The sequence below is a fragment of the Ornithorhynchus anatinus genome, chromosome 4 (genome assembly GCF_004115215.2).
Source record: "Ornithorhynchus anatinus isolate Pmale09 chromosome 4, mOrnAna1.pri.v4, whole genome shotgun sequence".
Lineage (NCBI taxonomy): Eukaryota > Metazoa > Chordata > Mammalia > Monotremata > Ornithorhynchidae > Ornithorhynchus > Ornithorhynchus anatinus.
This window is the reverse complement of record NC_041731.1, coordinates 129,134,639-129,246,381: the sequence shown is the minus strand read 5'-3', so window position 1 is coordinate 129,246,381 and position 111,743 is coordinate 129,134,639. Positions and strand designations below refer to the sequence as shown.

Genomic DNA, 111,743 nt, shown 5'->3' with positions numbered 1-111,743 from the left:
ACCTTCCCCTTTTCCCTCTGCTCCCTCTCCGCCCCCCCTTCACCTCCCCTCAGCTAAGCCCCCTTCCCCCCCCTTTCCCTCCGCTCCTCCCCCTCTCCCTTCCCCTCCCCTCGGCACTCTGCTCATTTGGATAGATTTTTGATTGCCCTCTTAATTTTGTTAATGAGGTATAACGCCCCCTTGACTCTATTTATCGTGCTAATGTTGCCTTGTTTGCGTTTCGTTGTGTTGTTTTTGCTCTGCCGTCTGTCTCCCCCGATCAGACCGTGAGCCCCGTCACTGGGCAGGGATGGTCTCTCTCTGTTGCCGAATCGGACATTCTACGCGCTTAGTGCAGTGTTCCGTACACAGTAAGCGCTCGATAAACACTATTTAATGAATATCCCCGTTGCCAGACCGAGCTCTCAGAACCAAGGGCGGGAAGGGTAGGCTTTGAAAGAAAGAGTAGAGCACGGCCCAGTGGATGGAGCCCGGGCCTGGGAGGCAGAGGGCGTGGGTTCTAATCCCGACTCTTGCCACTGAGGAGCCGTGTGACCTTGGCCAAGTCACTTGACTTCTCTGGGCCTCGGCTCCCTCATCTGTAAAATGGGGATTGAGACCGTGAGCCCCACGTGGGACGGGCTGAGTATCTCGCACCTCCCCCGGCGCTTAGTACGGCGCCTGACACATAGTAAGCACTCAAATAGCATGAAAAGACAGGTTCCTTTGGGGATGAACGTTCCGTAATTCCCAAATGACGACGATAACGATGATGGCATCTGTTAAGCACTTACTACGTGCAAATCACGGTTCTAAGCGCTGGGGATCTCTCCCCGGTCGTCTCCCCGGTCCGCGGGAGCAACGAACACGCAGAGACAGGCAACTTTACATGACTTTTATTTAATAAAATCATATTTACAATTCAAAAAGTTCTAGTTTGACACACTTACCAAATCAAAGGGAACCGACGGATAAACTGTACAGAGTGAATCACGATCCGCAGTAAGTGTCTCCGTAATTCGCTACGCGATTCTAGTATTTAAAACATTCAAAAAATAGAAGCCGTTATAAAGTACCTTTCCAGACCAACGAGTTCACTCGATGAGAAGTTCAAGCCTATCGACTGGAGATGCAGTTTCTTTTTCAATATAAAGTGCCGTCTGCACAAAATCCCAAACTCGAAGTCTCGGATCCTGTAACGGAGCCGCGGGTCGGGGCGGAGTCCCGGGCGTCGGAGGCGGGCCGACTTCCATTTACCTCCAGTTACCGTCCGGGGAGCCGGGCTCTCTCTCCCTCCCGGGACGGGTGCCCGGCGCTCCCGTGCACTGGCGGGGGATGGTCCCGGAACCTCCCGAACGCCTGGAAGGGGACAGATCAAGTCGGCAGACGACGACGACGACGACGACAAAAAAAAAACAACCAGAAAACCACACACACACACACACACACACCACACAGTGGTCCCTGAATCGTCACGTGCGCCATTTTGAACGGAACGGACGTGAGGAGATTTTGGAGCGCGGTCTGCCCTTGCCAATCCACGCTCCGCAGGCCGGGGGGGCGGCCCGGGACGGCGCGACGCGCCGTCCGCCCCATCCCGCCAGGGGCACGTTTCCCATCGGTCGAATCAGGCTCTCCCCCGCGGCTGCGTCGGCAGGTGACGACTCCCCGCCGCTTTCCGATCGGGTTGTGCAAAGCTCATTATTGCATTGCTTTTCTTCACGACGTAAGAAACGGGCCTCTATTTACACAGAGGAAGGGTAGAAAATACGTACGCCTCGAAAGCACAGAAATCCCAAGTGACGGGAGGAGGAGAGCAATCGCCGTCGGCCGCTGGGAGGCGGGCGCGAGTGCTGCGGCCCCCGGGTACATTCAACGTCTCCGCTTCGGGAGGGGGGAGCCCCGGGGGAGGGGGAGACGCCTCGGCGGAAGGACGGGCGGGTCGGCGTTCGGAGGCCGGGGGCGGAGGAGAGAGGCCGGGTCGCAGTCGGTTCTCGTTGCGCCCGGCGGAACGTCCCCCGAGGCTGACGCGGTCTCCGGAAACGTCACAGGCCACATGTAGTGTGAGAGCCCAGGCGGCAGGCGGGTGGGATTACGGGGCGGGGGACGGGACCCCAGAGAAATCAACGTCTCCGTAGGAAAATGGTCCACCGTCAGATTTTCTATTGCACTTAAGGACGAAGCGTCAGTCGAGCGAGCGGCCCGCCCGGCGGGGGACGGGCCTCGGGGATCCGAGTCTCTCGGGCCCGGGGGCCCCTCCCCGCAACTCGGCGTCCGAGGAGAGGATCGCCACCGGAAACGGCCGACGGAACCTCCGGGCTTGCGGCGGCGGGGCCGGGGGGACCGGCAAAGCCGTTCCCCCGGGGCGGGCGGCGGGAGGGTCTGTCTTCCGACCGACGGGATCCCGAGACGTCTGTCCGGAGGTCGAGGTCGTGGGGTGGGATAGGGCCCTCCCAGGTAGCCGAAAGGGCCGGAATGTCAGGAGAACAAGGTAGTGGCTAATCGCCCGGGGTCGGGGCCGAGACCGGCACGTCACGTGCGCCCCTATTTTTACGTCGGCCGCCCGCGGGCCAGAATGGATCGTTTCCCACCCCGCTCCCGATAACCGGGATCCTTAACGACTCGACATCCCGGAGCTCGCCGGGACGTCGTCCGGTGCCACGGGACCGCTCCGGTTTAGGACGACGAGCTGCGCGTCGCTTCCCCGGCGGCAGCGGGCTTCCAGAGCACGGCACGCCACATTTTACGGCGGTCTCCCAAGCGCTCGGCACAGCGGGCCGCACGGGGCTCTCGGATGCCGACGATCCTCTCGCCGAGGGGTTGAAGAGGTCGCCGCCGGCACTCGGGGATCTACAAGTCGGCACCGGCACTCGCGGACCGTGGGTTTACGGGCCCGCCTGCCCGGCGGCTTCCGGTCCCCTCGTCTCCGTGTCCACGCCGGGCGGCCCGGGCCGATGACTGAACAGTGTCGCGCTCAAAGGATCCAGCCCGCCGGCCGGTTAAGGAGAGGCGAGAGGATCTTCGTGAGAGACAAAACCAACGAAACAAAAAACCAATGATATCGGTGGCGTGGCGGAGACTAGGATTTTCGGCGGGTCATTTCTTAACCGACACTCCGAGCTGAAAGAAACGTGGCAAGGCATCTCGGAAGCCAGCTCGACACCCTGTCCCGTCGACGTTGAAGTGGTTTCGAACTCGCGGCGCTCCGACTTTCCGCCTCATCAGACACACGACCACGTTTTTGCCACGTGGCGTCTCTGATGAGTGCTCTCGAATCCCGTCTCTAGCTTTTCTTTTTTTTTTTTTTTCTTTAATCCAAGGCAGATGAAGGAGGTCGCTAGGCGAACCGGATCCCAGCGTCCGGCCAGCGCCCGGACCCGAGGCCACCCCACACGGGTCCCGCGACTCGCGTTTCTTCCGCCCCGGGACGGCGACGGGACCCCGAAGGTATTTTTAAGCAACCGCCCCCGCCGGCCGCCGCCCCCTTCGCTCCCCGCCCCCCCGCCGCCGCGCTCTTTCGTTGGCTTGTGCTGGAACCGAGAGGGAAACCCCCCAGCTTCGCGGCCCTTTCGCAGAAAGCGTAACGGCAGGACGACACACAGCGTGCCGTCGGCCCCGCCGAGTTTAAGGCTATGCCTCGGCTGTTGTTTTTTTTTTTGGGGGGGGGGGGGGGGACGGACACCCGGTTCTTTAAGGCCGTCTCCAGTGGTCGTATCCAGACTCCCCGCCCGAGCCCCCCTCCGGAACCCCCGCCCTCCGTTTCCCGGCCCCGTGATGCGGCCGGCGGGGCCCAGGGCGGTTTCAGTGTTTGAGAGCGGGGCTTCCTCGTTCCATGTCCCGGTTGTCTTTCTGCAGCGCAGCTAGGACCTGGAAACGGGAAGGGAGAAGGTGAGCCGCTCCTTCCGGACGACGCGGGCTTCCCTGCCGTGCGCTCTCCGGAGGGGGCCCCCTCTACATCCGCCCCCGTCCCTCCCCTCCCCCGGCCCCGTCGGAAAAAAGGGGGAGGCGTTGGCCTCCTTCTCGCTCCCCGGTGCCGCTTTCGCGCTACGCCATCTCCCCCATCCCGCTCTTTCCCTTCCTTCGAAGCTCCTATCATCCGCCTCGACCCCCCGCTCCAATCGCCGTCACGGTCATCCACCCGGCCTCCGGCTTTCGGAACCATTTTCGATCCCCCTCTCGCGTCCTCCCTCTCTCCTACGCTGATCCTTGGGGGCTTCGACATCCACACACGGCTGTTCCTGACGACCCTTCCGCTGCCCGCTTTCCGTCGCTCTTCAACTCCACTGACCTCCTGCTCCCCCTCACCTCGCCCACTCACCCACTTGGACACGCACTCGCTCTCATCATCGCTAGTGAGCGCTTAACGATAATAATAGTGATAACGACGATGATGACGGTATGCGTTGAGCGCTTACTCTGTGCCGAGCGCTGTTCTAAGCGCTGGGTTGGATACAAGGTCATCAGGTTGCCACGTGGGGTCACGGTCTCGATCCCCATTTTACAGACGACATACCTGAGGCACAGAGAAGTCAAACGATTTGCCCGAAGTCACACAGCTCGGCGGTCGGGATGAGACCCCGCGACCTCAGACTCCCAAGCCCAACTACCATCATCATCATCATCATCATCATCAAAATCATTATTATTATCGCTAGTCACGGTACAATAATCGCTCCCCTCACCAACTCTGAAAACCCTCCACCCGACCGCAACCTCCTCATCCGCTTTCTCTCTCAGCAGCGTGGCTCGGTGGAAAGAGCCCGGGCCCGGGGGTCAGAGGACCTGGGTTCTAGTCACATCCTTGCTGTGTGACCTCGGGCAAGTCACTTCACTTCTCTCTCCGGCTTACACTTTACCCAACCTAAATCACTTCTATCTACCCCAGTGCGAAGAACAGGCTTTGACACGTCGTCAGCATTAAATATCGGCAGAAAAAAACTCTCCTTGCCGCCCATCTGTTCTGTCCCCGCGACGGAGACCTCCGATTTTTGACCCCAGCCAGGACGTCGTGCTGCATTTTGTCTCCAGACTGAGACCGCCCTGCCTCGACGCCCCAGCGGACGCCCTCTACACCATCCTTTCTCCTGAGGTCTAGGCACTCGCTCCCCTATCCTTCTGCTGACCTCATACCGCTCACCCGCAGCCCCGGACCACCCCACAGTCCGCGTCCTTCGCCCCCGAGCACGAGCCGCAGACCAAAGCCGGCGGAGATCCAGATAACGGACCGACCTCGTCTACCTCCAGTTCATCCTTGCCCGCTTGAACTCTTCCCGGCAAAATTATTTTTCCTTCCTTAACGAGTTCCATGCCGTTGCCCTCGCCAGCTGTTCCAGACGTTTAACTTCCTCCTCAAACCACCCTGTCTCCCTGCTTTCACCATCCCTTGCTCCTAACGACCCGGCCACCCACTTAACTGGGAAAACCGGAACCGTCGGGCGTCGTCTTCCTAAGATCTCCCCTGCTCCTCTCGGGCGGGCCCCTTCCTCCTCCTGCCCCATCTTCAACTCTCCCATCCTTGGCAGGAGTATCTCCAGAGGAGATCTCCTGCCTTCTCTCAAAATCCACCCCCTCCACCTGTGCATCCGACCCCATCCCCTCGTTCCTTATCGAGAAGTACTTGCCCCCGTCCCCATTCTTCCTTCCCCGACTGCCAGCTTCAACTGTGGTCACCAAAGCCTTCCCCCCAGCCCCCCGCCACTGCTTTCGAACAGACCCAGGTCTCCCCGATTCTAAAAAACCCCTCCCTTGACCCCAAGGCTCCCTCCAGTTATCGCCACATCTCCCTGCTACCTTTCCTCTCCAAATTCCCTGAGCGTGTCGTCTACACCCGCTGTCAAGTCGCTCTCCTCCAGTTCTCTCCACGATTCCCTCCAGTCTGGTCTCGGGCCCTTTGGCTCCACAGAAGCCGCCTCTCAAAGGTCGCCGGTGACCTCCTCCTTGCCAAATCCGACGACCTCTCCACCTTCCTAATCCCCCTCGACCCCTCGGCTGCCTCCGACACTGCTGTCCACCCCCCTTCTCCCGGAAACGTTATCCAACCTCGGCCTCAGGGGCGCCGTCCCCTCCGGGTTCTCCTCCCATCTCTCTGGCCGTTCGTTCTCCGTCTCCTTGGCGGGCTCCTCCTCCGTCTCCCACCCCCTAACTGCGGGGGTCCCTCAGGGCCCAGTCCTGGATCCCCTTCTCTTCTCCATCTACACCCACGCCCTCGGAGAACTCGTTCGCTCCCACGGCTTCAACCGCCACCTCTGTGCGGAGGACGCCCAGATCTCCATCTCCGGTCCCGATCTCTCTCCTTCTCCGCAGTCTCCCTTCCTCCTCCCGTCCATACTTCACTCTGCTGCTCCGATCATTTTTCCACCAAAACGTTCAGTCCGTGATTCTTCACCCCTCAAGATCTTGCAGTGGCTGCACATCCACCTCTGCTTCGAACTCCTTACCGGTGTCTTTAAGGTACTCGATCCCTTTGCCCCCTTCTACCTCACCTCGTCACTCTCCGACTGCAACCCGGGCCCACGCACTTCGCCTCTGTAACCTCAGCCCACACTCACTGGACCTCACTCTCATCTGTCTCGCCACTGACCTCTCGCCCGCCTCCCGCCTTTGGCCGGGAGCGCCCTTCTTCTTCACGTCCAACAGGCGTTCGCTCTCTCCACCTTTAAAGCTGTCCCTGGGGGCCCATCTCCGACCAAACCCTCATTTCTTCTCCTCCTCCCTTCCGCGTCACCCACGCCCTTGAATCTGCAGCCTCCCTCAACCCCACGGCACTTACGCGCCTATCGGAAATGTACACCGACATCCATTTCCCCTTCTAGACTCGAGGCTTCTTGTGGGCAGGGAAAGTATCTACCAACTCCGTTTTATCGTACTTTCCCAAGCACTTAGTGCACTTGGAACACCACAAGCGCTCAAGAAATACCGTCGATTGATCGGTTTGAACATTTACAGAGTGCCGAGTATTGCGCTAAGCACTCAGAGTACAGTACGACGGGGTCGGCAGGCACGGTCCCTGTCCTCTGGCATCCAGGGTTTAGCGCGGTGCTTGGCACGTAGTAAGCGCTCAAGGCAGGCCACAATTATCACTATTATCTGACGGTCTTAAAGCAGGAGCAGACGAGAGAGACCCCCCCCCAGCCCCCAGATCACTTAAGGACAGATCCACGGGTTATTTTTATTAACGTCTGTCTCCCCCGCTCTATAGGCCGTAAGCAACCTGGGGTCACGGCGCTTGCCTACCAACTCCGGTGTACGGGACACTTCCAGGCGTTTAGTGCAGCGCTCTGCACACTGTAAGCATTCGATAAATGTCACCGATGGATTGAGACGAAAAGGGAAAAAAGGAGGGGAGGAGGAAGAGGCAGGCCAGAACCAACTCTTCTACCGCCCTTAAGAGCTGCGCGTAATAGGCGAGCAACAGATTACAGTATAACGCCATCCTCGCCGCTCTTCTCCATCCCCGCGGACAACCCCCTTCCCCGGAGCGTCCCCGTTCCAAGAAGAAACTCCTCAACCCCTCTAGACTGTGCGCCCGTCTCTCTTCATTGCCGTATTGTACTTTTCCAAGCGCTTAGTACAGTGCTCCGCACACAGGAAGCGCTCAATAAATGCAACTGAGTGAATGACTGAACCCCTGCCTCAAATCAGTATTCGGCCGGGTCTGGTTCCTCTAGACTATAAGCTCACTGTAGGCAGGGAGTCTGCCTATCCAACCTCACGCATTCAGTCACCTTTACTGAGCGCTCACTGTGCGCACGGCACTGTACCAAGCGCTTGGAAAAGCACACGCAACGACAAACGATGCCACTCCTCGGCCGCGACGAGCTCACGGGCTAGAGTGGGGGAGACAGACATCAATACCAATAAATAAAATGGCAGATACGGACGTGAGCGCTTCGGGGCCGGGATGGGGGAAGAGCGAAGGGAGCAGGCCCGTGAGACGCAGAAGGGAGCGGGAGATGAGGGAAAGCGGGGCTTAGCCTGGGAAGGCCTCAGGGAGGAGATGGGTCTTCAATAAGGCTCTGAAACGGGGAAGAGCGGTTGTCTGTCAGATGAGAGGAGGGAGGGCGTTCCAGGCCAGAGGCAGGACGAGGGCCAGGGGTCGGCGGCGGGACAGGCGAGACGGAGGCCCGCTGAGAGGGTCAGTGGCACCAGAGGAGCGAAGTATGCGGCACAGTATACGGTACGGTGCTCCGCGCGTGGTCGGAGCTCCGTAAATACCGCCGATCGATTGATTCCGACCCCTCCTCTTCCCACCCCAGTGTGCACCATCACCACGCGCTAGGAAAATACTTTTATCTCCTCTTCAAAATCATTTTTAAAAAGCAGGGTAGGGAGGGAATCAAGCATCCGAGGCAATGACGTGAGTCGGTACGTTACCCCTCGTTGACGGACGGTGGCTAAGAAATAAGCGCCCCGCCCCCACCCCCACCCGACAAAGAAGACAAGAGGCCCGTGTTCACCTGAGCCCATTTTTTGTTTCTGCTCTGCATCTGGATCGCCGCAATAGACGTAAAGAATTCTTCGGCAGGCAAGTCCTCCGGGAGCTTCGTGAGGAACTGGGCTATGTGGATGAAGTCCATCTTCGTCAAGATGTCTTCGAAGAGTTTCAGGATGCCCAGGGCCGTCCGGAACAGAAACTCTTCCCCGTCCCGGCAGAACACGTCCCAGACCCGGCAGGCCAGGTCCAGCGGCAGAGACTTGCTGTACAAGGTGAAGATCCTGAAACGGCAGGGCACGCTTTGGGTTCCTCCACGGGATCCCGACAGTTATCAACCCACGGCGACGGCCCCGTCCATCGTGATCGTAACGACAGTAAGGATAACGGCGTCCGTTAAGCGCTTAGCGGTGCCAAGCACCGGGGTAGACAGAAGGTGGTCGGGCCGAAGTCAGTTCCCGACCCGCCCGGGGTTCCCAGCTTAGGTGGGAGGGAGTTCGATCCAACACCCACTCTACAGATGAGGGAATCGGAGAAGCAGCGTGGCTCAGTGGAAAGAGCCCGGGTTTGAGAGTCAGAGGTCATGGGTTCTAATCCCGGCTCCGCCGCTCGCCAGCTGGGTGACTTAGGGCGAGTCGCTTCACTTCGCTGGGCCTCAGTGACCTCATCTGGAAAATGGGGATTAAAACCGGGAGCCCCACGTGGGACGACCTGATCACTCTGTATTCCCCCCAGCGCTTCCAACGGTGCTCTGCACGTAGTTAAGGACTTAACAAATATCACCATCATTATTATTAAATGGAGACCCGGAAGTTCCGAGACTCGCTCAAAATCACACAGCGGACCTAGGGCAGAGCCGGGATTAGAATCCAGATCCTCTGACTCCCAGGCCCAGGCTGTCGCCTCTGGGCCACACTGTTTTACATTTGGTAGCAATTATCATAATACGATGAGAGAAGCCGCGTGGCTCACTGGAAAGAGCCTGGGCTTCGGTGTCAGAGGTCACGGGTTCGATTCCCGGCTCTGCCACTCGTCAGCTGTGTGACTGTGGGCGAGTCACTTCACTTCCTCTGTGCCTCGGTCACCTCATCTGGAAAATGGGGATTAACCGTGAGCCTCACGTGGGACGACCTGATGACCCTGTGTCTTCCCCAGCGCTTAGAACAGTGCTCTGCACATAGTAAGCGCTTAACAGATACCAACATTATTATCATTATTATTAATAACGACAACTATTACAACAGTAGTAATAATAATAATGACGATGATGATGATGGCGTTTAAGCGCTTACTATGTGCCAAGCACTGTTCTAAGCACCAAGGTCGATACAAGGTCATCAGGTTGACCCACGTGGGGCTCACAGTCCGCCTGTCCGTTTTCCAGACGAGCGAACTGAGGCACCGAGGAGCTAAGCTGCTTGCCCCGAGTCACCCAGCTGACAAGTGGCGGAGCCGGGATTAGAACCCGCGACCTCTGACTCCCAAGCCCGGGCTTTTCCCACTGAGCCACGCTGCTCCTCATCAGTAATCAGTATTAAGCGCTTATGCGCCGACGACAATCGGGTCCCACAGGAGGCTCACCGTCTAAAATAGGAGGGAGAAAAGGTGCCGCGTTCCCATGTTGCAGACGAGGGAGCTGAGGCACCGGAAAGTGAAGTGACTCGGCCAAGGTGACCCGGCGGACCGGTGGCCGAGCTGGGTTTAGAAGGCATTCGCTCTGACTCCCAGCCCAAGCTCCTTCCACTCTGCTTCTCTAAGGGCGGCGTGCGCCGGCCGGGATACGGAGGTGTTACGACAGACCTCACGGGAAGCAACGGGGCTCAGCGGAATGGGCCCGGGCTTGGCAGTCAGAGGTCGTGGATTCTAATCCCGGCTCCGCCACTTGTCTGCTGCGTGACCTTGGGCAAGCCACTTCACTTCTCTGGGCTTCAGCTACCTCATCTGTAAAATGGGGATGAAGAATGTGAGTCCCACGTGGGACAACCTGATCACCTTGTATCTACTCCGGCGCTTAGAACAGTCTTGGCACATAGGAAGGGCTTGAAAAATACCGTTACTATTATTATTGGACCGGATTAGTGCGTCAGCCTCCTCTCCGATCTCCCTTCCTCCCGTCTCTCCCCGCTCCGGTCCAGTCTTCACTCCGCCGCCCGGCTCATCTTCCCGCAGAAACGCTCTGGGCCCGTCACTCCCCTTCTTAAAAACCTCCGGTGGTTGTCCGTCGACCCCCGCACGAAACGAAAACTTCTCACTCTAGGCTTCGGGGCTCTCCGTACCCTGCCCCCTCCTACCTCACCTCCTCTTCTCCATCCTAACCCATACGCTCCGCTGCTCCGTCGCCCACCTCCCCGCCGTCCCCCGTCCTCGCCCGTCCCGCCGTCGACCCCCCGGGCCGCGTCCTCCCGCCGTCGCGGAACGCCCTCCCTCCTCACCTCCGCCCAACTCGCTCTCTTCCCCTCTTCAAAGCCCTACTGAGAGCTCACCTCCTCCAGGAGGCCTGCCCACGCTGAGCCCCCCTCTTTCCCTCTGCTCCCTCTTCCCTCTCCTCCCCCCACCCACCCTCTGCTCTCTCCCTTCCCCCCTCCTCAGCACTGTGCTCATTTGTATAGATTATTTATTACCCTATTGATTTTGTTAATGAAGTGTACATTCCCTTAATTCTATTTAGCTTGATGACGTTGTCTTGTTTTGTTCTGTTTTGCTCTCCCGTCTCTCTCCCCCGATTAGACCGTGAGCCCGTCAATGGGCAGGGATTGTCTCTATCTGTTGCCGAATTGGACATCCCAAGTAGAGTGCTCTGCACATAGTAAGCGCTCAATAAATACTACTGAATGAATGAATGGTTATTATTATTATTATTATTATTATTATGGGAGAGAGTGGCCAACGGTCATTAGCAAATACATGTGGGCTTCTGAGTCATCACCATTTGGAAAATGTCTGTCTCCCCCCTTCTAGGCTGTGAACCCTTTCGGGGCAGGGACTGTCTCTATTTGTTGCTGAATTCTACTTTCCAAGCGCTCGGTACAGTGCTCTGCACACGGTAAGCGCTCAATAAATACCACTGAATGAATGAATGAATGAATGAAGAGTCTCAGATTTGCCACACGTGTGTGTGCCTCTCCGGCTCTCCGGCTCTCTCCCCGCCACCCCTTGCTGTGAAGTTCTTTTTGAAATCGTAATTGCATCGTTTTTATCCAGTAAGGATCAGCAGAGAGGCCCGTTTACCTTTCCATAAGCAGACTCTGAAACCCAGGAAAGGCTTTACTTGCGAATGCAAAGCGGGACAGTATCAGGCTAACGGGGGAACAAGCGATTAATTAAGAACCAGACCCCGGATAATTAGCAAAGCTTTCTAGAGTGGAGACTTCTCATTCCACCTCTGGAGACACACAAACGCAGAAGAATTCATTTGCATCCTGTACTCCCAGAAATGACCCACCGGGCAGGAATGTGTCTGCTAATTCCGCTGAATTGTACTCTCCCAGGCGCTGAGTACGGTGTCCACCACACAGTAAGCGCTCGACAAGTACCGGCGACAGATCGGCTCCCAGACCTGCTTCAAAATTCGAAGGCAGGCATCTGTCCCAAAGAGGGAGCCGAGCTGGACAGGGATACGATCGCGAAATGCCGTTTTTCTTTTAATTCTCACGGCTGTATTCCCCGGATTCGCATTCCCTCTAGACCGGAAGCTCGTCGTGGGCAGGGAATGCGTCTGTCTGGGAAGCAGCGTGGCTCAGTGGAAAGAGCCCGGGCTTCGGAGTCGGGGGTCACGAGTTCGACTCCCGGCTCTGCCGCTTGTCAGCTGTGTGACCGTGGGCGAGTCACTTCGCTTCTCTGGGCCTCAGTGACCTCATCTGTAAAACGGGGATTAACCGTGAGCCTCCCGTGGGACGACCCGATGACCCTGTATCTCCCCCAGCGCTTAGAACGGTGCTCTGCACGTAGTAAGCGCTTAACAGATACCAACGTTATTATATTGTACTCTCCCAAGTACTTAAGTGCCGTGTTCTGCATAAAATAAGCGCTCAATCAACAGGACTGAACGGATCGTCTGAAAGACTGAATGACTGATTTGAACCCCGCTGTAGAGCTCATTCTGAGGAAACAACCGATGGCATTTATTGAGCACTGCTTGAGTGCAGAGCGCTGTGCTAAGCACATGGGAGAGCACGAAACAGCAGAGTTGGTGGGCAAAATCCCTGCCCACGAGGAGTTTGCAGTCTCCAGGGATCGAGGATTCGGACTCAGGCGTGATAAAACGCCAAGGAAAGATTTCACATCATCAGTGATAGCGATAATAATGACGACTGTGGTAGTTGTTAAGTGCTTACGGTGTGGGATATGGGATTTGGACCCAGCCATGATAACGTGCTAAGGACCGATTTCTAAAAATCAATAATAATAACAATGTTGGTATTTGTTAAGCGCTTACTACGTGCAGAGCACTGCTCTAAGCCCTGGGGTAGACACAAGGGAATCAGGTTGTCCCACGTGGGGCTCACGGTCTTAATTCCCATTTTACAGATGAGGTAATAAATAGATAGATAGATAGATAGATAAATTAGTGGTATCTGTTAAGCGCTTACCATGCGCAAAGCACTGCTCCAAGCGCTGGGGGATACAAGGTGATCAGGTTGTCCCACGTGGGGCTCACAGTCTTCATCCCCATTTTCCAGATGAGGTCACTGAGGCACAGAGAAGTCAAGTGACTCGCCCAAAGTCACACAGCTGGCAAGCGGCGGAGCCGGGATTCGAACCCATGACCTCTGGCTCCCAGGCCCGGGCTCTTTCCACTGAGCCACGCTGCTTCTCTGAGCCACGCCGCTTCTCAATAACAGTAATTGGGATATTACTATAGTGATAACAATAGTAATCGTGACATCTGTTAAGCGCCTACTGTGTGCCAGACGCGGGACTAAGCGCCGGGGTGGATACCAGCAAATCGGCTTGGACGCGGTCCCTGTCCCACCCGGGGCTCACGGTTTCAATGCCCATTCTACAGATGAGGTACCCGAGGCCCCGAGAACTGAAGTGACTCGCTCAAGGTCACCCAGCAGACAAGTGGCGGAGCCGGGATCCGAACCCACGACCTTCTGACTCCCAGGCCCGGGCTCTAGCCACTAGACCTGGCTTGGGGAGAGCAGCGTGGCTCAGTGGAAAGAGGCCGGGCTTGGGAGTCAGAAGGTCGTGGGTTCGAATCCCGGCTCCGCCGCTTGTCAGCTGGGTGACTGTGGGCGCGTCGCTTCACTTCTCTGGGCCTGAATTCCCTCATCTGGAAAATGGGGATGAAGACCGGGAGCCTCACGGGGGACGGCCTGATCACCTTGCATCTCCCCCAGCGCTCAGAACAGTGCTCTGCACGTAGTGAGCGCTTAGCAGATACCAACGTCGTTAAACAGCCCTCCGGCTTTCGGTTTCCTAGTCCCGGCTTGCCTGCTAGCGGTTGTCCGGACCCCTCCTCCTCACCCCTCTCGCCCGGTGGAGCCTCGCTGAGTCGAGCGGAGCCTCGCAGCCGGGAGACCGCCGGACTTCCAGAGCTTCGGCGGTGGGGATTTTCTGCTGGCTGTTTGCCGGCGGAGCGGCTCGAGAAGCGCGCGCTTGTGGGGAGGGAACCCGGCTACCGGTTGTTAGACTGCAGACCCTGAGCTCGCCATGGGCGGGGAGTGCGTCTGTTTGCTGTCGTACTGTATTCTTCCAAGATAATCCATTTGTTTTGTTCACGAGGTGTACATCTCCCTGATTCTATTTACCCTGATGATGTTGTCTTGTTTTCTTTTGGCCTGTTTCGCTCTGCCGTCCGTCTCCCCCGTTCAGACTGAGAGCCCGGCGTTGGCCAGGGATGGTCTCTATCTGTTGCCGAACCGTACCGTTCATCCATTCACTCATTCGACAGTATTCACTGAGCGCTTACTATGTGCAGAGCACTGTACCAAGCGCTTGGAATGGACAAATCGGTGACAGACAGAGACGGTCCCTGCCCTCTGACGGGCCTACGGTCTGATCGGGGGAGACGGACGGACGAGAACGACGGCGATAAATAAAATCAAGGGGATGAACGTCTCATTAAAACAGCAGCAGGTAAATGAGCGCTTAGTACAGTGCTCTGCACACAGTAAGCGCTCAATAAATACTACCGAATAAACGAAAGAGCTCAGTAGAGTGCTTTGCACCCGGTAGGTGCCCGATACATACGACTGAATGAATTCTGTATCCCCGAGCGCTTCAGTCCAGTGCTCCGCCCCCAGGAAATGATGCTTAATAAATACCGCTGCTTGACTGATCTGTTCATTTGGGCACCGTCCGAACTGGACAAAAGGGGGATCAATTAAAATCTGAAAGTTGCTTCTCAACGTCTGCAACGGCTCTGTATCGGAGCATCCATTTCTCAAGGGCGGGGGCCGTGATTTTTGCTTTCACGGTACTCTCGAAAAGTGCCCGGTAATGTGCTCCGCACGAAGCAGCAGCGTGGCTCAGTGGCTAGAGCCCGGGCTGGGGAGTCAGGGGTCATGGGTTCTAATCCCGGCTCCGCCGCTCGTCAGCTGTGTGACGTTGGGCAAGTCGCTTCATTTTTCTGGGCCTCAGTTACCTCATCTGGAAAATGGGGATTAAAACTGTGAGCCCCATGTGGGACAGTCTGATCACCTTGCACCGCCCCCTCCCCCCCCATTGCTTAGAACAGCGCCTGGCACGTAGTACGCCCTTAACAAATACCGTCGTTATCATCATTAGTGGACAGAGCACCGGCCTGGGAGTCGGAAGGCCGTGGGTCTTGGGCAAATCACTTCACTTCCCTAGGCCTCAGTGACCTCACCTGTGAAATGGGGATGGAGACCGTGAGCCCCACGTGGGACGGGGACTGCGTCTAACCCGATCTGCTTGGAGCCGCCCCAGCGCTCATCAGTAGAGTGCCCGGCACATAGTTAGCACTTAACGGATACCATAATTGTTATTATTATAATTAAAATTGAAGCAGAGACTCCCGTTGCTGCCCATCCACCTCTCCATCGAACAAAGGCTCCTCACCATTGGCTTTTAAACGGTCCATCCCCTCGCCCCCTCCTACCTCCCCTCCCTCCTCTCCTCCTCCAACCCAGCCCGCACACTCCGCTCCTCCAACGCCAACCTTCTCACCGGGCCTCCATCTCGTCCCTCTCGCCGCCGACCTCTCGCCCACGTCCCGCCTCTGGCCCCTAACGCCCTCCCTCCTCAGATCCCACAGACGACGACTTTCTCGCCCTACAGAGCCTTACTGAAGGCCCACCTCCTCCGAGAGGCCTTCCCCGACGAAGCCCCGCTTTTCCTCTTCTCCCGCTCCCTCCTGCGTCACCCTGACTTGCTCCCTTTCTCCATCCCCCCCCCTCGGCCCCACACCACTCACGTCCAGAGCTGTCGTTTATTTCTTTATATTAACGCCTGTCTCCCCCTCTCGACCGTAACCTCGCCGTGGGCAGGGAATGCGTACCGTACTGTACGCTCCCAAGCACTTCGTTTACACACCCACGTGACATTTACACATACATTCTGTGTTGGCTGTATTTTAGATTTGGTGTTTTACCCCGGTAGAGAAAGCAAGACACGAGTGGATTCCCCAAATGTCTCTCTGTGCTCGTATAATAAAGCGTGGGTTTGGCAAAGAGAGAAAAAGAAAAAAAAAAAAAACCAAAAACCAGATTTCCCGGGAGAGGAAAAGATATAATTAGGTTGGCCGTCTACCCACTTAACCACCTTTTAAGATCTCTAGTGAGATTTGGGGATTAGAGACTCGTTAGATTCAATTTCAGTTTGAGTTTGGAGTCTTTTGGGAAAACTAGGATGGGGGGAAACAATGAAATAAGCTTCTGGTGGATTTCCTCCAATCTCCAACAGGGTTATTACTGAAACCGGACTGGAGATTGCACGCCAGAAAAGGAGTGTTTTAGCGGATTCACAAAACGCCTATCGATTTCTAGGATGGCCGACTTCCTAGGGCGACTTCCCACTGCTGGGCCGGAGGGAAGAACGAGCGTTAGAGAAGCAGCGTGGCTTAGCGGGGAGACCACGGGCCTGGGAGTCAGAGGACCTGGGTTCTAATCCCGGCTCTGCCACCTGCCTGCCGTGTGACCTTGGGCAAGTTGCTTCACTTCTCTGTGCCTCAGTTTCCTCAGCTGTAAAATGGGTAGCAATCCGACTCCCTCCTGGACTGGGAGCACCGCGGGGAACACGGTCTGTGCCCGACGTGACGACCTACCCCGGTGCCTAGACCGGTGCTTGGCACGGAGCAAGGGCTTAAATACCGTTTTTTTAAAAAGGGGTGAGGGAGAGGGGAAAGGGAAGTTAAGAAAGCTCTTACCAATCAATCAGGTAGATATCCGGAGTCAGGTTATTTTTCTTGAAATGGGCAAATAACCTTGGCAGATTTTCCTCAAAGAACACCTCAAACGCTGCGAAGTAAGTCAACATCTGCGGAAAATATACAATTATAGAGGCCAGTTAAAATTTACAATTTAAAACAGTGTCAAATTTTAACCCCCAAGCGGAACAGGACACAGCGGTTTCCAGGCCCGGGCAACCGGGCATATAGATTTAACCGTTACACACGATTCTCTCTGCGCTCTCTCGGCTTTAATTTAGAAAGATTTCCTTTCTCCAGCATCTATCTCCCTTCGAGAGATGGCGTGTGCTGAGCGCACCGAAAGGTGAGGACGGCAAGAAGAACGAGCAGATCCGGTCCTTCCGAGGCGCCGCTGCTCTTCGGAATGACGGCCGCGCCTCTAAAGCGGGTTTAACTGGCAAGTCTGAGCAAGATGGGGATTCTAAGCAGCCAGGTTGGCCACTCCACACGCACCCCCTGATGAGGATAAGTCGAAGCTACCCCTCCTCGTGGCTAACGCGCCTCTCCCGGAAAGAGCCCGGCCTTGGGAGACAGAAGACCCGCCTTCTAATCCCGGTTCTGCCGCCCGCCGGCTCTGTGACCTTGGCTGGTCGCTTCACTTCTCTGGGCCTCAGTTCCCTCGTCTGAGCTCCAGGTGGGACAGACACTGTAGACTGTTAGCTCGCTGCGGGCACGTAACGTGTCCGTGTATTGTTCTACTGTCCTCTCCCAAGCGTTTAGTACCCTGCTCTGCACGTAGTGAGTGCTGAATACAGCGCTCTGCACCCAGCGAGTGCTCAGTAGATATGACCGAATGAAATACGACTATCTACGCCACTACTTTCTACACCGCTAGGCACAAAATAAACACTTTATCACTACGATTATCAATAACGGAATAACAACGTCGGTGTTTGTTAAGCGCTTACTATGTGCAGAGCACTGTTCTAAGCGCTGGGGCAGACACAGGGGAATCAGGTTGTCCCACGTGAGGCTCGCAGTCTTCATCCCCATTTGACAGATGAGGGAACTGAGGCACAGAGAAGTTAAGTGATGTGCCCAGAGTCACACAGCTGACACCAGCCTCGGGTTTCTTGCTCCTTTTGAGTTGGTGGGAGCGCGCCTGTGGGTCACACCCACTCACTCGGATTTCGGAGAGGTTTTTTTTCCTCCCCCATTGTAGAGGGTGGCTGGTAAGAGTCTCCCAGTTTTTTGCATATTCACTCATTCACTTCTATTTACTGAGCGCAAAGCACCGTACCGCGCTCTTGGGAGAGTACGACAGAACAACGGACACATTCCCCGCCCTTAATGGGCTGGCGGTCCGGAAGCACTCGAACCGCACCAAGGACGACGCCGGGATGCCGTCGTGGACATCTACGGGAGGCCCGCCCCGCCGCCCTCGCCCCCGAAAATCGGGTCCAGCTCCGGAGCAGCCGTTGAACGGTGGTGTCGGCCGCCGCCAGGCCCAGCGGAAGCCGGCGGCGGAGAGAGGGAGGGCGCCGGAGGGAGCGAGCTGGCTTCTGATAACAGTAACGACTGCGGTATCTGTTAGGCGCTTACCATACGCCAGGCACGCCACCGTGCGCTGGGGCGGATACAAGCAAACCGGGTTGGACGCCGCCCCCTCCCACGCGGGGCTCACCGTCTCAATCCCCATTTTACAGATGAGCGAACTGAGGCCCAGAGAAGTGAAGCGACTTGACCGAGGTCACACGGCAGACCGGGGCGGAGCGGGGATCAGAACCCATGACCTTCCGTCTCCCGAGCCCGAGCTCTACCCGCTAAGCCACTGTGCCGACAGACCGGGACTCTCCCCCTCCTTCCAAGCCTTACTGAAGGCCCATCTCCTCCAAGAGGCCTGCCCTGACTAAGCCCCCCTTTTCCTCTTCTCCCGCTCCACGAACGCTCTGCACGCAGGAAGCCCGTCATGCCGGTAACTGACTGTAGCAAGCGCCTAGAGGAAAAAGCGTTCTTAAGCGGTTAGGACAATGCTCTCCAGAAGGTCGGCGAATAACGCCGACCGTTATTTTATAGATTGCTTTTACTTTACACATCACTTTTTTTTTTTTTTTTAAAAAAAAGATCGTTATAACAATCAAATACGCTGAGAGTCCGGAGAGGCCAAGCGCCAAATTGAGCACTCGGGTGGACGCCGGAGAAATAGGGCCCGCAGAGTCCCTGACCCACGTGGGGCGGGCGGTCGGAGGGGGAGGGAGAACAGGTAGCTTATCCTCATTTTGCAGATGAACTGAGGCGCACAGAGAAGGAGAAGCAGCGTGGCTCAGTGGAAAGAGCACGGGCTTTGGAGTCAGGGCTCATGAGTTCGAATCCCAGCTCTGCCACTTGTCGGCTGTGTGACTGTGGGCAAGTCACTTAACTTCTCTGTGCCTCAGTTCCCTCATCTGTAGAATGGGGATGAAGACTGTGAGCCCCACGTGGGACAACCTGATTCCCCTGTGTCTACCCCAGCGCTTAGAACAGTGCTCGGCACATAGTAAGCGCTTAACAAATACCAACATTATTACATTATTAGAAGGGACTTGTCCGAGGTCATCCGGTCGTCCCTTTCCCTCTGCTCCTTCCCCCTCCCCCCCCCCCCGCCCCTCCCCCTTTCCCCTCCCCCTCAGCACTCTGCTCATTTGTCTATATTATTTATTATCCTATTCATTTCGTTAATGAGGTGTACATCCCCTTCGTTCTATTTATCATGATAACGTGGTCTCGTTTTCGTTCGGCTCTGCCGTCCGTCTCCCCCGTTAGAACCGCGAGCCCGTCGTCGGGCAGGGATCGTCCTCTATCCGTCGCCGAACTGTTCGTTCCAAGCGCTCAGTACAGCGTTCTGCACATAGTGAGCGCTCAATAAATACTACGGAATGAACGAACGAATGAATCCGGCAGGCGAGTGGCAGAGGTCCTCTGACTCCCAGACCGGTGCTCTTCTCGCTAGGCTCCGCCGCCCCTCCGCTGCTTTCGCTGTAGCCTCTCTGCGGGCAGGAATCCACCGGGTCTAATTCATCGCCCTCTCCCAGCCACTGAGTACAGCGCCCCGCACACGGCAGGTGCTCGATAAATAGCAGTGAGGGCCAGACGACGCTTTCTGAACAGAGCTCTTTCCGGGCCTTTGCCGCTTCCAGGTCTCTCACCCCTGCCGACTCTGACAGGGGGCCTTACCTCCCTTTCTGATGCGAGGTAAAAGGCCCTCCCGTGAGGAGGGAATCGATTCTTACACATTTCCTATCCACCTCTGCAGTCATTTTCAGGAAGGTGGGGAAAAAACAGCAGTAAGACATTAATGTCTCGGGCTTCGAAACCGCACACGGGGTAATTGCGGGGGAAATCATTCCACGCTTGAAGGAGCAAAAGCGTACGGAATCAACGGTAGGACGGTGCGCTTACTGTTGTGTCGTATCCTCCCAAGTGCTCCCCACAGTGCTCCGCTAATAAATTCAACTGAGTGAATGAATTATTCCCCCAGTCGGTTTAGCGCTCCGCACGCGGCAAGCGTTCAGAAATTGCTATTGCTAGTCCCGGGCAGGGGGTGAAGAACTTCCCCTTCACTCCTTCAGAAAATCGGGTGTTTTTAGGGGACTCCATTTCAATTTCGGCATGCGCTCCTGCCAGGCAAATCCCCACAAATATACCATCGGCTCGAACGCTCTGACGACACTCACGAGGCCGTGATCCACCCGGAAAAACGCCATCTGACAGGGTTTATTCAAAAGGTTAGAAAATGCGATGAAGGCGTCGGCAGAATCCAAATTCAAAATGAGCACGGCCGCTATGAATGACATGCCTTGAACCTATAATGGGAGGAAGGAGAAATGAGGCCGGGGGGGGGGGGGGGAGAGAGAGAAGGGGGTACAGAGACACAATAAAAATCACCCTGTATATCTGCGCTGTATTCCAATTTATATCGTACCCTCCCAAGCACTTAGTACAGTACTCTGCACACCACAAGTGCTCGGTCGGTTCGACTGACCGAATCGAAGGAATTGAGAAACTACCCTAGAAATGTCAGTCAGTCTCAAATCTATACCGGACACACCGTACCTTCGTGACAAATGAGTAAGCCCGCCCTTTCTTTCTTTTTTTTTTTTTTTTTTTAAAAAAAAGGTATTTTTATTATTTTTATGGTATCCGTTAAGCGCTTCCTATGTAACCATCGCCGATCTAAGCGCCGAGATAGACGCAAGGTACTTGGGGGTTGACCCACGTGGGGCTCACGGTCTCGATCCCCACTTTACAGATGAGGTAACTGAGGCCCGGAGAAGTGAAGCGGCCTGCCCAAGATCACCCGGCAGACGAGCGGCGGAGCCGGGATCAGAACCTACATCCTCTGACTCCCAAGCCCGGGCTCTTGCCACTAAGCCATGCTGCGTCTCTGTGTGGGAAGCTCTTACTACGTGCCAGGCGCCGCACTAAAAGCTGGGGTGGATAGATGGCTAATCGGGTTGGACGCAGTCCCTTGCCTCACGTGGGGCTTACACTCTTAATCCCCATTTCACCAAGGAGGTAACGGGCCCAGGGGACCTCACCTCGCCTCCTCACAACTCACTCTCTCCCCCTCTTCAAAGCCCTCCTGAGAGCTCGCCTCCTCCAAGAGGCCTTCCCACACTGAGCTTCCCCTTCTCCCTCTGCCCCCCCTTCCCCTCCCCTCAGCTGGGCCCCCTTTCCCCCCTTTCCCTCTGCTCCCGCCCCTCCCCTCGGCACCGGGCTCATCCGTACAGATTATTTATTACCCTATTGATTTTGCGGATGAGGTGTCCGTCCCCTTCGTTCTATTTATCGTAATTGGGCGGTCTTGTTTCCGTCCGTCTCCCCCCGATCGGACCGCGAGCCCGTCACTGGGCAGGGACGGTCTCTATCCGTGGCCGAATTGTCCATTCCGAGCGCTCAGTCCGGTGCTCTGCACACAGTAAGCGCTCAATAAATACCGCTGAGCGAATGAACCAATTGCCCAAGGCCACCCGGCCGACAAGCGGCAGAGTCGGGACGAGGACGCTCGTCTTGCTGCCTCCCGGGGCCGTCCCCCTCCTCCGGCTTCCCCTTCGCTCCGTTCCCCGTCTCTCCCCTCTCGCGACGGTTATCTGACGGAGGCCAGCCGGGGAAGCCGGGGGCCCGCGACTCCTTCCTTGGAGCCCCCTGGCATCGGGGGGAGCCAGCCCAAATGGCAACGCGGTCACTTCATCTCCTGCTCGTTCTCCAATCGGTCCGACCCGCCTCTCCTGTCCGGGTTCCTCTCGGAACCCTCTCTCCTCTCCGCGCTGGGTTCGCGCGCGGGGCGGACAAGGTGAGCGGGGGAGAAAAAGGCCGACCGAAACGTCGGCCTTCGATCGAATCCCGACGGTTCGAAGGACTCCTCCTCCCCCCGAGCGGGTAGTTTTATCTCCTCTTTCCATAAGAAACGGCGGAGGTAAGGGACCCCGTCCTTCCAAGCCTCATTTCCAAGCGATCCCCGACAACGGCACCAGGCTCGCCTGCGCAAAACGCAAGCGACGCGGCGGCCTAGGGGACGGAGGCCGGGCCCGCCAGTCAGAAGGTCGTGGGTTCTAATCCCAGCCCCGCCACCCGTCCGCTGGGTGACCTTAGGCAAGTCACTTCGCTTCAGCGTGTCTCGGTTCTCTCGTCTGTAAAATGGGGATCGAGACCGGGAGGCCCCCACGCGGGGCGGGGGCCGGGGCCGAGCTCACTGCGAGCAGGGGATGCGTCTGTTTATCGTTATACTCTACTCTCCCGAGGGCTCGGTGCAGCGTTCTGCCTACGGTTAACGCTCAAGAAATACCACCGGACGAGCGAAAGTGTCCGACCCGGTTAGCTTGTTTCTACCCCGGCGCTTAGTATACTGCCTGGCACGCAGAAGCTCTGAATACCATAAAGAAAAATAATAATATTAAAACGTCCACATCTCTAAACCTAGATTCGACGTGTCGCAATAATAGTCATAGTCACGATTATGGTATTTACTAAGCACTTTTACTATATGCCAGGTACTGTACTGAGCGCCAAGGTGGCTACAAGCAAATCTGGCCGGACACGGTCCCCACACGGGGCTCACAGTCTCGACCCCCGCTTTCCAGATGAGCTCACTGAGGGCCGGAGAAGTGAGACGACCTGCCCGAGGTCACACGGCAGTCGGGTGGCGGAGCCAGGATTAGAACCACGACCTTCCGAGGCCCAGGCCCGCTTCTGGAGAAGCAGCGTGGCGCAGTGGAAAGAGCACGGGCTTTGGAGTCGGGGCTCATGAGTTCGAATCCCAGCTCTGCCACTTGTCAGCTGTGTGACTGTGGGCGAGTCACTTCACTTCTCTGTGCCTCAGTTCCCTCATCTGTAAAATGGGGATTAAGACTGTGAGCCCCACGTGGGACGACCTGATTCCCCTGTGTTTACCCCAGCGCTTAGAACAGTGCTCTGCACATAGTAAGCGCTTAACAAATACCAACATTAACAAATACCAACATTACATCACCTAAATCCCCCCCCCCCCCCCCCCCCCGCAAATCGTCACTGGCCCGTGCGGGAGTGAAAACCTGAGGATATTTTGGGTGTCGGATTTGGAGACCGTGAGCCCCTTGTTGGGTAGTCACTTCGCTTCCCTCTGCCTCGGTTACCTCAACTGTAAAATGGCGGTTAAAAAGTGTGATTACCTTGTATCCATCCCAGCGCTCAGAACGGTGCTGGGCACACGGTAAGCGCTTCACAAACACCATCATTATCACCACCCCAGTGACTGGCACGTAGTAAGCGCTTAACAAATGCCGTAATTATCATCGTGATTAGGGATGGTCTCTATTTGTTGCCCAACTGTCCCTTCCAAGCGCCCGGTACAGTGCTCTGCACACGGTAAGCGCTCACTAAATACGATTAAATGAATGCCGTCCACCACCCCAGGGTAGAACGACCATTCACCGCACTGGCCCGAGGCCAAAGGTGGATGACTCCGGAGATCTTTCCGGCGACACACTCGGCCCCCGTGCGGGGCCGGGATCCTGTCTGGCCTCCTTGGCTTGGATCTAATTCCCTTCTTGCCCGTCTCCTCCGGTCGGTAAGCTCGCGGTGGGCAGGGAAGGCGTCTGTTACGGCGTTCTCTTGCGCTCTCATTCATTCCTTCATTCAGTCGTACTTACTGAGCGCTTACTGTGTGTGCAGCGGCGTACTAGCCGCTTGGAAGCGTACAACAGTAAAGAGACCCCCCCCCCCCCAGCGTTTAGCACAGTGCTCCGTCTACGGGTAAGCGCTCAATAAATACCACTGATCGACTACCGTGCCTGCCCCGAAGTCGGCCCTTAAAGAGAGAAGCAGCGCGGCTCAACGGCTAGAGCCCGGGCCCGGGAGTCACGGGGTCGTGGGTTCTAATCCCGGCTCCGCCACCGGTCGGCCGCGTGACCTCGGGCAGACCGCTCCCCCGGGCCTCGGCGACCTCGTCCGTCAAACGGGGCCGGGGACCGCGTCCAACCCCATTTGCTTGGATCCACCCCGGCGCTTAGAACGGTGCCCGGCGCAGAGTAAGCGCTTCACGAATACCATCGTGGTCATCATCGTCGTCGTCATCGTCATCATCATCATCACGACCATCGGCATCACACCCTGGACGGTGCACTTCTAACCTTCCGGCTAAGGAACGGCTCGTACCGTCGTACGAGGGGGAAGAACGGCACTTACGTAACCGACATCTGGTCTGTAACAAGTATACGCCCCCAAAATACTGTGCAACACGTCATGGTACGGACCGCCCTGAAAGAATTAAAAAAAGAATTGAAAAAAACCCCCCAAGAGACACCTCCGCGGAGACATCGCTTCTCTCGAAAGGTGAACCCGCCGCCCCAACTAATTCCGGGCGGGGAATGTGTCTCTTCACCGTTACCCGGGACTCTCCCGAGCGCTTCGGACAGTGCGAGTGCACACGGTGAGCGCTCAACGGGCAGGACCGATCGATCGCCCCCAAAGGACAGGTCGGCAGGGCCCGCCCGCGTCCACTTACTTGCTGGAAGATACAGAGATTGGGAAACGTGCGGGAAATGTCCAGTTTGATGAGCTCCAGGCTGGCTTCCCGGTCCGCTGCCGAAAACCCCGCGTCTACGAGAGGCCGATGAAGAAGGATGAGAGAAACGGAAAGACCGCGGCCTGCGGACCGGCCGGGGGCTGGGGGCGCGACAGCTTCAGGGGGGTCGCCGCTCCCGCCCCCGCTTTCCCTCGGGAACCGAAGACGACCTGCGTGACGTAGCGGATCGAGCCCGGGCGTCACGGAGTCCCGGGTTATCTGCCGCGTGACCCCGGGCCAGTAATTTCACTTCTCCGGGCCTCACTTCCCTCACCTGGAGAATGGGGACGGAGACCGCGAGCCCCGCGCGGGCCGGGGACCGCGTCCGACCTAACTAACTTGCATCTACCCCAGCGCTTAGAGAAGCGGCACGGTGTGGCGGTTAGAGCCCGGGGCTTGGGAGTCAGAAGGCCGTGGGTTCGAATCCCGCTTCGCCACTCGTCGGCAGCGCGAGAATCTGGGCAAGTCGCTTCGCTTCTCTGGCCTCGGTTCCCTCGTCTGCGAAACGGGGATTGAGACCGTGAGCCCTACGTGGGACGGGGACTGCGTCCGACCTGATCCGCTGCTGTCCGACCCGGCGCCCGGTACGGGGCCTGGCAGACGGCGAGTGCCTAACAAACAAACGCCACGGTGATTATTATTATAAAACGTAGCACTGTCTGGCTTCGGGAGAGGGAAAAATCCATATCGGTCACCTCCCTGGGCTGCAGGAGAGAGTCTGTCTCCTTCGGAGGCCAGATAACGTGAGAGACCATTAACTTTATCCCCGGGTCCCCGTCGTTCCGAAACCCAAATGACGAGCAGGGAACGAATGGGACGTGGACTTAATGTGGGCAGGGGATGCGTCCGTCCTATCGTCGCACTGCGCCCTCCTAAGCGCCCGGCACAGCGCTCCGCACGCCGCCGGGCGCTCAATAAACACCACCGAATGAACAGACGAACTCTAGGCACGGGGGAAGAAAATGAAATCGAGGAACGGACACAGCCAGCAGCCAGGAGGGAGAGTCTTTCATTCAGCCTTCCGCTCCGCTCCCTTGGGGAATCTCGATTTCGTCTCAGACCTTCCTCCGGACTGGAAGCTCCTTGTGAGCCGGGAGCGTGTCTACCGGCTCTGCTTCGTACTGTACTCTCCCAAGCGTTCAGTGCAGTGCTCCGCACACGGTAAGTCCCCGGGAAATACCGCCGATCGATCCATCTCTTCCTTTTACGATCTGTAGGTCTGGGAGACATTCCGAGTCCAAGTAAAGGAAAGATCGAGGGCCAACTCCAAGCCTCCGGGATCTCTCTTCCGTCCCCGACCCTGGGGATTTATTACACTCGCTCGTATTTCTCGAGCGCTTACTGTGTGCAGAGCACGGGGCTGAGCGCTTGCGGCTATTTGGGGAAAAACTATTTAGCCTCCAACCGTTTCTGACTTCAGCGTGGGCTGCGCGTTTTTCCCTCCAACAGACTCACGGGTGCCAAAAATCACCCGGTCCAGCCTTAGGATGCAGAAATAGCTGGAAATGCTAGTGGTGAATCCTAACGCGTGTGGAGTTTTCCTTTTAGAAAGAATCCTCGTTTTTCCAACCACCTATTCCCTACACCGCACGCTCGTCGGCCCGGCGGAGCCGGGAAGTTACGGGCGTAGCCAGCTTTCCGAGTCACTTCATTTCTCCGTGCCTCCGTTCCCTCATCTGTAAAATGGGGATGAAGACTGTGAGCCCCGTGAGGGACCCACCTGATCGCCTTGAATCCCCCCGGCGCTCAGAACAGTGCCCTGCGCTTAGTAAGCGCTTAACAGATACCAACGTTATCATTATTTAAATGGGGCTGACGACCGCGAGCCCCACGTGAGCCAACCTAATTCCCCCGCATCTACTCCGGTGCTTAGAACAGTGCTTGGCACACAGTAAGTGCTTTAATACCGACGGTATTAATATTTCCAGGGGAAGCAGCCAGGCTTGCACAGTGAATAACCAAGCTAAGACCTGAAAACTTCCCTCGGAACCAGCTCAGTTATTTCTTGCATCCTAGAGAGCGGCGCTTCTCTTTTCATTTTAATACTCCTTTTTTTTTTTTTCTTTTTACTAATGTTGATATCTGTTAAGCGCTTACTCTGTGCGGAGCACCGTTCTAAGCGCCGGGGGAGAAACGGGGCCATCGGGTCGTCCCACGCGAGGCTCACGGTTGATCCCCATTTTCCAGATGAGGTCACCGAGGCCCAGAGAAGTGAAGTGACTCGCCCCCGGTCACCCAGCTGACAAGTGGCGGAGCCGGAAGTCGAGCCCACGACCTCTGACTCCCAAGGCCGGGCTCCTTCCGCCGAGCCACGCTGTTTCGGCAAAGCATCACCCCTCGGGAAGCCATTTCCATCTTCTTAAATGGTGCCATCCCGGTCGGACGGTTTTAAAAGCTAAAGGCTCCTCCGCCGCCCGCCTCCTCGCCGGCCCCCGTCCTCGCCCGGCCCGCCGTCGACCCGCCGCCCCGGAAGGCCCTCCCCTCCTCCCCTCCGCCCAACCCACTCTCTTCCCCTCTTCGAAGCCCTCCAGAGAGCTCAGCTCCTCCGGGAGGCCTTCCCACGCTGACCTTCCCCCTTTCCCTCTGCTCCCTCTCCGCCCCCCCCCCCCCTTCACCTCCCCTCAGCTAAGCCCCCTTTCCCCCCCTTTCCCTCTGCTCCTCCCCCCTCCCTCCCCCTCCCCTGGGCACTCCGCTCATCCGTGTAGATTATTTATTACCCCATTTAGTTTGTTAACGCGGTGTCCACCCCCTTCGCTCTATTCATCGCGATTCTGTCTCGCTTTCGTCCGTCCGTCTCCCCCGATCAGACCGTGAGCCCGTCCACGGGCAGGGACCCTCTCTACCTGTTGCCGGATTATACATTCCAAGCGCTCAGTTCGGTGCTCTGCACACAGGGAGCGCTCTATAAATACCGTCCAATGAATACAGTGGAAAGAGCCCGGGCTTTGGAGTCGGAGATCACGGGTTCGAATCCCCGCTCTGCCACTCGTCAGCTGTGTGACTCTGGGCGAGTCACTTCGCTTCTCGGTGCCTCGGTTCCCTCATCCGTCAAATGGGGATTGAGACCGCGAGCCCCACGTGGGACGACCTGATTCCCCCGTGTCTACCCCAGCGCCTGGGACAGCGCTCCGCACACAGTAAGCGCTTAACCAACACCCAGGTTATTAACACGAGGGGAAGGGCTCTTTGGTCGGACGGGTCGCGGACGCCCAAGCGCCGCCCCGCGGGGCCGGGTACCAGCGGTTAGGAGCGGAAAACGACGGCGTCCTCTTTTTCGGCCGCGTACCTTCGTTTTCCAATTCGGTGGTTCCGGAGCTGAGGGATCGCCATCTCTCTTTGGCTCGAGCTAGGCAGATATCGTAGAGTTCTGAAAGACAATCCGGTCAGTCGCCCCGGCGCGCGCTTCGGACGGCGCTCGCCACACGGCGAGGGCTCGAGCGATACCGCCGGTCGACGGGATCGCGCGGTCGCGGAAACGGGGCGGAGACGACACGGTCGCCCCGGCGTTTTACCTGCGCGTTACCAACGCTCTTGCGCCGTACTCTCCCGGGCGCTCGGTAGGGCGCTCCGCCCGCCGCAGGCGCTCAACAGACGACAACGTTGGTGTCCGTTCAGCGCTTACTAGGCGCAGAGCACCGTTCTGAGCGCCGGGGGAGAGGCGGGGCAGTCGGGTCGGCCCACGCGGGGCTCGCGGTAAATCCCCATTTTACAGATGAGGTAAGCGAGGCCCAGAGAAGTGAAGCGACTTGCCCCCGGTCACTCGGCCGACGGGTGGCGGAGCTGGGATGCGAACCCACGACCTCTGACTCCCAAGCCCCGGCTCTTTCCACCGAGCCACGCTGAATACCACCGAAAGGAACGTTCCCCGAGGTGACGGCAGAAATCACACGGTCCCCCAGGGTTTCACTTTCAACGCCACCGACTCCGACGTAGCGTCTCTCGCCGGCGCTTCGCGCGGTGCCCTCCGACGGGGCGAGCGCTCGATCGCCACCACGGATCGATCGGACCTTGGGTCGAGAGACAGCGTGGCTCGGTATTAGTCTTTCTATTCTCTGGGCCTCGGTTCCCTCGTCTGGAAAACGGGGTTGAAGACGGTGAGCCTCACGCGGGCCAACCCGATCGGCTTGCGTATGTGCCCGGCGCTTAGAACAGTGCTTGGCACGTAGTAAGCACTTAACAAACGCCGCCATCATCATCATCATCATCATCATCATCGACCTGCCGAACGGTATGGGGCCAACTTTGAGGTTACTCTTACGACGACTACGGTATTTGTTAAGCGCTCACTGTGTGGCAAGCGCTGGGGCGGATGCTAATTGGAGAAGCGACTGGAGAGGCAGCGTGGCCCAGTGGAAAGAGCCCGGGCTTGGGAGTCAGAGGTCACGGGTTCGAATCCCGGTCCCGCCGCTTGTCAGCCGGGTGACCGTGGGCGCGTCGCTTCACTTCTCTGGGCCTCGGTTCCCCCATCTGTAAAATGGGGATGAAGACCGTGCGCCCCACGCGGGGCGACCCGATCACCCTGTGTGCCCCCGGTGCTTAGAACAGTGCTTTGCGCATAGTAAGCGCCTAACAAACGCCAACATTATTATTCTTATTATTAACGAGGACAGGCCCGGTCCCGGGCCCACGCTGGGCCCGCAGGCTAATCTGGAGGGAGGACAGGTATTGAACCCCCGTTTTCAGAAGAGGAAACTGAGGCCCAGAGAAGTGAGGCGACTCGCCCGAGGTCACGCGGCGGACAGGTGGCGGGGCCGGGATTAGAACCCAGGTCCTCCGACCCCCAGGCCCGGGCTCTTTCCACCAGAAGCCACGTCACTTGTCGACGCAGACGTTCCGCAGGGACGGAGCAACCGGAGGGGCTACGGACACCGGAGACGCCACGACGACACCTTGAGCGCGGGTGGGGCCCGGAGGGGGCGGCGGACGTCGGAAGGGAGAGGAGCGGAGGGAGCTGCGAGGCCCGGGCCCGGGAGTCAGAGGACCCGGGTTCGAATCCCGGTTCCGCCCCCGGCCCGCTGCGCGCCCTCGGGCCGGTCGCCTCGCTTCCCTGGGCCTCAGTTGCCTCATCTGTAAAATGGGGAAACCCGCCCTCCCTCCCTCGCTGCGCTTCTCTGGACCTCAAGTCCCCTTCCTCCGGGAAAAAAAAAACGGGGACTCGACCGCGGTGTCCCCTCCGCCTCCGCCTCCGGGCCCCGTGCGGGACGGGGCCGGCGACCGCCCCGGCGACCCCGTGCGCGCCCCGGCGCTCGGCCCCCCCAGGAGGCGTCCTTTCGCGACAAGGGGCTGGAGGTCGGAGGGGGAGGCGTCCAAAGGGCGGGACCGGGCCGCGGGGGCGGACCTTCGTCGTCGACGGTGCTATTTACAGAGCGCTCGCCGTGCGCGGGGACAGTACGGCAGAGCCGGGTCGCCAGACCCGCTCCCGGCCCACGACGCGCTCGCGTTGACGCCCGGCGGCCCCGTCCGGCGCGTCAGCCCCTTAGGCCCTGGTTCTGCGATAGCGTCCTCTTCTAAGCGCTTAGCACGGTGCTCCGCGAAAACGGCGAGCGCTCAGTGGATACGATGGAACGGGTGAGTGCCTACCGGATACCGTTAGGTATTACTAATCATTAATAACCACTGAGTCCGAGGGACATCCAAGAAAGACGGTACCTCCTCTCCTTCGTTCGATCCGTCTACCGAGCGCCCTCCGCGCGCGGAGCACCGCGCGGAGCGTTCGGGAGAGCACGATGACAGGTTTCTGAGAGCTCCTCCCGGTGAGACCGAGTAAACGGGCGCTCGACCGTCGGTCGCCCGCCCACGTGAGCGTCGAGCCGGTTCCCCGCCCCGACTCCGGCCCCGACTGGAACCCAAAGCGGCCGACGACCTCCAATCGGGGCGGGGGGGGGGGCCAGGGATCGGGCGGGAGGCTCGGGTCGGGGACGGCGGGAGGCTCGATCCCGACCTCCCTTGATCTAATCGCTTGATCAGAGCGTGAGCCCGTCGTTGGGCAGGGACCGTCTCTATCTGTTGCCGACTCGTTCATTCCAAGCGCTCGGTACAGCGCTCTGCACGGAGTGAGCGCTCAATACATACTGCTGAAGGAACGAACGAATGACCTCGACACCTCCGCCCGGCCCTCCCTCCGCGGCAGCGGAACGGGACGCCTCCCGTCTTCCGGCAAACCGGCCCCGCCTCCGCGCCCCGGCGACCCCCCCCCCCCGGCCCCCCCGGCCCCCCCGGCGGGAAGGAGAACGGCGGCGGCGGCGGCCCGGGGCCTCGGGGACCTCGGGGACCTCGGGGAGGCCGGGGGGGCCGCGGACTCCGGATCCCGAGGAGCCCGAGGGTCCGCTCCTCTCGTCCCGGCTCCCCGCTGACTCTGGGGAGCGGGGGGGGCGACGCGGGGGTGTCCGTCCCGGCCTCGCCCGCCGTCGCCGGCTCCGCCCGGTCCCTTCCCCTCCCGGACCCGGAGTCCCAGGCGGTGAGCCCCCCGGGGGAGGGCCCCGCCCGCCGGACCTCTGCCGCGCAAATCCCGCCGCGGACCTCCGGCTCACGTCCCGCCTCCGACCCGGAACGCCCTCCCTCCTCGCATCCGAGAGACGCTCACCCTCCCCCGCTCCCTCCGGAGCCTTATCGCGGGCCCACCTCCTCCGAGGAGCCTCCCCCGACTGACCCGTCCCCTCCTCCTCCCCCTTCCGCGTCGGCCCGACTCGCTCCCTTCATTCATCCGCCCTCCCGGCCCCGCGCCGCCCACGTCCGCAATTTACTTATTTCTTTCAACTGACGGCGGTCCGTCCCCTCCGTCCCCCCCCACCCCCCCGGACGGTAAGCTCGCGGCGGGCGGGAAACACGCCTCCTGTTCAGAACTCGGTACGGCGCTCCGCGGGGCGGGAGTGCTCAGACGGCGCACGGGCCGTAAGTTCTATTCTCGTTTCTGTTTCTTCGCTATTGCTTTAAGGAGACGTTCTTCCCCTCGCCTCCGTTCACCGCGATCGTCCCCGTCCGCCCGTCTCCCCCGATCAGACCGTGAGCCCGTCAGAGGGCGGGGACCGTCCCTCCCTGTTGGCGACCCGTCCGTTCCAAGCGCTCGGCCCGGTGCTCCGCACGGAGTAAGCGCGCCACGAATACTATCGGATGGACGAACCAAGTTCTAATCGCCGCTCCGCCGCTCGTCTGCTCCGTGACCTTCGAGTCGCTCTGATTCTCCGTGTCTCAGTTATCTATGAAACGGGGATCGAGACCGGGAGCCCCGCGGGGGACGGGGACCTCGTCCAACCCGACCTGACTGTATCCACCCCAACGCTTAGTACGGCGCCTGGCACGTAGTAAACGCTTAATCAACACCCTATTTTTTTTATCATTATCATGAAATACGACTGACTGACAGGGTCCGGCAGCGAATTCCCACCGTGATCGCGACGACGACGACGACGACGACGACTCCCCGCCGCCGCCGTAAGGAAAAGAGCAACGACCCGGCTCTTCCCGCCCGAGACGGAACTCTCCGCCGGAAAGGAGCGCGGTTTGAACCCCAGAGAGACGGGCTCTCACGGTTCTCCTTAACGGGGAGATGGGCCAGGGTTCCCGAACCTTCTTCCACCTCGACCGGGGTCGGGGTTAACGCGAACTACCCTCGATGCTGTGGAAACTGCCATCTGACCTCCGAGTCGCGGAGGGGCACCGTCTTCGCTGGGGACGACGACGAGAAGAGGGAATTTTATTTTTCAAAGAGAGAGGTATTCGGCGCGTGAATATATTCCCCGTCAGCAGTTTCAGACCCCCAGACGTCCGCCTTCGGGGAGACCGGAGCCGGGGAGGCGTCTCGGGGAGGCGGTCCCCTAAGTGGTACGGCGGATGGCGCCGGGGCCCGGGAGACAGGAGGTCGCGGGTTCTCATCCCGACTTGGCCACTTGCGCGTTCCTTCGATAGCGTCCGTTGAGCGCTCACTACGTGCGGAGCACCGTACTAAGCGCCTGGGGTGTGCAAATCGGTAACGGATCGAGACGGGTCCCTGCCCTCCGGCGGGCTTACGGTCTCATCTGCCGTGTGCCCTCGGGCGAGTCGCGTCACTTCACTCCCCCATCCGTTCGCCCGAACCTCTCGAGCGCGCGCGCCGTGCGCGGGGCGCTGCGCCAAGCGCTCGGAAAGCGCGGTGCGGCCACAGACGGAGACCGCCCCGCCCCGCGACGGCCCCCCGGTCTAGAAGGGGGAGACGGACGGGAGGGAACACGCAGGCGGGCGATCCGGTCCCGCCGCTCGGGGCCCCGGGCCAGGACTCACCGTGGGTGATATTGAGTTCGTTTCCTATGGCCAAGCTCCAGACTCTGCCTCGGACGCTGGGCGGGATGCCCTGCCACCAGAGCTCCCGCACCTTCCGGGAGCCGCGCCTGGAGGGGAGAGAGTCGGCGGTGGAGCCGGGCCGGGGTCCGTCGCCGCCGCCCGTCCGCGGCGGGACCCCGGCCGGGTCCCTCCGCTTCCCCGGGCCTCGGCGAACCTCGCGCGGAAAACGGCGCCCGAGGCCGTGCGCCCCCGCGGACCGGGGACCGGGTCCAGGCGGGTATCCAGCCCCGGGGTCGCAACGGCGCCTCGCGCGTAGCGAGCCCGGCGCCGGGCAGGGATCGTCCCTAACTGTCGCCCAACTGTCCGTTCCGAGCGCTCGGCGCAGCGCGGGAAGCGCTCACGAAATGCGACCGAACGACCCGGGGGGGGGGGGGGGGAAGCGTTCGGGAGGGTGACGTCGCGGGCGGCTTCGATTCCGCTCCCCCCACCCGCGACTCACCTTCCCCCCAGCAGAATGATAACGTCGGGTATCCGTTGAGCGCTTCCTACGTGCAGGGCGCCGTTCCAAGCGCCGGGGGAGACACGGTCGGGCGATCGGGTCGTCCCCCGCGAGGCTCACGGTTAATCCCCATTCTCCGGATGAGGTCACTGAGGCCCAGAGAAGTGAAGCGACTCGCCCACGGTCACACGGCTGACGGGCGGCGGAGCCGGGACGGAAGGCACGGTCCGGTGCAGAGGGCCCGCGCCCGGGGGGGCAGAGGGCCCGGGTCCTAATCCCGGCCCCCCCCCCCCGCTCACCTGCCGGGTGACCCTGGGCGAGTCGCTTCGCTGAGCCTCAGTTTCCTCCTCGAGAAAATGGGGATGAAATACCCCTTCTACCTCCTGCTCGGCCCCCGGGCCCTAAGCGGGGCGGGAACCGCGTCCGGCCCGGCTGTCTCGTATCCACCCCGGTGCCCGGGACGCAGCGAGTGCTTAACGCGGGGCTCGGTGGGAACGGCCCGGGCCCGGGAGTCGGAGGTCACGGGTCCGAATCCCGGCTCCGCCGCTGGGCGGCCGCGGGACCGCGGGCGAGTCGCTTCACTTCTCCGGGCCTCGGGGATCCTCGTCTGCCGAATGGGGACGAAGACCGCGAGCCTCACGCGGGACGACCCGATGACCCCGTATGTCGTCCCCGTCCCCCCCCCGCCCCCCCCCCCCCCGGCGCTTAGAACGGCGCTCTGCACGTAGTGAGCGCTCGACGGACACCAACGTCATCGATATCGCTGGACGCTGCCGTCGTTATTTCTGTTAATGACGACAACGCTGGTATTACTAGTAATAACGGTAATTACGGTATTGCTGAATCGCTTAACTGGGTACCCGGCACCGTTCTAAGCACCGGGGCAGAGAGAAGCAGGACGGGTCGGGCCCGGTTCCCGTCTTAACGACAACGTCGGTATCCGTTGAGCGCCTACTACGTGCAGAGCGCCGTTCTAAGCGCCGGGGGAGGTCCGGGGCCATCGGGTCGTCCCGCGCGAGGCCCCCGGTCTCCGTCGCCATCTTACGGGCGGGGTCACGGAGGCACGGAGAAACGAAGCGACTCGCCCGCGGTCCCGCGGCCGCCGAGCGGCGGAGCCGGCATCCGGACCCGTGACCTCCGACTCCCGAGCCCGGGCTCGTTCCCCCGAGCCGCGGCTCGCGGTCTTCACCCCCCCGCTTTCCAGAGGAGGGAACCGAGGCTCGGGGAAGCGAAGTGACTCGCCCGAGGCCCCACAGCAGACGGGCGGCGGAGCGGCGAGCGGGACCCCCGACCCTCCGACTCCCGGGCCCGGGCTCCGGCCGCCAGGCCGCGATACCGACCGCGAGGCAGCTCTGGGCGCAGCCAAGCGAAGGCGAGGGCGTTTCCCTCCTAGAGCTGCCGGCGCACCGCGGGAGGGAAAGGGGGCGAGGAAGAACGGGGAAAAGAAAGGCCGAGGGAGAAACTGGGGCCGCCCGAGTCCGACGGCTGGCGTCGACGGCCCGGCCGGGCGCCCCCCCCCCCCCCCGCCCCGTCACGGCGGCGAGGGGAGACCCCGTCCCGCCCCTCCCCACCCCCCCCCCCCCCCGCCCCGAACGCGCGGGTCGGGGCCGCGTCCGGGGGCGAACGGCGGGCCGGGGCGCGGGGGAGGAGGCCGGGACGCCCTCCCCGCCCCCCCCCCGCCCACGCGTTCCGTTTCACGCCCGGCTCCCCGGGGACCCGCCCCGCGGACGCTTCCGGACGGATCAGGGAAGCAGCGTGGCTTAGCGCGAAGAGCCCGGGCTTGGGAGTCACGGGTCACGGGCTCTGATGCCGGCTCCGCCACGTATCAGCTGTGTGACTCCGGGCCAGTCGCTTCACGGGGCCTCGGCGACCCGCCCCCGTCCAACGGGGATTAAGACGGCGAGCCCCACGTGGGACGACCCGATCACCTCGTATCCCTCCCCGGCGCGCGGATGGGCGCTCGGCACGTAGTAAGCGCTTAACCAATGCCGTCGTCATCACCGCGACGAGCACGGGGCCCGGTCCGCTGACGTCCTACTCCCCGATCCGGCCCGGAAGTCGGTCGGAGGTCGGGAACGACCCCCGACGCCTCCCGCCGTCCGACGCCACGCTCCCGGCAATCCGACCGGGCGGAGTCCCGGGCCCGCCTTACATGGCCTCCCAGTTGGGGAGGATTTCGTTGTTCCACGTCAGGACGGCGTTGCCGATGCTTTCTTCCAGTTTACATCTTTCTTCCAGTTGCTTTTTCCTCCTCTGGGCTTCTTTGAGTTCTGGCCGTCGATTGAAACAGAAAACGACATCCATCAGGGGATCTGGGGGGGGGCGGGGGGGGGGGGGGGGTAGGGACGTCGCGACGGCCCGGATTTCTTCAATCCACGGCATTTATCGAGCGATTACTCGATCACTCCGCGCCGTGCCGAGCGACCGGGAGAGTGACGTACCGGAGGGTCGGCGGACGGCTTCCCCGCCCGCGGCGGGCTTACGAGAGCGGGAGATGGATGTCGATAATGACAATGTCGGTACCGACTGAGCGCTCACTGCGTGCGGAGCACCGTTCTAAGCGCTGGGGCGGATACGGGGGTCACCGGGCGGTCCCACGTGAGGCTCGCGGTTAATCCCCATTTTCCAGATGAGGTCACTGAGGCACAGGGGAAGGGAAGTGACTGGCCCACGGTCACACGGCCGGCGGGCGGCAGAGCCGGAATGTGAACGCGAATGTGAAGAGAGAGATCACGGAGAGGCGCTCGAGGGCCGTGGGGCGAATAAAGGGGGCAGAGCCACGTGCGGGGCTTGGGGGGGGGGGGGGGGGGGGGGGGGGGAGGGGGAGAAAAGGAAAGGAGGGCTCGGCCGGGGAAGGCCTCCTGGAGGAGGCGGGCTTCCGCTAAGGCTTCGAAGGCGGGGAGGGTCGTCGTCCGTGGGATCCGAGGAGGGAGGGCGTTCCGGGCCAGGGGCGGGACGCGGGCGAGGGGTCGGCGGAGAGACGGACGAGACGGAGGCGCGGCGAGGAGGTCGACGCCAGAGGAGCGAAGTGCGCGGGTTGGGTCGTGACAGAGAAACGGCAAGACGAGGTAGGAAGGGGCGCGGTGAGCGCGCGCGAGAAGGCCGAGGGTAAGGGGCATCCCTTCCGCGCGGAGGCGGACGGGCAACCGCCGGAGGTCCCCGAGGAGCGGGGAAACGGGGGCCGAACGCGGCCGTGGGCAAACGAGCCGGGCGGCAGAGCCGAACGGGGACCGGACCGGGGAGAGACGGGAGGCGGGGAGGTCGGCGGGGAGGGCCGCCGCCGTCGCCCGGGCGGGCGTTGGCACTGACGGGGGAGGAGAGGGCGGATCGGCAGCGACGCTCACGGGCTCCGCGCCCGGCCGAGATCGCGGGACGACGACCGAGCGAAACCTCAATTCCCAGAGAGGTCCCCCTCTGGGCCCGGAAACCCGCCGTGGGCGGGAAACGCGTCCGTTCACCGCCGGGTCACCCTCTCCCCGGCGCACAGGATTCGTTCATTCGGATGGGTTTACTGAGCGCTCACTGCGTGCAGGGCACTGCGTTAAGCGCCCGGGAGAGTACGACTCGGCAGTAGAGAGAGACGATCCCGCCCGCGACGAGCTCACGGTCTGGAGGGGGGAGACGGGCGGCGTCGCTTACCCTCTCCGTGCCTCGGTTCCCTCATCTGTAAAACGGGGATGCAGACCCTCTCGGGTCGCCCTCTTGGGACGACCCCATCACCTCGTATCCTCCCCGGCGCTTCCGACGGCGCTCGGCACGTAGTGAGCGCTTAACGGATACCAACGCTATCGTCGTCGAGTGAGATCCCAAGTAAATCACGGGTCTACACACAAGCGCCACGGTGCGGCGCCCTGCACGCGCTAGGCGCTCGGCAGAATGCGCCCGACTGACCGAGAAGTGGGCGTTTCAACACCGATGCCGCTATCTGTTAAGCGCTCGCTACGTGCGGGGCACCGTTCTGAGCGCCGGGGCGGATACGGGGCGGTCGGTCTGTCCCACGCGAGGCTCCCGGTCGGTCCCCCTTTTACAGATGAGGGAACCGAGGCACGGAGGAGCCAAGTGACTCGCCCGCAGTCACGCGGCTGACGAGCGGCCGGGCCGGGGGGGGGTCGAACCCATGACCTCTGACCCCCAAGCCCGTGCTCCTTCCACCGAGCCACGGGGGGAGGTGCTCGCTCCGTGCTAAGTACCGGGAGGACCGAATCCCGGACGGAAATCATCTTCGCCGAGGGCCTCGGGCGGGGCGGCCAGAAAGCTCCACGCTTCGGCAGCCGTCGCTTTTTCCCGACGGGCGAGGGGCCCTGAGGGAACGGCGGCAGGTCTCGGGATTCCGGGAGATCACGGGGACGTCCCGGCGCTCCCAAGGGTGCTCGGCGCGGAGTGGGCGCTTAACGCATGCCGTCGCCATCGTTCCCGTCTTCTCGAAGGCCCGCCGCCCCAAGTTCCCGGAGCGGAAAGACGGCGGGACCGGTCGTCGGGGAACCCGGGTCCTCGGCCGAGCTCCGCCGCTCGCCCGCCGGGTGGCCCCGGGCGAGCCGCTTACCCTCTCTGTGCCTCGGTTTCCCGGGCTGGAAAACGGGGGAACGGAATCGGTGCTCTCCCTCCCCTTCAGAGCGTGAGCTCCCCGCGGGGCGGGGACCGCGCCCGAGGAGCGGCGCGGCCTAGTCGGGAGAGGACGGACGAGGGAGGCGGGGGGACGTGGGTTCCGACCCCGGCTCCGCTCCTCGGGGCCTCGGTCTCCTCGCCTTCCAGACGGGGGCCGACCACCCGTCGTCCCTCCTACTGAGACCGCGGACCCCGCGTGGGACAGGGACCGGGGCCAACGTGACCGCCCCGTACCCGCCCCGGCGCTCGGAACGGCGCCGGACACGGAGGCCGCGCTCGCCGAGCGCCACGCCGATCGCCGTCACCCGACCGCGCCGCATCTACCCCGGCGCTCGGCGGAGCGCTCGGCAGGCGGCGCGGCACGCCGCTCGGGAGACGGACGCGTTACCTCGTTTTTTGGCCCGAACCACCATCTCTTCGTACTGCTGCCTGTGTTTCTGAGCTTCTTCGGCGGGTTTGGCAGGGAGGTTTCTGAATGGGAGACAAACGATTCGCCACGGCCGTGGATATCACCGAGGGTCCGGGGCGAGATTTAGTGAAAAAAGAGCATTTCTGTTTTGTCTACGTGCGGAGAGAGAGAGGAAGCGGTAAAAATCAACGGGCGTGAACACCACCGCCCTCAAAAAAGACAACGATTCAAGCGATCCTCACGCGCGCACGGCGACTTCGCCCAAGTGGAGGAGCGCCACCGGGGCCCGGTGGAAAGGGCGGGGGGCCTGCGGGTCGGAGGACCCGGGTTCCAATCCCGACTCCGCCGCTTCGCTGCCGTGCGACCTCGGGCGGGCCGCTTCGCTTCTCCGAGCCGCGGGTCCCTCGTCTTCGAAATGGGCACCCCCTAGCCGTTCGTTCTCTCTCCCACGCAGACCCGTCGGCCCCATCTCGTCTCCACCCCAGAGGTCGGCACGGTCCTCGGCGTAAAGGAGGCGCTGGACGGGCACGACGATGACGACGGTAGGGACGGCGATCACCGTTACCGCTGTTATTAGACAGACGAGACCCCCGCGGTCGGGGACTGCCGCTCTCCGTCGCCGTGCCGTGCTCTCCAGGGCGCTCAGGGCAGCGCTCCGTACGCGACGGGCACCCGGCTCCACTGCTCGGTCCAGCACCTCCTCCATCCGCTAACGACGGACAGAGTACGACGATCACAGTGAGGGCGGCGACGACGGCGGTGTCCGTCAGGCGCCCGCCACGTGCCGAGCACCGTTCCGAGCGCTGGGGGAGAGACGGGGTCATCGGGGCGCCCCACCTGAGGCTCACGGTTGATCCCCGTTCGACAGACGAGGCAACCGAGGCCCAGAGAAGAGAAGCGACCCGCCCGCGGCCACACGGCCGACGGGCGGCGGAGCCGGGAGCCGAACCCACGACCCCTGACTCCGAGGTCCGGGCTCCTTCCGCCGAGCCACGCTGCTCATTCACTCAGTCATCCGATCGTATTTACCGAGCGCTTCCTCTGTGCGGGGCGCCGTGCTGTGAGCTTGGGAAGTATCAGCACGGCGCTCTGCGCAGAGTAAGTGCTCAAGAGACACCATAATGATAATCCAGTATTACCATCACCACGCGGCGATAGAGGGAGACCATCCCCGCCCACGCCGGGGGCACGGTCTGGAAGGGGGGAGACAGGCATCAAGACAGGCAAGCGGGCGTCAACGGAGAGACAGTTACAGATATGCCCACGTCGGAACAAGTCGACGGGCACGAACGTAAATGGAACTACAGATCTGTACGCACGTACACGAGTACGTGCGCATAGATATGTACACACACGTATGCATCCGCACGTATTCTATGGCTACCGCCCTCGCCCGTCCGTCTCCCCCGATTAGACCGCGAGCCCGTCGGAGGGCGGGGACCGTCTCCACCTCTCACCGATGCGTCCATTCCGAGCGCTCAGCACGGCGCTCTGCGCGTAGTAAGCGCTCGATAAATACGGCCGAATGAATGAACGAATTGAAAGGAGCGGGCGGGGGGGGGGGGGGGTAGAGCGAAGGGAGGGAGTCGGGGCGATGCAGCGTGGCGGGCGGGGGGGGTGGGGGGGGGGAGCCGAGGAAAAAGGGGGGCTTGGGCTAGGAGGGCCCGGGGGCGGACGGCAGAGCTAGCGGACACATTCCCCGTCCCCCAGGTGCTTACGACACGCTGAACGCACGGCACCGTGCCGAGGGCTTGGGAGGACACGTTAGGGTGGGTGATAACGACGACGACGATAACGATGGTAACGTCGGGGTTCTTTTTAAGCGCCCGCTACGCGCGCGGCACCCTTCTCAGCGCCGGGGGAGATACAGGGGAACGAGGTCGTCCCACGTGAGGCTCCCGGTCTTCATCCCCATTTTCCAGATGAGGTCACTGAGGCCCGGAGAAGCGAAGTGACCCGCCCACGGTCGCAGGGCCGACAAGGGGCGGAGCCGGGATTCGAACCCATGACCTCGGACCCCCAAGCCCGGGCCCCTTCCGTCGGGCCACGCTGCTTCTCTAGACGCGCTCCCCGTCCTTGAGGAGCGTCCCGTCTGCTGCGCGCGGAGCACCGTGTAAGGGCTCGGGAGGGTACGGCAGAACCAGGAGACCAGCAGCGTGGCCTGGTGGGTGGGACTGGGGCCTGGGAGTCAGAAGGACCCGGGTTCTAAAAACGACGACGACGACAGTGACGACGATAACGGTAAATTCTTAAGCGCTTACTAAGCGCTGGGGGAGATACAAGGTCATCAATCAGGTTGTCCCACTTGGGGCTCGTAGTCTTAATCGGCGTGGCTCCGCGGAAGGAGCCCGGGCTTGAGAGTCAGAGGTCGTGGGTTCCGATGCCGGCTCCGCCGCCTCTCGGCCGTGTGACTCCGGGCGAGTCACTTCACCCCTCTGGGCCTCAGCGACCTCATCTGGAAAATGGGGGTTAAGGCCGTGAGTCCCACGTGGGACAACCTCGTATCCCCCAGCGCTCAGAGCAGCGCTTGGCACACGGTAAGCGCTTAACAGATGCCACCGGTTTTTTCTCTAATGCCCCTTTTCCAGACGAGGCAACCGAGGCCCAGAGAAGCGAAGCGACTCGCCCGGGGCCGCCCGGCCGACGAGCGGCGGGGCCCGGATCAGAGCCCAGGTCCTCTGTCCGTCGAGCCGCGCCGCTCCTGATCCCAGGCCGGCCACCCGTCCGCCGGGTGACCTCGAGCAAGTCACTTCTCCGCCCTCGGTTCCCTCGGCCGTCCAGCGGAGACCGAGACCGTGAGCCCCGCGTGGGACGGGGACCGCGTCCCCCCCTTCCGTCGACGCCGGCCGGCACGGGGCCGGCGCCTCGCAAACGTGGCCGTGCTGTCGGTAACGTCAGCGTCGGGGAGCCCGCCGTCCGTGGCGCGCAGGGCACCGTGACAATAATAAAGCTGGTATTCGTTAAGCGCTCGCTAGGTGCCGAGCGCCGTTCTAGGCGCTGGGGGAGATACGGGGGGGTCATCGGGCGGTCCCCCGTGGGGCTCACGCACTTTTAATCCCCATTTTCCAGAGGAGGGAACCGAGGCCCAGAGAAGTGAAGCGACTCGCCCAGGGTCACCCAGCTGACGGGCGGCAGAGCCGGGAGTCGAACCCGTGACCTCTGACTCCCAAGCCCGGGCCCTCTCCACCGAGCCACGCCGCTCCGAGAGGATCGGGGGACCCCCTCGACCGGGCGGACGGACGCGAAAGCACGACGGCGGAGAGGCGGACGCGCCCGCCGGCGCCGGCCCGGCCCGTCTCCCAGCTCTCCCGGGGACTTACGCCGGTCTGTCTTCGAGGATGAGGGCGGTGGTGGAGAGGGGTTCAAAATCCAGGTTCTTCCTCACGTTCTGCTTCGGGGACGGGGGCTTGTGAGGGCGGCCGGCTCTCTCTTCATATTCCTAGACACCCCCCCCCCCGGCGGAAAGAAATACAGATTCGGTCACCGCGGGGCCGGCCGGTCGAGCGACGGCATCCGTTCACTCGAGAGTATTTACCGAGCGCCCGCTACGCGCAGAGCACCGTACGAAGCGCTCGGACCGGACAACTCGGCAACGGACGGAGACGATCCCCGCCCGCGGACGGGCCCGCGGTCCGATCGGGGGCGCCCGGGACCCACCGAGCGCCCACGGCGCGCCGAGCTCTCGGGAGAGCGCCGTGCGACGGAACCGGCGCCTTCCCGGCCCACGGCGAGCTTCCCGGCGACGGGCGGAGACGGACGTCAGGCGCGGTAACAGGAACGCCACTACCGATGCTAACGTCGCTACTCGTGGAGCGCTCGCCGTGGGCAGAGCACCGTTCTAAGCGTCGGGGGAGACACGGGGTCATGGGGTCGTCCCGCGTGAGGCCCACGGTTAACCCCCACTGCACGGACGAGGTCGCCGAGGCACGGAGAAGCGAAGCCACCCGCCCGCGGTCACACGGCCGACGGGCGGCAGGGCCGGGAGTCGAACCCACGACCCCCGACTCCCGAGCCCGGGCTCTTCCCGCTGAGCCGCCGCGCTGCTTCCCCTAATAACCGCGGCACCCGCTGAGCGCCCGCGACGCGCCGGACGCCGGACCTGGGACGGACGCGGGCGAATCGGGTCGGATCGGATCCCTGTCCCGCGCGGGGCTCAGGGTCTCGGCCCCCATTTTCCCGATGAGGGCACGGAGGCCCAGCGGAGCGCGGCGACCCGCCCCCGGTCGCCCGGCCGACCCGCGAAGCGGGGTGGCTCGGCGGAAAGGGCCCGGGCTTGGGAGTCAGACGTGGCGGGTTCCGGTCCCGGCTCCGCCGCCGGTCAGCCGCGTGACCTCGGGCGAGCCGCCGAATCTCCCCGGGCCCCCGCCAACCGCATCTGCGAAATGGGAACTGAGACCGTGAGCCCCGCGTGGGACGACCCGCTGACCCCGCACCTACCCCCAGCGCTTAGGATAGCGCTTGGCGCACAGGAAGGGCTTAACGGATGGCGTAATGATTATTACCGTTAAGCGGCAGAGCCGGGATCAGAACCCACGACCGCCCGGCTCCCGGGCCCGGGCTCGAGCCACCGAGCCACGCCGCCCCTCGCCACGCCGTAACCGACACCCTGCGGAGGTTACGTTGGTCGGCGCCGCGGGGTCGGGGCCGCGGTGAATATCCAATATCCGGAGGTCACGGACGGAGGTGCGCAGACGCCGCAGAAGGGAGGCGGGGGCCGGGCGGGGGGAGAGGGCTTCGTCGAGAAGCAGCGTGGCTCGCTGGCAAGAGCCCGGAGCCCGGGGGCCCGAGGTCGCGGGTTCCGATCCCGGCTCCGCCACCCGTCAGCCGTGTGACCGCGGGCGAGTCGCTTCGCTTCTCCGGGCCTCCGTGACCTCGTCCGCAAAATGGGGAGGAAGACCGCGAGCCTCCCGTGGGACGACCCGATGACCCCGTCTCTCTCCCCCCGGCGCTTGGGACGGCGCTCTGCACACAGTAAGCACGCGCTTAACAGATACCGACATTATCATTATTGGCGGAGGTCTCTTGGAGGAGATGGGACCTTACGGAGGGGACCGCACACCGGGCGGTCAAAATCTACAGCGCTAAGCTTGCCGTGCGCAGAGCACCGTCCCAAGCGCTTGGGAGAGCTCAGTATCACGGCGTTGGAAGCCACGTTCATTCATTCATTCCCTCAATAGTATTTACCGAGCGCTCACTCCGTGCAGAGCACTGGACCGAGCGCTCGGAACGGACGAGCCGGCAACCGACGGAGACGGTCCCCGCCCGATGACGGGCTCGCAGTTCCCTGCCCACGGGGAGCTTCCAGCCGCGAGGGCCGGGCAGGGTGGAAGAAGAAAGAAGAAAGAAGAAAGAAGAAAGAAGAAAGAAGAAAGAAGAAAGAAGAAAGAAGAAGAAGAAGGTCGGTATCTGTTAAGCGCTTACCGCGTGCAGAGCACCGTTCTGAGCGCCGGGGGAGATACGGGGTGATCGGGTCGTCCCACGTGAGGCTCGCAATCTTCATCCCCAATTTGCAGATGAGGTAACCGAGGCACAGAGTGGTTAAGTGACCTGCCCACGGCCACACAGCTGACAGGTGGCAGAGCGGGGGTTCAGGTCGCCCCTGCTCCTTCTTCTCGTTCATTCGGTCCCTCGGTCCTATTTATCGAGCGCTTACTGGGTGCAGAGGGCCGTACTCGGCGCTTGGGAGAGTATGATAACAGACACGCTGCGTGCCCACGTCGGGCACGGGGGGGAGCGGGGAGACAGACATTAATATGAAGAAGCGACGGACGTGGACGCAATAACGATAATAACGATAACGTTGGCATTTTATTAAGCGCCCACTACGTGCAGAGCGCTGTTCGAAGCGCTGGGGTAGGCACGGGGTCATCAGGTTGTCCCACATGAGGCGCACGGGCTTCATCCCCATTTCACAGATGAGGCCACCGAGGCACAGGGAAGCCAAGTGACACGCCCTCAGTCGCTCAGCTGCCCAGTGGCGGGGGCGGCATTCGAACCCACGACCCCCGGCTCCCGAGCCCGGGCTCTTCCCACCGAGCCACGTCGGGGGTGTGGCCGGAAAAAGACCCCGTCGTTCCAGACGCCGGGATGAAAGCCGCTTCCAGCGGCAGCCTCCCCTCTCCGAGACCGCGGGGAAACTCAGCCTCGGCCTCGGATCACCTCCCCTGACCTCGCTCAGCCCAGCGGAACCCCGACCGATCCAATCCGCTCCGTCACCTCTAGCGGGGCGCTGCACTGAGCGCCCGGGAGAGTACGCCCGAAACCGACACGCTTTAGAACGAGCTCACGGTCTAAGGCTAATGCCGCCGGTCGGCCGCGTGACCGCGGGCACGTCGCTTCACTTCTCGGGACCTCGGTTCCCTCATCTGCCAAATGGGGATGAAGACCGTGAGCCTCACGCGGGACGACCCGATCACCCCGCGTCGCCCCCCAGCGCTTACGGCAGTGCTCTCCACGTCCTAAGCGCTTAACAAATACCGACATTACCATTATTATTATTATGATACATCAACGATAACGACACCTATCCCGGGCCCGGGAGACCGCACGCGGTTTTGGAAAAACCCGAGCGAAAAAACCCGGTCAAGAAGCGACCGACCAGCCCCGAAATGCTTCGGTACCGTGCTCCGAGACGGTGGGCCCCACGTGGGACGGGGACCGCGTCCCACCCGATCTGCCGGCATCCACTTCGGCGCTCAGCGCGGTGCCCGGCACCCGGTAGGCGCTTAACAGACACCCCGATGACTTGTTACCGCGGCGAAGTCCTTCCGCTGAAGGTTCTGCTAGAGAAGAGATACGGGAGCAAGTCTGACCAGCGGTTAGTCAGACGGGAACCCGCGGATTCCCAAAACGGTTTTTACCAAGGACTCGGTACGCCAGCCGGGGGAAGAACTCGGCTAGTGACGGATGACGGTCTTTAACGGGATGCGATTTTTAACGGCCGGTTTCCGCGCAACGGCGACGGTTTCCGAGAGGAACTTACAGGTGCGGAGAATAATAACGTCGGTCTCCGTTAAGCGCTTACTACGTGCACGGCACTGTTCTAAGCGCTGGGGGAGATACAGGGGAATCAGGTCGTCCCCCGTGAGGCTCACGGTCTTCGTCCCCAATTTACAGATGAGGGAACTGCGGCACGGAGAAGTGAGGCGACTCGCCCGCGGTCACAGAGCCGACGAGCGGCGGGGTCGGCATCCGAACCCGCGACCCCCGACTCCGAAGCCCAGGCTCGTTCCACCGAGCTACGCCGCCTCTCTGCCGTTGTCGTCAGTAGCCTTACCACGGAATCGTTGGTAAGCCACCGGTTTTTAGTTCCGATACTTTTCATCTAGGTTCCGAGTAGTCATTTCCTTCCAGAAGAGAAAAGGAGGAGGAAAAAAAAAAAAAAAATACACGACGTCGCTCTCGGATTCCCGAAAGGCAAGCGACGATATTTCCACGGTCGGTCCGCCCGTTGGGCAGGATTTCGAAACCGGAGGCTCCGGATGCGAAAGGATCACAGACACGCAGCGAGCAAGTCGTGATTCCACGGAAGACGACGGCACGTGATCAGAAGGCGCCTCACGCCGAGGACGCCGCCGGAAGGACTGTTACTGTTCTTCAGAAGATACGGAACAAAAGAGCTGCGTGTGTGTGTGCGCGCGTGTGTGCGTGTCTGTCCAGATCATGGGGTGGTCAAATTATTTTTTTAAAAAAAAACCAAAAATAATAATAATGTTGGTATCCGTTAAGCGCTTACTATGTGCAGAGCACCGCTCTAAGCGCTGGGGGAGACACAGGGTGATCGGGTCGTCCCACGTGGGGCTCGCAGTCTTAATCCCCATTTTCCAGATGAGGTGACTGAGGCCCAGAGAAGTGAAGTGACTCGCCCAAAGTCACACAGCTGACAAGGGGCGGAGCCGGGATTCGGAGCCACGATCTCTGACTCCCGAGCCCGGGCTCTTTCCACCGAGCCACGCTGCTTCTCAAGGGTAAAATTGCTTTGGAGCAAGCCGAGAGCCGAAACAAGAGCCACCAAAGGGGAGTACATCAGTAATTCCCAAATTAAAATCACTTTGGGCTAATTCTGTTGTATTTCGCTCTCCCAAGCCCTCAGTACAGTGCTCTGCACAGAAGCGCTCAGTTAATAAAAATAATAATAATAATAACGGTATTTGTTAACTGCTTACTATATGCTAGGCACTGTGCTAAGTGCTGGGGTAGGTACAAGATCGTAGGGTTGGACACGGCTCCTGTCCCCTGTGGGGCTCACGGCCTCAATCCCCATTTGACAGATGAGGGAACGGAGGCCCGGAGGGGAAAGGAAAAAAAAAAAAAGTCGGCATCTGTTGAGCGCTTACCGTGTGCCGGGCACCGTTCCGAGCGCCGGGGCAGATACAGCGTAATCGGGTCGTCCCACGTGAGGATGAGGTAACCGAGGCCCAGAGAAGCGAAGCGACTCGCTCAAGGTCACACAGCAGACGAGAGGCAGAGCCGGGATCAGAACCCATGACCTCCTGACTCCCAGGCCCGGGCTTCATCCACCGTGCCGTGCCGGCTGCCGTATCGTCGACCGATGGACGAACGTCAGGCCGAAAGAAACCGGGCATCGGAACGAGCTGAAGCGGGGGCTGGGCTACGACGACCACAAACCGAGTCGGTGGAAAAAACCCCCCAAAACCCGGAGAGACGCTAGGGCGCCGTGAGAAAGCGACAGAATTCCACCGGCGGGACAGAACCGACGACGACACGGGAGCGGGAGACGACGATGCCGACGACGGCACCCGTGAGGCTCCCGCTTACGCGCCGGACGCCGTGCGGAGCGCCGGGGTGGATCCAAGCGGATCGGGTCGGAGACGGGCCCCGTCCCACGCGGGGCTCACGGACCCGATCCCCGTTTTCCGGCCGAGGGGACCGAGGCCCGGAGAGAGGCCGCGACTCATCCCGGGTCACCCGGCCGGCGGCGGCGGGATCGGAACCCACGACCACCTGCCTCCCAGGCCCGGGCTCCAGCTACCCCGCCACGCCGCCTCTCCGGTCGATTCGGGTTTTAACGGACGTCCCCCTCGCGAAGTGCGTCGGCAGTTGAGTCCAGGGCGGGATTCCTTTTCCGTATTTTAACCGCGATTCTCGGGACAAGCAGCTCAACTCTCGACATCCTCCCCGGGGTAGGCTTGGGAGACGTCTCCGACTACTTCGTTCCCGCGTTCCCTACGCGCCGCGCCCGTTTAATCGAGCCAAGGGAAGGAAGGGCGGGCGGGACGCCCTCACGCCTGACCGCCCAAGGCGGACTGAAGTCATTTACGCTGATCCTTCCGGAGCGTGAGCCCTGACGTGGGACGGGGACCGCGTCCGAGCCAACTCGGATCTGCCCCAGTGCCTAGATCGGCGCCTGGTGGAAGCGCTTAACGAAAACAATAATGATGACGTCGGCGTCCGGTAAAAGCGCTCACTACGTGCGGAGCACCGTCCCGGGCGCCGGGGGGGGGGGGGGGTACGGGGTCATCGGGCCGTCCCACGTGAGGCTCGCGGCCTTCATCCCCATTCTCCGGACGAGGCGGCCGAGGCCCAGAGAAGCGAAGCGACTGGTCCGCGGTCCCCCGGCCGGCGGAGCCGGCATTCGAACCCACGACCTCCGACTCCCGAGCCCGGGCTCTTTCCACCCAGCCACGCCGCTTCTCAACACCGCGGGCTCTTTCCGCCGAGCCGCCCCGCTTCCAGGTGCCGTGTCGTCCCTCGACTCGGGAGCCGTCAAGCGGCAAGAAAGGACGACGACGAGACAACTGAACAACATTAATATCGGGGGTATCCGTTTAGCGCTTACTACTACGTCCCAGACCCCGTCCTGAGCGCTGGGGCGGATACCGGCAGAGCGGGCTGGGCGCAGTCCCCGTCCCACGTGGGGCTCGCCGTCTCGATCGCCATTTCCCAGAGGAGGTCACCGAGGCCCGGAGAAGCGAAGCGCCTTCGCCCGAGGTCGCCCAGCGGACGGGCGGCGGGGCCGGGGTTCGGACCCACGACCGCCCGACCCCCCCCCCGGGCCCGGGCCGGATCCGCTACGCCAGGCCGCTCACCTCAGGTCACTCAGGCGGGTCGGGGCCCTCCCCAAAACGGGACGACAAAAATCCCCGAAACGACCGACCGTTGAACGTTTAAAGTCCACGGCTCTTTAAAGGTTTCAACGAGGAAAAAAACGTTTCAACAACGTCCGCCTCGCGCCATCCGACGGAGCGGCGTGGCTCACCGGGAAGAGCCCGGGCTCGGCAGGGGCCACGGGTTCGAATCGCCGCTCCGCCGCCCGCGGGACCGCGGGCGAGTCGCTTCCCTTCTCGGGGCCTCGGTGACCTCATCTGTAAAAGGGGGACGGAGGCCGTGAGCCTCCCGTGGGCCGACCCGCCGACCCCGTGTCCGCCCCGGCGCTTTGGAACGGCGCTCCGCACGCGGTGAGCGCCTAACGGATCCCGACGGGACCGCCGTCATTACGAAGGTGAGCGGTGGGGCGCGGGGCGTCGAGGCCGCCTAATACGGAGACCTGGATCCCCAAACGTTTCGTTAGCGGCACTCAGTCTTCAAGTCCAAGTGAATCGACGGTATGTACGGAGAAGCGGCGCGGCGCGGCGGAAAGAGCCCGGGCTTGGGAGTCGGAGATCGCGGGTTCGAATCCCGGCTCCGCCGGCCTCGGGACCGCGGGCGAGTCGCTCCCCTCCTCGGTGCCTCGGTCCCCTCGTCTGTGAGACGGGGACGGAGACCGCGAGCCTCACGTGGGACGACCCGACGACCCCGCCACCCACCCCGGCGCTCGGGACGGTGCTCCGCACGTAGCAAGCGCTTAACGGGTGCCGAGGTTATTACTGAGCGCTTACCGTCGCAGAGCACCGTAGTCCGAGCGCTTACTAACGTCGGCATCCGTTGAGCGCTTCCTAGGTGCCGAGCGCCGTTCCGAGCGCCGGGGGAGACGCGGGGCGATCGGGTCGTCCCACGGGAGGCTCCGGGAAGCGACTCGCCCACGGTCACCCCGCTGACGGGCGGCGGAGTCGGCCTTCGAACCCACGACCTCTGACTCCCGGGCCCGGGATGGCCCTTTGATAGCAACGATAACGTTGGTATCTGTTGAGCGCTCACTACGCGCAGAGCACCGTTCTGAGCGCCGGGGGAGACGCGGGGTCATCGGGCCGTCCCACGTGAGGCTCGCGGTTGATCCCCGTCTTACAGACGAGGGAACCGAGGCCCAGAGAAGCGAAGCGACTCGCCCGCGGTCCCACGGCCGACGGAGCCGGGAGTCGAACCCGTGCCCTCCGACTCCCAAGCCCGGGCTCTTTCCAGGGAGCCACGCCGCTTCTCCAGTCCGGCGCTCTGCACGTCGTAAGCGCTCAATAAATACGATCGGATGAATGAATGAATGAATGAACGAATGAATGAATGAAGGGCAGGCGCTGGGGAGAGCGAAAGAGACCGACAGCACAGGCGCGTCCCCCGCCCGCAACGGGTTTACCGGCCAGGGCCGGGGGGAGACGTGAACAGAAACAAAGAAATGACAGACGTGGACGGAAGCGGCGCGGGGCCGGGGGGGGGGGGGGGGGGGGGCGAAGAGAGGGAGCGGGAGGGGAGGAGAGGAGGGCGCAGTCAGGGAGGGCCTCTTGGAGGAGGTGGGCGGTCGACGAGCCTTCGCACGGGGCGGCGACAGTCACCGGCAGATACGGAGAGGAGTTCTCTTTCGATAACTGGTAAGACACTGACCGACCCCTCCCAAAAAAGAGACGGGGGAGCACACCCGATTCTTTCCTTCTCCCCCTCTCCCATTTCCCGGAGAACGGGGCGGGGCGGCGCAGACCGCTTTAAAGCCCGTCTTTCTTCGGACGGCGAGACCGGCGCCGGGGCTTCGCGCTGCCACGGGCGGACGGGAACGTGGGCGAGGCGCACGGGGTCGGACGGTTTGAGCCGCCCGGGCCCCCCGCGGCCCCTCTACGGGGCCAGGCCGTCCGTCTCTGAGCGGCCCCGATCTCTGGGAACGCCTAAGGGCCTCCCCTCCGCCGGGCGGGAGACGAACGCTCCCCTCTTCCCCCGCCACGCTTACGGGATCCGAGACAAAGCCCCGAGCGGGGCGCGACGGAAGAGGTGATCCGACGCGGTATCCGCCGATAAAACCGTCCGAGAGGCGGGTCGGTTTCGGGACGGTCGCCGGCCGGGGGACGGCTCCCCCCGGACCCACGGGGCGGGCGTTGAGACCCGCCGAGAAAGAAGACGGGGGGGGGGGGGGGGGGGGGCGCGCATTCGATCCTCTCCCTCCCCCTCCCGTTTCCCGGAGGATGGGGCGGGGAAGCGCAGACCGCTTAATGCCACCCCGTTTTCCTCCCGACGGCGGAACCGGCGTGGCCGGGGCTCCGCGTCGCCACGGTCGTCGCCCCGGGCGTCGCGGGACGGGGCCGGGACCGCCCGGATCGCGGCACGGGGCGCGACGCCCGCCGTCCGGACGGTCCGTCCTCCGAGCCCGGGGATCTCGCAAAGATCCGCGCCGCGGCGGGCTTCTCCCCCGCCGCCCGGTCGGGGCGAGGTCCGCCCGGCCTCCGGGAGGGGCCCGGGCCGGCGCTCCCGAGAGGGGAGACCGGGTCCGGCCCCCTCCCGGGTCCCAGCTGCCCGCAACGCCGACGGCGCGGAGCGGGGCGCCGCCCGATCCAACGGCCTCCGGTTTAAAGGAGGGCCCGCCGCTCCCCTCCGCCCCGACGAGGGCGGGTCTCCCCCGGGGGGCTCCGTCCCCCCCTCGGCGGAAGGGGCGGGCGGCACCGGGCCCGTGCCGCGTCCGGCGTCCGCTCACCATGAAAGCCGCGGGCGGTCAGCGGGGGCCCGGCGGACACCCCGTCGCCGCCCGGCCCGGCGGCCGGCCCGCTCCGACGCGCCGCACGGACGTCGGCGGGGGGGGCGGGAGGGGCGGGCGGGAAGGGAGGAGGGGGCGGCCGTCGCGGGTCCCGCCCTCCGGCTCCTCTCCCCCCACCCCCCGGAGGGCGGGCCGCCGGCGGCCGGAGCCGGCCGGACTAGTCGTCCGCGGACGCGGAACCCGTCCCTCGGTCCGGCCCCGAGGGGAGGGGCCGGGAACAAAGGAGCGGCGGGACGCCTCCCCGCGATCCGATCGGCGGCGGAGCTCCGGGGAAGCCGGCTCCCCCGCCCCCCCCCGCCCCCCCCCCGGCGAGTAAGACGGTCGACGCGGGCCGGCGACGCGGAATCGGAAGGGCGGCTCTTCGAAGCGGGCGCGACCCTCTCCCTCTAATCCCCCAAGCGACCCCGCGGAGCCGGCCCCGGGGGAGGGAGCGTGGCTTCCGTTTTGTCCCGGGACGTTATTGGCCGACCGCGCCGACGCCCCGCTCTCGGCCGACCTCGGGGACGACGGGGATCGCCGCGGAGGCTCCGGCTTCGCCGTCTCCCCGCGCCCGGGAGCGACGTCGGCTCTCCGGAACGATCGGGGACTCCGTCACGCTCTCGCGACCGATCCCGTCGGCTACCCCCGCCCCCCCCCCCCCCCGCCCGGCCCCGCGAGGTCTCGGTGCGGGAGGGAGGGAGGGAGGGAGGGAGGGGGAACGGGAATCTCCTCCCCGTTTCTTCGGGGCGGGGGGAGAGATCGGGCCCCGAGGGGCCGAGCCATCCGACCGGGGGTCACGCGGCAGGCGGACGGCGGGGCCGGGCCGGGGACCCGGGGGTCCGCGCTCACGGGGGGTGGGGGGGGGGGGCCGCGGTCCGGCCGGGGGACCCCGGGTTCCCGCGGGGGCTCCGGCGGGGAATCGGGCCGGCTCCTCGGGCGACGGGGGTCCGCCCGGACGGAGCGGGGCGGCGTGGCCCGGTGGCCAGGGCCCGGGAGTCGGAGGGGCGTGGGTTCCCATCCCGGCTCCGCCGCTCGCCGGCTGCGGGACTCCGGGCGAGTCGCCTAACTTCCCCGGGCCTCGGTGACCTCATCTGGGAAACGGGGATGAAGACCGTGAGCCCCACGGGGGACGATCCGATGACCTCGTATCCCCCCGCCCCGCGCTCGGGACGTCAGGTCGTCCCACGTGAGGCTCGCGGTCTCGATCCCCATTTTACAGACGAGGTCGCCGAGGCGCCGAGGAGTGAAGCGGCTCGCCCACGGTCGCACGGCTGACAGGTGGCGGAGCCGGGATTCGAACCCGTGGCCTCCGACTCCCGAGCCCGGGCCCCTTCCGCCGAGCCGCGCCGCTTCTCCGTCAAGCGCCGCCTCCCGTAAAACGTTTTTGCTTCTATTTCCGCCCGGCCGCTGAGGCCAACACAACACCGCGGGCAGATTACCATCCAGATGATTATTTTGGGGGGGACAGGAAAATGAAAATACGCATCGATCTTTCTTAAGCTAAAGAAGGCCAAGACGGCTACCGGGAGATAAAGGAAGCTCTAATCAGACCACCAAGGCGAAGCGTTTCGGAGCCCCGGTCCCGTGGGTGTAGTCCGGGATCTCCCGAGCCTCGGAAATCTACGGTATCTACCGAGCGCTCACCGTGTGCGCGACGCGGCGTCGAGCGCTTCGAGAGTACAATACGATGGAGTTGGCAGACGTGTTCCCTGCCCGTGACGAGCGTACGGTCTGAGGGGGAAACGCGGAACCGCCGGAGGGTTAAGCCCACCTCATCCTCTCCCGCCTGATAACGATTAACGATATCATCCGTTAAACGCTTACTAGGCGCCGGGCGCCGTACCGCGCGCCGGGGCGGACGCGGGCAAATGGGGTCGGACACGGTCCCCGTCCCGCGTGGGGCTCGCGGCCTCGATCCCCGTTTCACGGGTGAGGCGACCGAGGCCCAGAGGCGTCTTTCGGGCCGCGGGCCCGTCGTCGGGCGGGGACGGTTGCCCGACTGTCCGTTCCGAGCGGCCACGCGGCGCGGCGCTCCGCACGCGGCGAGCACTCGAGAGGTACGCCCGGACGGACGGAGCGATGCGACGCGCCCAGGGTCACGCGACCGACGGACACGGGGTGAAGTCGGCATTGGAACCCACGACCTCCCGACTCGCGGGCCCGGGTTCTCTCCACGCCGTCTCCCCTTTCCCCCCAGATACCGGGCATCCTCCCCACCCCCCGCCCCGCCTCCTTGGCTTCAGGGAGGAGGGGGGCCGGCCTTCCGGTGGGATTACGGAGAAGCGGCGCGGCTCAGTGGAGAGAGCCCCGGCTGGGGAGTGGGAGGTCGCGGCTTCGAATCCCGGCTCCGCCGTGCGACCGCGGGCGAGTCGCTTGGCTTCTCTGGGCCTCGGTCCCCTCACCTGTAAAACGGGGATGGGGACCGTGAGCCCCGCGGGGGCCGGCCCGACGACCCCGCGTCTCCCCCGGCGCGCGGAACGGCGCCCCGCACAGAGTAAGCGCTTAACGGATACCAACCTCATCACCGTCGGGAGAGCGGGGCAGCCCGGGGGGCCTTCGAGGCTCCGGCCAGGCCTGGGTCCCGAAAGGCCGTTCCCGGCCTCGCCGGTCTCGGGCGCCCCCGATCCGACATCGTGACGCCGTTCTGACCCCGGCCAGTGTCTGGACGGCCCGGACGGCCCGGGACGACGGAAGCGCCGGGAGGCGGCCCGGCCCGGGCGGGAGGAGCAGAGGGGATCCCGGTTCTGATCCCGGCTCCGCCACCCGCCTGCCGCGTGACCCCGGGCGGGTCGCTTCGCTTCCCTCCGCCTCGGTTCCCTCCTCCGCAGAGCGGGGCTGGAGACCGTGAGCCCCGCCCGGGCCGGGGACCTCGGGCCGACTCCGTCGGCTCGTATCCGCCCCGGCGCTCGGGACGTAGCGAGCGCCCAACGGAGGCCGTCGCCATCGGTGCCGCTAACGGGGACCGTGTCCGACCCGATCGGCTGGCGTCTACCCCGGTGTCCGTTAATGACGACATAATATCGTGAGAGGCGGCGCGGCGCGGCGGAGGGAGCCCGGGCTCTCGAGTCCGGGGTCGTGGGTTCGAATCCCGCCCCCGCCACGCGTCGGCCGCGTGACCGTGGCCGAGTCACTTCACCTCTCTGTCCCTCAGTTACCTCACCTGGAAGACGGGGATGAAGACCGTGAGCCCCGCGCGGGACAGCCCGATCGACCCGTATCCGCCCCAGCGCTCGGAACGGTGCCCTGCGCACGGTGAGCGCTTCACAAATACCAACATTCATAATGACGTTTCAGAGTCTGGGACCCCGTTAGCTGACTTCCCCCGGCCTCTCCGTCCGGGTTTAGTACCCGGCGGCACACCTGACCGCGGCGAAGAGGTCGGGGGACATCTGAAACCAAAACCGCGCCTCCCAACACCCGGAACTGTAGTCGCGCGAAGGGAGGAGAAAGGAGCCGCCGTCTGACCCGGAGAGGGGCCTCACCGCGAGCTAAAAGCCTTAAAAGGCAAGGGACGCCGCGACTGAGACGCGGATAAATATACGCATACGTGTCGCGTACGGTAAAGCGGTTCTCAGAGGAAAAAAACCCCTACGAAACACCACCCACCGACCGACCGACCGACAACAGAAAAACCCTCTCTCACGTTTAGACGGATCTCGTCACTGAGTTTTGATTTTTTACAACCGCTATTTCAACCACTTCCGGCGCAGGGGTTTCCTCTGTGACCGTCCCGCGGCTCGAAAAGCAATAAAAAGGCCCCCCGGAAGCAGCACGAAGAATCGGCGGTGGCACCGGAGGAGCGGCCCGGCCCAGCGGGTAGAGCCCGGGCCTGGGGGTCGGACGGCCGCGGGTTCTCATCCCGGCTCCGCCGCCTGTCTGCTCCTCCGTGACCTCGGCCGCGCCGCTTAACGTCCCCGAGCCTCGGCGACCTCACCTGTAAAACGGGGTTTGAGACCGCGAGCCCCGCGTGGGACAACCCGATGACCTCGTATCTACCCCGGCGGGCTCGGAACGGTGCTCGGCACACGGTAGGCGCTTACCGGATTCCATCGTCGTCGTCGTCGTCATCGGTATCATCATCAAAATGGGGATTAAGACCGCGAGCCCCACGTGGGACGGGGACAGTAGCCAACCTGATTATCTCGCATCTACCCCGGCGCTCAGAACGGTGGCTGACGCGTGGTAAGCGCTCCACAAACACCATAAAAATAAAAACAGCAGAGCGTCCCGCGCACTTGGAGTGTCCGATAAATATCGACGACAGATAACTATTTCTGACACTCCCCCGCCCCCCCCCCCCCCCAGATCTTCTTAAAGGTCGGAGAGGGAGGAGAGGGGGCAGATACCCCGAACGGACACGCGAGAACCCGTCAGGCTTTCGTCAGGAAGTTTTGGACTACTAGACGGTCGCCGACCGCCGGCCGGCCGACGAGAAGCGGCGGCGTAGGCGGGAATCTCCCCTCCGGTCTCCGCGCCGGGAAGGTCTCCGGCTTCGATCGAGACCGCTCGGGCCGGCGAGGAGGGGAAAGCTGAGGTCCGGAAGCGGCCGCGTCCCACCGGGATCCCACTCGGCCCGATCCTCGAAGAGCCGGCCGGCCCCGGGGGCCGCCGCCGCCGCCGTCCCGGCGCCGCCGTCCGCGCTGCGCCCCGGCCGGCGCGCCCCGCGGCCGGCCGGACGACGTCGGGCGGGCCGCGGAATGGGGCTCGGCCTTTCCCGCTTAAGCCCTCTTCCTCCCATCCTTTCCTCCCACGACTCCCACCGTGATCCGTCCACTCTAAGCGCTCAGTACAGTGCTCCGCCCGGAGTAAGCGCTCAATAAATACCACTGAATGAGTGAACGTTCTCCTGCATTGTCTATGCACTTGAATCTATTCCTTCGGGGCACTAGATATCTGCACAACCCTCAGCCCCACAGCATATATACGCACACACGTAGATATGAGGGAAATTGATGATAATCTATGGTTACATCATTATATAGTCTATATAATTCTATATTACCCTATAACGATAAGGGAAGCAGCGAAGCGGCACGGCTCAGTGGAAAGAGCCCGGGTTCGGGAGTCGGAGGCCACGGGTTCGGGTGTCGGCCCCGCCGCCTGTCAGCCGCGTGACATCTGGAAAAAGATCACGGGATTAAGACCGTGAGCCTCACGTGGGGCGACCTGATTCCCCCGTACCACGGTCTTAATCCCCATTTTCCAGATGAGGTCACCGAGGCACGGAGAAGCGAAGCGACTCGCCCCCGCTCACGCGGCCGACAGGCGGCCGAGCCGGGTGAAGCGACTCGCCCGAGGTCACGGGGCGGAGAAGGGGCGGCGCCGGGATTAGAACCCACCGTCCTCTGACTCCCGAGCCCGCGCCGCTTCTCATTCACGTTCACGGCAGCGCTCGCTCGTTGAGAGTGACGTCGACCTCTCCCTCTAGACCGTAAGCTTTCTTTCCATGCTGTCCGGGAAGCGCTGACTAGGCTCCAGGCTCCGTACCGAACGCTGGAGTAGGCGCCGGATCACCTGCTCCTCCCCCCTCTCCCTTCCCCTCCCCTCGGCACCGTGCTCGTCCGCTCGACCGCATGCGTTTTCATCACCCTAATTATTCTGTTGACGAGACGTTACATCGGCTCGATTCTGTTCGGTCGCCATCGTTCTTCCGAGACGTCCTTCCCCTCGACTCTATCCGTCGCCATCGTCCTCGTCCGTCCGTCTCCCCCGACGGGACCGTGAGCCCGTCGGACGGCGGGGACCGTCTCCGTCTGTTGCCGACTTGTTCGTCCCGAGCGCTCAGCCCGGTGCTCTGCACGCAGTAAGCGCTCGACAGATACTGCTGAATGAGTGAAAGGTTGGACACGATCCCTGTCCCACACGGGGCTCACAGTCGCCATCCCTCTTTTACCGTCGAGGGAACAGAGGCCCAGAGAAGTGAAGTGACCTGCCAGAGGTCACGCAGCAGACAAGTGGCGGGAGCCGGGACGAGAACCGGATCGGACCGTGGGCCCGTCCGGCGGGCGGGGATCGCCTCTATCTGTTGCCGAACGGTCCGCCCCAGGCGCTTAGTACGGTGCTCCGCACAGAGGGAGCGCTCGCTCGATAAATACCATCGAAGGAACGAACCCGGGCCCTTCCGCCTCCCCGGCCCAGGCTCGCTCCGCTAGGCCTCGTCGCGGCTCGGTGTGGGCGGGGAACGGCGGCTCGGTGGCAAGGGCCCGGGCTCGGGAGTCGCCGGTCGTGGGTTCGATTCCCGGCTCCGCCGCGTGGCGGCCGTGTGACCGTGGGCGAGTCGCTTCACTTCTCCGGGCCTCAGTCACCTCATCTGTCAAATGGGGACGAAGACCGACCGGGGGCCTCTCGCGGAACGACCCGACGACCCCGCACCTCCCCCAGCGCTCAGAACGGTGCTCCGCGCAGGGCGGGCGCTTAACGGACACCGACGTTATGACGATATCTAGCGATTCTCCCGAGGGCTCGGTACGGCGCTCTGCACAGGGTGAGGGCTCAACAGTTGCCATCGGTCGTCAGGAGCGACGGCGGGCTTCGGGGCCTCTCCCGGAAACCTTCTCCCGCCTCGGCTTCACCGACCCCGCGCTCTCCGGCCACTCGGTCTCCTCCCCCGCCTCCCACCCCCGAACCGTGGGGGGGGTCTCTCGGGGCTCGGTTCGGGATCCCCTTCCGGTCCCCATCCGCTCCCGCTCCCTCGGAGAACCCATTCGCCCCCCCCCACGGCTCCGACGACGCAGACGACCGCCACGTCTCCGTCCCCGGCCCCGGCCGCTCAACCCCTCGGCGGTCTCCCGTCTCCTCTGGCCCTCGGGGCTTCTCCGCTCGGACGTCCTCCCGTCGCCTCGGGCGTGACGGCCCCCGACCGGAACGCCTATCTCTTCCCCGCCCGATCCTTTCCCCCAACGACCTTCCCATCGCCGGGGACGGGACCGCCGCCCCGTCTCCCCAGCCCGTCGTCCTCGACTCCTCGTCCGACCCGCCGCTGAATCCCGTGGGCGCGACCTTCCCCCGGTGGCTGGAACCCGCCCTCTCCTCTCCATCCCCGCCGCTCCCGTGTTAATCCAGGCGGTCCTCCCATCCCGCCGCCCTCCTCCTCCTCCAAACTCAACTCCTCTGCGCCTGTTACCTCACCTGTAAAACGGGGATTAAGACCGTGAGCCCCACGGGGGACGACCCGATTCCCCTGTGTCTACCCCAGCGCTTAGAACGGTGCTCGGCACATAGTGAGCGCTTAACAGATACCAACGTTACCATCACTATTATTATTATGGGTTCTAATCCCGGCTCCGCCGCTTGCCGGCTGTGTGACCTCGGCAAGTCCGGGCCCGTTGCCTCATCTGTAAAATGGGGGCGGAGACCGTGAGCCCCACGTGGGGCCACCCGATGACCCCGTATCTACCCCAGCGCTCGGAACAGTTCTTCGGCACACGGTGAGCGCTTGACGGACGCCGACGTTATCAAGATTATTACGAATCTGCTGCTCGCGATGTCTTTCCCTCCAGCCAGGGGCGGAAGATCACTGGGCTCAGTACCTGGGAGGGTACGATACGACAGGATTCCAGAAAGGACTACAGCGGTAATGGGTAAGATGGGAACAGACAACGTTTAATAACGATGATGATACCGACCACGGTGTCTGTTAAGCACTTACAGTACGCCAACCACCGTGTCCAACCCAACCCAGCGCTTAGAGGGACGCTCGGGCAGACACCACAGACCGCGAGCCCGTCGTCGGGTAGGGATCGTCTCTGTTGTCGAATCGTGCTCTCCGAGCGCTTAGTACGGTGCCCTGCGCACAGTAAGCGCTCGATAAATACGGCCGAACGAAGGAACGAACGGGGCCCGCACGGGGCTCGCCGTCTCAGTAGCAGAGAAAACCGGGGATCGAATCCCCGCTTGGCAGACGAGGAAACCGAGGCACGGAGAAGTGAAGCGACTTGCCCGAGGCCACCCGGCAGACAAGCGGAGGGGACAGGATGAGACTCCCAGGCCCAGGCTCTCTCCACCAGGCCACGCGGCACCTCGCGGACACCGTGCCTGGGTCGGCTCGTCTGTCGAGCGGGGACGAAGACCGTGAGCCCCCCGCGGGACGACCCGATGGCCTCGTATCTCCCCCCCCGGCGCTCAGGACGGTGCTCGGCGCACGGTAAGCGCTTAACAAACACCCTCGTCGTCATGATCATCGTTCCCCTTTCATAACTGACGTCGCTCATCACCCCGCTTCAAGATGTTACGAGATACCGACCCAGAACACGTTTCGGGCATCGTCGAGTAGGCGTAAAAAGCGATTTAAAGAGATAGTTTATATTTACGGGGACGACCGATCGCCGACAGAAATCGCCAGAGTCATCGTGCGCGGTGGGAGACGCAACCACGGTATTCTACGACCGCTCCCTTCCCTCCCCCACGAGAGACAGGCTAGGGTGGAAAAAGGAGGAGGAGGAGGAGGAGGAGGACGACGCAAAAAACACGAGCAACCGGGTCACGGGAGGATTGAGTAATCGGCCCCGGTCCTATTTCATTCCTTTATTATTCACGCTTCAGCACGAAGACGGTCCGACTAGATCGTCGGGAGAAAGAGCCTTAAAAAGTCAAGGCCGCCAGGAACCGGACGAGGCGGACCCCACGTGAAATGCCGTCTGAGAACCCTTGAGAAGCGGCCCGGGGCTCTGGCCGACCTCTCCTGCCTCAAAAGCGCCGGGTCCAAGGGCGCGCTCGGTTCCGATCCGAGGCGATTCTGGCGAAGCGCGAGAGGGAGGCCTCCGGCAGGGCACGGGCGCCCCTCCGCGACGGCTTCTCCGGCGGCCGGCCGTCTCGGTGACGGCGCCGGCAGCCCGTCGAGCGCTCCCTACGCGCCCGGGCCCCGTTCCGAGCGCCGGGGTGGGCGCCGGCTGATCGGTTGGACACGGTCCCTGTCCCACCCGGGGGCCACCGTCTTCCCCCCCCCTTTTCCAGATGAGGTCACCGGGGCCCGGAGGAGTGAAGCGGCCCGCCCCGGGTCACCGGCGGACGAGCGGCGGGGCCGGGATCGGAACCCACGGCCTCCTGACTCCCGGGCCCGGGCTCCAGCCACCGCGCCGTGCCGCTCTCTCCCCCGCTCTACCCTCGCCCCTCTCCCGCCGCGACCCAGCCCGCGCTCCCCGCCCTCTTCCCCGCCACCGCGGTCGTCGGCGTTTACCGAGTGCTCCCCGGAGGCGGAGCCCTCTCGCAGGCGCTCCGACGGCGCCCCAGGTCCAAAGTTTGGCAGGCGCCTTTCCCCGTCCCCAAGGAGCTCACTCGGCTTCTCGCCCACCAACCCCCGGGTGGGCCTGCCCGTCGTCTCTCACCGGAGAAGCGGCGCGGCGCGGCGGAGAGAGCCCGGGCTCGGGAGCCGGGGGTCGCGGGTTCTGATCCCGGCTCGGCCCCTCGTCGGCTGCGTGACCGTGGGCGAGTCACTTCACTTCACCTCTGGGGGCGAAGACCGTGAGCCTCAGGAGGGACAGCCTCATCACCCCGTATAATAATAACGCTAACGTCGGCATCCGTTAAGCGCCTACTATGCGCGGAGCGCCGCTCTACGCGCCGGGGGAGATGCGGGGTCAGCGGGTCGTCCCCCGTGAGGCTCCCGGTCTTCGCCCCCGTTTGACAGATGAGGTCACTGAGGCACAGAGAAGTGAAGTGACTTGACCGTACCTACCCCAGCGCACAGGACAGTGCTCCGCACAGAGTAAGCGCTCGATAAATGCTAGCGAATGAACGAATGAGAGCGGGGCCCCCTGGGAGAGACGCGTCCGGGGCGTCGCCACGGGTCGGAAACGGCTCGACCACGAGACCGGGTGACCGCCGGCTGCTTTTTCCAAGTCCCGGCGACTCTGCAGTTCGATCTCTGTGGAGGAACAGCGTGGCTCGGTGGAAGGAGTCAGAGGTCGTGGGTCCGTATCCCGGCCCCGCCGCCTGCCAGCTGTGTGACCGTGGGCGAGTCGCTTCGCTCCTCTGTGCCTCAGCGACCTCACCTGTACCACGGGGATCGAGACCGTGAGCCCCGCGCGGGACGACCCGACGACCCCGTATCTCCCCCGGCGCTTAGAACGGTGCCCCGCACGTAGTAAGCGCTTAACAGATGCCGACACCGTCATCACCTTCTTCCGAATCAACGTCCGGCTCCCCCTGTAGATTTCCAGCTCCTCGAGGGCAGGGATCCCAACTACCCACTCCGCTAGACTGTCTTTCCCCAAGCGCTTCGGGCGGTGCTCAATAAACATCATCGGCCGGGTCGCAGGCGCAACCTGGACGAGAGCTCGTGGTGCACTGCCTAGGGCCCGGGCCTGGGAGGCGGGAGGTCACGGGTTCTAATCCCGGCTCCGCCGCCTGTCCGCCGTGTGGCCTTAGGCGAGTCATTTCGCTTCCCTAGATCTCGGTGACCTCATCTGGAAAATGGGGCCGGAGACCGTGAGCCCCACGTGGGGCGGGTGGCGCGTCCGACCCGACCTGCCGGTATCCACCTCGGCGCTCAGTACGGTGCTTGGCACACAGCGAGCGTTTAACGAATGCCATGATTGTCATTATTAATATCCATTCCATCATATTTACTGCACGCTTACTGTACTGAGCGCCCGGGAAGTACTATTAGAGAAGCAGCGTGGCTCGGTGGAACGAGCCCGGGCTTGGGAGCCGGAGGTCACGGGTTCTGATCCCCGCTCCGCCCACCGCTCGCCAGCTGTGTGACTCGGGGCAAGTCACCTCACTCCTCTGTGCCTCGGTTCCCTCGTCTGTCAGATGGGGATTAAAACCGTGAGTCCCACGCGGGACCACCCGATGACCTCGTATCCCCCCGGCGCTTAGCGCACAGTAAGCGCTTACCACATACCGCCATTACTATCATCACGATCACCTCCCCGGTCGGGGACGGGGCGGGGAGAAGAAAACAGAGCGGAAGCGGCCCGGCCTCGCGGTCAGAGGTCCTGGGCTCTGATTCCACCTCCGCCACTAGTCCGCTGGGTGATCCCGGGCGGGTCGTCTGCGCCTCGGTTCCCTCGTTAGCAAGACGGGCATTTTAAATCCCCCCCCCCCCCGGCCATTCCAGACCGCGAGCACCACGGGGGACAGGAACTACGCCCCACCCGATCGTCACGGAGACCCTCCAGAGCTCGGGGGACTGCCTGGAACGCGCGGCTTAACGAGCGCGAAAGAGAGGGGAGAAAACTCCCACGAGAGAAGGGGGAGGATCCGGAGATGAGATGGAAAGGGGACCCCCCCCCCCCCCGACCTCCACCGACAACTTGATTCATTCAGAATTCATTCAATCGTCCAGCCCTTACTGCGTGCAGAGCACTGTGCTCAGCGCTCGGGAGAGGACACTATACCGACAAACGGGCACGTGCCCGCCCACGACGAGCTCACCGCCTAGAGGGCTAAAATAGCACCCATCTGTATCGCCGAGAGGGAGGAGAGGGGTTCGAGCGAGAACCGCGAGCCCATTCAGCGCGGCTCAGTGGAAAGAGCTCGGGCGTCAGAGGGGGTGGGTTCTAATCCCGGCTCCGCCACTTGTCGGCTGGGTGACTGTGGGCAAGTTACTTCGCTTCTCTGGCCCTCAGTGACCTCATCTGGAAAACGGAGATGAAGACTGTGAGTCCCACCCGGGACGACCCGATGACCTCGCGCTTCTCTCCCCGCCCCGCCCCGGTGCTTAGAACGGTGCTGGGCACATAGTAAGCGCTTAACGGATGCCACCGTTCTTCATTATCGTTAAAAGCCGAAGGGACGAGCCCCTCGGTGTCGCGGTAGCGGGATTTGGTTGAAGGCCTCTGAGGCGGACGCTTGGGCGGTTTCCCCCTCGGAACGCCTCACATTCACTTCACAAGTCGGATTTCCTTTCCGAGTTCAGTGAGAGCCCCAACCTGAAAGCAGTGTGGGTTAGCGGCCAGAGCTCGATGCCAAAGAGTCAGCTGTCATCTTCCCTGACGTTAAAATAAATTGCGGGTAATAATGACGACGCTATTAAGCGCTTTACTACGTGCCAGGCGCCGTACTAAGCGCCGGGGTGGATACAAGCAAAAGGGGTTGGACAGAGTCCCCGTCCCACATCGCAATAATAACGTTGGTATCGGTCAAGCGCCTCCTATGTGCAGAGCGCCGGGGGAGATACGGGGCGATCGGGTCGTCCCACGTGAGGCTCCCAGTCTTCGTCCCCGTTTTACAGATGAGGGGACTGAGGCCCAGAGAGTCGAGCGGCCTGCCCAAGGTCACACGGCAGACAAGCGGCGGGGCCGGGATTAGAACCCGGGTCCCTCTGACTCCCAGACCGCTGCTCGATCCACCACGCCGGGCTGCCTTCCCCGGCCCCGCAGGGGCCGACCCTCCGGCCGCTCGGCTCTCGCCGCGTCCCGCGTTTTCATTTCAGGAGGGACCCGGGCCGGGGTCGACAGCGGGGACGAAGTGAAAAAGCGACCCAGACGTCACATCGCCGGGTAGATCAGGGACCAAAATCTACATTTCAGACATCCAGAGTCGAGAACCGGGTGCTCTTCCCGATCCTTTAACGACAAAGAAAATGAACCGATTCCAAAGCAGCGCCCCGCCCCTTACACATCGTGCCTTAAACGGGGTTGAGAACCTGCACCGAAAAGAGGTGAGAAACCAGTCTGCCAACAAAAAAGATTTTTTTTTTTTTTTTTTTTACCCCGCCTGCACTATTATTCGTATAGTTCGAACGTAAAACTCTTTCCTCATCTCCAAGCTCCCGCGGAACAGGTCCGGACGCGTCTCACCAGACACCCTAAATAACAACCGCGTATGTAAATACCTTTTGTATTTTCTTCGAATCTTTCTGAGAATTCTCTCGGAGGGGGACTTTTCCGAACAACTTCCATCCCAAGTCATTCTGTCTGTCAAGTCTTGCATTTTGTTTTCTAGCAAACAAATTCCTAGAGAAAACGAAAAGGTGAGTCAATTCTTGGGTCTCTCTCCCCTCCCCGCTTCGCTTTCTACGGCACGCAGATCCAATCGTTTCCTTCCCCAAGAAGAATAATAATAATAACGTTGGGATTGGTTAAGCGCTTACTATGTGCAGAGCGCTGTTCTAAGCGCTGAGGTAGATAAGGGGGTCATCGGGTTGTCCCGCGTGAGGCTCCCAGGCTTCATCCCCATTTTACAGATGAGGTCACCGAGGCCCAGAGAAGCGAAGTGACTCGCCCACAGTCCCACAGCTGACGAGTGGCGGAGGCGGCTTTCGAACCCATGACCTCCGACTCCCAAGCCCGGGCTCTTTCCACCGAGCCACGCTGCTTCTCTCAGAGGAGGAGGGCGGACTCGTCGAAAGGAGCAAGGACTCTCAGAAGGAGCGAGGGTGGGCAAAGGGTTCTCGTCAACCGCGAGAGAGACCGGAGGAAAAGCAGGCCTTGTAAATTCGATCTTACACATTATGATTTTACGTGAACGTAGGTCTCGCCGCCCCCAGACCGAGCTCCCGCCGGGGACGGGAAGGGGAAGCGGCGCGGCTCGGTGGAAAGAGCCCGGGCTCTGGAGTCAGAGGTCACGGGTTCGACTCCCGGCTCCGCCGCCTGTCGGCCGTGTGACCGTGGGCGAGTCGCTTCGCTTCTCTGGGCCTCAGTGACCTCAACTGGAAAATGGGGATCCACCGTGAGCCTCGCGTGGGACGACCCCGTGACCCCGTGTCTCCCCCAGCGCTTAGAACGGTGCTCCGCGCATAGTAAGCGCTTAACGAATACCAACATCGTCACGTGTCTGCCAACCTGGTCGTACCGGACTCTCCGAGGGTTTAGCACGGTGCCCTGCACGCAGTAAGCGCTCGATAAATACGACCCAGCGGGCGGGTTGGTCGGGAACGGTCCCCGTCGCCCCACGGGGCTCACGGTCTTCGACCCCCGTTTTCCGGACGAGGTCGCCGAGACCCGGAGAAGCGAAAGACTTGCCCAGGGTCACCCGGCAGAGCGGCGGCGGGGCCGGGATGAGAAGCCACGACCTCCTGAGCCCGGGGCCCGCGCCCGATCCGCTCCGCCGGGCTGCTTCCGATCATTCTAGGAACGGATTACGGATCCCGCCGGCTTCCCCGCTTCCATCCGCTGAGGGCGTTTTCGTCCCGCCCGGTCTCCCGGGGCCGGCGATGACCTCGCCCGTTTCGCGTCTACCTTCGGGCTGCGACGAGGCCGCTCTTTTCATCAAACCCATCCTCCGCCGGAAGGCGCCTCGTGCTCATTCATTCAATCCTATCTATTGGGCGCTCACTACGCGCGGAGCACCGGACCGAGCGCTCGGAACGGAGGGTCCGGCGACAGAGAGAGACCGGCCCGGCCCACCGGCGGGCTCACGGTCTAATCGGGGGGAGACGGACGGACAGAAACAAGACAACTTCATCGCGATAAATAGAACCAAGGGGACGGACACCTCATTCACAAAATGAATGGGGTAATAAATAATCTATACGGATGAGCCCGGTGCCGAGGGGAGGGGGAGGAGCAGAGGGAAAGGGGGCTCAGCTGAGGGGAGGTGAAGGGGGGGGCGGAGGGAAAAGGGGAAGCTCGGTCCGCGAAGGCCTCTTATATCCCCAGAAACGCGTTCGCCCAGCGAAACGTGCCTTGGTGAAGTCGGCGCTAGACGGCAGAGTCTCTGCCGGCAGCTACCGCTCAAAAAAAAAAAAAATAATCAATCGCATTTGAGCGCTTACTGTGTGCGGAGCACTGTACTAAGCACTGGGGGGGGGGGGGGGGGGGGAGAGATCACGATGTAATGGCGTTGGTGGACGTGTCCCCGCCCACAAGTCTGGAGAAACTATAGTTCAGCTCTGAGGGAAGCAGCGCGGCTCGGTGGAAAGACGCCGGGCTTGGGGGTCCGAGATCACGGGCTCGAATCCCGGCTCTGCCGCCTGTCGGCTGTGGGACCGCGGGCGAGTCACTTCACTTCTCCGGGCCTCAGCGACCTCGCCTGTAAAATGGGGGTGAAGACCGTGAGCCCCACCTGGGACAACCTGATCACCTCGTATCTCCCCCAGCGCTTACCACGGTGCTCTGCGCATAGGAAGCGCTTAACAGAGGCCAACGTCATCATTTTCATTATAAAAAGATTCACTTCCAAACGACGGGCTCTTTCTCTACCGGACAGAACCGAGAACGAGAACTTCCTGAGGCCACAAAGGGTTTAACCTGGCTTCGCCACCCTGAATCGATCCATCGCACGCACCGAGCGCTCACCGCGCGCGCAGTACCGTTCTAAGCGCTCCCGACCGTCTCCGTCCCGACCCGCTCGTATCTGACCCCGCCGCTCAGTCCGGTGCCGGGCACAGAGTAAACGCTTAACGGATACCATTCTTATTCTCCTTATTCATTCGTTCTTTCGCTCGGACCTATTGAGCGCTCGCCGGGCGCAGAGCACTGGACGAAGCGCTCGGAAAGTACAATCCGCCAACGGGTAGTGACGATCCCCACCCGACGAGGGGCTGGCGGTCTAGAAGCGGGAAGGCAGACGACGGAACAAGAAGACCGGCGTCGACAGCGGCAAAATAAGTCGATAGAATCGTAGATATAGCCGCATCGTTAATGAGATAGATGGAATAATAAACACGTACATAGATACACAAGCGCCGGGGGGAAGGGGGTGGAGCAGAGGGAGGGAGACGGGGAGACGGGGAGGCGGGGCAGAGGGAAAGGGGGGCTCGGCGTGGGAAGGCCTCCCGGAGGAGGTGAGCTCTCAGTAGGGCTCGGAAGGGGGAAGGGAGCGAGTTTGGCGGATGTGAGGAGGGAGGGCCTTCCGGGACGGCGGGAGGACGCGGGCCGGGGGTCGAGGGCGAGAACCAAGTTAAAAATCAACCCGGGTGCCACATCGACAGGTAGACGGGGGCAGAGCCGCCGGGGGGGGGGGGGGGGGGAGGGTCCCGGAGCTTCCGATTCGCGTGCCGATCGACCCGCACCCCGACCGGGGGCGCCGGCCCCCCCCGCCCGATTAACCGGGCCCCCCGTTCGCCCTCGAGGCGGCTCGACCGGTCTGGGCTCCACCTGAGCTCGCCCTCGAGACCCCGAGCTCGCGGTGGGCCGGGAACGGGCTCTCTTGTCCTCTCCCGAGCGCTCAGTACAGCGCTCCGCACGTAGTAAGCGCTCATTAAATACAACTGATGAATCGGGGGGCGTGGGGGGGGGGGGGGGCCGCGGCCCTGAACCGGAAGCTCGGGAGCGGACGGTATACCAGAGTTGGCAGCCACGTACAGTCCGGAGGGGATGGGTTCGAGGGGACGGGATTTCCGACTACTCATTCCATTTTCAAGTCACGGGCTGGGGTCTTCACTGAGAAAATCACAATAACGTCACGTCTCGGCGCCTGCGACGCCTCAGGCGCGGCACGACGTGCTGGGGCACGTACAGTATAATCACGGTATTCATTAACCGCTTACCACGTGCCGGGCGCTCTACTAAGAGCTGGGGAGGGGGGCAGCAGTAGAGAAGCGGCGTGGCTCGGTGGAAAGCCGTTAGCGAGGAAGAGACCTCATCCTCACATTCCGCCGTTTCCTCTGTCATCGATTTTCACGCCCGTCCTCGTTTAGCCCGTAGACTCCTCCTCGCGGGCAGGGATCGAGAAGCAGCGCGGCCCCGGGGGAAGAGCCCGGGCTCGGGAGTCGGAGGTCGTGAGTTCTAGTCCCGGCTCCGCCACTGGTCGGCTGTGTGACTGCGGGCAAGTCGCTCGACTTCCCTGTGCCTCAGTCCCCTCGTCTGTAAAACGGGGACTGTGAGCCCCGCGTGGAACACCCTGATGACCCTGCGTCTACCCCAGCGCTTAAAACAGGGCTCGGCACACAGTAAGCGCTTAACGAATACCACCGTTATTTACCGTGTTTAACAACCGCACTGCTCCCGCCCGAGCGCTCGGCGCCGGGCTCTCCGTGCCGTTCCACGCTTAGATCCCAGGATTCTCAATACCGCCGCCGGACGGGGGGGCGTGACCGGAAAACGGAAGGCAAGGGGGAACCGTGTGAACTCTTGGGGGCCGGGAGGGGGGAGAGAGAAGAGAAGAGCAGACGACTCTCCTATCAGGCCGGATCCCGATTCCGTCCTAAACGCCCTCTCGAGCTGTGCGCAACTAAGACGTTTCGGAAACGGCCACCCGTCCGGAGGCGGGGGGGAGACGCCGGCTTAGGACGGCGGGCGGTCCGGTTGCCGGGCCCTAGCCGGCCACGGACACGCACTCCCCCCGCACACGGAAACGCACACGGTGTCGGTATCTGTTGAGCGCTTCCTAGGTGCGGAGCGCTGTCCCGAGCCCCGGGGGAGATACAGGGTCGTCGGGTTGCCCCACGGGAGGCTCGCCGTCTGGATGCCCATTTTACAGATGAGGTCGCTGAGGCCCAGAGAAGTGAAGTGACTCGCCCACAGTCACCCAGCTGACGAGTGGCAGGGCCCGGAGCCGAACCCATGACCTCTGACTCCAGAGCCCGGGCTCTTCCCGCTGAGCCGCGCCGCTTCTCGCCGCGGAGGCGTGCGGAAGGAAGGGAGGCGTCTAGTCTGCAAGGGATGTCCTCCTCCCAGCGCCCAGCTTCCCTTCCGGCGGCTGAGCGGGTCGAGGGCCCGGCGGGAAAGCAGCCACGCGGGTCCGGGCTCCGGTGCCGACCCCCGGGCCCCGGGGGGGAGGGAGGCGGGCCCCGATCGACCTCCCCGGGGGTCGGCGGGAGGCAGAGTGAGCGGCGGACACGTCGCGGGCTCCCGCCTCCGCCCGGCTTCCTCCGTCGGGAGAGGGAGACCGAAAGGGTCCCCGCCGTCCGCCCCCTGCGCGACGGGTGACCATCCCGGAGAGGGGGAGAGGGGGAGGATGCGTTTCCCGGCGAGCTCCGAGCTCTTCGGCATTCGGCTCGGGGCATTCGACTCACCTCGGGACGCCGTCCTCCGCCGAGGGAGCCCAACTAGCGGGCCGTCGAACCGTTCGGCCCTATCAGTCGCGGGCCCGGTGGGACTGGGGTCCCTAACCAACTACTCGGTGAATTGGTCTGTGGGGTGGGAAGAGACAGAGACAGAGAGCACGAGGGAGACGGAGAGCGAGAGAGACGGAGAGCGAGACTGCGAGAGACAGAAAGCGAGAGAGACAGAGAGCAAGTGACAGAGAATGAGGCAGAGGCCGAGAGAGACAGAGAACGAGACAGAGCGGGCCCACGAGGGAGGGAGAGAGAGCACAAGGGAAACAGAGAGGGAGCGTGAGGAAGAGACGGAGACAGAGACGGACAGAGAGAGACAGAGACGGCGCACGACAGAGAGAACACGAGGGAGACAGAGAGAGCAAGAGGGAGACAGAGATAAAGAGACAGAGAGAGACACAGAGACACAGAGTTGGAGTAGGGGGCTAGTCCGACGGAAGCAGCAGCAGCCCGGCTCAGTGAATAGAGCAGGGGCCTGGGAGAAAGACCTGGATTCTAAGCCCAGCTCTGCCACTCGATGATAATTTTGGCATCTGTGAAGCGTTTACTACGCGCCAAGCACTGTTCTAAGCGCCGGGCAGACACGAGGTCATCGGGTTGTCCCACGGGGGGCTCGCGGTCTTCATCCCCGTTTTCCAGATGAGGGAACTGAGGCCCAGAGAAGTTGAGCGGCTCGCCCGAAGTCACGCGGCTGGTAAGCGGCGGAGCCGCGATTAGAACCGGCTCCCAAGCCCGGCCTCCTTCCACCGAGCCGCGCCGTCCGCTGCGTGACCTTGGACAAGTCACTATTCCCTTCTCTGGGCCTCGGTCCCCTCATCTGGAAAACGGGGATCAAGACCGCGAGCCCCACGTGGGACGGGGTCCGTGTCCAACCCGATTTGCTCGGGTCCACCCCGGGGTCGAGCACGGTCGCCGCCTGGCACGTTGGCGAGCGCCTAACGAACACCACTGTTAGGGACAGCCGGTTAACCTAAACCGAAAGCACCGGACCAACACGAAACAAACCCTCTCCTCGTTTGTAAACCGTGCCCCTCGTGCCCGATTAGACCGTGAGCCCGACACTGGGCGGGGACCGTCTCCATCTGGTGCCGAACTGTCCATTCCAAGCGCTCGGTGCGGTGCTCCGCGCATAGTAAGCGCTCAACAGATACTACCGAATGAGCGAACAGGTCCAGCTCTTGGCCCCAGGCGCCTCGAACCGGGCTCTGCACGCACCAAACGTTCAGACAGATCCCATCCGTCGGCCGAGGGGGGTGGGGGGGAAGGGGGGGGCCCGACATTCCCGACGCTCCTCAGCCGGCCAAAGACCCGGGCCGCTCCACTCGGCGGCCCCGGGTCACCGGCCCCACCGTTTCGACGGCAGCCCGGCCCCGTGAACTTCCCATTCCTCCGGGTTTTACAGGGCGAGGAAGGGAGGCCTCTCGGGGCGTAGCGCCGCCGTGTCGTCACTCGACATCAAAAGCGACCGCCCGGGAGGGACGGTGAAACGAGCCACCCTCCACCCGATTCGACCGGTTCGACCGCCCCGGGAACGGGCGGCCGGGACGCTCCGCGGCTCCGCGGGAGCGATCCCGGAAGAAGAAAGTATACCCGATCGTTTTTCAGAATAGGCCGTCCGGATCCCTCACCTTCGAAGCGCAAAAATACGGAGGGGGATCGCAGAGGTTCCCATCGGGTGTCTGGGTATCTCTGACCTTCCCCGGCGGCCGTGCAAGGTAAACAGAGCGAGACTCGGACCCTTTTAGGTTCTCTGCAGATCTAAGGTCTCGGAGGCCCGTGAGAATAACGGTAATACTGGTGTTCGTGAAGCGCTTACTACGGGCCAGGCACTGTACTGAGCGCTGGGGAGGACACGGGCAAATCGAGGTGCCCCGTGCGGGGCTCACGGTCTCGATCCCCACTTTACAGATGAGACCCAGAAGAGAAGTGACCTGCCCAAGGTCACGCAGCAGGCGGGTGGCGGAGCCGGGATCAGAACCCGTAACCTTCTGACTCCCAGGCCCGGGATCTACTACGGAGCCTTTCCGGCACAGCGGAGCAAGAGTTTGAATCCCCCTCTACCCTGATTTTTCCCTCTCAGAAAAAAATATTAATTAAAAAAAAAAAAAAAAAAAGGCACCTGGCAGGTAAAAGGGATGTTGGGTTTTAAAATGCTACCTCACTAGTCCGGAGAATCTGGAGAAGCAGCGCGGCTCAGTGGAAAGAGCCCGGGCTTAGGAGTCGGGGGGTCATGGGTTCGAATCCCGGCTCTGCCGCTTGTCAGCCGTGTGACTGCGGGCGAGTGGCTTCACTTCTCGGTGCCTCAGTTCCCTCATCTGTAAAATGGGGATGAAGACCGTGAGCCTCAAAATGGGACAGCCTGATTCCCCCGTATCTACCCCAGGGCTTAGAACAGTGCCCGGCACATAGTAAGCGCTTAACAGATACCAACACCACGATCAGTCGGGACTACGGAAACCATTTTCTCTCGGGCCACTTCGGAACCGCGAGCGGCTACGGAGGCACGAGAAGCGTCTGCATTTTCGAGACGCGGAACCGGAAAGGCATCTTCCGGCTGACCATTTTAACGGAAGAGCGTTTCCTTTCGAAAGGATGCCTGCCTTCGGGACTCCGCCCTGAAAACCAGGAGCAATATTCATTGGGGGGGGGGGGGCAATAAAAAAAAGAAGCACCTCCCGCTTCTCTACGACTTCACAGCTCAAGCACTTAGTACAGTGCTCTGCACGCAGAGAGCTCAAAAAAAGAAACCCCCCAAACCCACCACTGCTCTCTTTCCAACAGGATTTATCATGTCCTCGTTCCGGCAGCGCCCCGTCACAGACCTGTCTATTAACGGGAGGAGGGAGGAGGAGGCCATGGCTTCGAGGGGGAGAAAGACGAACGGAGGAAGAGCCGACCGCGGTTATTCTTCTGACGGCGGGAGTTCACCGTTCTCCAGAAATCCTCGGGCGGGGCGGGGGGGAGAGGGGGTAACCCCTAACCCCAAAAAACCGTCGACGGCTAAAACTGAAGCTCCGCCTTCAGAAACCCTCCCGCCCCTCGGAGGAGCTTGGCCAACCACCCCCTTGAGAGGTGGCGGGGCAAAAGCAAATGGGAGGGCGGAAACTTCCAGTTGGGAGTCCCTCCCTCCGAGCGGGGCCGGGACAGGTGGGGAAGGAACGGCTCATTTCCCCAAGGGGGGAAACGCCCGGGCCCCGAACGCGACCCGGAGGAACGAGACGCGGATCCTCCGGGTTCCGGACCTAGACGGGAGTCTTAGACAATCATAATGACGACGGTATTTCTCGAGCGCTTACTGGGGGCCGAGCCCCGTTCTAAGCACGGGGGGGGGTGGGGGGGGGGTGTACGAGGTGACGGGGTTGTCCCACGCGGGGCTCACGGTGACTCACGAGGTGACCGAGGCCCGGAGAAGTGAGGCGAGTTGCCCAAAGTCACACAGGCGGCGGGGCCGGCATCGGGACCCACGACCTCGGACTCCCGAGCCCGGGCTCTTCCCGCCGAGCCACGCCGCTTCGGACGTGGTAAGGCCGCGTGACCTGGCGGAAGGAGCCCAGGAGGGGAAGTTGAGACCCGCCTCTCCCCGCCGCCCCCTTGGTATCCGTTAAACGCTCACCGTGTGCCGGGCACCGCGCTAGGCGCTGGGGCGGATACGAGAGGGTCGGGTTGGACACAGTCCCCGTCCCCGACGGGGCTCATGCTCTTGATCCTCGGTTTGGAGATGAGGGAGAAGCCAAGTGACTCGACCGAGGTCACACAGCAGACAAGCGGGGGAGTCGGCATTAGAAGCCAGGACTCCCAGGGCCGGGCTCTATCGGTCGGGCCGCGCTGTCTCTCGGGAGTTTTGGTCCCACTCTGCCGCGGGCCTGCTGGGCCCCCTCGGGTGAGTCGCTGACCTTTCTGGGCCTCACTTCCTTACCTATAAAAATCAATCAAAGGTACTTGAGGGTTGAATGGGTACAGCTCACTGTACTAGGCCCTTCGGGGGACGGGGTACAACAGGGCGGGTAGACACGTTCCCCGCCCGCCGTCCGGAGGGGGAGACCCCTTAAAATGAATCACGGATACGTGCGCAAACGTCAAGGGGCGAGTATCGAGTAGCAGTAATATTCACTAAGCTCTCACCGGGTGCAGAGCGCCGGACTGAGCACTGGGAGAATACACACAAACGGGAATTGCCCATTTCCCTCGGGCGCTTACGAGGGTACAGATGTCCGACCTGCCCGAGGGCTCGGCACGTAAGCGCTGACTGAACGTCACAACGCTGACATTTCATCGTCCGCCCCTTGACTTCCCTGTCGCCGTAAACAACGGCACCACCCTCCTCACTCGTTTGTATTTGTATTTGTTCAAGCGCTCGCCACGGGCCGGGCACTGTGCTAAGCGCCGGGGTGGCTCCAAGCAAATGGGGTCGGACGCGGTCCCTGTCCCGCCTGGGTCTCCGACCCCGCGCGGCTCAGTGGAGAGACCACGGGCTTGGGAGTCAAAGGTCACGGGTTCGAACCCCGGCTCTGCCACTTGGCAGCCGCGTGACCGTGGGCAAGTCACTTCACTTCTCGGTGCCTCAGTTCCCTCATCTGTAAAATGGGGATCGACACTGTGACCTTCACCTGGGACAACCCGATGACCCTGTATCCACCCCAGCGCTTAGAACAGTGCTCCGCACGTAGTAAGCGCTTAACAAATACCAACGTTATCATTATTATTTTACAGATGAGGTCACTGAGGCCCAGAGACGTGAAGGGCCCCGCCCGAGGTCACCCGGCAGACGAGCGGCGGAGCCGGGATTAGAACCCGCGACCTTCGGACTCCCAGGCCCGGGCTCTGGCCGCTGGGCCGCGCTGCCTCACCTCGGCACCGTCCTTGACTCGAATCTCTCGTTCTAACCTCCCATGCAGCGTCACCAAATCCCGTTGGTTTTCTCATCCCGGTATCTCTAGGATCCACCCTTTCCTCCCGCTCCCTTGCTGCTCCAAACACTCATTTCCCACTTGACCGACTCCACCGGCCTCCTCGCTGCCCTCCCTGCCTCCTCCTCTTCTCCCTCCAGTCCGTATCTCACTCCGCCGCCCGGAGGGCCACAGCCCGCCCTCCCCTCTCCATCCGAACCCGTCTCGCCTTACGCCGTCGAGTCGTCTCCGACCCACAGCGACGCCGCGTCTCTCCCGGGGGGCCCCGCCTCCATCCGTCGACCCCCGGCGTTTTCGCGGTCGACCGTCGACTCCTCCCGCGCGACTCCCCGCCCTCGACTCTCTCCCGCGCCGCTTGCTGCCCAGCGCGGGGGAGTTCTGACCCGGAGCCGACGGGCCTGCCGCTCGCCAGCCGCCGCCCGGGCCGGGAGCGGACCGGACGGGCCCCCGCCCGGCTCTCGCTCCCGTAGCCGAGACCCGTCGAGGACCGGGAACTCTCCGGGTGTGACCCTGAGAGGGGCCGTCCAGACCGCTCCCGTAGTAATCCAAGCATTTATTCGATTCCGCCTTACCTGCCGCGCCAAGCCTCCGGCTGACCTCCCTGCCCGTCGCCACTCTGGCCCACGCTTCACTCTGCCGCCGGATCGTTTCTCCGACGGAACCGTTGGGGACGCCCGGCCGTCGCCCACCCGCTTCCGCATCCGACCCCGAAACTCCTTACCCTGGAGCTTTAAACCCTCCGATCGACTCGCCCTCTCCTACCCTGCCTCTCTGACCTCCTCCGACAAGGCAGCCCACACGCTTCGCACCTCATCCGTGTCTTCCAACCCCTTCCCGCTCGGAGCCGAACGACGATCACTCCCCGCACCTCCAAAGCCTTAGTAAAATCCCACCTCCTCCAAGAGGCCTTCCCCACCTAAACCCTCACTTCTTCTCCGACTCCTTCCTGGGTCACCCTTGTATCTCTACCCATCAGTCGCCCCACAGAGAGAGACAGACAGAGGGAGAGCGCGCGGGTCTGTGCGTCTCTCCCCATCCCTAATTTATTTCCTCGGATTAACGTCTCCCCCTAGACTCTAAGCTCCTTGTGGACAGGAGACTCGTGTCCCGATTCCGTAGTTTCCCAAGCGCTCTCCACGCAGTAAGCGCTCGATAGACAGAGTCGATCGATCGCTGCCCGGATCATTTTTTCTGCAGACAAGCGGAGTCCGTGTGTCCTCCGCCGCCCTTCATAAAGCCTCCGATGACTCCACATTAAACGGAAATTAATAATAACGGTGGTATTTGTTAAGCGCTCACTAGGTGCCGAGCACTGTCCTAAGCGCTGAGGGAGATACAGGGTCATCGGGTTGTCCCGCGTGAGACTCACAGTTGATCCCCATTTTACAGAGGAGGGAACTGAGGCCCAGAGAAGTGAAGTGACTCGCCCACAGCCACACAGCTGACAAGTGGCGGAGCCGGGATTCGAACCCATGACCCGGGACTCCCAAGCCCGGGCTCTTTCCACTGAGCCACGCCGCTCCTCTAATAATAACGTTGGTACTGTCAAGCGCTCACCATGTGCCGAGCACCGTTCTAAGCGCTGGGGGAGACACAGGGGAATCGGGTCGTCCCCCGTGGGGCTCACGGTCTTCATCCCCATTTTACAGAGGAGGCAACTGAGGCCCAGAGAAGTGAAGTGACTCGCCCACAGTCACACGGCTGACAAGTGGCAGAGCTGGGATTCGAACTCATGAACCGCTGACTCCAGAGCCCGGGCTCTTTCCACTGAGCCACGCTAATTCCTCCTCACCACCGGCTCCCCGGCCCTCCTGCTTAACTCGCTGATTTCATTCATTCATTCATTCATTCATTCATTCAGTAGGATCTATTGAGCGCTTACTACGTGCAGAGCACTGGACTAAGCGCTTGGGATGAACAAGTCGGCAACAGATAGAGACGGTCCCCGCCGTTTGACGGGCTCACGGTCTGATCGGGGGAGGCGGACGGACGAGAACGGTGGCGATAGAGAGAGTCGAGGGGAAGAACGTCTCGGAAAAACAATGGAAAAATATGGAACGCTTCACGAATTTGCGTCATTTCCCACCAGAACCCGACTCCTACCCACCACGTGAACACCGAGGAACGGGGAAAAGGTTAAATCTCGTCTAACCCGTCGCCGACCCCGAGCCCACCTCTTCCCTCAGGTCTGAAACTCCCTTCAAGTCTGCCCGTCCACATTCCCAACCTGCAAACCCCTCCTTTAAAAAAAGATGATGATAATAATAACAATAATAAAATCCTGGTCCAAGAGGCCTTCCTAAACTAAGCCCTTTTATTCCCCCTCCGCATCAACTACGGCCTTGGCTACGTACCCCTTAAATACTTTCGCATTCACCCCGGTCTCACGATACTCGTCAGGCGCTACGGGTCTCCGCCCGAAGGAAGCGATCCCATTTATGAAACGCATTTATCGTCTCACACCCGTTCACTCGGTCGAATCTACCGAGCGCTTACTGGGTGCGGGGCACAGTTCTAAGCGCCTGGGGAAGTACAACACGATGATTAACGGCGACATCCCCTGCCCGCAACGAGCTCGCAGCCTAGCGGGGCGAGACAGACGTCGAGAGAAATAAATAAGATGACGGGCACGGACAGAAGCGCCGCGGGTCTGCGAGAGGGGGGAGGAGCAAAGGGAGCGAGTCAGGGTGACGCGGAAGGGAGGGGGAGATGAGGAAAAGTCCCCGCCAGACTCTGATTTTGTTGCGGGCAGGGAATGTGTCCGCCCACTCTACCGTACTGCGCTTCTCCCGACCCTCGGGACTCTACTCGGCACGCGATAAGCCCTCGATAAAGACCACGGACGCTAACGAGTCGGCAAGACGCGCGCTCTGCCCACAAGGAATTCGGTCTAGAGGAGGAGAAACGGTCAATCGCGGATATACGCACGAGAGCCGTGGGGCTCGATAAAAACCGCCGACTGAGGTCCACCTACATGCCGCCGTTCATAAATGCATAAATGAGAAGCAGCGTGGCTCAGTGGAAAGAGCCCGGGCTTTGGAGTCAGAGGTCACGGGTTCAAATCCCAGCTCGGCCACTTGTCAGCCGTGTGACTCTGGGCAAGTCACTTCACTTCTCGGCGCCTCAGTTCCCTCATCTGTAAAATGGGGACCGAGACCGCGAGCCCCACGTGGGACAACCAGATTCCCCTGTGTCTACCCCAGCGCTTAGAACGGTGCTCGGCACATAGTAAGCGCTTAACAAATACCAACATTATTATCATAAATGGACGAGGTGAGTTTTGAGGGAAATTAAAGCACGCCTAACAGGACGCGGACCCAAAAGAGAGGAAGAAAAACACCGATGGCTTTCAGAGGGATCAGCCGAAAGACCGGGTTTACCACGCCACGACCGGACGTTTGAGAAGAGCCGCCGGGTCTCAGAGAACCGTCTTTCCTCTCGCTGGTTCGCTCCTTCAGAAGTGATTCAGCGGGATGCAACGGGACTCCGATAACATCGCTTTTCACACCTAGACGCCCAGCGAGCAGCTACCCATTATAAATCAGTTCCTGCCTTCGGGGTCCCCTGAAACGACCCGGGGTGAGGTCCTCCACCTCTGCGATGGATTTCCGAATCCACGTAGCCGGAAGAGGCTCGCCTGGACGGTAATTCCCAAGTCCGGACCGCTCTGAAACGGAGCAGGGACAGAGACGACGAGGTCACCCCGACGGCCTCGCCGACGGCTCGGCTAGGTAAAGCCAAGCGGGCGGGTGGGATTACCACTCGATGATAATGTTGCTATTCGTCAAGCGCTTACTATGTGCCGGGGGTAGATTCAGGGCAGATACGGCCACGTGAGGCTCACAGTCTTAATCCCCATTTTACAGCTGAGGGAAGTGAGGCAGAGAGAAGTGACTTGCCCAGTCACACAGCTGACAAGGGGCAGAGCTGGGATTCGAACCCATGACCCCGCCTCCCAAAGCCCACGCTCTTTCCACTGCTCCTTCTAGTCAAAAACTTCCATTCCTCAGGCTGGTTCGGTGGGAACCCCGAGTATTTTCAAGACCGGGAAACTCTTTTCTAAGACGTCATTCACGTTTCTCACGCGCCTGGCAAAAACAGCCGTATCTGGGATTTATTTCTGGGCCCGGTACTCGTCGAGGAGCAAGCGTGAGGCACTGTTCTGAGTACTGGGACGGGGCCGCGGCCCACGTGGGGGGCTCACGTTTCCCAGCGGGGGCGACTGAGGCCCGGAGAAGCGAAGGGACCCGACCGAGGTCACGCGGCAGACGGGCGGCGGGGCCGGGATGAGAAGGCGGGGCCTCCGACTCCCGTGTCCGGGCTCTTCCCGCTGGGCCGCGCTGACGGTTTCCTCCCGGCTCTCGGATGCTTCCTCCGAATCGCTCACGGGCAAAAACAACCCCCCTGCGTTGCCACCCTCAAAAGGACTCTGGCGTAAACGTCGGCAGGCGGTGAAATGGCCAGACAGCGGGAGGAAGGGGAGGGGCAGCGTGGCCCGGTGGCTAGAGCGGGGGCCCGGGAGCCAGAAGGCCATCGGCTCCCGTTCCGCCTCCGCCACTCCTCTGCCGCGTGGCCTCGGGCGGGTCGCTTCGCTGCCCGGCGCCGGGCTTGGGAGTCGGAGGTCACGGGTTCGAAACCCGGGCTCCGCCACTCGGCGGCTGTGTGACCGCGGCGAGTCGCTCCACTTCTCGGTGCCGCAGTTCCCTCATCTGTAAAATGGGGATTGAGACCGTGAGCCTCACGGGGGACAGCCCCAGCGCTCAGAACAGCGCTCCGCACGTAGCGAGCGCTTAACAGATACCAACATCATCGTCATTCCCTAGTAAAACGGGGGTCGAGACCGTGAGCCAGGGCCCGCGTCCAACTCCATCTGCTTGGATCCACCCCAGCGCTTAGAACGGTGCCTGGCACACAGCAAGCGCTTGACGAACGCCATCGTTATTATCGTAACTACAAATAGGCCTTGACTGGAGGCAGGGGCTTCCTGCAGTCAGGCTTTCTTCCTCCCCCCCACCTTTCTCTCTGTTTTTTCCTCTCTCTATTTTGTTCTCTTTCGTCTTTCCCTTTCTCTCTATTCCGTTCTGTTTCTTTCCCTTTCCTTCTTTCCCGCTTTGGGTTTCTCTCTCTCTCTTTCTCTTCGTTTCTTTCTTTCTCTTTCTCCTCTCACCCACCCGCTTTCAGGCACGACCGGGCACACGACTCTCCCACGGCGCTGCGCGGGAGCCTTTCGGGGCCACAGCCTATCACTACGGCAATCGATCGACGGGACTTACTGAGCGCTCACTGCGTGCCGCGCCGAGCGACCTGCGTCGTTCTGCTTTGTTTTGCTGCCTCTCTCCCCCGTTCGGACCGTGAGCCCGTCGTTGGGCAGGGAGGGGCTCTATCCGCTGCCGAATCGCCCATTCCAAGCGCTTAGTCCAGTGCTCTGCACACGATAAGCGCTCAATAAATACGACTGAATGAATGGACGCAGCACACCGACGGTTTGCGAGAGTTTAATACGACAGAGTCAGCAGACACGCTTCCTGCCCGTAACGACGATAATCATGTCGATACGTGTTAAGCGCTTACTTCATCGATTAGACCGTAAGCCCGTCCAACGGCAGGGACCGTCTCTATCCGTTGCCGACCTGTTCATCCCAAGCGCTTAGTCCAGTGCTCTGCACACAGTAAGCGCTCAATAGATACTATTGAGCGAACTGAATGAATGAAAGGGTTGTCCCCCGTGAGGCTCACAGTTAATCCCCATTTTACAGGGGGGGGAACTGAGGCCCAGAGAAGCGAACTGACTTGCCCACGGTCACACACGGCTGACAAGCGGCAGAGCCGGGAATCGAACCCGTGACCTCCGGCTCCCAAGCCCCGGGCTCCTTCCACTGAGCCGCGCTGCTTCTCTACGAGCTTACCGACCGTCGGCGGCTGGGGAAGGAAGGAAGGGGTCCGGAGATGCTTCCCCGGCGCTCAGAACGGTGCTCTGCACATAGTAAGCGCTTAACAAATACCGACATTATTATTATTAAGGCATTAAAGGAAAAATGAAAATCTAAAAGTTAAAATGGGAGGTTACAAAATTTTAACTAATGCCAAAGGGACGGTCACCAAAAGCCCCTTTCGTGCCAATAGCCACCTGGGATACTTTGAAGGGGTTTTTTTTTTTTTTTTTTCTTTTATGGTATCTGTTAAGGGATCATGATGTGCCAGGCACCGTACCGAGCGCCGGGGTGTGGAGGCAAGCGGATCGTATCGGACGCTGCCCCCGTCCCACGTTGGGCTCGCGGACTTAATCCCCATTTTCCAGATGGGGGAATCGAGCGACTTCCCCGAGGTCACCCGGCGGACAAGTGGCGGAGCCAGGATTAGAACCCATGACCTCCTGGCTCCCGGGGCCGGGCTCTATCCGTTCATTCATTCGATCGTATTTATTGAGCGCTTACTATGTGCGCAGCACTGGACTAGGCGCTTGGAATGGACGATTCGGCAACAGATAGAGACGGTCCCTGCCCTTCGGTGGGCTTACGGAGAAGCAGCGTGGCACGGTGGAAGGAGCCGGGAGTCAGAGGTCGTGGGTTCTAAGCCCAGCTCCACCGCCTACCTGTCAGCTGTGTGACTCTGGGCGAGTCACTTCACCTCTCGGGGCCTCCGTTCCCTCATCTGTAAAATGGGGATCAACACTGCGAGCCTCACGTGGGACGACCTCATTGCCCTGCATCTCCCCCGGCGCTCAGCACGGTGCTCGGCACACAGTAAGCGCTTAACAGACACCGACGTTATTATTATTATTGTCGTCGTCAATCGAGATCCAGCCACCACGCCGCACCGCTGGACTTCTCCCGAAGTGCCCGAGCCTACTCTGAAATATCCGAGGAGGGCCGTACCTCTAACTTCAGCGTTCCGACGGCAGCTCGGGACGACGACCTTTTCAGATTCAAAAACGACAACAAAGAAACCGAACAGAAAACCTTCGCCCTTGCTTTCGCTTTGCGACGGGTCAGCGGATGCCAGAGATCTACCGAGGTCCCCGGTTTCGCAACCCGGCCGACGTCAGTGGCCTCGCGAGGCTGGTGGGAGTGACTGAATTTGTAAATACGTCCAGTTAACCGAAAAGAAGAAGAAGAAGAAGAGCGGCATCTGTTAAGCGCTTACCGTGTGCAAAGCGCCGTTCTAAGCGCCGGGGTCGATGCAGGTAGTCGGGTCGTCCCACGGGGGGCTCGCAGTCTCGGTCATTCTACGGACGGGGTCACCGAGGCCAGAGAAGCGAAGCGACTCGTCCGAGGTCACACGGCCGACGGGCGGCCGAGCCGGGATTCGAACCCGTGACCTCTGACTCCCAAGCCCCGGCTCCTTCCACCGAGCCACGAGCGACACACCCCCTCCTCGTGTCTACAGAGATCCCTGTGACCCATCTCCCGAGTGGTCAGTGAGTAGGCTACGTGCTTAATAACTATTAACTGGACAGTGCTTAATAAACATTAATCCAACAGCTTCACAGAAAGAGGCACTCTTCTTTTCTTTTTTCGGTGCTCGGGGGTGATGTGGGATGGGGAAGGAAAAGGAGGCGCGCACGGAGCGCGTGAACTGGCCCGGGGAACCGCCCCGAGAGCCGAGAGATGTAATAATAATGTCGGTATTTGTTGAGCGCTTACTGGGCGCGGGGCACCGTTCTAAGCGCCGGGGGAGATACGGGGGAATGAGGTCGCCCCACGTGAGGCTCACAGTCTCAGTCCCCATTTTACAGATGAGGTCACGGAGGCACAGAGCTGTGAAGTGACTCGCCCACAGTCACACGGCTGCCGCGTGGCAGGGCCGGGATTCGAACTCATGACCGCCGACTCCCAGGCCCGGGCTCTTGCCGCTGAGCCGCGCTGCTCTCTCTGCGTTTTGACTGAAGCAGCAACTTCAGTCTCCTTCAGCTGGGAGAGAGAGAGAGTGCACGGGTTAGCCCCGGAAATCAGGAGACAAAAGGGGAGAAATACAGTTCCCGGTTTTAAAAAGACCCCGTGCCGCCCCTCGCTTGGACGGTGAGCCCGTTGGGGGGGGGGGGGGCGGGGATCGTCTCTATCCGTTGCCCAATTGTACCAGTCCAGTGCTCTGCACGCGGTAAGCGCTCCAGTCATTCGTTTATTCATTCAAAGGTATTTACTGAGCGCTTACCGCGTGCAGAGCACTGGACTAGGCGCTTGGAACGGACAATTCGGCAACAGAGAGAGGCCATCCCCGCCCACTGACGGACTTACAGTCTAATAGAGAGGCAGCGTGGCTCAGTGGAAAGAGCCCGGGCTTGGGAGTCGGAGGTCGTGGGTTCGAACGCGGGCCCCGCCACTCATCGGCCGTGTGACCGAGGGCAAGTCACTTCACTCCTCTGGGCCTCAGTGACCTCATCGGGAAAACGGGGATGAAGACCGGGAGCCTCCCGTGGGACGACCCGATGACCCTACATCTGCCCCAGCGCTTAGAACAGTGCTCTGCACATAGTAAGCGCTTAACAAATACCAACATTACCGTCATTACTGGCGGCCGTGTGAGACCGTGGGCGAGTCGCTTCACTTCTCGTAGTAAGCGCCGAATACCAACGTTATCATCATTATATCAAAGGATGGGTTCGAATCCCGGCTCGGCCACTCGTCGGCCGTGTGACCGTGGGCGGGTCGCTTCACTTCTCTGCGCCTCAGTGACCTCAGCTGTCAAATGGGGATGAAGACCGTGAGCCCCGCGCGGGACGACCCGACGACCCCGTATCTCCCCCGGCGCCTAGAACGGTGCCCTGCACGTAGTAAGCGCTTAACAGATAGCGACATTATCATTATCGGAATCGTGACTGTCGACCCACAGGCCTTCCCAACCACAGCTCCCTTCCTCACCTGGACCCTTACAAACCCCGGGAGGCTACGGGGCCTCCTCCCAGACGAGAGGGAAACGCGCCAAAAAGGCCCGCTGCCGTGCGCCGGAGAAATCCTTAGCGTTTCTCCGGCCTCCCCCCTCATACGTTCCACTCGGGCTAGGGTCCCTCCTGCTCTCCTAGCCGCTCGAAACGGCTAGGTTATCCGTCCCGCTCCGGGAAATTTCTATTCTGACTTCCCGAGTCGAATCCGGCTTCTATTTTCCGAGACAAACTCCCTCTGAGAGCAAGCCAAGATAGACGGCCGTGCCAAAACCCTCAAGGAGCAGCGACGGTTCGCCGACCGGCTCAGCTCGGTCGCCTAGCGGAAGACGAGCCACACGGCAGAGATCTTTCGTCGCCGGGTCTTTTGGGGTGCTTGGCTGTTGTTGCTTTTTTTTTTTTTTTTTTTTAAACATCCCCTCCTTTTCTTACATCCTCCCCTAAGGATCGGAGCTCGTCCTTCAGCTTCCCTTCCGCCGGCCGCCTCGCGACCGTTCTCGGCGTGGCGGGCGGAGGCAGGAGAAGGGAAGGAGGTCCGTCCGTCCCGTTACCCGTCAGTCGCTCGGGCGAGGGGATTCGGGGGGGCGGGGGGGTTGGCCCACAAATAGTCAATTATAGGATTACCGATCAAGGGTATTGACTGAGCGCTCGCCGGGTGGCGAGAGACCGTACCGAGCCGTCGGGACGACGCGGTCGGCGGACGCGCTCCCCGCCCGCAACGGGCTTGCGGTTTCGGAGGGGAGACGGCGACGCAGACGATTTCTCGTTGGGGGAAAAGAGGGCTTCATCGGAGGAGGCCTCTCGGAGGAATTCTCTACGGGGGACGCGGCCGAGAGACAACGGAGCGGTGGGCAGAGCGCGCGCTGGACGGCCAGGCCTTCCGCTCCCCGGGCCCTCTGGGATTCAGCAGGGAATCGGTTCCGCTTCGGTTCTGGCGGTGGGCCTTCGGTAATAACAAATAACGGAATTTGTTCGGCGCCTACCACGTGCCGAAGAGCCGTTCTACGCGCCGGGGGAGATCCAAGGTGATCAGGTTGCCCACGGGGGGCTCACAGTCTTCATCCCCATTTTACAGATGAGGGAACTGAGGCCCAGAGAAGTGAGGCGACGTGATGACGTTGGTATCTGTGAAGCGCTAACTGTGTGCCGGGCACCGTTCTAAGCGCTGGGGGAGATTTACAGGGCGGTCCGGCTGTCCCACGCGAGGCTCCCAGTCTCGATCCCCATTTTTCCAGACGAGGTCACCGAGGCCCAGAGGAGTGAAGTGACTCGCCCACAGTCACCCAGCTGACGAGTGGCGGGGCCGGGATCGGACCCCCCCGACCCCCGACCGCCAAGCCCGTGCCTACGAAGCCTCAGCCGTCGGTCCGTCAACTGTATTTCTCGGGCTCTCACCGTGTGCAGAGCACTGGAACTAAGCACTGGGGAGGGTACGACACATTCATTCATTCAATGGCATTTACTGAGCGCTTACTGTGTGCGGAGCACCGTGCTGAGCGCTTGGAACGTGCGAGTCGGCAACAGACAGAGACCGTCGCTGCCCGACGACGGGGGGGGGGGGGGGGGGGGGGAGGGGGAGACGGACGACAGAAAGAAGCAAAACAAGTAGACGGGCATCAATCGCGTCCGTATAAATACAGGGCACTCCATGATAACTCACGAGGCACAAACACCCACCCTGTGCGCCCGTCAAAGGGCAGGGACCGTCTCTATCTGTTGCCGACTTGTTCATTCCAAGCGCTCGGTACAGTGCTCTGCGCAGAGTAAGCGCTCAATAAGTACTACTGAATAGAGACCACCGAACCAACCTCCACCCTCGCCGCCCCCGCGAGCGGCTAGTACAGTGCACCGCACCGAACGGCTGCTCAATAAATGCGACTGCCACCAGAACGGTCCCCCAAGTTCTCCCTTCAATCGGGCAGGAGCACTGTGGCATTCACCGTAATCATCATCATCATCATCATCATCATAGTATTCATTAAGCGCTTACTAGGTGCCGGGCACTGTACTAAGCGCCAGTCACTCCTCCGGGCCCCCGTCCCCTCAGCTTGAGAACGGGGATCAGTGGGAAGCGGCGCGGCGCGGCGGAAAGAGGCCGGGCGTGGGAGTCGGGGGTCGTGGGTCCGAATCCCGGCTCCGCCACTCGTCGGCCGTGTGACTTCGGGCGGGCCGCTGCACTTCTCTGGGACTCAGCTACCTCATCCGGAAAATGGGGATGAAGACCGTGAGCCCCACGGGGGGCAACCTGATCTCCACCTCAGCGCTCAGAAGGGTGCCTGGCACATAGTGAGCACCTAACAGATCCTATTGTTATTGTTATTATTGTTAAGACCATCGGCCCCATGGGGGACATGGACCGTGCCCACGTCGTTTAGCTTGTCCTCACAACCGTCCCTGGCACGGAGAAACTGTTTAATACCTCCCGACCTCCCCACGGAAAGGGGGGCCGTGCTAAATGATAATGACGACGACGACAATAATAATGATAACGATAATGCCATCTGTCAAGCGCTTACTACGTGCCAGGCCCTTTGCTAGGCGCCGCGGGGGTGGGGGGGGGGGGGAGATACGAGCCGAACAGGTCGGACACAGTCCTTCCTCCGTGTGGGGCTCACAAGTCTCAATCCCCAGGATGGTAATGATAAGGCAATTTCTTAAGCGCTTACGGCGTGCCGAGCACCGTTCGAAGCGCCGGGGGAGATACGAGGGGATCGCGTCGCGGCCCGCGGGGCCCGCGGTCGGAATCTCCGTCTTATAGACTCGGCCAAAGTCGCACAACAGACGGGACTTGGAATCCACGACCTCCTGACTCCCGGACCCGGGCGCCACCCGCCAGGGCCGCGCTGCTTTCCGTTCACGCTCACGAAAGCCCGCCGCGGCCCCGACCCCGGCAGGCCCAGGGAATCGCTTGGATTCAAAGCCCCTTCCTCTGCGGAAACGGGGAGAATCGTCCGGGAGGGGGTAACCGGAGAACAGCCTGAAAGTCCCTCCTGGCGGAGAACGGGGCGGCCGCCGGTGACCATCTGGGCCGTCCCGCCCCTAGATCAGGCGCGATCCGCCGCTACGGCGTAACGGGCGTCCGGCCCGTCTCCCCCGAGGGACGGTGGGCTCGCCCGGCCCGACGCGCCGAAGCCGGCCGCTCGACGGGATATCCGCACTCAGACGGAGACCGGGTGGGCAACGGGAAAGAGTGCGCGGCCGCGGGTCAGGAGGCCGGGGTCCTGACCTCGGTTCTGCCACTAGCCGTCCGCGGGGCCTCGGGTGGGTCATTTTCCTTCACTCATCCGATCGTCTCTGCGCTAAGCCGTCGGGAAGGTACAGTCGCAAACGGTGACGCCCCCTGCCCGCAGCGAGCTCACAGTCTACAGCGGGGGAGACAGACAGTACAAATTAATAAAATCGCCAAATCGCCGGCGTGGGCGTAAGCGGCGTGGAGCTGGGGGGCGGAGGAGCGCAAAGGGAGCCAGACCGCGAGCCCGTCGTGGGCAGGGATCGTCTCTAGTTGCCGTACTGGGCTTTCCCAGCGCTTGATACAGTGCTCCGCACGCAGTTAAGCGCTCAAGAAATACAACCGAGTGAACGAACGGAAGGACGACGGGCACCGTCCAACCATGATCTGGAGCAGCGCGGTACCTTCTCGTCCTCGGGAATGAAGACGGGAGGAGGAAGAGATTTCAGGCGGCTCAAGACGCGGAGAGAGAGAGAACGCATTTTTTAAAAGTTTCACGAGACAAGCAGCGTGGCTCAGTGGAAAGAGCACGGGTTTGGGAGTCACGGGTTCGAATCCCGGCTCTGCCCGCCTGTCAGGTGTGTGACCGCGGGCGAGTCACTTCACTTCTCTGGGCCTCAGTGACCTCATCTGCAAAATGGGGATGAAGACCGTGAGCCTCACGTGGGACGACGTGATGACCCCGTACCTCCCCCCAGCGCTTAGAACGGTGCTCCGCGCATAGTGAGCGCTTTGACAGATACCAACGTTATCATTATCATCTTTTGGATATCTGTCAGGCGCTCGCCACGTGCCCGGCGCTGTCCTAAGGGCTGGGGCAGACACAGGCTAACGGTGCTGGACCGAGTCCCTGTCCCACTGGGGGACTCAGAGTTTTAATTTCCAATTTTCAGGCGAGGGAACTGAAGGACAGAGAAGCGACTCTCCCGAGGTCACCCAGCGCAGACAAGAGGCGGAGCCGGGAGTAGAACCCAGGTCCTTGCGGCTCCCCGGCCCGCGCTCCACTCGGCCACGTGACGTGAGCCGACGGTACTGAGCGCTCACCGCGTACGGGGCACCGTACTGAGCGCCGGGGACGATACCGTGCAACACATTCAGGAGACGCGCCGCCTCCCCACGACGGGCTTACGGTCCGGAGAGACCCTAAACTAGTAGGGTTGGGTCACCTCGAGGAGCAGCGCGGCTCGGTGGCAAGAGCCCGGGCTCGGGAGTCAGAGGCCGTGGGTTCCAGTCCCGGCTCCGCCGAAGGTCAGCTGTGCGACGTCGGGCCGGTCGCTTCACTTCTCCGGGCCTCGCTGACCTCGTCTGGAAAACGGGGGTGAAGACCGGGAGCCCCACGGGGGACGACCCGATCACCTCGGATCCACCCCAAGAGCTTAGAACAGTGCTTGGCACACAGTAGGCATTTAACAGACACCGCCATCATCATCACCGTTGTTGTTATTATCTTCCCGTGAGTCCCCCCGGGGTCAGGGACCGGGTCCAATGCCCACCCGTATATCGTCTCCCCCCCCCCCCCCCCCGGCACTAAGCACAGGGCTCCGCACACGGTAACTGCTTAAAAAATGAGAGAACCCGGGTTCTAATCCCACCCGGGCCGCTTGGCTGCTGCGTGACCCTGGGCGAGTCGCTTCATTTCTCCGGGCCTCGGTTCCCTCCTCTGCAAAATGGGGATTCGACAGCGGTTCTCCCTCCAGCCTCTCGGCCTCTTCTCTACCCCAGGGCTTGGACACGGTAAGCACTCGGCAAAAAGCGTGATTAATAACAATGTCGGTATTTGTTAAGCGCTTCCTACGTGCCTGGCACCGTTCTGAGCACTAGATACAAGGTAATCGGGTCGTCCCACGTGGGGCTCACGGTCTCAATCCTCATTTTTCAGACGAGGTCACCGAGGCCCAGTGAAGCGACTTGCCCGGAGTCACACGGCTGACGGGGGCCGGGATTAGAACCCACGACCTCTGACTCCCGAGCCCGGGCTCTTCCCACCGAGCCGCGCTGCTTCTCTGTTACCGCTCTCAACGACCACGACCGGCACCGCGAGAGCCTCGGGCGGGGGGGCGGGGAGAAAGAGGTCAGGGAACGAGAGAAGCAGTGTGGCCTCGCGGATGGAGCAGGGGCCCGGGAGTCGGAAGGATCTGAGTTCTAATTCCGGCTCCACCCCGCGTCCGCTGCGTGACCCTGGGCGAGTCGCTCCACCTCTCTGCGCCCGTCCCCTCTTCGGGCAAATGGGGAGACTAGGACCGTGAGCCCCGTCTGGGGCACGGACTCCCTCCTATCTGAGGAGCTGCCCCGGTGCTTAGGAGAGAGCCTGGCACCCAGTAGGTGTCGCGTCTGATGTCTGTCTTCCCCTGATAATGATGGTATGATGATGATAATTAATCCGGAATAATAACAATCGCGGCATTCGTTAAGCGCTTACTACGTGCCGAGCACCGTTCTAAGCGCCGGGGGAGATACGGGGGGATCGGACTGTCCCACGTGGGGCTCACGTTTTTTAATCCCCATCTTTACAGATGAGGGAACCGAAGCACGGAGAAGTGAAGTGACTCGCCCGAGGTCACACGGCAGACGAGTGGCGGAGTCGGGATTCGAACCCACGGCTCCTGACCCCGGGCCCGGGGTCTTTCCGCCGAGCCGCGCTGCCCCTTGCGGGGAGGGACCATTTGTCTGTCACGTCGTAATAACGATAGCACCGATAATAATAATAACGGTAGTTAAGCGCTTACTACGTATCAGGCACACTGTATTCTCCCGAGCGCTCGGAACAGTGAGTGGCACGTAGCGGGTGTAATTTCCTTCCTTCGCTTCCTACTTTCTTTCCTTCCTACTTTTTTCTTTCCTTCTTTCTTTCTTTCTTTTCCTTCTGTTAACGTCTGCCTCCCCCTCTCAGACTATAAGCTCCTTGTGGGCCGGGAACGTGTCCGTTATACGGTACGCATAGCAACGGTAACGTTATTTGAGCACTCACTAGGTACCGGGCACACCGCATTCTCGGTACAGTGCTCCGCGCACGGTAAGCGCTCACGGCTTAGCGGCTAGAGCCCGGGCCCGGGAGTCCGAAGGACACGGGTCCTGATCCCGGCCCCGCCGCCCGCCTGCCGCGGGCCCCTGGGCGGGTGGCCTCGTCTCTCTGGGCCTCGGTGACCTCATCCGGGAAGCGGGGATGAAGACCGGGGGCCCCACGTGGGACCACCTCATCACCCCGCGGCCCCCCGAGCGCCGAGAACGGCGCGCTCCGCACAGAGCGGGCGCTTCCCGAACGCCATCGTTCTCAGGAAATACGACCGCAGGCGGTGCCCGGCGAGCAGCCCCGGGGGAAAACGCCCGGCCGGCCTTACCTGGTGAAGAAGTTGCCCGCCGCGGCCGAGCCCGCGGTCCCGGCGGGTTCGGGGCCGGCGGGGCCGGGCGGGGGCGGGGGCCGGGCCGGGCGGCCGCCGTCCTTGGCCGAGCTGAGCGTCACGTCGGAGAAGGGGGCCTCGTCGCCGCCCAGGGTGACGATGGCGCTGGAGCCGCTGGTGGCCGTGAAGTCGGCCCCGTCCTCGGGGCCCGGGCCGGCCCCGTCGCCCGCCGCGGGCCCGTCGCCGCGGCCGGGGGCCGGCCCGCCGCCGGGGAAGGCGGACCGGGGGCCGGCGGACCCATCCCGCTCCGCCGAGGACGCCGACGACGCCGAGGAGGACGAGGACGACGGCGGGGAGGGCGGCGACGCCGGGCGGGGGGCCGGCCGGGCCGGGGGCTCGCGGGGCTTCGGCCGGACGCCCGGCGCGCCGCACTGGACGGCCTCGGGGTCGCCGATCTCCAGGGTCGGGATGGCCGAGTCGGCGCAGCGGGGGCCGAGCCGGGCGGGGGGGGGGCCGGAGGCTCACGGCCCGGACCGGCCGGCCCGCCCCGCCCTCCGCCGAGCCCGGCAGCCGCAACCCGTTGATGGAGGCTGAGATCTTCTGCCCATCGCTCATCTTGGTCCCACGCCGACCTGCCGGGGGGGGGGGGAACGGGGGACAGAGGGAGCGGCTCCTTCAGAACGATGACGCAACGGATCCCGGGATCACATAAAGCGCCCGCTGCGTGCCGGGGACCGGACCCGGCGCCGGGGGGGGGGGGGGTGGGGGGTGGGTACGGGCGAATCGGGCGGGACGCGGCGCCCGTCCCCCGCGGGGCTCGCCGTCTCCGCCCCCGTTTTCCGGGGGAGGGAACCGAGGCCCAGAGAAGCGAAGCGACTCCTCCGAGGTCGCGCGGCGGAGGCGCGGCAGCGCCGGGATCAGGACCCACGACCTCCCGACCCCCCGGGCCCGGGACCTATCCGTTCCGCCACGCCGCTCCCCGTTGGGTCAGTCCGGCGGACCACGGCGAACGGCACAATCCGACAGCCGAAAAACCCCCCCTCCCCCGCGAAACCCCGACGTCGCTCTTCCTCCTCCTCCTCCTCGGTCCCCCTTCGGAAAGAGCCCGGGTTTCGGGATCGGGAGACCCGGGTTCTAACCCCGCCGGGGCCGACATCCCCGCCGTGGGGACCCGGCCGGGGCGTCTCGAGCCGTGCGTGCCTCCGTTTCCTCATCTGTAAAATGGGCGATTCGACACCTGTCCCCCATCAGACCGTGAGCCCCACGTGGGACGGGGACCGTGTCTGGTCCCGACTGGGCTTTGGAGTCAGGGCTCATGAGTTCGAATCCCAGCTCAGCCACTCGTCGGCTGTGTGACTGTGGGCGAGTCACTTAACTTCTCTGTGCCTCGGTGACCTCATCTGTAAAATGGGGATTGAGACCGTGAGCCCCACGTGGGACGACCTGATTCCCCCGTGTTTGCCCCAGCGCTTAGAACGGTGCTCGGCACCTAGTGAGCGCTTAACAAACACCGACATCTATTTATTTATTTTAGTCTAGAAGCCCGGTGGCTCGGCGGAAAGAGCCCGGGCTTGGGAGTCGGAGGTCGCGGGTTCTGCTCCCGGCCCCGCCACCTATCAGCTGTGTGATTTCGGGCAAGTGACTTCACTTGGCTGAGTCTCAGTTCCCTTATCTGTAAAATGGGATCAAGACCGTGAGCCCCACGAGGGACAGCCTGATCACCCCGCATCTCCCCCGGCGCTTAGAACGGTGTTTGGCACACAGTAAGCGCTGAACAAATGCCATCGTCATTATCATCATCTCTACCCCGGCGCTTAGTACGTAGCAATTTCTTGATACACAAGTGCTGTAGATAAGAAAACGAAAAGCGTTTCGCGAGGAGAAAATCACTGGGCCGGTTCAGGGTGGAAAAAATAAAATAAACCCCTCGGGCTGGACACTCGCGGACTTCAAAGGGAACGGTCAGGAGGGGCAGACCGCGACCCGTCCCCGTTTCCATTATCGGGGAACCGCTTCGCTGCACGAGCGCCGAAGAGGTAGAGAAGCGGCGTGGCTCGGTGGAAGGAGCCCGGGCTTGGGAGTCGGAGGTCGTGGGTTCGAATCCCGGCTCTGCCGCTCGTCAGCCGCGGGACCGTGGGCGAGGAGTCACTTCCCTTCTCTGAGCCTCAGTTCCCTCATCTGGAAAATGGGGATGAAGACCGGGAGCCCCCCCCCCCGCGGGACAACCTGATGACCCCGTATCTCCCCCGGCGCTCAGAACGGCGCTCGGCACACAGTAAGCGCTTAACGAATACCAACATTATTATTCTCATTATAAGCCAACGGCGAACTTGGTCACGAACTCGCGGCTCTTTGGAAATGCCAGACCACCGGTCCCAGCTGGACAGCGTGAACGTCCGCGAACGCCAGCCAGGCCTTCCGCGCAGCCTGTGAGCTCGTGGTGGGCGGGGGACGTGCGTCCGCCGATTCTCCCACCGTCCACTCCCACGGGCTCGGCGCGGCGCTTTACACGCAGCGAGCGCTCAATAAATACGACTGAACTGAACGGAATCGTCAGCCGGGACGCACTCAGTCACGACCAGCGGAAAGGGCGCGGCCTCCCGGTTAGAGCGCGATCCCGGGGGTCGGGAGGACCGGGGTTAATAACAATGTCGGTATCTGTTAAGCGCTTACTATGTGCAGAGCGCCGTTCTAAGCGCTGGGGGAGATACGGGGTCATCGGGTCGTCCCCCGTGAGGCTCACGGTTAATCCCCATTTTACGGACGAGGGAACTGAGGCACAGAGAAGAAGTGAAGCGACTCGCCCACGGTCACGCGGCCGGCGAGCGGCAGAGCCGGGATTCGAACCCACGACCTCCGACTCCCAAGCCCGGGCTCTTTCCACTGAGCCACGCTGCTCTTCTAGTGCCGGCTCTGCCGGCGGCTTCCTGCGTGACCTCGGGCGAGTCGCTTCGCCTCTCCGGGCCTCGCTTTCCTCAGCCGCAAAATGGGGAAGCGGGGTCTCCCTCCGACCCGGGCCGAGAGTCCCACGCGGTACGGGGACCGTGGCCGACCTAACTGATTTATACCTACCCCGGCGCTTAGCACGGTGCTTTTGGGCACTTACTGCGTGTCAAAAACCGGAAGACGATCATCGGGTCTGGAGGGGAAACGTGGACTATGTGCACCCCCTGCAGACGGCCAGGCTTCGAGAGGAGTTAGAACCCGAAATATCAGAGAGCGCGCGCCCGCGCCAACAGCTCCTCTTCTGTGACCGGGAAGCGGCGTGGCCCGGCGGAGGGCACAACTGCCTCGGCGTCAGAGGACCGGGGTTCTAATGCCGACCCTGCCGACCGCTTGCTGGGGGACCTCGGGCGAGTCGCCTCCCTTCTCCGCGCCTCAGTTTGCCCCACGGTCAGACGGGGATCGAGACTGTCGCTACACCTCCGGCCGCGGCTTGGGCGAGGCCGTTTCTCCTCGAGGTATTAAAACCCACCACCCGCAAACCCGGTAACCGCCTCGCCCGACCCCCGGCCCGCGCCCCGCCTCCGGCCCGGAACGCCCTCCCTCCGCAGATCTGCCGGACTGACGCGCTTCCCCCCTTCAAAGCCTTACTCGCCTCCTCCGGGAGGCCTTCCCGGACTCGGCCCTCCTTTTCCTCGGCTCCCCCTCCCCCTCGCCTCGCCCCAACCCGCTCCCCTTGCTCTACACCCCCGCCACCTCACGGCGCTTGCGTATACGGGTACGCATCTGTGATTCTATTTATTTAGATTAATGCCTCTTTTACTTCTTATGTGTGTATATATATATATATATATATCCCTAATTCTATTTATTTTTATCGATGCTGTTGATGCCTGCACTTGTTTTGCTGTCTGTCTCCCCCCCTTCTACACTGTGGGCAGGGACTGTCTCTCTCTGTTGCTGAACTGGACTTTCCAAGCGCTCAGTACGGCGCCCCGCACACAGTCAGCGCTCAATAAATACGACTGAACGGAGGGATGAACGACGGCTTCGGTTTCCATCGATCAACGGCATTAATTAAGCACCCGCTCTACGCAGAGCACTACATTAGGCGCCTGGGAGAGTAAAAGTATTGGCGGGGGGGGGGAGGTCTCACGATGGGGACTTGCTACGTGATAGAAAAGAAAATAAATATTAGTAGGAAGTGCTGTTTTTTAGCCTTCAAGCTGCTTGGAAGCAGTGAATCGTGACGGGATTCTGGTGAGAGCACGAGAGAGAGAGATCGGGGAGATGAAACCTCAGACACGCTATAGTCGAAAGACTACACAGTCCTCCCAGGCAAAGCCCTGGGTGGAAAATAAAATTTAAAAAAAAAAAATCACATTTCCTCCAAGAGGCCTTTAAGCTCTCACTTCCCCATTTAAGCTTTTCCACCAAAGTCACGGTGGGGGGGGGGGTCTTCCCCTTAAACACTCTGACCACCTCCCCCCGCCGGGACTGTCGCTGCAGCCTGGCGTAATAATAATAATAATAATGTTGGCATTTGTTAGGCGCTTACTACGTGCAGAGCACCGTCCTAAGCGCTGGGGTAGACACGGGGGAATCAGGTCGTCCCACGTGAGGCTCGCAGTCTTCCTCCCCATTTGACAGATGAGGTCGCTGAGGCACAGAGAAGTGAAGTGGCTTGCCCTAGGTCACCCAGCCGACGAACCCATGACCCCTGACTCCAAAGCCCGGGCTCTTTCCACTGAGCCACGCCGCTTCTCACTACGCTGCTTGGCGTAGGGGCTAGAGCCGGGCCCAGGAGTCAGAAGGTCATGGGTTCTAAGCCTGGCCCCGCCACCTACCTGTCGCCTGTGTGACCCTGGGCAAGTCACTTCGCTTCTCTGGGCCTCGGCTACCTCGTCGGCAAAATGGGGAGTGAGACTGGGAGCTCCACGTGGGCCGACCCGATCTGCCCGTAGCCATCCCAGCGCTCGGTACGGCGCCTGGCACACAGTAAGCGCCTAACTACCATAATTATTCTTACGTACAAAACCCACCTGTAGCTTTTTTTTTTTTTTCCCAAAACGTCCTCTCCCCATTTAGTCAGCAGCCTCCTCGTAGGCGGGGCTTGTCTGCGCCTACTCTTTGTAGTGCGCTCTCCCCCGTAACGATAACAACGGTGGTATCTACTACGCGCAAAGCGCTGTTCTAAGCGCTGGGGGGATACACGGCGATCAGGTTGCCCCACGTGGGGCTCACGGTCTTCACCCCCATTTTACAGATGAGGTCACTGAGGCACAGAGAAGCGAAGTGACTTGCCCAAAGTCACACAGCTGATAAGCGGTGCTTAGCGCAGTGCTCTGCATCCAGTAAGCACACCACAAAAGCCACCGACTGCGGGGCCGCACCCGGGAGGAAGACGAGGCTGGCCTAAGCTCTCCACGGAGATTTTGAGGGGGGCAGAGGTTCCTTCTGGGCTGAAAGTGCGGCGACCCCGCTTTTGAGACAGGAGCTTCAAGAGAGGAGTCGAAAGGGGCGGTCGAACACTCTGAAAAATCCGTCCGACGTACCTGCTCGGCAGGGGTAGGCGCCAACTCCGGGGGCCAATGATGAGAATAACGGGGGTAACTGTCAATAATGAGAACGATGGTATTGGTTCGGCACTTAATATGTGCCGGGCGCTGTACCGAGCGCCGGGGGGGAAACGAGCAAACGGGGTCGGACCCGGTCCCCGTCCCACGCGGGGCTCACGGTCTCCATCCCCACTCGACAGATGAGGGAACTGAGGCCCAGGGAGATAAAGCGACTCGCCCAAGGTCAGCCGGCAGACGAGTGGTGGGGCCGGGATCGGAACCCGTGACCTTCTGACTCCTAGGCCTGGGTTCCACCTACTCGGCCACGCTGCTCCTCGAGCGCTTACCGCGTGCCGGCAACGGTACACCGTGCGCCGGGGCGGGTGCGGGCGGGTGGGGTCGAGGCGGTCCCCGTCCCGCGTGGGGCTCACCGTCTCGATCCCCATTCGACAGATGAGGCAACCGAGGCCCAGAGAAGTGAAGCGACTCGTCTGATGTCCAACGGCAGACGAGTGGCGGGGCCGGACTTGGAAGAATAACAATACTGATAATCACTGTTGCATCCGTTAAGCGCTTACTACGCGCCAGGCACCGTACTAAGCGTCGGGGTCGATACGAGCGCACCGGGTCGGACACGGTTCCTGTCCCACACGGGGCTCAAGGTCTCGCTCCCCGTTTTCCGGATGAGAAAACGAGGCCCAGAGAAGTGAAGCGACTCGCCCGAGGCCACACACGGCAGACGGGCGGCGGAGCCGGGCTTGGAACCCACGACCTCCGACTCCCAGCACCAGGTTCTAATGACGCTGGTATCTGTTAAGCGCTTACTAGGCGCCGAGCACCGTTCCAAGCGCTGGGGGAAGATACGGGGCGAGCGGGTCGTCCCACGTGAGGCTCACAGTCTCATTTCCCATTTTACGGAGGAGGTGACCGAGGCCCAGAGAAGTGAAGCGACTCGCCCCCAGCTGACAGGCGGCGGAGCCGGGATTCGAACCCACGGCCTCTGACTCCCAAGCCCGGGCTCCTCCCGCCGAGCCCCGGCCGCTTCTGGCCACTTGGCCAGCGCTGCGTCTCCACGGGACGGCCTCCCCCGTAGCCTCCACCGGCGACCCGGCTTCGCTCCCGCCGGGTGTTGGGAAGATCCAGCCTGGCCGCTCTGGGGCCGGTGGGCGCCTCCCTCCCTTGCTCCCTTTCCCTCCTTCCCTTCCACTCTAATCGGTGGTATTTTCCGAGCGCTTCCCGGGGCGGAGCACCGTACTCGGTGCCCGGGAGAGGACCGTCCACCGCAGTCGGAGGTCACGCTCCCCGCCCCCAAGGAGCTGGCGCTCTCCCACGGGCCCCGGACGGCGCTCGGAACCCGATAATCACGCAAAGAGAACGGCGCCCGGCACGTCGGCGGCGCTTGACAGATACCACCATTATTAAATGCCGTCGCCGGACTGGCAGCGAGGCATCGTAAGGCCGCGGAGACCCAGCTCGGGCTGTTGGCGTGACGGGAAATTGGCTCCCCTCCCCTTAACGGGCCTTCCCTGGCACAGAAAAAGGCACCATCACTTCCATTCCCACCCCCCACGAGAGATTTCCGGGCTTGGGAGTCAGAGGTCATGGGTTCGATACCCGACCCCGCCCCTCGTCAGCTGCGTGACCTCGGCAAGTCACTTCACCGTGCCTCAGTTCCCTCATCTGCAAAATGGGGATTAAGCGCTTAACAAAGGCCAACATCATTATTATTATTTTTAAATGAAAGCCTCACCTCCCACCCTGCACTCGAAGGGGGTCCCGGCGTAACAGAGTCTCCTGATGGAAAGGGGAACGTGGAAATAAGGGAATGTGGGAATCTATAGGCTCGGAAGGGCGTCGATTTCAATGTACTCAGGAAGAGGAGGAAATTGTCATAATGTGACTTGTTGGGGGGGGGGGGGGGAATGGTGTTCGTTAAGCGCTTCCTATCTGCCAGGCGCTGTACTAAGCGCCGGGGCGGGTACAAGCTAATCGGGATGCTCACGGACATGGGGCTCACGGCCTTAACCCCAATTTCACCCATGAGGTGACCGAGGCACACAGGAGCGAGGTGACCTGTCCGAAGTCACACAGCTGACAAGGGGCGGAGCCGGGATTAGAACCCGTGACCTGCCGACTCCCAGGTCCTTGCTCTACCCACTGCGCCGGGCTGCTTTTCAACCGGGCACACAAAATCTGGGATTTTAAGGAGTCCTTCTACCCATTCTCTTTCAGTTTAGCAAGGACAGAACACTTTGGAGGTCCTCGTCGGCTAGACCGTAAGCTTCCTGCAGGCCTGATGATAATAATGTCGGTATTCGTTAAGCGCTTACTATGCGCAGAGCACCGTTCTAAGCGCTGGGGGAGATTACGGGGTCATCGGGTCGTCCCACGTGAGGCTCCCAGTGAATCCCCATTTTCCAGATGAGGTAACCGAGGCCCAGAGAAGTGAAGTGACTCGCCCACAGTCACACAGCTGCCAAGTGGCGGAGCCGGGAGTCGAACTCATGACCTCTGACTCCGAAGCCCGGGCTCTTTCCACCGAGCCACGCTGCGGTATCTGTCGAGCGCTTACCATACATCTATATATATACATATATGTATATTATGGTACTTGTTAAGCGCTTACTTTGTGCAGAGCACCGTTCTAAGCGCTGGGGCAGATACGGGGCGATCGGACCGTCCCACGCGGGGCTCACATTTTTTAATCCCCCGTTTTACAGACGAGGTCACTGAGGCACAGAGAAGTGAAGTGACTTGCCCCAAGTCACACAGCCGATAAGCGGCAGAGTCGGGCGATTAGAACCCACGACCTCCGCCTCCCAAGCCCGGGCTCTTTCCCCCGAGCCACGCCGCTTCTCTGGTAGGGGAAACGAGGCGGGGATCATTACCCCCGTTTTACAGACGGAGAAACTGAGGCACGGGCAAGTGAAGCGCCTCGCCCACGGTCACCCGGCAGGCTGAGTCTTCCGACTTCTCTACTCTCCCAAGGGCTTTGCTTTCAGGAGGTTTTTCGACCGGGACGGTTTGACGATGAGATTCTGCCGGCTTTCTCTTCCCCGCCGCGGCTCCGCCGCCCGCCCCCTGCTCTCCACCCGACTGGCGTCGGGGTCAATCCAAGCGCGCGTTCCGTCAGCCCCACGGTCCTCCCGTCCACGTCCGTGATTTATTTACCTCTAGTCACGTCTGGCTCCCTCCCCCCTTGACTGTCGGCTCCCGTGGGCAGGGAACGTCTCCGCTGTGCTCGTCTGCCGGACTATCCCAAGCGGTTAGCGGCGCGCCACAGTAAGCGCGCGGTAAACACGATAACGTTTCGACCGCCGCAACCGGCCCCCTGCTTGACCCGCCTTCCTCCGCTCTCTCCCCTCTTCACTCCGCCGCCTGCACCATTTTACTAAAACGCACTCTGCACACACCTCCCGACTCCTAAAAATGTCCTCCCCGGGGCTCAGTCCGGACGGTCGGCCGCGAAGGCGATCACTTCCCCTCCTTCTCGCGGCGCCTACGGAACTCGGATCCGTCCCCTCCAAGCACCCGAAGCAGCGCGGCCTGGTGGCTGGAGCCCGGGCCGGGGGAGCCGGCGGGTCTTGGGTTCTGATCCCGGCTCCGCCACTCATCTGCGGGGTGACTCTGGGGAAGTCGCTTCACTTCTCTGGGCCTCAGTGACTTCATCTGTAAAACGGGGACGGAGACCGCGAGCCCCGCTGGGTCCAACCCCATCCGCTTGTAATAATGACGTCGGTATCTGTACCCACCCCGGGGCTCAGTGCGGTGCCTCGCGCATTGTAAGCGCCTGACACACAGCATTATTAATCCCGGTGTGGGCGGGGGCTGTCGCTATTGCTGAATCGTCCTCTCCAAGCGCTTAGCACAGTGCTCTGCCCACGGTTAGCTCTTGATAAGTACAGTCGAATGAATTACTAGCACTTGATATTCACCCCACCCTCAGCACTCGTGCAAATATCTCTAATTTATTTTAAATACCCGTCCCTCCGACCCTCTAGACTGGAAGACCCCGACAGCCAGGGTGTGCGGGCTGTCGTACTGTACTCCCCTGAGCGTTTAGTACAGTGCTCCGCATGCAGTGCGCTCCTAATAAGTACAACTGAATCAATCATTAGCACTTGCTATTCACCCCACCCTCAGCACTCGTGTAAATATCTCTAATTTGTTTTAAATACCCTTCCCTCCGACCCTCTAGCCTGGAAGATCCCGGTAGCCAGGGTGCGCAGGCAGCCGTACTGTAGCGAAGCAGCGCGGCTCAGCGGAAAGAGCCCGGGCTTCGGAGTCAGAGGTCACGGGTTCGACTCCCGGCTCTGCGGCCCGTCGGCCGCGTGACCGTGGACGAGTCACTTCACTTCTCTGTGCCTCAGTTAAATCATCTGTAAAACGGGGATTAACCGCGAGCCTCACGTGGGACGACCCGATCCCCCTGTACCTCCCCCAGCGCTTAGGACGGTGCTCTGCACGTCGTAAGCGCTTAACAGATACCGACGTTATCATCATTACTCTCCTAAGTGTTCGGTACAGTGCTCTGCACGCAGCAGGCGCTCAATAGATACCACGGATCGTTTAACCGACGTCTGCCCTGTCCTCTCCGGTTATCGTTTCTCCTCTCCCAGTACACCTCGTCCCTCTCCGGCCAACCTCCCCTGGGTGCCTCATTCTCATCTTTCTCACTGCCCACCTCCGATCCTGTCCTCTCCCAAGCGCTCAGTTCAGTGCTTTGCACCCGGTAAGTGCTCCGTAAAAACGACTGAATGGAGGAGAGCACGAATGAATGAAAAACCCTCCTGCCTGCCTGGAACTACTTCCCAGCGCCCTTCTGAAATCACACTTCCCCCTCCCCCGGGGAGGCCCTCCCCGACCCATCTCTGACTTCCCCGACTTTAGCACCTGCCTGCCGTGTGACCTCGGGCGAGTCGGCCACTTGTCAGCTGCGTGACTGTGGGCGAGTCACTTGACTTCTCCGGGCCTCAGTGACCTCATCTGTAAAATGGGGATGAAGACTGTGAGCCCCACGTGGGACCACCTGGATCCCCCCTGTGTCTACCCCAGCCCGCTTAGAACGGTGCTCTGCACCTAGTAAGCGCTTTAACAAAATACCAAACATTATTATTCTCTGGGGCCCCGGACACGTCGCCTGCAAAAAAACGGGATAATTCTTCTCCCCCCCGCTCGGGACCGTGAGGCCCCCGTGGCGATCGCATCACCTTCTCTCTACTCCGGCGCTTACTACGGTGTTTCGCCACAAACCACAGTGATATTCTGTACTTGGGTACTCTCCCCCCCACGGCGCGCCGAGCGCATTTCTTTGCCACTCTATTACGTTCCTCACCCTCGGTATTTATTTTAATGCCCGCCTCCCCCCTCCTTGGTCAGAAGATCCTTGAGGAGGACGTGGACCATATCCGCACCCTCAACCGTGCGCGCTCCCAAGTGCTCGGCCCAGGGCTCTGCGCGCTGTAAGCGCCCGATAAAGTCCACCGCGTGCTTGGCTCTTGGGGTTACTGCTCGTGTCATCTTTTCTAAGAGCGCGTCGGCCGGGAGCGGGAGTTAAACGTTTGCAGGACGAAGACCCGGGGAAGCTGACACCCGATGATTAATTCAGTCGCCCCGTCACTTCTGAGCAAGTGGAAAAGGATCCCCAAGCTAGCCGTCCGTAGGGACAAGCACCGCTGAGAATCCCAGAGATAAAAATTCCGGGGGCAGAGGGTTTCCACGATTACAACAAAGCACGCCCCCAAAGAGGCCGAAAGACGTTCGTGTTCCCGCTATCCCCTTCGACTCTGAAGCCCGGGCCCGACTGGATGATCTAGCTCCGTCCTCCCATCCGATCCTCTAGACCCTACGCTCGTTGCGGGCGGGGGACGGGTCCGTTCGTCGGTCCGTTGTCCCCTCCCAAGCGCTTGGTTCGGCACCCCGCGCACGCTAAGCGCTCGCTACATACGACGGACTCCGAGGTGAGCTCATGGGCCAATTCCAGCTTCCGAGAAGCCGAGCGGCTCCGGTGCCGAGGGGGGAGGGAGAGACCTGTAAATCCCGATCGGGCTCCAGGAGCTCCAAGTGGTCTCCGCCACGGTCCCTTTCCAAGGCTGCCTCGAATTCTCGGAGGAAACAACTCGTGAGCCACTCTCAGTCAGCTTGGGGGAACCCAAACCAAGCGACCCGTGCGTTTCGGGCCTTTACTCTTTCAAAGATGAGGGAGTTGAACCTCCACCGCCGAGACGGACGGCCATTTTGTCTCCTCTGAAGACCGCCGGACGGACGGGAAGCTTCTCCCCACTGCCGTTCGGAGAACGACCTCCCCCCCGACCGCGATGCCTTAGGTCGTATCGGAGCCTTAACGTGATATACGGCAATTTCTTAAACAACTTCACTTCCCGGGGGGGAGGTTCCACCCTGGCGGGCTCCCCGTCCCTCCTGCGTCATCTCTGCGCTCGGGTCGACGGCCCGGGCCGCTTGACATCCACCCCACGGGACTCGTGAAGCAGCACGGCCCGGTGGACGGAGCCCGGGCCCGGGAGTCAGAGGACGTGGGCTCTAATCCCGGCTCCGCCGCTCGTCTGCTGCGCGACCCCGGCCAAGTCACTTCTCTGGGCCTCGGTTCCCTCGTCCGCAAAATGGGGATGAAGTCTGTGAGCCCCAGGCGGGACAGGGACCGCGTCCGACCCGATTGCTTGTATCTACCCCAGTGCCGAGAGTAGTGCTCGACACCCAGTGAGCGCTTAAATATCATTATTATTATGCACGTGTTTTTAGATTAGTCGCTCTCGATCATTTATATTAATGCCCGTACTGTAAGCTCCTCGTAGGCGGAGAACGGGCCTGCCAACTCTGTTATTCAATAGTATTTATTGAGCGCTTACTACGTGCAGAGCACTGTACTAAGCGCTTGGAAAGGACAAATCGGTAACAGATAGAGACGGTCCCTGCCCTTTGATGGGCTCTTCCAAATGCTCAGTACGGTGCTCAGGCTAAGTTTGAATTCCCATCAATTAATCGATTACAAAGGACCTTCCGACAAAGGTAAGCTACAGGGAAGCACACGGGTACTCCCCCGAGGCTGGAGAGCGGTCACGGAATCCCTATACTTTTTTGCCATCAGATGGACTCTGAGCCCGTTGCGGACGGCGGCTGTCTCTCTTTATCGCTGTCCCCTACTTTCCAAGCGCTTAGGACAGTGCTCTGCACACGGAGAGCGCTCAGTAAATACGACCGAATGGATGAATGAAAGAATGGCAATAAGCGGTTTAGGCTTCAACGGCATCTTCGACGACGACGACCCTCCCCGCCGCCGTCGAAGCCTTATCGAGGGCCCACCTCCTCCAGGAGGCCTTCCCCGACTGCGCCCTCCTTTCCTCTTCCCCCACCGCCTTCTGCGTCGCCCTGACTCGCCCCCTTCGTTCATTCCCCCTCCCGGCCCCGAGGCCCCTTGGTCCATATCTTTTATCTATTTATATTAATGTCCGTCTGCCCCTCTAAACTGTAAGGTCTCCGTGGGCAGGGCAAGTGACCGTTTATTGTACTCGCCCGAGCGCTTAGTAGAGAAGCAGCGTGGCTCAGTGGAAAGAGCACGGGCTCCGGAGTCGGGGCTCATGAGTTCGAATCCCGGCTCTGCCACTCGTCGGCCGTGTGACTGTGGGCGAGTCACTTCACTTCTCTGGGCCTCAGTTCCCTCATCTGTAAAAGGGGGATCAAGACCGTGAGCCCCACGTGGGACAACCCGATTCCCCTATGTCTACCCCAGCGCTTAGAACAGTGCTCGGCACATAGTAAGCGCTTAACAGATACCAACATTATTATTACAGTCCCCCGCACACGGTAGGCGCTCAATAAATACGCCCGACGGACTGATTATCCCTTCGCATCTTTTGACAAAATGGCCTCACGGAGAAAGCTACATTCAAAACATCTGGGGTATCTGTTAAGCGGGGATCAGGTGCTGAGCACTCTGCTGAGCGGTGAGGTAGGTACAAGGTGATCAGGTCCCACCCCAGGCTCGTGAGCTGAGGAGCGAGAACATACTTCCTCCCCCCTTTACGGCTGAGGAAACCGAGGCGGAAGCGGACGCCTCTCGCCCAATTCCACCCAGCGGACGAGCGGCGGAGGCGGGATCGGAAGCCGGGTCCTCCGGGTCCTCCGGGTCCCGGGCCCGGGGCTCTTTCCGCGGCACGTGGAAATCGTTCTGCTTCCGTCGATGGCCTCGTTCGCCGCTTTCGTTACTGAGCGGGTGCGACGGACCGTCCGACCCCACCGCCGACCCCACGGGGGGCAAACGGAGGCAGGAAGGAAAGCGCGCGGTCACCGCTCGCCCCAGGAGAAGCCGTGGGGGGCCTCGTCACGGAGGCTGCTCCCTACGGTGAAAATAACACCTCGGTCTTCCGTAGCCCTTCTTCCCCCAAGCGAGCGCTCGCCCATGAACGAGCTCTTTCTCTGGCCCTCACGACAACCCCCTGAGGGAGGGAGGGAGGAACGGCGGGTAGCGTTATCCACATTTCGCCGAGGAGGAAACTGAGGTACGGGGAAGTGAGATGCTGATGATAATCACCGGGGTGTTTAAGCACTTACTATGTGCCAGGCCCTGTGCTGAGCGCTGGGGTGGACGCAGAGGATTGTTCTCCCCCGCTTCAAAGTCTTAGTAAGTCTTAGGTCTTATGAAGCAGCGCGGCTCAGTGGAAAGAGCCCGGGCTTGGGAGTCAGAGGCCGTGGGTCCTAATCCCCGCTCCGCCGCCTGTCAGCGGTGTGACCTTGGGCAGGTCACTTCACTCCTCTTGGCCTCAGTTCTCTCATCTGCAAAATGGGGGGGAAGGCTGTGAGCCCCACGTGGGACAACCTGATCCCTCTGTATCTCCCCCAGCGCTCAGAACGGTGCTCGGCACATAGTAAGCGCTTAACAAATACGACCTTCATCATCATTACTGAAGGCACGTCTCCTCCAAGAAGCCTTCCCTAAGGTCTCCTCTCCTCTTCTCCCATTCCTTTTCACACTCTCCCTTGTTCCTTCCTTCATCCTCCCTCCCATCCCCACTGCACATAAGGATAGATCGGTTATTTACATTAACGTCTGATTCCCCCTCTAGACCGTGAGCTCACTGCGGGCAGGAACGTGTCAGTTTGTCCTACTGTACCGTCCCAAGCGCTCGGTACAGTGCTTTGCGCACAGTAAGCGTTCAATACATGCGACTGAGTTCGAATCCCAGCTCTGCCACTTGCCAGCTGTGTGACCGTGGGCGAGTCACTTCACTTCTCTGGGCCTCAGTCCCCTCATCTGTCAAACGGGGATGAAGACCGTGAACCCCACGTGGGACCATCTGATTCCCCAGTGTCTCCCCCAGCGCTTAGAACGGTGCTCTGCACATAGTAAGCGCTTGCCAAATACCATTATTATTATTATTACGAATGACTACAAGCAAACGGGGTTGGACACGGGGCCTGTCCCACGTGGGGCTCACGGTCTCCATCCCCATTTTCCAGATGAGGCCCTGGGAAGTGAAGCGACCCGCCCGAGGTCCCTCCCCCGGCAGACAAGCGGCGGGGGCGGGATCAGAACCCGCGACCTCCTGAGGGGCAGGCCCGGGACCCACGCTGCATCCAAACGCACCCGCCGGGCCGCAAGACCGACTTCCCCACTCCACGTCGCCGGGGTGGTTTTGGCCCGTGTGGCTCCCACGCGATCCCAAGGCCCAACCCTCCCCTAAACGCTGAGCCCGCCATGGCAGCGGCCGGCAGCTGCCCGCCCCGCCTCCAGTCAACGCCCTGTATTGAGCGCTTACGGTGTGCAGAGCACCGTACTAAGCGTCAGGGAGAGGACGGAAGAAGAGAACCGGCAGACGGGTCATCCCGACGACCACCCCCCGGACCCCTCATCGGCCCGACTGGTCTCCCCACGCCCCTCGCCCCCACCCCCGGCGCCACACTGACCTCGGGGAAAGCGCAGGGGTTCGGGAGTCAGAGGCCCCGGGTTCTAATCCCGCCTCCGCCCCTCATCTGCTCTGTCACCTTGGCCAACCCACCTAGCTTCTCCGGGCCTCCGTTCCCTCATGTGGAAAATGGGGGTGGAGACTGCGAGCCCCATGGGGGACACCCTCACTGCCTCCGTCGTTATCTGTTAAGCGCTTACTATGCGCAGAGCCCCGTTCTAAGCGCTGGGGGAGATACGGGGTCATCAGGTTGTCCCGCGTGGGGCTCACGGTCTTCATCCCCATTTTACAGATGAGGGAAGTGAAGGCCCAGAGAAGTGAAGTTCATTCAATTCATTCAGTAGTATTTATTGGGCGCTTACTATGTGCAGGGCACTGTACTAAGCGCCTGGAACGGACAAGTCGGCAACAGATAGAGACGGTCCCTGCCCTTTGACGGGCTTACGGTCCAACGGTCACCCAGCTGACAGGTGGCGGAGCTGGGATTCGAACCCACGACCTCTGACTCCCCAGCCCGGGCTCTTTCCACCGAGCCGCGCTTGTATCTCCCCCGGCGCTTAGAACAGTCCCGGGCACCCGGTGAGCGCTTAACCCACCCCACTGTTATGAGAGGCGGGGCAGAGCGGCCTAGTGGAAGGCGCACGGGGTTGGAAGTCGGAGGTCCTGGGTTCCGATCCCGCCTCCGCCACGCGTCTGCCGGGTGACCTTGGCCAGGCCACCTCGCTTCTCTGGGCCTTCGGGTGCCTCATGGGGAAAAGGGGGGGGGGGGGTGAAGAAGACTGGGAGCCGCAGGTGGGGTCTCCCCCAGCGCTTACAACGGGGCTTGGCACGTAGTAAGCGCTCAGCCCCTACCCCCGTTCTGGTGATGCCGCCTGCAGGGGGCAGGGGGCGGCTTTTCCCATAGTGCCCCGGGGCAGGGGGCCGCTTTTCCCATAGTGCCCCGGGGCAGGGGGCCGTTTTTCCCATAGTGCTCCGGGGCAGGGGGCCGTTTTTCCCACAGTGCCCCGGGGCAGGGGGGCTGCTTTTTCCCATGGTGCCCCGGGCCAGGGGGCTGCTTTTCCCATAGTGCCCCGGGGCCCGGCCCTGCCGCTCCCCGCCTTCCTCCCCTCAGGGCCAATGGCGAGAGGGGGTTTGGCCCCGCCGCCCGCCCGGGGGGACCCCCACACTCACCCCACCCGACCTCTCCCTCGGCTCCCCGTCAGGCGGGGCGACGCCCCCCGCGTCCCCCGCGTCCCCCACCCACTCACCCCGAGGGCGGCCGGCGGGTGACCCTCGTCCCCGCCGCACGGGAGGTCCGGGGGCCTTACCTGCTCAGCTCCACCCGCGGCCATTTTGAAGCTCCGGGGGGCGGGGGAGCCGGGGGAGCGAGGAGGGCGGGGCCGCGGCCGAACGCCCGAAGAGCCGAAGGGCCGAGGGGCCGAACGGCCGGCGAGGGGAGGAGCTCGCCGATTGGGCTCCGAGGTTCAGCTCGCGGACTCGGGCGGGCTCGGGCCGCACTCGGGCCGGACTCGGGCAGCGCGAGGGGCGGGGCGGGGCGGGGCGGGAGCGCCCAGGCCGAAGCAATCGAGCGGCCGAGCTCGTCCATTCGGCTGCGCTCGAGCAGCCTGGCCTATTCAGTCAGTCAGTCAGTCATTCATTCATTCATTCATTCATTCATTCATTCATTCATTCATTCATTCAGTCGTATCTGTTGAGCGCTTCCTATGTGCAGAGCACTGGACTAAGCGCTTGGAATGGACATTTCGGCCACAGAGAGAGACCCTCCCTGCCCATTGATGGCTCACAGTCTAAACGGGGGAGACAGCCAGCAAAGCAAAACAGGACAAAACAAAGACAAGACCTCATCCGACAAAAACCAGATCACATCATAGGAGAGCCCGGCTTTGGGAGTCAGAAGGTCATGGGTTCTAATCCCGCCTCCGCCCACTCGTCAGCTGCGCGACCTTGGGCCAGTCCCTTTCTCTGGGCCTCAGTGACCTCATCTGTAAAATGGGGGTGAAGACTGGGAGCCCCACGTGGGGCAACCTCCTAATAATAATGATGGTATTTGTTAAGCGCTTCCTATGTGCCAAGCACTGTTCTAAGCCCTGGGGGAGATACAAGGTCATCGGGTTGTCCCACGTGGGGCCCACAGTCTTCATCCCCATTTTACAGATGAGGGAACTGAGGCCCAGAGACGTGAAGTGACCTGCCCAAAGTCACAGAGCTAACAGGCGACAGAGCCATGATTAGAACCCACGACCTCTGAGTCCCAAGCCGGGGCTCTTTCCACTAGGCCACGCTGTTTCTGATGACCTGGTATCTATCCCAGTGCTTAGAACAGTGCTTGGCACATAGCGCTTACCAAATGCCATCATTGTTATTAGTATCTATTATTATTAAACACTGACATTCCCTGCTCACAGTCTAGAGGCGGGGGAGACAGACATCAAGAAAATAAAATGACAGATATGGACGTAGGCGGTGTGGGGCCGGGAGGGGGCAAAGAGCGAAGGGAGCGAGTCAGGGCGACGCGGAAGGGAGTGGGAGAGGAGGAAAACTGGGGCTTAGTCAGGGAAGGCCTCTTGGAGGAGATGGGCCTTCAGTAAGGCTTTGAAAGTTGGGGAGGGTCATTAATAATAATAATAATGTTGGTATTTGTTAAGCGCTTACTATGTGCCGAGCACTGTTCTAAGCGCTGGGTTAGACACAGGGGAATCAGGTTGTCCCACGTGGGGCTCACAGTCTTAATCCCCATTTTACAGATGAGGTAACTGAGGCACAGAGAAGTTAAGTGACTTGCCCAAAGTCACACAGCTGACAAGTGGCCGAGCCGGGATTTGAACCCATGACCTCTGACAAGTCATTGTCTGCGGGATTTGAGGACGGAGGGGATTCCAGGCCAGAGACAGGCAAGATGGAGGTCCAGTGAGAAGGTTGGCATTAGAGGAACAAAGTGTGCGGGCTGGGTTGGAGAAGGAGAGAAGGGAGATGAGGTAGGAAGGGGCAAGGGGATGGACAGCTTGAAAGCCAACGGTGAGGACTTTTTGTACTCCTCAGTTCTTTCTTCACAACAGGCCCTGAATAGATACAGCTAATAGTAGTGAAACACCTTACCTGTACTTGCAAAAAACACCAGTGACATATACATAAGGTGCTGAGAGCCCTACAAAGAAGTGTTCTAATAAAGAAGTGTCTAAAATCCTCTGGACCTATTAAGATAGATAAGAGCAGAGAAGCAGCGGGTCGTAGTGGATAGACCCCGGGTCTGGGAGTCAGAAGGTCGTGGGTTCTTATCCCGGCTCTGCCACGGGTCTGCTGTCTGACCTTGCCCAAGGTTACTTCACTTCTCTGGGCCTCGGTTCCCTCATCTGGAAAATGGGCATTGAGACCATGAGCCCCATGTGGGGCAGGGACTGTGTCCAACCTGATCTTCTTGTATCCTCCCCAGAGTTTAGTACAGTGCCTAGCACACAGTACGCACTAAGAAATACCGCATTGATTATTATTATTATTTAATTTGTGACGAGAGAGTGTCAGGAACACAATCGATAACAACACTTGACATTTTTTGTTTCATCGTCGTTATCGTTAATGGCAGTTGCCAAGCGCTTCCTATGTGCAGAACACTGTACTGAGCGCTTGGGAGAGTACAATACAACAGAGTTGGCAGATATATTCCTTGCCACAATGAGCTTGTGCTGATTTGGAATGTAAACTGGAATTGTCATTACCGGCAAGGACGAAAACCCTGGCCGATCCAACCCCAACAAATTGAAGAGTAGCCTGGTGGTTGATTGATGGCATATCTATTGTTTTGTACTACACGAAAAATACAGATTTTTTTTTTTTGTTTGACTTCTGAACTGACTACCGAGCCCAGAAGGGCTAGTCAGTCAGTCGATCGTATTTATTGAGCGCTTACTGTGTGCAGAGCACTGTACTAAAAACTTGGAAGAATACAGTTTAACAATATAAGAGACACATTCCCTGCCCACAGTGAGCTTACAGTCTAGAGGGGAAGACAGACATTAATAGAAATAAATAAATGATAGATGTGAGTATAAGTGCTGGGGGGCTGGAAGGGATTGGTGAAGGAAGGAAACAAGTCAGGATGATGCGGAAGGGAGTGGGAGAAGAGGAAAGGAGGGCTCAGGGAAGGCCTCTTGGAGGAGGTGGGCTTTCGATATTTATTTATTTTATATATTTGCTGATTTATTTTGTTTACTTTATTTATTTGATGCTGTTGATGCCTGTCTACTTGTTTTATTTTGTTGTCTGCCCCGCCCCCCTTCTAGACTGTGAGCCCGTTGCTGGGTAGGGATCGTTTCTACCTGTTGGAGAATTGTCCTTTCCAAACGCTTAGTACAGCACTCTGCACACAGTAAGCGCTCAACAAATACGATTGAGCGAACGAATGAATTCAATGAGGCTTCGAAAGCAGGGAGAGTCATCGGATATGACCGTCGGATATGACGACGGAAGGCGTTCCGGGCCAGAGGCACGACGCGGGTGAGAGGTCGGCGGTGAGATAGACGGGATCAAAGTACAGTGAGAAGATTAGTATTAGAGGAGTAAAGCGTGTGGGCTAGATTACAGTAGGAGAGTAGTGAGGTGAGGTAAGAGGGGAGAAGGAGGTGAACTGCTTTAAAGTCAATGGAAAGGAGTTTCCGTTTGATGCAGAGGCGAATGGGTAACCACTGGAGGTTATCTGGGGAAACACGGACGGAACATTTTTGTGGAAAAATGATCCGGGCAGCAGAGTGAAGTATGGACTGAAGTGGGGAGAAAAAAGAGGCCGGGCGGTCAGCGAGGAAGCTGATGTGGTAATCGAGGCCGGAGAGGATAAAGGGCTTGGATTAACGTGATAGCCGTTTGGACAGAGAGGAGAGGGTGGATTTTAGCCATGACGTGAAGGTTGTCCCAGCAGAATTTAGTAATAGATCGAATATGCGGGTTGAATGAGAGAGGAGTGGAGGAAAACGCCAAGGTTACGGGACTGTGAGCCGGGAAGCCTGGTGGAGCGGTCTACGGTGATGGGAAAGTCAACGGGAGGACAGGATTTAGGTGGGAAGATAAGAAGTTCTGTTTCGGACATCTTAAATCTGAGGCGACGGCAGGACACCCAGGTAGAGAGATGTCTTGAAGGCAGGAGGAAATGTGAGACGGCAGAGAGGCAGAGAGATCGGGGCCGGAGATGGAGATTTGGGGATCGTCCGCATAGAGGTGGGAGTTGAAGCCATGGGAGCGAATGAGTTCTCCAAGGGAGTGGGTGAAGGTGGAGAAGAGAAGGGGACCCAGAACAACCTTGAAGGACCCCCACAGTGAGGAGGCGGGAGGGAGAGGAGGAGCCCGTGAAGGAGACTGAGAGTGAACAGCCGGAAAACTAGGAGGAGAACCAGGATGAAGGAAAGGACAGAGTCAGTGAAGCCAAGGATAGATAACATTTCCAAGAGAAGGGGGTGGTCCACAGTGTCAAAGGCAGCTGAGAGGTGAAAGAGGATTAGGATGGAGTAGAGGCCATCGGATTTGGCGAGAAGGAGATCGTCGGTGACCTTTGAGAGGGTGGTTTCTGTACCGTTGTGAACTGGATGCTTGAATAGCATCTTTGCCCATCTTCCACTCCAACTCCTCGATTACCTCACGTGGCCTCTTACAGACCCAGAAAATGTGAATACATAAATATCCTTCTCCGGTTGATTTCCCGTTTTATCGTGGTTACCCGCAGTTAATTTCCTAAGACTTTAGCAAGGATGGAGCTTTTCCCAGTACGGAAAACTGAGTACCATCTGGAAAAGGAAGTGGCGAGGAGGAAACTCCCCCATCGCCCCTTAACACGTTAGCCGAGGAAAGCCGTGAAACTATCACAACTAAAATGTTATGCTGAGAGAGGACAAGGTAATCCTAGCCTTGCAGAAGGGAGATCTTACCACATCTTAATGGCTAGTGCCATTAGATAAAATAGATGTGAGTCACGCTTGATGTAGAAATCTCTAACGTCACACACCACCATCAGCTAGAAAATGGCACTGTGCTCCTAGGTGGGTAAGACTGTGATAGACGATGAGTTCAATAACCTAAAAATGGTAATGGTGATATTCATTAAGCGCTTACTATGTGCCAGGCACCGTACTGAGCGCTGGGAGGGATATAGGCAAATCGGGTTGGACGTAGTCCCTGTCCCACACGGAGCTGAGAGCCTTAATCTTTATTTTAGAGATGAGGTAATAATAATAATGTTGGTATTTTTTAAGTGCTTACTATGTGCAGAGCACTGTTCTAAGCGCTGGGGAAGATACAGGGTAATCAGGTGGTCCCACGTGAGGCTCACAGTGAATCCCCATTTTCCAGATGAGGTAACTGAGGCACAGAGAAGTGAAGTGACTCACCCACAGTCACACAGCTGACGAGCGGCAGAGCCGGGAGTCGAACCCATGACTCCGAAGCCCAGGCTCTTTCCCCTGAGCCATGCTGCTCAACTGAGGCCCAGTGAGGTGAAGTGTCTTGCCCGAGGTCGCGGAGCAGACAAGTGGCAGAGCCGGGATTAGAATCCATGTCCTTCTGATTCCCAGGCCCGGGCTCTCTCCCCTAGGCAACGCTGTTTCTCTGTCTGTTCCCAACCCTCTGCAAGTTTACGAAGACTACATCAATGATGCAACTCTTTATGTCAAGAACCAACAAGACGAACTGTAAAAATAATAATAATAA

The 111,743-nt window shown here is 61.3% G+C and overlaps 1 protein-coding gene across 8 annotated transcripts; it reads right to left on the bottom strand.

Annotated features, from left to right (window-relative positions):
• Window positions 1-860: 860 nt before the first annotated feature.
• Window positions 861-106,399, bottom strand: TBC1D14 (TBC1 domain family member 14). 8 transcript variants are annotated; one of them, XM_029062375.2, is made up of 13 exons: window positions 106,364-106,389; window positions 64,178-64,298; window positions 41,894-42,012; window positions 38,553-38,635; window positions 35,712-35,829; window positions 33,061-33,167; window positions 28,091-28,171; window positions 24,745-24,839; window positions 24,426-24,497; window positions 20,438-20,566; window positions 16,743-16,852; window positions 8,436-8,694; window positions 861-3,846 (listed from the first exon to the last, which is right to left on the bottom strand). In XM_029062375.2, the coding sequence occupies exons 4-13, from the start codon at window positions 38,575-38,577 to the stop codon at window positions 3,781-3,783; spliced, it is 1,062 nt and encodes a 353-aa protein (XP_028918208.1). In that variant the 5' UTR covers window positions 38,578-38,635; window positions 41,894-42,012; window positions 64,178-64,298; window positions 106,364-106,389; the 3' UTR covers window positions 861-3,780. The 8 variants fall into 8 exon arrangements, with proteins under 8 accessions (XP_028918208.1, XP_028918205.1, XP_028918207.1 ...); XM_029062372.2 differs by lacking the exon at window positions 106,364-106,389 and adding an exon at window positions 86,295-86,413; XM_029062374.1 differs by lacking the exons at window positions 41,894-42,012; window positions 106,364-106,389 and adding an exon at window positions 89,636-89,693.
• Between the last annotated feature and the right edge of the window lie 5,344 nt (window positions 106,400-111,743).

Bases quoted from the DNA above. Each gene is read 5' to 3' on its own strand.
- TBC1D14 (XM_029062372.2), bottom strand. From the start codon at position 86,338: ATGACCCACCCGAGGCCCCGCGGACGGCTAGTGGCAGAACCGAG. The intron at 42,013-64,177 runs GTATTTACATAC...GGGGGTGTCTAG, and splicing joins ATTCGAAGAAAATACAAAAG to GAATATGAAGAGAGAGCCGG. The intron at 16,853-20,437 runs GTGAGTGTCGTC...TATTTTCCGCAG, and splicing joins TCCGGGTGGATCACGGCCTC to ATGTTGACTTACTTCGCAGC.